Source organism: Theropithecus gelada, chromosome 11 (genome assembly GCF_003255815.1).
Source record: "Theropithecus gelada isolate Dixy chromosome 11, Tgel_1.0, whole genome shotgun sequence".
Lineage (NCBI taxonomy): Eukaryota > Metazoa > Chordata > Mammalia > Primates > Cercopithecidae > Theropithecus > Theropithecus gelada.
In genome coordinates this window covers 61,542,593-61,686,771 of record NC_037679.1, presented here as the reverse complement: position 1 = coordinate 61,686,771, position 144,179 = coordinate 61,542,593, and the positions used below count along the sequence as shown (strand labels likewise).

Sequence of the window (144,179 nt, the reverse complement as noted above, 5' to 3'; positions counted from 1 at the left end):
AAAGCCTTTCTCTATTACTCTTTTATTACTCTCTTCTACCTTGCTTGACACATCTGTTCATTTTTCTTTTCTTTTGCCAGCTTTCTCTGCTGCCCTGTTCATAGGTTGTAACCCAGCCGCCCCTCTGTTCCCAGTAATAGCTAACAGTTATTAGGTACTTACTCGGGTCAGACACTATCTTAAGCCCTTTACAAGTATTATTCTATTTATGATTATTATTATTATTATTATTATTATTATTATTATTATTACACAGAGAGTCTCACTCTGTCACCTAGGCTGGAGTGCAGTGGCATGATCTCAGCTCACTGCAACCTCGGCCTCCCAGGATCAAGGGATTCTCATGCTTCAGCCTCCTGAGTAGCTGAGACTGCAGGTGTGCACCACCATGCCTGGCTAATTTTTGTATTTTTAATAGAGATGGAGTGCCACTATGTTAGCCAGGCTGGTCTCGAACTCCTGACCTCAAGTAATCTGTCTGCCTCGGCCTCCCAAAGTGTTGGTATTATAGGTATGAGCCACTGCGTCCAGCCTTATTATTCTATTTAATCATCACAACAATTATTTGTGGTAGAGATGCCATGACTACTCCCTGCATACAGATGAGGAAACTGAAACACAGAGAAATTAAGTCACATGCTCAAGGGCACACGGCTAGTTCTGTTACGAGCTCCAGGCAGGCAGAACTCAGAATCGGTAGATTTATGTCTTGCCGTAGATACTTTCAGGTAACACACAAAGGTGTAATAGCTGCCTCTCCATGTAATTTCATATTTCAAAGTAGAACTATATGGTTCCAGCTAAGGCAGAGTGCTGGGGTCACCAGCACAAACAAGAGTAAAAGGGCTGTGCTCACATAAGTGAAGGCCTGGGGGAGCCCCTGTGCTCCCTGCAGAAGTGTCCCCATGGCTATTAATTCAACCAACTTTCTACCCTTTCCCATCTCAGGGTTTCAGGTTCTTCTGCCATAAAACGAAGGTGTTGATTCTGCTTAGTGTTTCCCAGAGTGGCACGAAACTGGTTCCGTGAGAGGCTGTGCACTTAGAGAGCTCTGTGGTCCAGTGGGAAATGCTGTTTCATCTACCCTCCTCTTAAACTCTCACAATGAATGCTGATGTATTAAAGGCCTTGGAAAGTCCTGCAGTGAAGAAAACTGCTTAAACTTAACATAGCATATCCCAAATATTTTTGACAAGAGAAGCTTCCCCACACTTTTTCTGTAGACACTGAGCTACCTACTGATGGGAGCCATAGAAGAATTCAAGCAAGAATGCTAGCAACTTCCAGCCACAAACCCTTCAAATCCACATACATGCATGCTTCTTCTCTCCTCCTTTCTGGCTATGATAGCAGAAGTGCCCTTTGTCCTGGATTCCATTCCCTCCTGCCTTTTCAGTAACTTTACACTATTCATTTCCACTTCTCTCCTGTATTTTCCAACCTCTTCTCCCACCCTCATAAACCATTTAAACATAGCCATGTGTCTCTTCCTAAAGAAAAACTCTCCCTGACCCTCACTTCTCCTCCAGCTATCCTCCTCCCTTTTCTTTCCTCCACAGCCAAACCTCTCCAAGAGAAATCAACTCCATGTCTTTTGTTGTCTCCCATGCATTCATCCGGCGTCTCCAACCTGGCTTCTGACTTCAACACTCAAAAGGTTCTTGCTGGAGTCACCAATGGCCTCCATGTCACTAAATCCAAAGGACAATCTTTTGGTCCTCACCCTCCATCTCCTCTCCACAGCATATAACACTGCTGATCAAGCCTTCCCTTTCAAAATGCTCTCATGCAATGGCTTAAGGAATACAACCCTCTCCTGGAACCCCCTCCTACCCCTCTTAATTATGTTCCTCTGGCCTCTCCTTCCCAGATTCATGGCTCTTTATCCAAACTGCAACCGCTAAGTGTCAGAGTCCCTTGAGGTGAGTTTTCAGCATGCTCACTACCTTCTCCAGTCCAATATTATCTCATGAAGACCATGCTTATATCTCCATCTGCCAGTTTGACATTTCTACTTGAATGTCTCAGACAGGCCTCAAACTCAATATATTCAGAACACGATCTTCCTTCTACAATCTGATCATTCTCCAATGTTCTCAAAGTTAACAAACCAGAAACCCATGCTTCATTTTTAATATCTTCCTTTCCTCATCTCCCATATTGACTCCAGCACTGGGTTCTATCTAGTTTAGCTTCCAAGTAGCACTCAAATATGTCCATTTATCTCCATTTCTACTNTATCTAGTTTAGCTTCCAAGTAGCACTCAAATATGTCCATTTATCTCCATTTCTACTTCTACCACCATAGCTGAAACAGACTCAGTTATCACCTGCTCTACTGCAATATCCGGGCCCTCTGTTTCCCCTACTAGTCTGCTCCTATTTTTTCTCCAGACTTCAACTAGAATTATCCTTTATTTAAAATCCGTTTGTCCCTTCCCAGTACTTTTAAGATAAAAACGGAAATCCCGAACAGGGTCTACAAGATCTTGCCCCATCTGGTCCCTGTCCTCCTCCCAGCTGCTCCTCTATCCACATGGCCCCTTACTCTTGGCACTGTGTGGGCAGAGATGAGGAACAGTGATGAACATTTTGCAAGGCACAGGACATCCCCCACAACAGGTGTTTATCCAGCCCCAAATGTGAATAATGCCAAGGTTGAAAATCCAGGTCTAAGCTAATGTGTTCCCCCTTACTAATGGTTGACTTAAAATTCCAGGCTTAAGCCCATCAAGGTATTCACCTGACCACTATTTAAGACAATCAAGGTATTTACCTGACCACTATTACTGGTCTAGAGGTGAACACATATCCTAAATTGCCTTAATCTGATTGAAATTATGGACTTCTCATCACATGGCTGGAAGAGAGGTGCTCTCTCTCTCTTTCTCTTTCTCCTCCCTCCTCCCCCCTCCCCATCCCTCCTCCCTCCTCTCTCCTCTCCCTTCTCTCCTCTCTTCCCCAACATGGGTTAGAAACAAGAAAGCACACCTACCCCACCTGCTGCTGACAGATATCTTAGAAAACAGCCTAACACCACAGCTCACACACCAAGAATGGTAGAGCAGAGAAATAGAGAAAAACTAAACTTTATGGCATTGTTGAGTTACTGGATCATCCAGACCTGAAGTCTGCCTTACCACTGAACTTCCTACTATATGAGATAAATAAATGTCCTAGTTGTATAAGTTAGTATAAATCATGTTCTCTGTTACTTAATGTACCTTGTGCTAATTGGCTTAAGCCTGGAATTTTAAACTAACCATTATAAGGAGGAAGATGTCATTAGCTTAGACTGGATTTTCAACCTTGGCACTATTGACATTTGGGGCTGGATCAAATTGATCTATATAGTTCCTTTCTGTCCTTATATTCAATTATTTTATGATTCTATATATGGCTAAGACCCTTCCAACCCCAGACATATTCAGTGGAAAAGTAAGGAGAAGGCAGGGAAGATGACATTTTAACCAAATTATAGAATACATACTTCGTTTCTTGTTTACCACTTGGGCCGCTCCACATTTTCTATTCTTCTCAGATCTATCAGGACATGCTGTTAGGCAGACAATTTATTTTACTAAGATAATGACAGGTGTGTCTGTGACCCCATCAACCTTGCCTTCTGCCTGGTTCCAATCCCAAACAGCTGTTCCTTCCCGCCTCTGATGATCTGAACACTTAGGAGCCATCTATGCACCATGCAACCTTGTCCATCAGAGCCCCAGCCATGGGACCAGAGACAACAGTCCACAAGGCAGCTGCTGCTGTCACTTGCCATGACCGCTAGGGCCTGTCTTTAGGACAAACTAGCCTATGCTGCTGAGTTCTGTGTTCGGACAGCATTTGAACCAGACTAGTGATAATGATAGCTAAGATTACTCAGTGCTTGTCATAACCAGCACCCAGCCTTGTATCTTATCTCACTGAGTCCTCCAACCACCCCTAAATGCAGGCACTATTATTAACCCTATTTTTTAAATGAGGTAATAGGCCACAGGAAGGTTAAATAATTTGCCCAAGTCCACACAGCTGGTAAGTGAAGCCCTTTTCCCTGGCTCATAGAGAATAAAGGTAGAGTGAATGAAGTCCCTGTGACTTATTTTGTTGTAATTAAATAGATCTTTTCAAAAAACTTCAATTAAAAAACAATAGATATGGAAGATAAGTTAACCAAACAGTGCAGAGAATGATCAACTGAAAAGCGCAGTCTTCCTCACTTACTCATCACTTTTCAGTTGCCCTGTCCAGCTGTAAGGGGATAAGAATTGCAAAAAGTTTCTGGAAGATTTTTGCAGAAATTCTCTTTGCATGTGCAAAGCAGCAGTTCCTCCCTTTAAACCATCTGTTCCTACCGCCTTTTAAGGCACCAGTCTCGACACAAATTATCCTGTACCTTTCTCCAGTGTCTTTCTTGTCTTCCCCACCTCTTTGCTCCTTCCCAGAGGGCGGGAACTGCCTGTTGCCACCTCCTCCACAGACACCTGGAGTACAATCAGGGGAGGAGATCTCAGTAACCAACATCTCGTGAGGAGAGAAAGAAAAAAAGAAAGACAAAAAAAAAAAAACCCTGAAAAGCAGTTTTCCTGAATAGCAGTATTTCCTGTGGCCCTATTGGGCAGCTGTTTCTTTCTCATGTTTGAATTGTCACTGTAATTCCACAGGCTCTGACTTGTTGCCTAAATGTCAGGATGAACCCTCAGTTGGACAGTTGAACAAACACATAAGGTCACTGGCAAAGAGAGGCATTCCCAGGGATCTGAGTTCTGGAGTCCCCCAAGTGCAGATGGGCCCTCATGTTAATTTGGGGTCCACCCTTTGCTCTGCTTTCACCACAAACTGTTTAATTTGTTTTGTTGTTGTTTAAGTGCAGCTGTCTCGGAAAGCCCCTAAGAAATAACCTTTCAAACAGGGCCTTCCCAATGCATGAGCTCTTCCAAATGCATGTTGTATTTGGAAGTGGTGCACAGTCCCACTCACTGCTAATCTCAGCACACTTTCCATATCTCCATATCATTTCTCAATAGCAGCAGCTTAAGAATAGGGAATGACAAACATCTATTCCTCATAAAACCAATGGAAATTGGGCAGTGGGTATTGGATCTCTCGAGGACCCAGTGAATGCTATTCACATCTCAGAAAGATGCAAAAGCTGTGGCTTAGGTAAATGAAATGAGAGCTCCATGCCCACACCTGGAGGAGTCCATGATCAGTCATGTGACTTTCAGAAGTGTCCTAGTTTAGCAAGAAGAGTTACGACCCTTTGGTGCACAATAAAAATAAACTAAGATACCTCATGATTATATACGTGCCATCAGCCCATAAAGCACTCTTCAATTTTGGACCAGGTAACTAAGGCCTTTCCTTCCAAGATAAGGTATAAAATATGAAGAACTATTCTTGTTTTAATTTCTTTTTTTCTTTTTTTTTTGAGACAGGTTTTCACTCTGTCGCCCAGGCTGGAGTACAGTGGCATGATAATGGCTCACTGCAGCCTTGACCTCCAGAACTCAGGTGATCCTCCCACCTCAGCCTCCCAGGTAGCTGAGACTACAGGCATGAGACACCATGCCAAGCTAATTTTTTGTGTTTTAATAGAAACAGGGTTTCACCATGTTGCCCAGGCTTATCTTGAACTCGTGGGCTCAAGCAATCCATCCACCTCAACCTCTCGAAGTGTTGAGATTATAGGCGTGAGCCACCATGCACAGCTCTAATCTTGTTTTAGACACTTCTCCATCTCTCTTTCAATGTCCATCACCTCCACTCTGATGCCATCTACCTTCTTAGTCATACTCCACCACCACCACCACCACCACCACCACAGAGAAAGACATCTGGTACTCCCTAGTTGCACCACACCTGGGCTGATATCCCAAGTTCCATCTTGTATGCAAGACTAGAGCATAACTTCCTAATTTCAGGAAGTGTTCGTTGATTCATAGGGCTTACCTGGTGGGTCTTATCTAAGTTCAGAAGGAAACATTAATATTTCTCTCATGGGTACATCACAGGGGAGTTGGGGATTTGGATCGTTGTGGAATTGCAACCCTAGCAAATCCCTTCTCTCTAAAATTGACCTGATGTTTAGCATCTCTCAGAAACTGTAGTAGGTTCATGCTACACATACTTACTGAGCACCTACTATGTGGCCAACACGATTTCTGGCCCTTGAGATATATTCATGAATGATACAAAGAACCTCTGCCCTTGTGAAGTTGGCATTCTACAGGCAGTAAAGAAGGGAATGGGAATGAAGGTAGAGACAGAGTAAACAATAAACATGATATGAGACATACTATTAAAAAAAAAAAGGAGGAAAAGAGTAAATCAGGGTAAAAGTGATTAGAAGTGATGAGGGCTCAGATTTCTATTTAAAATAGTTTAGGGAGGTATCAGTGAGAAAGTGTCCAAATAGGTGGCACAGGCTGCTTAATATAGGTGCTCCTTGAATGCCTGCGAGAGGATGGTGGCAAGTACAGCTGAAAAGAAATAAAGCTGGGGAGAGTGGGAGGTAATAGGACAGTGACAGTTGGGGAAAGCAGATACTAAAGGAGGTTTTACTCTAAGGAAAATGAGGAGCCATAGAGATATGTGTTGCTTTTCTGCCTGCACAGCATCTTTGGTTACACTTCCCTAATTTTCCCACCCCTCCCCTGCTTTCAGTCAGAGTGGATTAGGTGGGAGTGATCAGATGTCACAATTCCACTTCGCACACTCAGGTATGGCAAATCAGTATCCTGGACATTTGATCCACACTAAGCCTAAAGTAGACATTTGACTCACATTAAGCCCAAAATTCAATTCCAGGATTTTCACTGAACGGAAAAAAAAAGCCGGGGGGAGTGGGGGTGGGGGCGGTTTACAATCTTTCTTCCTAAGTTGCCAAGTTGATAGAGTGTACATCTGGAGCTTTCAGCGACCATTGTGGCCTCATGAAGCAGAGCCTTGCCTAAGAATGATGCCAGCACAGAGGAACACAGAGCCCAGGAACAGAGAAACACAGGTCCCCATTGACATCAATTGAGCACCTGGATTCAGCCTTGCCTGAAGCTGATATCCGTAGCCTTTTTAGTTATATGTTAACATTTCCCTTTTTAGATTGGACTAGTTTGTTGGATTTCTCCTCTTTGAATGGAAAAAGTCTTGACTACAACACTAATGAATGCAAATGAGTTGTCTTTTACCATGGCCTTGGTGTCTTGTCTCTTCAGCCAAAGGAGTAATTAATGGAGGGTGAGATGGCAAGGGGTGCAATGTGAGTTAAGGAGTAAAGTTTAGGAGAACTGCTAACCATACTCCTGTCCTGTAACTTTCATTGCCAAGACCATTAAATCCTTACCTGTATGTTCTGTCTCATCTCAGTCCATGAGAACTTTTCCAGGCACATGGAAATATTGGCATCAAATTAAGAATCAAGTAAGTCTTGCATTGGAGCCCCTCTGACCTTGTAGCCCAGCTCCCCAGTAACTGACCTCCAGTTTCCCCCTCCCTGCATGTCTAGGTCCTCTTTGCTTCCAAAAGATGCCAATGACTTGATTCCCTTCCCTAAACCTCAATTTCCCTGTGCCTGCCTGTGGTAGGTTGAATTGTTAGCCCTGATTCACACCCTTGCCATGGCCTCCTCTTCGTGGGTGGAAGGTACTTCCCTACCCTTTGACTTTGGGTCTGGTCATGTGACTTGCTCTGGCCAACAGCATGTGGGCAGAAATTGCAGCGTGCTTGTTCTGAGCTTTGGCCTCGAGTGGCCTTGCATATTTCCACTTGTACACTTGTGCCTTTGTTATCACTATGAGAAGACCATGCACCAATGATCCCACTGTTGTCAGGAGGAAGAAGAGAGATTTAGGGAGCATAGTCTCTCCAGCTGCCATTGCTTTAAGCTGAACTACCCCAAATTAATCACAGACCTATAGCTATAAACCCCAGTCTAGCCTACATGAACAAACCACAATCAATCTGCAAAAGTGTTAGCAGTAATAAACTATTATCTTAAGCCCTAGAGTTTTGAGGTGATGCTATGAAGCATCTGCTAACTGATACACTGACCTTGATACTGACTGCCAATATCACCCTCCTGGCCCATATTTTTGGACATTTATTGAAGATCTACACCTCCAAGACATCCTGGACAGGCTGGAGTAAGATATTTGGACTCTGTATATGTAAGAGAAAGGACCCCTCTTTTCTTCTTGTACAATTTCCAGATAAAATATAGGCTGCCCACTTTAATTTGCATTTCAGATAAAAACTGAATATTTTTTGGTATAAGTATGTCTCAGGCGATATTTGCAAATTTATCCAAAATTCAAATTTAACTGGGAATTATGCATTTTTATTTGCTAAGTCTGGCAATTCTATTCATCTACTACTCACTCTGTTTGGTTCTGGAGAAATAAAAAGACAGCCCCTACCACAACACACACACACACACACACACACACGCACACAGACACACACTAACATACACATGCTTCACTTCAGGTTTAAAGTCTATTACTATATGGAAAAGTTCTTTGCAATGAAAGTTTTGAGCACGTGCTTTTGTCAGTCTGTTTAAAGTGATTGCCTGTGAATATTCTTTCTGAATTCCAAGGCACAGAGGTGAGGAAAGGAAGATATGTGGAATTATTTCCACTGTACACTCAGTTAACTGAATCAGGGTAAGGACTCCATTTCTTTCTAACCATCATGAAAATTGGTTCATTCTCAATATACCAGGGGTGAAACATAGAGTTAAATACCAGAAGCTATGTATTGAGATTGCAAATGGCTGCTTATCATTCCTCAGTTCATAGAAGGACCATATCTTTTATTGTCAACTTGATTAAAGGCTTCAGCTTCAAAATAAAACTCGTTTCCAAGGGGCTTTCATTTTCCCTTTGATAAACAGGCATAATTCACTTTTCTTTAATGTTATTCCAACTAGCGTTGTGTTACAATGGGGTTTTTGTGATGCCCCAAAAACATTTTTGAAACTTTCTTATCTTTCCAGGCTCTTGCTAACAGCCACCACAATACTCTCTTGGGCATAAGAATGCCTACTCCAGCAAAGACTCCAGAAATAAGTTTCTGGCCTCTGGTAGTCGGATCCCCTGGGTGGAAGGGAGAAAAGGTTGCATATAAATCATTTCCCATAAAAGACTTTGTCAAATGGCTGAAACACAGCATACGAGGCAACTTGTTCCAGGTTGTTTTTCAATCAGCATTTTGTGAGCACCTCCTAGGCACCAAGCAGTTCATATACTAGTAGCGCTTGGCCTTGGCTGCATATTAGAATCACCTAAGGAGCTCTATGAAACTACTGCTCTCTGGAGCCCTCCTTCAGAAATTCTAGCTCAATTGGTATTGTTTTGAGGTGGGGCCTGAGCGTTAGTATTTTTAAAAGCTCCCCAATGGTTCTAAGACGCTGAGAGTGTGCTGTTGGGGGAGGGTTTCCCCAGACACCTGGGAGGTTGAGGCCATGACCCCAGTGTCCCTTAGCCTGCCAGCCTTTCCTGACACCTGGCTGCTGGGTGAACACTGGCATAAGTGGATGCGAACCTCAGGCATGCCTAGCTTTGCCCCATCACTTGACTGCAGTACTGAAGCCCCCAATTGCCTTAGGGGGATTAAATATGGAGCTGCAGACCTGAGCAAATCAGGGTTCTTTTAACCTTTTTTAGAGTCTGGCGCCATGCCACGCCATAATGTATGCTATGGTCTGAATGTGTGTGTTCCCCCGAAATGTCAAATGTTGAAATCTAACCCCCAAGGTGACAGTAAAAGGGGATGGGGCCTTTTGGGGAGTGATTAGACATAAGGGTAGAGCCCCCATGAATGGCATTAGTGCCCTTATAAAATAGGCTCAAGGAAGCTTGTTTCTCCCACCCTGTGGGGGCATAGAGAGAAGGCAACATCCGTGAATCAGAAACAAGATCTCATCAGATGCTAAATCTCCCAGGGTCTTGATACTGGACTTCTCAGTTTCCAGAACTCTGAGAAGTATATTTCTGTTGTTTATAAGCCACGCTGTTTATAGTATTTTGTTATAGCAACCCAAATGGAATAAGGCAATGTGTCAAGAGGCTTAGCAGTGTACTGGGGTGAGGACCAGGGACGGGGTAGACAGGCTGATGTGAGGCAATTCAGGCATCCTGCATTCACAGCTTTTAAATAGTTACCTTAGCCGGACGCGGTGGCTCACGCCTATAATCCCAGCACTTTGGAAGGCCGAGGTGGGTGGATCATGAGATCAGGGGTTCGAGAACATCCTGGCTAACATGGTGAAACCCCGTCTCTACTAAAAATACAAAAAATTAGCCAGGCATGGTGGCAGGCGCCTGTAATCCCAGCTACTCAGGAGGCTGAGGCAGGAGAATTGCTTGAACCCAGGAGGCGGAGGTTGCAGTGAGCCGAGATTGTGCCACTGCACTCCAGCCTGGGCAAAAGAGCGAGACTCCATCTAAAATAAATAAATAAATAAATAAATAAATAAATAAATAAATATTTACCTTAATCCATTCACCCAATAGTAACTGAGCCTGTTTTCTCTACCATGCATTGTGTTAATTTTAGAGATCATAGCAGTGAATAAGACAAATAAATTGTCTGTCATTATGGAGCTTCTATTCTAATGAAGAAGGGGTAAGCAAGGAAACAAGTAAGTAATCTCATTCTGTATGGTGATAATGTTATGAAGTAAATAGCCAGGGTGATGGACTGGAGAGCAATGGGAAGAGGCCTGTTTTACATAGGGTTGTCCCAGGGCAATTGATTGAAGGTCCAACAGGTGAGGTTAAACCAGCTTTGGGAGGATCTGGGAAAAAGCAGGCCAGGAAGAGAAAAAGGCAGCTACCAGGACCTGAGGTGGGAAGGGACCGGTATGTTCTGGGGCCAGTGAAATGAAACAAGGCCAGAGTGGGAGGAGAGATGCTAAGAAATAAGCCTAGAAAGAAGAACACAAGGGAGGATGGGCAGGGACTTGGGGGCCCCATCTGGGAGTTTGGGTTTTATTCGTAACACAATGGAAGGACATTGGAGGGTTTTCAGTGGTAGACTGGCATGATAGGAACCATCTTTTAAAAATGTCACTCTGGCTGCTTTCTGGGAATTACAAATGGGCAATGGAGGACCCAGATAAGAGATTTCAAAGCCCTTTGGCAAACTCAGTGCCAGTCCTTGACTTCTTGTGAGATCTCCTTGAAAAAGCACTTGGCAAGGGGTCACTGCTTTTTATAAGTGTCTAAAATTCATATTGAAATGAAATCATGGGGAGAATCTAATAAGAATTTTTTGGGCACTCTTTTATGAAGATCATAAAGATCAGAAAAAAACATACATTTGGAGAAGTACCCCAAAAGTTTATGCATATTTTAATTAATGAATCATTCATTTATTCATTTTTTCTTTCTTTTATACAACAAATATTTATCATCTTTCTACTCTGTGCCAGGAACTGCGGTCTGTCCAGGGATTCAATGGGGGAATAAATGGATAGTATCTTCTGCCTTCTTGGGGCTTGTGGTCTACTCTAGGAAGTTTTCGTAGCCTTTAAGAACTCAGCCATGTTGCAAGACAAGTTCTACAGACCTTCTGTACATCATATTACCTATAGTTAATAATACGGTATTGTGTACTTTAAAATACACTAAGAGGATAGAGCTCATGTTAAATTGTTTTACAACAAACAAAGAAACCAACTCAGAAAGTAACACAAGGTAATTTTCGGAGGTGATGGATATGTTTAGTACCTTGATTGTGGTGACAGGTACCATGGTTGTACACATATATCCACATTCATGAAAATGTACACAATAAATATGTGCAATTATTTGTATATCAATTGTACCTCAGTGAAGCATAAAAAGGGAAAATGAAAACAAAAAAGAAATGAGCCAAATGCAAGCACGAGGAAGAGTGGAGAGACGTCACATGGGAAGAGCCTCAAGTTCTCATAGGAGTGGGAGCTCGGTAAATATTGATTGATGAACAATTGATGTTGAACAAGTTGTTAACATCTCTGGACCTGTTCCTTGCTTTCAACAGAAGAGAACAGCCGGGCAGAGGGCTGTAAACTCTGAGTAGCTGGCGTGTAAGTCTTCTTTCAGTGTTAAAAGTGGGATGCAGAAGTGGGATAGAAGGATAAGGGTGACATCAGCTCAGCAACCTTAGCATCGCTAAACATAGGATGACCTATGTGCGGACCTCCTAAATGGCACAATATGATGGATGTAGCACTCCCTGTGAAGTTTTCTTTACAGAAAATTGGACAATAGTTTGCTATTGGTAAAGCTGCTAGAGCTACCTGCCATTTACCGGAGATAATGAGGAAAGAGAAGCATGTTGAATGCATCACAGGTCACAACATGTAACCAGCCAACTCTAAGTGTGGACAGTTCTACAGGACAAATTATCTGTTTTTGTGTTTGTTTTTTTAAACACAGAAAAGTGCCAGGTTTTGGGTGAGTTAGATTAAAGGTGAGTTAGATTAAACCAAAAGCAATGATAGATCCTGTTTGGGTCCTCATTCCGCAGCTAGATGTAAAGCGACATTTTTGAGACAACCAAAGAAGAATGAACCCAAACTGGGTATGAGTTGACATTAAAGAGCTATTATTCATTTTGTTAAGGGTAATAATGGTTCTACGGTTTGGCTAAATGAAAAGAAGTTCTCAGGTGTTTCATACTACAACATAAGTGAATCTTGATCACATCATGCTAAGTGAAATAAGTCAGACACAAAGGGACAAATATTGTATTGTATTATTCTACTTATAGGAAGTACCTAGAGTAGTCAAATTCATAGAGATAAGAAGGTAGGATGGTGGTTGCCAGGGGCCGGAGTCAGGGAGAAGTGGGGACTTAGTATTTAATGGATTCAGAGTTTTAGCTTGGGAAGATGAAAAAAGCTCATGGTTGGATGGTGATGGTTGTACAACAATATGAATCTACTTAACGCATGTGAACTTACACTTAAAAATGCTTACAATGGTAAATTTTATATGATGTTTATTCCACCATGATAAAAAAAAAAAAAGAGAGTTCTTAGGTGTTAGAGAGAAATGCTGGAGTAATTCCAGGTGAGTGAATGATCTGATGCCTGGGATTTGCTTTAAAATAGTCTAGTAAAACAAAACAAACAAAAAGTCTGGAGGATAGAGGAGAAACAAGACTAGGAAAATGTGTATATTGTTGGGGCTGAGTGATAGATAATGAGGGCTAGTTATACTACTCCTTTACTGATGATATGTTAAACACTTTATAATATGAAGTTTAAAGTATCTCTGTCATGGTTTGGTATGTTAATTTTCTGAGATGCTTGCTCTTTTTAGAGGACTCAATTAAAAAAGCAAAACCAAGTCCCGCAAAGCCCTAGTAACATAAGCTGTCATGGTATGAAATTGAGCGTAAAAGAGGGCCCAAGCTCCAGGACGCGGTCATAGAGACTGCATTATAGTGAGCAACTGCCTCATATGTTATATAGGCACCCTGTGCTGCTGCCCTTGTCATATTGCTGGGCAGAATAAACAAAACTGTATGCATCAGTGACCCTTCTTGCTGCCTCCACCTTCTAAGCTCTCCAGCTCACAGGGACTCCATGGAGAAACACGATGTGAAAGTGAAAAGACAAACCCCAACCTACCCATCTTAACCTGTGAATGCCCCAACGTGCAGCCTGAGCTCTGGAACCACCACACATTTGGCAAAGAGAAGAATGTCTCTTTGTACAGCTTCAGTCCTGACCAGGCAACTAGATCCCTGGAGAATATACTGAGTGGTAAAGCCTGAAGCTTCCCCTGAGGATTAACAGCAACAGCCCCAATGCCTGGGCTCTGTTGGACTCAGTGCAATATGGAAAAATGTGTTCTCCTGTTCACATTTAAAGAACAAAATAAAGATTGTACCTCCTTCTACCTTGAACCTGAGGCCTAACTTCTGAGGCTGTGGCTTATTCCTGGTTCTAAACATTCATGTGATTTCTCAGGTCCTATGTAGACTCTGTCTTGTTCTCCTCTGCTTCTCCCTCTGCCCTTTTCCTCCCACTCTTGGAATCAGGGTCCTGGTCTTTATCTCAGTCTCTGTGCTTGGGGCCATGCTCCCTGCTGAACAGGTGGTCCTTCTCTGGATCTACTTCCACACCTTCCCATCAAAGCTTTTTCCATTGCCAATTCCACCACCTTTGCCCACTGCAGCCAACACCCAGATGGTGAGCTATGTTAAGTGCTGTTACATCAAGAGCAAGCAACTTGGCCTTGCCGCTTCTGTTTAGAAGGAGAAAAGGGTGTCCATAAGATCTTGAGAGGGAAGAGGAAGTGGTTCTCTTTCCCTCATAAGTACTAAAAGTGGAAAGAAACACAAACATTTTGAACTATTAAGTTGAACCACATGAAATCACCAATATGCTACCTACTGAAATCAGAAAATTCATATCACCCTAACACATCTCCTAGACTGCCTCTCCCACCCAGGCACACAAAGCTATTGTAGGCTGTTTTGGACTAATTTGGAGTGAAGAAAGTATGGTATAATTAAAGGGTGAAGTCTTGAACCAAACAACTCTGTGGAGGAGAAGGCCTTACCAACTCTTTTCCCATTGCTTAGGACACTTTAAGCAAAGGAGTAGAAGTAAATACTCATCATTCATTTACTCCCTCCACAAAAATATATTCAAGTTCTATTGCAGGCTAGGTATTATGCTGTTAATATAATATTCTTTTTACACTATGTTTACTCCCAGCCTTATTCTTCCTTTCCAGGAAGGCAAACACGTGCTGGTGTTATAATGGAAACAGCACTGGTTTAGGGTCAGAACAATCACGGTTTGGCTCCCAGGTCTGTTTTTAATTAGCTGCATGACCATGAAGGAAGTCCCAGACTCTCAAAGTTATCAGTTTCTCCACTGATAAAATGGGTATAAACATGTCTGCACCATGTATTAAGGATGAAATAAGTTGACCCATATGACAAGTGCACTTGCTACGGGTACTTTTCCTTCACTCCTCCTTTTCCTATAAACCTTTCATTTATTCTTAAGTTTCCTGGTGGCCTAGTCATGGCGTCTGGTTTAAATCGGCCTGTTCAGCTTGGAGCAGACTATTATATCAAGTGGGATAAAAGTCTGGAGTAAGGTTCACAGACACTAGGTTAAGGATCCCTGATATATATTTGGGTGTTTCAATACTTACTGGATAACTCTAACCCCAAATGATCAATGTCACTGTTTGCTTTCCTGCACTATTTCCAGACATATTACATAAACATGGCAAGATCAAAGAGCAATAGCAGTTTGGCTGCCACTTTAGACTTTGCCCCCACCGAAAGCACTTGACCAATGTAATTCTTGGTCATAACTAATTGTTGGCAAAGCTGCAAGGAGTAGTCCCAATTCTGTCCTGTTAGGGGAAGTGCAAATTGAGAAAACTTTTGGAAGACAACACTTTTGGACATTTTTTTAAAACAAAAATGTCTGTAATGCTACCCTAAGAATTCTCCACTAGGAATATCTGTTAAGAAAGTAGTCAGACATAAGGATATCTGATAAAAAAAGGTAATTCATTATATGTCTGGAGTTTTTGTTTGTTTGTTTGTTTTTGAGACTGTGTCTTGCTCTGTCATCCAAGCCAGAGTGTAGGTACAATCATAACTCACTGCAACCTTGAACTCCTGAGTTCAAGCTACCATCCCACCTCAGTCTCCCAAGTAGCTAGGACTATAGACAAGTTAACACTAGGCTCAGCTAAGTTTTTAAAAATTTTTTTGTAAAGATGAGGAGGTTGCCCAGGCTGGTCTCAAACTCTCAGCCTCAAGCAATTCTCCCACTTCAACCTCCCAAAGTGCTGGGATTACAGGTGTGAGCCACCGCGTTCAGTCTTAGATGTTTGTTTATAAAAATTCTGAAGGATGGGGCACCTCCAATATTCAACCAGAGAGGCTTGATTAAATAAATTATGGCTACTCATAAAATGGAATCCAATTGAGCTACTAGAAATCTCACATAAAATAAGAAAGGATAATCTATTGCTAAGTGAATAGAGCTGATTATAAAAGAGCATAGTACATTTTTTTAGTTACAAAATGCACCAAAAGTTTAACATTGGTAATATCTGCATCGAGAGATTATTGATGATTTTTGTCATCCTCTGTGCTTTTCTACATTTTCCAAAATTTTTGCAATATGTATAAAGTACTTTCAAAATTAGGGGTAGAAAGAATGCACCTCTTTGTTTCTAAGTACTTAACACATAAGTAACTATCTAAATAGCACCCTGCCACAGGAGAACAGAGCAGAGAGCAGACTTCTGAAAATGAGGGAGACACTAATGGCCATTGTTATATCATTGTTAGCAAAGGTCTGAGGATCAACCTTGTTGCAATTTCCATGTTCTGCATCAGTGCATATTTAAACGATGTTGTTGTGAGCTTTCCAAGCTACATGGAAAAGATTCCCATGACCCAGTTGTATTCAACTCAGTGCATAACACAAAGGAATGTCTGGGTAGGAAGGAATCTTTAAAATCATTTTGTTTTGCTCTTCCCTTTCTTAAGTGAGGCATCCAAGCTCAGAGAAATCAAGTGAATTGTCTTAGGCCACCAAGCTGGTCATGTGTATGACATTCTGTATGGCATTCTGTACTAAGTACATTGGGGTTCATAGGATAAATAGCGAAGGATTATCACAGATTAGGTGGACTTGTCACAAAACATATCAATTTGAAACAAGGCGATATATAGACAAAAGCAGCAACAAGCCAAGATAAAACTATTTGCCAGCATTCCTCTTCAAGAGAGCACAGTGTCTGTTTCAAGAAATGTTGTGATAAGCTTACTTGGAATAGATGCTGAGGCCCTGGGGCCATGAAATGGGTGGTCCCATGGCTTCAGGAAGAGGGGCAAACTCCTCTGTACAAGAATTGTATTTGTTCCTCAAAGAGGGAGGGAGGGGAAAGAGGAAAGAGATGAGAAATGTCAATCATAAAATGTTGGTGAGTAGATCTTTTTTTGTGAACTCAGGAAATAGCTGAGTTCTGTATACAAGTTGGAGCAACCAACAGGCTTACAAGCTCACCCGATTTTACCAACGACCTTCCCACTTTTAGCAGTGATAGTCCTGTGTCCCATGAGCCCCTCAGTCCTGAGCAAACCAGGGTGGTTAATCCACCAAGGGCAACATGTGGATGGGGAGTTAGAGGCCTCTTCTAGCATCTGCATTACAAAGTAAATTTTTACAAATCCAAGAGACTGTCAAGTTTTGCAAAACATTGTCAAATTTTGCCAACAGGTTAAATGAGCAAAATGAGAATGAGAATATCTCTTCTTATATACAAAGAATCTATAATTTTTCAAAAGCCACTGCCTAAGTCATAACAACGCTTTAACATTATTGATAAATGTGAGAGCCTTGATTAGGAAGCTTCTCTCTTGCCATTCCTGTGCTCAAAGAATAAGGATTAAATTCCTGCCCTGCTTATTGGGCAACTCACCAAACATCTGTGATGTATGTAGAAATCACAACTTCTGTAAATAAAACCAAACAACCATATGTAAAATGGAGATATAATTATTGCACTCCTTTAAAGTACCGAGGTTTAAATGAGTTCATATGAGTAATGATTACTTAAAAATTGTTAGTTTCTCTGGCTTTGGCTGGTTAGAGCCAAAAGGGCTGCTGTTTGCATTTATTTTCCATTTTCAAATCTTCTGCAAATACATGAATATTGAAAGCAAAAGAAAAGTGAAGGGGAAAAACTCAACAACCATTCTGCTGGGCCAGAAGCTGCTCTCCAGTCCCCAGAAGCTGCCAACTTTTCCAACTCCCAGGTTTTCTCTCTTTTTCTTTCCTGGTCCCTCCTGTTCTCAGAATTAGAATTTGGGTTGCCACTCTCTGTGCTCCTTTTACTTCAGAGGAGAATGCGTACTCAAGAGAAAGAGTCAGACCAGGAGGGAACAGATGTGCCTTCCTCCTGGTCATTCCATTGAAGCCACCTTAAGGTTTGGCTCGACTTTCATAATAGCCTTTCTCACGGTATCTTTGTAGATGCAATAGTAGGATGGAGTAAGTGGGAACTGATGTAAAGATGTCAGTTGAACAATAATACTATCTACTAAACTCCTAAGTAGCAATTAGAAAAACCCAGTTCTAGTGGGTAGAGAAAAATGATTCTCAATCCTGAATGAGAAAAGAATCACCAAGAGAATTTACCAAAAAGAGGGATGCGTAGGGACCCATCACAGGCCTTCTCAGTCTGCAGGACTATATTTCTAACAAGTACCTGTATATTTAAACTACCTCCTCGGGTGATTCCAATGTACTGCCTGGGTTGAGAGCCCTGAGTATAGCATATGTGTGGTACAGTGGGTCTCATGTGAGTGGTTCTGAGACAAGTGGACTGCAGGGCACACTTTGAGAAAGGCTGTGGTTGAGAGCACTGGCTCTGGACTCAGCAAGACCTGGGTTAGAATTCCAGCTCTGCTCGTATGTAATTAGACACATTACTGAACTGAGTTTCCGCTTTCCTCAGACATGAATTGGGAATTAAAATAGGGTTTACCTTGTGTTTGCTATGGATGAAAGGAGAGAGTATTTGTAAAGTGTTTAGCAGCATAGAACAAATTACACTGTAAACAGTTTTTTTTTAAAAAGTCAATACTTCTTTTTTTTTTTTTGAGACGGAGTTTCGCTCTTGTTTCCCAGGCTAGAGTGCAATGGTGCAATCTAGACTCACTGCAACTTCCACCTCCCAGGTTCAAGTGATTTTCCTGCTTCAGCCTCCTGAGTAGCTGGGACGACAGGCACCTGCCACCACATCCGACCAATTTTTGTATTTTTAGTAAAGATGGGATTTCACCATGTTGGCTGGTCTCAAACTCCTGACCTCAGGTAATCCTCCTGCCTTGGCCTAAAAGTCATTACTTCTAACTAGTCACTTACTCCTCTTTGGGCCTGAGCATCGTCATTCATAGTATGGAATAGAGTGTACTCAAAGAGGTCATCTATAAGGCCCCTCCCAGTTCTAACTTTCTATGATTGACAAGGATATAAAGCAGGAATTGGCAAACTTTTTCTGTAGAGGAACAGATAGTAAATATTTTAGTCTTTTCAGGCCATATGGTCTCTGTCACAACTACTCAACTCTGCTGTTATAATGTGAAAGAAGCCATAAACAACATGTAAATTAATGAATGTGACTGTGTTCTTATAAAACTTTATTGACACAAACAGGCAATGGACCATATTTGCCCCTGGGCTGTAGTCTACCAGAACTCTGATGTAAAGGATAAAAGGAGAAGGTAGGCTCTCTCCATTCTGTGCTAATCAAAACAACTGCAGTAGTGTGTCTTCTCCAAGATACTACACTTTTAGAATACACTGAGGTACACAAAGGTTAAATAATATGCCTGATTTAGCTTATATGTTTCAAATATGGCCATTCTCTTCTTACAATAAGACTTTGACATTCTTCTTACCAAGAGCTGGGGTCTATGTCTCCTCCTTTTGACTCTGGGCAAACTTATGTCTATGGCACAGGTGGTACTACATGACTTTTGAAACTAGGTCATAAAAGGTGATACAGCTTATACCTGGTTCTCTTAGGATTCTCATCTTTGTAACCTAGACATCATGCTGTGAGAAAACCTAGCTCACCCTATATATTAGTCTGTTTTCAGGCTGCTGATAAAGACATGCCTGAGACTGGTTAATTCATAAAGAAAAAGGTTTAATGGATTCAGTTTCACATGGCTGGGGAGGCCTCACAATCATGGCAGAAGGCAAAAGGCACATTTTATATGGAGGTAGGCAAGAGACAATGAGAGCCAAGTGAAAGGGGTTTCCTCTTATAAAACCATCAGATCTTGTGAGACTTACTACCACGAGAACAGTGTGGGGGAAACCACCCCATGATTCAATTATCTCCCACTGTGTCCCTCCCAAAACGTGTGGGAATTATGGGAACTACAATTCAAGATGAGATTTTGGTGGGGACCCAGTCAAACCATATCACCCTATGAAGAAGTTCACATGGAGAGGAACTGGTAATCAACCCCAAATCACCAGTTCTGTGAATAAGCCATTTTGCAAGTGAATCCTCCAGCCACCAGATAAGCCACCCCAACTGAGTGGAGCAGAGATGAAACATCCCTGCTGACCCTTGCCCAGGTTGAAGATTCATGAACCAAATAAATCGTTGGTTTTACCTTAAGCCATAAGTTTTGGGATAGTCTGTTATGGAGTAAGAGATTAATTAATTTTTTTTTGTATGGGAATTGGATGTTGCCACTTTAAAAAAATGTAAAAAATGTGGCATTGGCTTTGGTACAGTAGGCAGAATCCTAAAAGATCTTGAAGAGAATTTTAGTAAAAGCCTAAAAAGCTTCAAGGAGCTACTATATCCAAAAGTAAAGTGAATAAAATGTTATTCAAAGCTACAGAAAAAGATCCCCATGTTATATTATGTAGTGGCAGAAAATTTTGTAATTCAGTCACCTGCGGTAGCATGGTCAAAATAAAATGTACCTAGTAGATTTGATGATTTAACCAAGGGGACTTTCAAGAAGAATATTGGGAGAGTCACCTTGCTTCTTCTAGCTGCCTATGATAAAATGTGAGAGGAGAGAGATGAGCTAAAGGACAAACCATTACATACAAAAGAGCCAGAATTTTCAGGGTTTGGAAATAAAACTGTGTCTCATCCCCAGCCTCTCCAAGATTTTCATATCTATAAATGGCTTCAAGGCAAAGAGGATTGAATACAGGGTGTGGCTTTAAATCCCTTGTTAAGACCTAAGAAATATTTAAGGTGGTACCTTAGAGATGTATTCAGATAAAATAACTTCTGAGGGTATGAGTGTCATCTCTCACAGATCTTCTCCATTAAACAATAAGGCTTCCAAGAATCATAAGGGTGATGTTCCTTAGGACACTCACAGAGGTCCAATGGAAAGAAATACCTGGCTCAAATCGGTCTGTGGATGACTTTTGTCTAGTGGGTACATGTCAAAATGATTCATAGAAAATCCAAAGAGTTTTTAAGAGAATTGTTCTGAGCTGAGCATGGTGGTGCACGCCTATAATCCTAGCACTTTGGGAGGCTGAGGAGGACAGATCATCTGAGGTCAGGAGTTCGAGACCAGCCTGACCAACATGGCAAAACCCTGTCTCTACTAAAAATACAAAAATTAGCTGGCGTGTTGGCAGGCACCTGTAATCCCAGCTACATGGGAGGCTGAGGCAGGAGAATTGCTTGAACCCAGGAGGTGGAGGTTGAAGTGAGCCCAAGATTGTGCCACTGCACTCCAGCCTGGGTGACACGAGCAAAACTCCATCTCAAAAAAAAAAAAAAGAGAGAGAATTGTTCTGGTAAAAGCACTGTCAATTCAGACTAAAAGGGATGGAAACTGCATACAATTAAAAGAGTGCTTTGGACTAAGATGTAGACTGAGAAAATCATTCAGCTGCAAATATGGCTACAGGAAGATAAAGGATAATTTAGAGTATGGAGCCAAAAGTCAGGGGGCAGAACCAAGAGCTGTGTAGAACCATTCCCAGGTAGTAGAATGAGGCTTAATCAAAGAACTAGCAGCAAGCATCTGGCTGTATTTCAAAACTGTTGTAGTGTGATAACAGTTGTGTGTTTCTTATTTTCTCCCTCTTTGAATGGAAATATCTATGGGGATTATTGTATGAAGTCCCCCATTATATGTTGGGTATGAGAGGAACAGACAACTTGACTCTTTAGTCATAGGTCTTCGGAATGACACTCAAGTGGCTGTACCTAATGTTATAATAGGATGAGACTTAGGGGTCTTGGGAGAAGGGTGAGAGTATATTTTGCATAAAAATTGGCATGAATTATAGTGGCCAGAGGGCAAATTGTGGAAGATTGTATTTTTCAAACATAGTCGTAACAGTAAATTCAATCTCACATGCTCTTCTTACAAAGTAGTATTGAACCCTGTCTTAGTCCATTTTGTGCTGCTATAATCAAGTACTTGAGACTGGGTAATTTATAATGAACAGAAACTTATAAGGAACCCACTCCTACAATAACAAACCCACTCTCAAGAAAACAGCATTAATCCATTCGTGAGGGCAGAGCCCTCATGGCCTAATCACTACTATTAAAGTTCCCACCTTTTAATACTGTCACAATGGCAATTAAATTTCAACATGAGTTTGGTTGGGGTGGGGGGAATACTGGAACCATAGCAACACCCCTCTATCAAAATGTGATGCTCTGTGATTTCTGAGGCCAGACCATAAAAGGTGATACAGCTTCTGCCTAGCTGTCTTGAGAATACATCCTTGGAATCCAGCCACCGTGCCATAAGGAAACTCAAGCCATGTTGTCCAGGTTGAAATTGACAGCCATGTGAGTGAGTCATCCTGGAGGTGGTTCTTTGAACATTTGATGAGCCATCCCAGCTAACCCCATGTGCAGAAAAATAAGCTATCCCCACTGAACCCTACCCAAATTGCAGATCTGTGATCTAAATAAATGACTTGTTTCTTAAGCCATTAAGTTTCAGGGTGGCTTGTAACATAGCAATAGATAACTGAAACACTTTGCAAATGGTAGAGCTCACATTTACACACAGGCATTCTGACTCCAGAGTTCATATTTATAGTTGATACAGAAGGTTGCACTGTCCAGATCCCTATTCGGGACTGAAATTCCTGATTACTACCTCAAATGCTGCAAGTGTTGCCCATCAACAGTTGAGTTCTGAGGCCTCTACGCCAATTGCTCTTGGGTGAAGAGAGAACTTATAACCTTGCCAAGGTCAAAGCCCTTTCCAGGGCCAGTCTGCACCCAACATTTGGTTGATGTAGGGATATAAAAACTCAGCCTCTCTGCCCCAACTTGGGCAACCCTCAAGGACTACCCCAGCTTTAGAGCTTTCCATGGGGTCAGCTAAGGCTTTGTTGCTGCCATACAACAGCCCAACTTCTCTCTTTTCCCAATCTGCTTCTTTCACTTCCTCCACAGGTGCTGATCCTGAGAAACCTCCCCCAAAATTTCAGCATGTGAATCTTCATTGCAGTGTCTTCTGCTTGGGGATCCCAATCTGCAATGCTATTCTTAAGTACACCTAAAATAGTAAGAGTGGAATGAGGTGTTTACAAAGGTGGGTGAACTGAGGTATTCAAGCAAAGGCATTTGATGGGAAAAGAGTAGAGGGAAGTTAATCTACGTAAACAACTTTTATTGAATGACTACTGCATGTTGTGACTATAAAGACAAGAGATTATATTTATCTAGAAAAGTTTGTCATCTAATAAAGGATATGGGCAATAAAACATAAAGTTACAATACATGGTAGTAAGTACTATGAAAGGGAAAGACTCTAACGGGGCCATGGAAACCCAAAGGGCCAGCATCTCTGACCTTGCAAATACGGGAGAACATAAGCTTCATGTAAAGATCAGTAAACACTGCAGAAAGCACAAAAATATGGAAAGTGGAAAGTGATGTGGCTAGATAATTTGACAAGGATTGGACTATGAAAGGCTTTGAGTACCCTGGTTAATGGTATGTATTTTGCTTTGTAAGAAAATAGAGTTCCACTGAAAGTCTTCAGGAATTGGATCATCAGGGTTAAGTGCACATTCTAGAAAGATCACTGTAATCACATCTTGGAAGATGATTTTAAAAGTGGCAAGACTAGAGACGGGAAGAGCATTCAGGGTTGCTGTTGTGATCACTCAGATGAGAAATTATTATCTTTGTCATTATTATTATTCAGTAATGCCGACAAAGAGAAATGGGGATTCTGCACCTCTCCCCCTACTCCCTGCCCAAAATTAAACCATCTAAGCTGGGCATTCTATTCTAAATGTGGCTTCCTATACTGATTACATGGAGCAGTTAGCTGATTAATCCTCTCCTCCATGGAGAGGCTGTGAAAGCAGAAGAAACAGCAGCAGTTCAGGAGTTTCATGAGGGCAAATTAGTTCCTCTGTCCCCCAGCATACCAGAAAAAGCAGCAGTTCCTCAAAATGAAGATCTACGTTAATCAGACACTTCTGTGACACACCACTTCTCAGCCAAATGTTGAAAAGCTTTGAGTACCCTCAAGGTACCCCCAAGGAGTGCCTTCCCTGCCTGAAAAATGTCATAACCACTTAGGGGACTTTCTTCAAGGATGAGAACATTTCAACTGCCAACCAATTATCAAGGACATCTAGTACAGCCTGAGGCAGAATGTATTTGTTTTTTGTGTTTCTCTTAAAAAGACACTGATCAGCCATCATGTCTTTTGGTTGCAGAAAAGCAGAGACCTGTAAAAAATGCAACAGGGAAAGAAGCCTCGAGGACTCACTTTTGCGATCTGCTAGGAATGAAATAATCCCAACATCAGGGCTTCTAAGAGCCCCAAGATAACGTTGGAATTCTTTAAGATTCAATTCCCTTGAGATTAGAAGGTGGGGAATAGAAGCAGGGGAAGAAGTTTGCATTTTGTTTTATTAACTACAATCCATACACACATAAAAAGTGCCTGCAGGAGTGCACTTTCTTTTGCCCTTCACCTTCCACTCTATGAGGGCACAGCAATAGAGCCTCACCAGATGTCAGCACCTTGATTTTGGAACTGTAAGAAATAAATATATGTTCTTTATAAATTACCCAGACTCAGCACAAAATGGACTAAAGCAAGTACTTACCTTCCAAATTTCTGTCTTGGTTGACTTCTAAGGAAACCCAACTAAGAAGTGCCCTCCAACAAAGGTTGTAATAATTTGTACTTCCACCAACAGTGTGTGTTTTCTCTTTCTGCATCAGTTTTATCTCTACCCCAACTCATCATCATTATTTATTCATTCATTTACTTATTTGTTCATCCATTCACTAGATGCCTGCTAAGCATATTCTGTATCAGACACCTTTCTGGCTGTTGCATACAATACAGGGCACTGGAAATCAGATATACTATCTCCTTTTCCTGTACTCCTGCTGTTACTAAATGTTTTTTAAAGAAGGAAAGTCCAATATCATTCCACAGCTGGAGAAAATACATTTGAAATACATATTCTCAACTAAAGCAACACATGAGTGAGGGATTCCAACAGTCTGTAATCAGCAGTGACAAGATTGATTATCAAATCCTTCCCAGGTTTGCTAAAGGGTGGGGTTGAAGAGAACGGGAGATGTCAGACCCCTGAAGCAGGTCAAGGGGACCTGGGACAGAAGACAATCTTCAAAGATTTTACATGTTGATCTAGACTAGGGTTTGATCCAGGACAAAAAGAAACTGCATGCTGAGCAATTTTGTCACAAGGTTACAAATGTTCTGCTTTCATGATTTATGGACATGTTTTTGTTTTTCAGACTGCCTGTTTTCATAGTAGAGAGCTTTATTCCCAGAGTGCTCATTAATGGAGGTATTATTGTTCTCAAAAGAGCAAGAGAGAAAGTCACCCCTACCCTGGGTAAATTCCAGGCAGCCTTCTCTGCCTCTAAACCACAGCTGCCAAGTGTTGGGAGAAGTCTGTCTATTCTGCAATCATGGAGTCCAACCACAGCTGAGCCCTTGCTGCTCTGAATACAGCATGTGTTTGTCCATAGTCAACTCTCTCCCTTTCTCCTCAGGAGCTACTTCAGGCTTTCTCCTCTCTTTAAACCTCCTGCTCTGCTACTTTCTCCTTTGCTCTAAGCAGAGGAGCTTGTTTTCTATCTTAAGGGAAAAACTGGGCAATTCAAAGATGGTGAGGCAGGAGAATCACTTGAACCTGGTATGCGGGGGTTGCAGTGAGCCAAGATCGCATCACTGCATGCCAACCTGGGCAACAGAGGGAGACTCCATCTCAAAATAACAAAAACAAAAACAAAAAAAGGATGGGCTCCTCCATTCACAAACCTCTCCACATCTGCCGCCATCCATGACTCTCAATTACCTGCCCCTCCATCTGCGAATCTCGCCTATTTTCTCTGGTCCCCTCCAGCTCATTAAGATAGCATTTGCCTCCTGTCCCTCCTGTTCCCTTCTGTTTCTCAGGGCTTCACTACAGCTCTTTGGCGTCATCAGATAAACATGCCCAAATCTCTTTTAACTTTAAATGAAAAGGCTTTCCCTGTAAGGCCCCTATCTGACTCCTCTTTCTTATTTTATTGATTGATTGATTGATTGATTGAGACAGAATCCTGCTCTGTCACCAGATTAGAGTGCAGTGGCTCAATCTCAGCTCACTGCAGCCTCTACCTCCTGAGCTCAAGCCATCCTCCTGCCTCAGCCTCCTGAGTAACGGGGACCACAGGCATAATTTTTGTGGAGATGGGGTTTCACCATGTTGCCCAGGCTGGTCTTGAACTCAAGCAGTTTGCCCGCCTAGGCCTCCCAAAGTGCTGGGATTACAGGTGTGAGCCACCACACCTGGCCTCATTTCTTTGATAATTGAATGCCTTGAAAGAGTTGTCCATCCTCACTTTCTTCATATCTTCTCCTCCCAATTGTTCCTAACTCCCTGCATCTTTTTCCACCCAACACAACATAGATATGTTTTTCTTTTCCTCATTTTCAAAACCAATTAGCTCTTTTCAAATCTCAACTCACTCAAAATCTTTACAGCAGTGGTTTGCCATCATAAAACAAATGTCACCTGGGAACATATTAGAGACTAAATTCTTGGGCTCCACCCAAGATCTGCTGAATTAGAAACTCTGAGATGTGACCCGGTAACCTATGTTTTAGCAAGTCCTCTAGGTGACTCTGATTCATACTTTGAGTTTGAGTTTAATATTGCTAACCTCTCCATATTCTTTTTAAAACACTTTCTCCACTTGGTTTCTATAAACTAATATTCTAACTTTTCTTTTTTTAAAATTTTTATTGTAAATCAATAATTTATAATTGTATAAATTTGTGGGGTACAAAATGATGTTATGATTTAAGAATACAGTGTGGAATAGTTCAGTCAAGCTAGTTAACATATCCATTGCCTCAGATACTTAACATTTTTTGTGGTGAGAACATTTGAAATTTACTCTTAGCAATTGCAAAGTATACAATACCCTATTATGAACTATATTCACCACACTGGGTAATAGAACTACAAAAATGTATTCCTCTTTTCAAGCTGAGATTTTGTACCCTCTGACCATTATCTCTTCATTTACATTTACCCTTCCTCCTAACCTCTGCAACCACCATTCTACTCTCTGCTTCTATGCGTTTGATTGTTATAAATTCCACATGTAAGTGAGAATATGTGGTATTTGTCTTTCTGTGCCTGGCTTATTTCACTTAGCATAATGTTCTCCAGTGCCATCTATATTGTCACAAACGGCAGAATTTCCTTCTTTTTAAAGGCTATTAATATTCTGTGGTGTATATACCACATTTTTATCCATTCATCTGTTGTAGACACATTCATTTCATAGTGCTGCAATGAACATGGGAGTGCATCTTCAACAAACTGATTTCAAATATTTTAAGTAGAATTGCTGGGTCATATGGTAATTCTATGTTTAGTTTTTTGAGCAACCTCCTTACAGTTTTCCATAGTGGCTGGTACTAATTTACATTCTCATCAACAGTGTACAAGGGTTCCCTTTTCTTCGCTGCCTTGTCAACACTTGTTATCGTTTGTCTTTTTTGATAACAAGTATGACCAACATTCCTGTGACCACTTATCTAATCCATAGACCCATCATCTCTTAATCTGAATCTCTCATATAAAGTCTACCCAGTCCTCTTGCTCCTAGTCTTGTCCTTTCCCTCAATGTTCTTCACATTGTTTCTGGAAAGGTCTTGCATTTCCAGACAGTGCTGAGGGCTGATTTGATGTTTGTGGTCAAAAATCTAAAGTGAGGCCATTCAGCTTGGTTATGCATTTTCTCCAACCATATTCAGCTGTACAGGTGTAGGCATGGAGTTGATGGAGATTCAGAACTGTGGTTTTTCCTTTACAAATGTGATGGGAAAAGACATGGATGAGGTACGTACACACAGGGGATGGAGTAAAGTGATGGATCACGGAATGGGTCACAGAATGATGGGTTGAGTAAAGGGGAAATTGAGGGCATAATGGGATAAGGAATAAGGAAATATAGAAGAATCAAAGGATTTGAGATCCCAATAGTGGCAAGGAATGGTTAGAGATGGAGTACTAGAAGAGGTGAGCTGGAAAAATAGAAAATGGAGGTAATGCAAGTTACCCAAAGTTTAGGGTATGAGAATTAGGGTTGATATATGAGGTATGGTGGAAGAACAGATGACTCAATGCAAGGAGGCAAAAAGGCTGAGGAGCCAGATTGTCAAAGAGACTGTCTACATAGATGCCAAAGTACTTAAGAATGCTAACAAAGTCAATAGTGGAAAGAAGGCAGTGATCCAGACAACAAATCTTTAATGAATGAAGGGGACTGACAATAACGACAATGGATAGTGGCAACAGGGTGGGAGAGCAGGAGGTATATTCTGATAACTTGTGCTCCAGAGGAGCTGGAGATGGAGCAGTTTGGGAAAGAGGGAGAGAAATCATCTGAAAATAGTCGTAGGGATTGAAGAGGACATCTATCCATCATCTCCAGACCCTGGTGTGCATGAAATACAAGAGAAAAAGAAACAGTCTCCACAGAGAGGACTAGGCAGAATCACTTTCCTCCAGAGGCACATGGGTTTCAGTTAAAGAAAAAAGAGGAAGCAAAAGAAGATGAGGAAATGGGGAATTTTGCTGATGACCTGCTATGAGTTCCAGGGGCACAATAGAAAGATTTGGGGGAGGGGTACAGAACATTAAGTCAGATTGAGAGATGGACAGAGCAGTCTAGAGAGTACCCATGATGGGATGTCAAGAAGGATTAAAAGCATGTAGGATGACCATGTGGTCTTTAAGAAGGAAGTGAGTAACCAGTTCTGACTGTAACCTCCTTTTTGAGACTAGTCTTGGAGGCAGTTTTCAGTGAGGAGGTGGGAGATGTTGGAAGGCAATATAGTGTTGATGAAAAGCATAAACTTTGTTAGTCTTATGTAAAACCCCAAAGCAATTCCTATTAAGCTCCCAGTGAATGTAACCTTTCCAGGGATTGTTTGTATTTTTAAGAGAGACAGTTTTCCTTAAGTAGATGGGGAGGAAGGTATTTTGAGCCTCTGCTTCTCATTTCTTCTGACCTGTATTTATAAATGCTGTTTCATTAAAAAAAAATTTTTTTTGAGTCCCTCCAGCTCTGCTTGAAGCTCTAGCATAGACAAGTACTGAGTAAAGTCTTCCCTTAAGAAACTGAGATAACTTAACCCTTTGCCTCTATATCTATTCCTTAAGGAAGATTCCCTTGCTTCCTTCCCTTTCCTTCCTTTCAAGGTACTTGGATCAAGTACCTTTGTTACACTCTTTAAAACAACAAACAGAAAGAAGGAACATGTATTTCTTGTATGATTCACAGCTCAGCTTGTAAGTATACTTTAATTAATATAATTATTTAATGAATAATGGTCTCCCTGCAGTAGATGGTAAACTGCCATAAGAGGAGAGATGGGGTGTGGCTTTACTCACTCATCAACATGTTCTATTTCATGGCATGTTGGCTATTATGCTCAATAAATATTTTATGAATGAAGGTATCAATAAATATATGGATATGTGTCTACATATTTACATACATTCATAGAAAGAAGAAGTCATGACCCAAGTGATATGGGAGTTCACAGAGGTGAATCATCGCTTCTAGCTGGTGCAGGGGTTGGGGGCACAGAAGAGACGGCAGGAGGATTAATGAAGGACAGGTGGTAAATGTGCTCAACTTTTCAGCCCAAAACATAGCGATTGAGGTGGGGATGAGGATTCTTTAGCAGGAGCTGAGCGTGCACATGGAATGAAGCATGTCTAGAGTATACAAAGTAATCCAGTTTGATCAGAGGATGGGTGAAATTATGTAATGGAAGGCATGTATGTATATTCATTTGCAAAGGTCAGCCAGGTTGAATTGTAAAGGGCTTGGGTTATTGCATTGATTTCATAATATCTCCAACAAAAAAAGTTAGTGCAATTCAACACATTACCCTCCAGGATAAAGAGCGTTTGAAGCAGATTGCTACAGTCTAAAAGTCTAAATAGTTTTTAAGGGAACTCATTAAAGACAGCTCAAAACTAATTCCTTTTGGAGGAGATTTTGCAATTTAAGCAGCACAACGAGTGAGTGTCTTTTTCCAATAGTGCAGGCCATTGAACAGTCTGATTTTGCACAGGTCTATTATTCAGTGATCCAGTCAATCTGATATGCATGTGCATTTATTTCCTATGTCCCTGGACCTTATCGGTAAAGGCTCAGCTTGACAGTAGAAATGAATAAGGTGTTGTGAGGTTGAAATGGGAAAGAAAGAGCTTAGGTGCAAAGGTCCTATAGTATTGCCTTTTCTTGCTCTTTCTTTTTTCCTTTACTCTCTCTCTCTCTCCCCACTGCTTTTTATATGTTTGTTTTATTTTGCACATATACACTTACTTAACTGGAACTATGAGATTTAGTATTATAATTCCAAACATACGATATTTCAAGTGAGTCTCTGTTTCAATTACTAAAAATCAGACTTCCTGGACAAGAAGAAAGCCCCCACTTTACTCCCAGCAAATGGTTGGGACATAATGAACATCTGGAATGTATACTCGGCGTCTTTAGATGATTACTGATAGACCCCACCCCATTGCGTTCTTTCAGGGCTATAAAAACGTGCTAACATAGTTACATCACACATTTCAGCTGGTTTGCATAAGGCATGATTTTACCCCATGACATTTATTTAAGAAAGTAAATAATAGTCTCATTCAAAGAGATGCTGTAGTTCAGGGCACCTATGTGAATGCAGCCTGGTATTTCCTGCCTGTTTCCAAACAAGTTGGTTAAAACTTGTTTGACAATGAACGGTATTAACATATTTTCCAGGCAACATAATTTAGTAGTTCCAAGAGAATGAAGTTTTCTCCAATCTGGGGTGACCTGGCTTCCATGCGAGTAGTTGGATTGTCCCCACTAAAGAGTTGCATCTTGCAGTCATGCATTTCACTAATGGTTCACAAAGAAAAATCCCTTCACAAAGAAATTCTCTCTTGTATTATAGGATAAAAACAACACTGGGTTTAGCATGCTTGGGACATGAGTGCCACTGAACTTTTTCAAAAGGGCTCAGTGGAGATCCTGTGGAACTGGTATTTATAAACAGCAAAAATGCAAATTTGCCACCACTGGTGTTGAATGGTAACAACTGCTATTGTCCAGTTATTCCTGATTTCACTTAGCATAGATTATCAGTTCTTCCCTCCCACTGGAAAGATTCCCTTCAATTCCCAGCAGCTTTGGGTTTTATGTTTTGTGTGTTTTGTGTTTGGGTCCTAAGAGTTGTTTGAATTTGGATCACAGGAGTTCCTTGCCCCACTGAGCCTGTCCTTGGGGGCACCACTTGCTGAATAGTCACTGGTTTAGAAACATTTGCTTTATCTGCAAAATCCACAAAAGTGAGGGGATTGGAAAAGGCCAGATGTTGGGAAAACATCTTGGGAAAAATAGCGGTCCTCTTGGGAAAAATAGATCCCCTCACTGAGAAGCCCTAACTTCTCTCCAAACTTTGCAAATGCTACAATTGCCTCTGGATGTCTTCTGCTTTCCAAAGCAGTGGAGTGAATTTAACAACTTTGGAACCTTGCAGAGAAGCTCACCAGTCCAGAATGTGGGATTGCTACCTCGATGGGAGCCCAAGCTGGTAAAGAGCCTGCCAGTGGGTTGGCAGTGCTCTAACCCCTGCAAGATCCAAATCTGAAGTCACCATTTTCCTTGTGAAGAGTCAGGGATGTGAAGCCAGGGTAGTTGATTAAAGGGAACTAGTTCAGCTAGTATTCTTTAGCCAGGAAAAGAGGGAAAAGAAAAGAGGGAAAAAACCCACAAAGAACTGGGAGCAAAAAGCCAAAATGCTAGTCAGTAAGCATACAACCTGGTCAAACCATACTGTCTTGAATTTCAAGAAAGTCAGCATGACTTCAGAAACTGTCTCTAATCTACCATGAGCCCATTTGAGAACTGCCAAACAGGGAAAGTAATAGCTTTCTGAAAACTCCCAAACTGCACTGATTCTGGGGCAGGTGGAAAGGAATTTGCTATGTTATTTATCCTAGGACAACATGTAGATGCTTCTTTAACCTTAGGAAGTACAGACTGAGTTTACCCAAGACTCTAGGACTGTAAATAGAGCATTCCAGGCTATTAAGTGGGAATGTTAAGGCTTTTACGTCTCATCAGAACAAAGCCTATCCAAATCAGAGTGTGACACACTAGATAAAAGTTTGGCATTATGATTTGCTTTACTTCAGTTTCCCACATCTAAGGCTCCAGTAAGACATACCCCAGAAAACCTATCCTTTGCTCTTTGCTCTTACTATAACTGGAAGAGTATAAGTGGCTTCCTGACAGGATGAGACTTTGCCTAAGATTCTGGCTTGGGCTCTTCCAACTCTTGCTTATGGAGACTAATTGTCTATTTATGCTTCTCTGGTTGCTTGTTTTGTTTTGTTATAGGTAACATAGTATAGTGAAAAGTCTGCATGAATTTGTAATGTTGGGCTGGCAGAGCACATAGTGTTGTGTATTAGAACAGCCTGATTTTGAATCTGGAATCTGTAATTTAGTAGCCATATGACATCAGCCAAATCATTTAACTTCTAGCCCAATTTTCTCTTCATTCATCCAACAAACATTTTTGGGTATCTAGTATGTTCCAAGAACTGCCCCCAGCCACTTTGAACTAAAAATGGAAATAGAGTGATAGTTAAACGAGATTATTAAAATTAATATGAAATAAAGTATTAAACATAATACAAACTCAGTAATGGTAGCATATATTAATATCATTCTTAATATATAAATATTTATTCAGCACCTATTAAAAACCAAGCACCAAGCTGGGAGTTGGGGCATACTGGTGTACAATAACAGGTTAGTTATGAAGAAGCCATTCTGAACATTAGCAAGAGATGAGGCTGCTGAGGAAGAGAGTGTTTTGAATGGCAGGAGGAGGACTTAGACGTGATCAAAGGACTCTGAGGAGTCATTGCATGTTGCTGAATGTGGTATGTGCAGAAGACCATTTCAGCAACAAGACAATGGCTAGATTGCCATGAGGGAAGACTAGTTAGAAGCTCATGCAATAATCAGAATTTCATCAATCCATTATGGAACAATGCCAGGCAACTGGAAAGGAAGAAGATGGACCTGAGAAGCATTATAAAAGAAAGTGGAAGAATGAGGGTGAGGTTTGATGAGCAAGTGAATACAGGTGTCAAATAAGCAAGCCAAGACCAAGGTAATACTTACAGAGGCTCAAAAGCTTTCAAGAGTAAAGCGCAAAACTGAGTAACTAAATACACACCCAACTCTCTGGGCAGGGCATCTCTGAAAGAAAGGCAGAAGCCCCAGTCAGGGACTTATAGATAAAACTCCCACCTTCCTGAGACAGAGCACCTGGGGGAAGGGGTAGCTGTGGGCACAGCTTCAGCAGACTTAAACATTTCTGCCTACCAGCTCTGAAGAGAACAGTAGATCTCCCAGCACAGCATTTGAGCCCTGCTAAGGGACAGACTGCCTCCTCAAGTGGGTCCCTGACTTCCATGCCTCCTGACAGGGAGACACCTCCCAGCAGGGGTCGACAGACACCTCATACAGGAGAGCTCTGGCTGGCATCTGGCAGGTGCCCCTCTGGAACAAAGCTTCCAGAGAAAGGTAGACAGCAATCTTTGCTATTCTGCAGCCTCTGCTGGTGATACCCAGGCAAACAGGATCTGGAGTGAACCCCCTGCAAACTCCAGCAGACCTGCAGAAGAGGGGTCTGACTGTTAGAAGGAAAACTAACAAATAGAAAGCAATAGCATCAACATCAACAAAAAACTCCATCTGTAGGTCACCAACATCAAAGACCAAAGGTAGATAAATCCACAAAGATGAGGAAAAACCAGTGCAAAAAGGCTGAAAATTCCAAAAACCAGAATGCCTCTTCTCCTCCAAAGGATCACAACCTCTCACCAACAAGGGAACAAAACTGGACATAGAATGAGTTTGACGAATTGGCAGAGTCGGCTTCAGAAGGTGGGTAATAACAAACACCTCCAAGCTAAAGGAGCATGTTCTAACCCAATACAAGGAAGCTAAGAACCTTGATAAAAGGTTAGAGGAATTGATAACTACAATAACCACTTAAGAGAGTAACATAAATGACCTGATGGAGCTGAAAGAAACAGCTTGAGAACGTTGTGAAGCATACACAAGTATCAATAGCCAAATCGATCAAGCGGAAGAAAGGATATCAGACATTGAAGACCAACTTTATGAAATAAAGCATGAAGACAAGATTAGAGAAAAAAGAATAAAAAGGAATGAACAAAACTTCCAAGAAATATGGGACTATATGAAAAGACCAAACCTCCGTTTGAATGGTGTACTTGAAAGTGATGGGGAGAATGGAAGCAAGTTGGAAAACACCCTTCAGGATATTATCCAGGAGAACTTCCCCAACCTAGCAAGACAGGCAAACATTCAAATTTAGGAAATACAGAGAACACCACAAAGATACTTCTTGAGAAGAGCAACCCCAAGACACATAATCGTCAGATTCACCAAGGTTGAAATGAAGGAAAAAATGTTAAGGGCAGACAGAGAGAAAGGTTGGGTTACCCACAAAGGGGAGCCCATCAGACTAAGAGCAGATCTGTCTGCAGAAAACCTACAAGCCAGAAGAGAGTGAGGGCCAATATTCAACATTCTTTAAAAAAAAAAAGAATTTTCAACCCAGAATTTCATATTCAGCCAAACTAAGCTTCATAAGTGAAGGAGAAATAAAATCCTTTATAGACAAGCAAATGCTGAGGGATTTTGTCACCACCAGGCCTGCCTTACAAGAACTCCTGAAGGAAGCACAACATGTGTAAAGGAAAAACTGGTACTTTAAAGATCATCAACACTGTGAAGAAACTGCATCAGCTAATGGGCAAAATAAGCAGCTAGTATCATAATGACAGGTTCAAATTCACACATAACAATATTAACCTTAAATGTAAATGGGCTAAATGCCCCAATTAAAAGGCACAGACTGGCAAATTGGATAAAGAGTCAAGACCCATTAGTGTGCTGTATTCAGGAGACCGATCTTACATGCAAACACACACAGGTTCAAAATAAAGGGATGGAGGAAGATTTACCAAGCAAATGGAAATAAAAAAAGAGAAGAGGTTGCAATCCTAGTCTCTGATAAGACAGACTTGAAAACAACAAAGTTCAAAGAAGACAAAGGATATTACATAATGGTAAAGGGATCAATGCAACAAGAAGAACTAACTATCCTAAATACACATGCACCCAATACAGGAGCACTCAGATTCATAAAGCGAGTTCTTAGAGACCTAAAAAGAGACTTAGACTCCCACACAAAAATAGTGGGAGACTTTAATTCCCCACTGTCAATATCAGACAGATCAATGAGACAGAAAATTAACAAGGATATTCAGGACTTGAACTCAGCTCTGGACCAAGTGGACCTAATAGACATCTACAGAACTCTCCACCCCAAATAAACAGAATATACATTCTTCTCAGTACCGCATCACACTTATTCTAAAATTGACCACATAATTGGAAGTAAAACACTCCTCAGCAAATGCAAAAGAATGGAAATTGTAACAAACAGTCTCTCAGACCACAGTGCAATCAAATTAGAACCCAGGATCAAGAAACTCACTCAAAACTTCAAAACTACATAAAAACTGAACAACCTGCTCCTGAATGAATACTGGGTAAATAATGAAATGAAGGCAGAAATAAATAAGTTCCCTGAAACCAATGAGAGCAAAGACACAACGTACCAGAATCTCTGGGACACAACTAAAGCAGTGTTTCGAGGGAAATGTATAGCACTAAATGTCCACAGGAAAGAGTGGGAAAGATCAAAAATTAATACCCTAACACCACAATTAAAAGAACTAGAGAAGCAAGAGCAAACAAATTCAAAAGCTAGCAGAAGACACGAAATAACTAAGATCAGAGCAGAACTGGAAGACATAGAGACATGAAAAACCCATCAAAAAATCAATGAATCCAGGAGCTGGTTCTTTGAAAAGATTAACAAAATAGATAGACTGTTAGCCAGACTAATAAGGAAGAAAAGAGAGAAGCATCAAATAGACACAATAAAAAATAGTAAAGGGGATATCGCCACTGATCCCACAGAAATACAAACTACCTTCAGAGAATACTATAAAAATCTCTATGCAAACAAACTAGAAAATCTAGAAGAAATGGATAAATTGCTGGACACATACACCCTCCCAAAACTAAACCAGGAAGAAGTCAAATCCTTGAATAAACCAGTAACTAGTACTGAAATTGAGGCAGTAATTAATAGCCTACCAGCCAAAAAAAAATCCCAGGACCAGACAGATTCACAGCCAAATTCTTCCAGAGGTACAAAGAGGAGCTGGTACCATTCCTTCTGAAAGTATTCCAAACAAGAGAAAAAGAGGGAATCCTTCCTAATTCATTTTATGAAGCCAGCATCATCCTGATACCAAAACCTGGCAGAGACACAACAAAAAAAGAAAATTTCAGACCAATATCCCTGATGAACATCGATGCAAATTCCTCAATAAAATAATAGCAAACTGAATCCAGCAACACATCAAAAAGCTTATCCATGATGATCAAGTCGGCTTCATCCCTGGGATGCAAGGCTGGTTCAGCATATGCAAACCAATAAATGTAATCCATCATATAAACAGAACCAAAGACAAAAACCACATGATTATCTCAATAGATGCAGAAAAGGCCTTCAATAAAATTCAACAGTGCTTCATGCTAAAAACTCTCCATAAACTAGGTATTGATGGAATGTGTCTCAAAATAATAAGTGCTAATTATGACAAACCCACAGCCAATATCATACATAATGGGCAAAAGCTGGAAGCATTCCCTCTGAAAACCAGCACAAGGCAAAGATGCCCTCTCTCACCACTCCTATCCAACATAGTATTGGACATTCTGGCCAGGGCAATCAGGGAAGAGAAAGAAGTAAAGGTTATTCAAATGGGAAAAGAGGAAGTCAAATTGTCTCTGTTTGTAGATTACATGATTGCGTATTTAGAAAAACCCATCATCTCAGCCCCAAATCTCCTTAAACTGATAAGCAACTTCAGCAAAGTCTCAGGATACAAAATACTTGTATCTCAGGATACAAGTATTCCTATACACCAATAACAGACAAACAGAGAGCCAAATCATGAGTGAACTCCCATTCACGATTGCTACAAAGAGAATAAAATACCTAGGAATCCAACTTACAAGGGATGTGAAGGACCTCTTCAAGGAGAACTACAAACCACTGCTCAAGGAAATCAGAGAGGACACAAACAAATGGAAAAACATTCCATGCTCATGGATAGGAAGAATCAGTATCATGAAAATGGCCTTACTGCCCAAAGTAATTATAGATTCAATGCTATTCCCATCAAGGTACCATTGACTTTCTTCACAGAATTAGGAAAAAAAAAAACACTATCTTAAATTTCATATGGAACCAAAAAAAAAAAAAAAAAGCCTGTATAGCCAAGACAATCCTAAGCAGAAGGAACAAAGCTGCAGGCACCATGTTACCTGACTTCAAACTATGCTAAAAGGCTACAGTAACCAAACAGCATGGTACTGGTACCAAAACAGATAAATAGTCCAATGGAACAGAATAGAGACCTCAGAAATAGTGCTACACATCCACAACCATCTGATCTTTGACAAACCTGACAAAAACAAGCAATGGGGAAAGGATTCCCTATTTAATAAATGATGTTGGGAAAACTTAAATGGAAGACTTAAAACCATAAAGATCCTAGAAGAAAACCTAGGCAATACCATTCAGGACATAGACATGGGCAAACACTCCATGACTAAAACACCAAAAGCAATTGCAACAAAAGCCAAGATTGACAAATAGGATCTAATTAAACTAAAGAGCTTCTGCACAGCAAAAGAAACTATCATCAGAATGAACAGGCAAACTACAGAATGGGAGAAGATTTTTGCAGTGTATCCATCTGACAAAGGGTAATATCCAGAATCTACAAGGAACTTAAACAAATTTACAAGAAAAAAACAAATAATCCCATCAAAAAGTGGGCAAAAGATATGAGTAGACACTTTTCAAAAGAAGACATTTATGTGGCCAAAAAATGTATGAAAAAAAGCTCTTCATCACTGGTCATTAGAGAAATGCAGATCAAAACCACCGCCCGTTAGAATGGCAATCATTAAAAAGTCAGGAAACAACAGATGCTGAAGAGGGTTTGGAGAAATAGAAATGCTTTTACATTGTTGATGGGAGAGTAAATTAGTTCAACCATTGTGGACAGCAGTGTGACAATTCTTCAAGGATCTAGAACCAAAAATACCATTTGACCCAGTAATCCCATTATTGGGTACATACCCAAAGGAATATAAATCATTCTACTATAAAGACACTTGCACACGTATGTTTATTGCAGCACTATTCACAATAGCAAAGATTTGGAACCAACCTAAATGCCCATCAATGATAGACTGGATAAAGAAAATGTGGCACATATATACCATAGAATACTATGCAACCATAAAAAAGAATAAGTTCATGTTCTTTGCAGGGACATCATTCTCAGCAAACTAACACAGGAACAGAAAACCAAACATCGCATGTTCTCACTCATATGTGGGAGTTGAACAACGAGAACATGCGGGCACAGGGATGGCAACATCACACACCAGAGCCTGTCTGGGGGTGGGGGGCTAGGGGAGGGATAGCATTAGGAGAAATACTTAATGTAGATGACAGGTTGATGGATGTAGCAAACCACCATGGCACATGTATACCTATGTAACAAACCTGCATGTTCCACACATGTATTCCAGAACTTAAGGTATAATAAAAAAATACACATCCACATAAACACACATGTATATGCTACATTTTCAGTCAACACCAAGAACAGATGGTACAAATAGCACCTATCAATCATGTTTCCAATAATTGTTTTGGGAGACTTTTCCTGACTGTAAAATGCCGGCTTAATGTAAAAAAAATGCAGAAAAGTATTAGAGGTGCTAAAAATCACTTGCCTCATGCTACACAAAGGTTCATAGCCCCACATAGGGTCAGGCACGGAGTCAGTCTCTAGAGGCATAAACATGTAAAAGCTCTCTCCCAATGTTGCTAAAGGGCAGGAAATCATCCCAACTCAAATATCACCTTAGGCCTGAAACTTCTCTCCATTGGTCTAAACAACTAACTTTCTTATCAGGGAATGAGTGTACTTTTATTATCTAGAGAAACTAAGCACAGGTGCCTATTTTTGTATTTGTTTTCATGTGTTTGAGTGGTGTGCATGTGTGTTCTAGAATAAGACAAAAAAAACCACTTTATTTTCTTGTTGCCAATGAGCGTCATCTTCATAAAATATTAATGACACAGCCAAGGCAAGTGGCCACAACTTCTTTTTGGCAATGATCAAGAAACAGTAAGTGCAGGAGTCACAGGTGTAAGAAAAATGAATGAGAAGAAAACTTAGAATTGGAAAATATAATTTATTAACTTGAGTTCTCTTTTTTGCCACTTGGAAAATATTATTATTACTATTCAGTTTTAGTGAGGGAGGACCAGTGAGTGCACCTTTTGAGAGGCACTGATATGATGATTAATTTTATGTGTCCACTTAGCTAGGCCACAGTACCCAAATACTTTGTCAAGCATCACTGTAGATGTCTCTGTGACTTTTTAAGGTGAGATTAACATTTAAGTCAGTAGACTTTGAGTAAAGGAGATTACCTCCATAATGCGAGTGGTCTCATCTAATCAGTTGAAGGCCTTAGTAAAAAGAGACTGACCTCTCCCTCAGAAGAAGAAATTCTGCCAGCAGACTGCCTTTGCTCCCCTCCCTGGTTCTCCAGTCTGCTGGTCTACCCTGCAGACTTTGACTTTCCAAGCTGCCACAATCATGTGAGCCAATTCCCTAAAATAAACCTCTCTATATATACTTGTATACATCCTGTTGATTTTGTTTCTCTGGAGAACCGTGACTAATACAACTGGGTTTAACATTTTATCTGGAGCTCCAAAAGAAGCTGTGGCCTTCACCAAGGTATTGTGAAAAGGAGCCAAGGGTGTCCTAGGAATATCTGAGTGTCTGCAAGGTGTTTAACCTGTGTTAAAGGGTTTGTGCTGGGCAAAGGACGAGATACTTTTTTTTTTTTTTTTTTTAAAGACAGAGTTTTGCTCTTGTTGCCCAGGCTGGAATGCAATGGCACGATCTTGGCTTACCACAACCTCTGCCTCCTGGGTTCAAGAGATTCTCCTGCCTCAGCCTGCTGAGTAGCTGGGATTACAGGCACCAGCCACCATGCCCCACTAATTATTTTAGTAGAGTCGGGGTTTCTCCATATTGGTCAGGCTGGTCTCGAACTCCTGACCTCAGGTGATCCACCTGCCTCGGCCTCCCAAAGTGCTGGGATTACAGGCTTGAGCCACTGTGCCCAGCCAGGACAAAATACTATTTTGAAGGGTATGTGCTTCCCAGATAGAGCATTACGAAGGGCTCTTCTGGATGCAGCGTCCCCTCTGCAATTGAATGTCCTAACTTCTGTTTATGCAGGGGACCCCAACAGGAAGCACCCTGAGAAGTTCCACAGTTAGCCATCTAGAGGTAAAAGATTGAGACTGGGGCTGCATGCCCTGCTTTCATGAAGCATAATAAAACTTCCTTAATCAGCCCACATGAAGTGTGTGATGCTCTGATGAACCTGCATTCCTAGAGAGTTCACTGCTCCCCAGAAACAAGATCTTGCCTCAACTCTTACAGTGGAAAATCTTTATCAAGTGTAATCATTTCATTTTTCTATTAAAATCTACCTCCCAAATATAAACACTGCAATTAAGCTTTACAAATGGAATATCTGGAAAGGTGAATAGATGATCAATATGTACCTCAGTTCTTACCCAGGCCTGCCTCTCGTGGGCCTAGGCTTTGATGTAACCTACGTCTGCTATTTACCTTGAGGCACTCTGCCATTCCCAGGGCTAATCACAGACTTAGTTACACACAAATCTTTGTGTACAAGGGAACATGAGAAAATTAAGACTGTTTTCCAGTCTTCCAACTGTGTGAAGGAGGCTATTGATGGGGAGTGGGAGGTAAAAGGGTTCCACAGGGCAGGACTCTGAGCTCATAGCCACAGTCTCATCTCCCACATCCCCCCATCACTGTGAACTTTCTCATCCCTACATAACTTTACTCATGCTGTTCCCTCTGCCTGGAATAGCCTTTATCATTGTTTTTCCATCTTGGAGGTGAATTCATGCTTCAAGGCCTAACTCAGATGCTTTTCTGGCTGACAACCCCTCTTCAACATTTCCAGTCTCTGTGAAAGACTGAAGTGAAAAATGAGTGAGCTTAATGGAGATCAAAATTATCTAGAAATGTAATTAATGCATGTATATGTTGGCATCTTTTTATGTAGAGGGTCTTTGTTCCCTGCCTTTATGTTGTGACTATGTGTTTGTTTTTCTAACACAATGGCATGTTATTGTAGTGATTTCCAAACACCAGGCTTTCAAACACCACCTGCAATTGTGTGTCATAACCATCGGCCACCTGTCAAATTATTTACTTACTTTAAATATATATGGTTTTCCTAACTTGATGTTCTTAAGACTTATATACATATGTTTTAAAACTAAACTTTAAAATATCTATTTTAAATATAGCATCATTTGCTTTAAACAGAAGGTTTGCTTAAAAGCAAATTCCATGAAAACAAAACAGTATTAAATTCTGGATAGAAACTTCTGCCGGAAAGACTTTGGACTGGAGAGTCACTTTTTGGTTGTTAAAAAGAGAGGTTTTTGTAACACAAAGGATAAATGCTTGAGGGGGTGGATACCTAATTCTCCATGATGTGTTTATTTCACATTTCATGCCGGTATCAAAATATCTCATGTGTCCCATAAATATATATACCTACTACATACCCACAAAAATTAAAACTTAAATTTAAAAAATAATAAAATAAAGAGAGACTAATGAGTGCTAGGGAAGCACTGAAGACAAACTAGTGCCAAACTGAGACTTTCTTCTTTGGAAATTCAGGATCAGAAAGAGAATTGTAAATGGAACCACCTCTATACTTAAGTGATTCGTTAACGCCACGTCTTTGACCAGGAGTGTTATAACCCACATTTTGAAAACTAATATGATAGAAATACTGCAGAAAAGACAAGGAGACTGGGTTTGAATTCTATTTTGTGAGCACCTAAATCTGTCTTGCTTGACAAGTCATTTTTCTATCCTCCAACAGCCCCTCTTCCTGGTCTTATTTTTCTTATAAAATGAGGAGGTTGGTTATTTTACCCTCAAGGGGTTTATGCAATTTTTACATTTTACCTTTATCATCATTTGTTTTCTAGACCTTCATTCATTCAACAAAATGTTTCGAGCTCATGCACCCGGAATTAGGAGCTGGGAATATGGCCATGAGGAATCCATCCATGCCCTGATGAAGTTTATGATCTTTCTTTCCCCCATTATCAATCTTCCCCTTTTTAAACTACAGTGAATTGAATATCTATCTTACTTATTTCAAAAGACTTAATAAAACTAAAGATAAGTGCAGCTTAAAATGTATTTAAATCCAAAACTTTCAAAAAACCCCCCACTCCTGCCAAAACGCACAGCCACGGTCAAGAGTGCAGTGGCAGTTTCTCAGAAGTCCACTAGAGGGCGCGCACATTTTTTTATTCCCCAAGAAAGCGTTTACGTGGGTCCTGCCCCTGCAAGTTGGCATTGGTGTCTCTTTTCCCCACCTTCTACGGAACGTGGGGCAAGTGTGACGAGTCCTCAAGTTCTCTCACTCCACCAACCCACCCTTACCCCATGCCGTGACTTCTCCTGTGCCATAACGAAGAAGAACTTTGCTCACACAACCACAACAGTTTCGTTTCTGTTTCCAGCATTTGTCCTTTTGACATTTTAGAAGAAATAAGATCCACGTTTGATGTTGAAAAGAAAGCACTGATTTCTTTAGTGAGAGGATTTCTCCTCCCTATATCTGTTTTCCCTAGTTGTGGGCGAAACGCTTCTTCAAGGAGTTAGAGCAGCTCCTTTGAGCAAATCTTCCTGGGGAATCACAGGAATCTTTCTAAGCAGATGTTTTGGAGCTGACATTAGGCCACTTGCTCGGCAGCATGTTGAGTTTTTGAGACTCTGTCTTTTCCTCTGAGTTTTATATTCTGAATTGACAAGTTCTTGACCTCAAACATTAGTTTGAGCAACCCATGACCAACCATCCTCACAAACCATGATCCAAGAGAAACATCCAATAGTTTCCCCCAAGTTCTTTGCCTGGTGGTTGCCCTAGAACCTTACGCCTCACCCTTTATTTGATTCCAAAATTCCCTTACCTCCAAATGTCCATTCTGAGCTTTCCTTGGGAATCAGCAAAGACATTAATGAAATAAATTGTAAACATGCCCTATTGTACATGGATATGAAATTACCTTTTGGACTAACGCCTCTCCAGTTAACACAGGAGACTGGGAACATGGCTTGAGAAGGAAAAAAAAAGTTAGGGAGAAGACAGGGCCTCCTTGCCCACCCCACCCATGCTTTCTGTGAACCTTAGCCAGCTTGCCCTTTAAGGAAATGAACAATTTTTTCTGTGTGTGCTCGAAAGGTGTCAGAAGGCTTCTGAGGCTGTAGCTTTATGCAAATATGCTACTCAAGAAGAAGGCTTTAGGGGAGAGTTATTTATATCCCACAGGCATTACACATGCAAAAGGTGAAACTGTGAATCTTTGAATTTCCAGGAGTGGATATTCTTATGATGAGCACATCCTTGCAGTTAGCTATTTTGGTGGCCATATCTCACTGTCAGATTTTTGCAGGCAGGAGACTACATAATCATTCCATGATCTTATAATGACCCTAGATGTTTCTCTCCAATGGGACTTCATAACCTGAACTCTTCTTGGGCTTTAGATTTACTACTACCTTGAATTTGTAGTAATAGGTGCATTCATTTCTTTTACTCCTAAGCAGGTACAGCACTTGACCATTAAAAAGTAATCTGGTGGCACGTTTATTGCTCTTTCATTTTTGTATTGACTCCTGGAATTAGCAAAGAAAATGACCTTTTCTCTAGGAATTATTGCCCTGCTCCATTGCTGGCTCACCCTGTCCAAAAATATAGACCATTCTCCCAATTGAAATATACATTAATCACTTCAGGAAATTGCTTCCCCCATTGGAAACTGATAGCTCTCATCGGAATGTTTCCAAAGCACAGCTGATGACAATTACGACTCACTGAAATTTCAGTTTTCTTTGATTGTGACATAAAAACTGGGACAGAAATTAAAACCTAATTATCCTTTAAGGGTAATTGGGGTTATAAAACCGAGAGACTGTGAGTCAGTGTGTCAATATCGCTGGAGTACAGCATCTGTCCCCAAAACAGCCTTTCATATGAAATGCTTGTGGATAAGGTTATCTGTGCACTGAGCATGTCAAGAGAGCACATCAAAGTGGGTGACAGACTTGAAGACATATAGTTAGCTTCTAGGACATCTTGGAACAATTAAAGTATGCTAAAACTGCAGTGGGAAGGGGTTAAACAAAGTCCTGGCCTTCACCTGTAATGGTGCCCAATGTTGGAACAAGGAACTTAGCACCAAGACTCCAGCCAGTGTCTGACTCTCCAAACTTGGTTGAAGAGGTTCTTTCTCATCTGGAAGACAGGTGAGATCAGCCTTTTGTTCCATACAATCTACATCATCAAAGTCCATAAGAGGATAGACATTTTTCAGAAAGGGTGTGATCCACAAAAACTGCAGAAAAGAAAAAGATTTGTTGTAAATCAAGTGCACAAGGAGAGCTTATTAAAGGAAGCCACGGATTATTCTTAAATGCAGGGATTACTCACACAGCTGCACATGTGGGTAATCCCTGCATTAAGAATAATCCAGGGCCACCTACCGGGCCACCTCTTGATGATACCTCTTAGTATACTCTTTGGGTCAAATCCCATCCACTGAAATTTCCCAACATGGTACCCTAAAGCCTCTCATGACACAGTTTGCCTCCCTCATTTTGGATTTTCCAAAATATTTTACTCCCCTGTCTTCCCAGAGAATGTGTCACTCCTCTCATTGTGCACTGTTCATGTTTTTAAAAAGAGCACATGCCCATCACATGACTGTGAAGTTTTCCTCTTTGTCTCTGACATTCAGCTGCAAGCCCCTGAAGGGACTTGACCATATCTTCTTCCTCTGTGTTTTCCTAGGGATGTGTGTAGTTGGGCACATGGTAGAGCTCACAAAATGTTGCTGAACATAGTGCACCATTGACACAACATAATTCCAGATTTCTAACTTTGATTTCTGAAAGGTAAACATTGCTACAAGGTATTAACCACACAGAAGATCCAAACAAACCCAACCCCCTTCCAAACAAAACAGGTTTGTTTGATTTTTGTTAGGGCATCCATTTCTACAAACAAATTTCTGGCCCCAGGATAACATAAAGAGCCAGAGTAGGATTTCAAGCAGAACTCTGTTTTCAGTTGATGTGTCAGTCCCCTGAGAGTCATGTGGGGGAAAAAAAAAAGAAAAGAAAAAATTCAAGGTCTAGGTTATTTCTACCACTCCTGGGAAACCAGGCCTGGAAAGCTCTCTAGGGAAAGAGGTATGTCTGTTCTGGGCTTTTGCAACCTTATTTTATAATCCACTTTCTTATCTACTGCTTCACAAAACCAAAGGGAAATAGGTACACACTGTATCAACAAAAGATCAGAACTGAATTCTCAATGGCAAAGGCAAGTGTACATTATAAATAGCAAAACAGCTGGCTTGGACCATGTTGCCGGCCAGTCACCCAGTTGAGGGATTTGAATGACATCATAACCCTTGAGAGGGTATTGCTAGCCAGCTGGTGTTATTTAGAATACACAAAAATCAGAGAAAGAAAACACACTCTGGCACACAGACTCCCTCTGTCACACACACACGCACGCACACACAGGTCTGAGTTATGTGGAAAATTCAAACAACAGGAAAATTGTTTGGCCCCCAGGTCCCCTTCTCCCAGAGTGCTGGGGTAGGGAGGGGACAGTGACAGGCAGCCTAGTTAAAGAATAAAGAAAAATGTTCTATTTCAGTTGGTTTCTACAGCTCGGCACAGTCTTTGCCTCATCGCAGGAGAGAAAGTATGAGACAGTGTCCTAAAGGGACCAATCGGATGCTGCCTGCCCCTCCATAGGTTCTAGGAAATGAGATCACTCCGCTCACTTGGCAACTAGGACAAGGGGTCACCCGAGTGCTGTCTTCCAATCTGCTTTACCCCAGTCACTTCGGGGTTAAAATTTAGAGTTTGCTGGAGAGGGTCTTATCGTTCTTTCTTTCTTTTTTGTTTTAAATTTTGCATTTGCTCTAGAATGTAAAACTGCTCTCCCATCCCCCATGTATACATTCCTTTAATACTGGTAAGGTGTATGAGCAGACGTGTGTGTCTTCGTGCCCAGCAGAAAGTTAATCAGAAAACAGATCCTTATTTTCTATGGCAGCATAAGTATTTTAATGTCTGCTAACCCTGTCACTAACACACATTCTTTTAAGGGAAAAAAATGCTTCTGTGCTCTAGTTTTAAAATGCAAAGGTATGATGTTATTTGTCACCATGCCCAAAAAAGTCCTTACTCGATAACTTTGCCAGAAGAGGGAGAGAGAGAGAAGGCAAATGTTCCCCCAGCTGTTTCCTGTCTACAGTGTCTGTGTTTTGTAGATAAATGTGAGGATTTTCTCTAAATCCCTCTTCTGTTTGCTAAATCTCACTGTCACTGCTAAATTCAGAGCAGATAGAGCCTGCGCAATGGAATAAAGTCCTCAAAATTGAAATGTGACATTGCTCTCAACATCTCCCATCTCTCTGGATTTCTTTTTGCTTCATTATTCCTGCTAACCAATTCATTTTCAGACTTTGTACTTCAGAAGCAATGGGAAAAATCAGCAGTCTTCCAACCCAATTATTTAAGTGCTGCTTTTGTGATTTCTTGAAGGTAAATATTTCTTACTCTTTGAAGTCATTGGGGAATTTTATTTAAATTGTGTACTGTTTGCTTCTGCCTAGAACTGTTATTCACTTTAAAATTTTCATTGTTTCGGAACTGGGAGTTATTTATAAATTGCTGAACATGCAATTCTGTGGAATCTGAAAAATAGCTCGGGGAGATGGATGCATTTGCACAGATATCTGTCTGAGTAGAAACTATTGCAAGGTACTTATGCTAAATCCCCCACTTCTGCAAGGCTTCCGTGGTGTCATTATAGAAGATTCCTTTAAATCCTGTCTATGGCTAAGGGCTATAGAGCGTGGATATGAACTTGGGGATTTTTTTCTTCTTTTGCAGGTGCAGATGTTTTATTTTTAAGACCATGTTCTTGTGCATGTGTGTGTGTGTGTCTGTGTGTGTGTAACTCATCAGGACTTTATTTACAAGACATGCTATATATGAAGAGTTATATTTTAGATGATATTAAAGCTTTTAAATATGATCTTTGGAGCTAAGGTCCCGGAACTCTGCACTTATGCCCGGAGAGAGAGTTAAAGTTAGAGTAAAGTGTAATTTGTTCTTCCAAAAAAGAACTCCTTGACAACTCTTGCTGACCTTGCATATTTGCATAATTTAAACAAATACATACTGTATATGGAAAGCAGAAACTTTCTAAGAGCTGCTCGCCCAACTTTTCTGTTTAGAAGAGGACTTTCATGGGCAGAGTTTGGACTTGGGGTTTTGTGTTGTAAAACTCTGATTTTATATTCGGTGTCGTGAAGTCCCTTTAGGTAAACCTGGCTGCTGCTGTCGGTGCACCGACTTCTCGTTTCCGATTGCTGGCCGTAGTTCTAGTTTCCATTCTCAGCAAAATTATGTCCTTCAAGACTTGTGGTTTTTTTTCAATTTGCAAGCGCTTTTAAGCTGCTGTCACTGGCTCCACCGATTCAATTGCCTGAGGGCTCAATTCATAAGACGTCTCTGCCATTTAGTGCAGCATTCAGTTGCTGCTTTCAAACACTTCACCGCTAGGACTTTCCCTAGTCAAGTAAGTGGCTCTGGGAGTTAAAGATACACCCTTGTCAGGCACCTGATTCTGCTGTTCCTGAGATGCCAACACATGCAGGCCACCTTGCTTTCAAAGAAATGACGTCACTGTGCATACATACTATGTGATCTAGCAGCTGGAGTTTTTATCTCCCTACTTAGGGGATCATAAAAGAGGCTGTGGAACGTTATCTCTGCGTTAATTACAAGTTAAGAAAATTGTTTCCAAATGCACTTTTCATGCTGTGTATGCTGAACACTTCAGAAGTGGAGCTCTTAATAAGTTGTTACTTTTTTCTGTACTTGAAGCAGGAAGTGGTTTGAGGGAGCTGCCTGGTCTTTCACATGTAATTCAGTGAGTAAAGGTGTCCTGCCCAGAGGCAGAACTCACAAACTGATTGTACTCTGAGTCTCAAGGTATTTCCAAGTGAGTGAGTCGGGGAAGGGAGTAAGGGAGTGGACTGGAGCTTGGGTCACTATCTGGGCGGCTACAATAGGCATACAATGGAAATAGGTGGCTTGGTTGGGGAAAAAAGATTGACTTAAATCCCAGCTGTGCAATTTGTTCATTGTTTCAATGGACAAAAGGCAGTTTACCCAGGCTCATAGCATACCTGCCTGGGTGTCCAAATGTAACTAGATGCTTTCACAAACCCCACCCACAAAGCAGCACATGTTTTTAAGACCTCAGTTTTCTATTCACATCGGCCTCATAATACCCACTCTGACCTGCTGTAAAAGACCTGGAACAAACAAAAATGATTACACCTACAGTGAGTATTTTCTTATGACTGTTGCCCTCAAATTTTACAGGGCATTTTCATTGTAGCCCAGACATCTGGAATCAATTAATATTCCATTTATTTAAAATTTCTAAAAAAGAAAGAACTTTTAAAATTTGGGTTTGTGAATGATTTTTGAGAAAGTGTTTTCTGATTTTTTTTTTTCTCATGTCTTTCTGATTCTACCCTTTTTTTCTATCATATCTTTCCTTTCTCTCTATTCATTTCTTTTGTGTTTGGCAAAATAAAAGGCCAAGAAAATAATGAACATATGGGACCACTTGTTTCACACTTTTAACTCCTAAGCAAGTTCGGTATTGTTTTCCCTTGTGGGAACATAATGTGATAAATTATCTGGTTCTCTGTGGGTGTACTGGACTGTTCCCTAAACTAAAAGAAAATGCACTAGAGGTTCTATCTTGTCCTAGAACTATAAGTACTGAGATTTATCTGACAATATTACTCAGCAAAAAAAAAAAAAAAAGGAAAAGAAAAATCTGTTTAAAAAATATTAAATTCTTAAGTTCTAGAGATTTATATGTATTGCTGCACTTAAATGTGTTATATTAGAGCTCACTATTAAAAATATAGTTTTGACATCTAATGAAGTTTGAAATTCACTAAGGCTATAACTTGAATAATTTTATTCCCTGGATTTCACGAAAGCTGAAGAACTTGAAGGCATCTACCATTGCAGGTGCTTAGACTTCAGCATTGCTATAAACTCAACAAAGAAAGGAGGGGTGGAGAAATAGGATTTGGTAGAATAACATACTTTCTAGAACTGGCCCATTCCCGCAGTGTGGGGGTATGCTCTGCAAGGTCAATCACAGGTTTGTTCTTTTGAAAAATGCCATGAGGTCCAGTTGGGTTGAATTTGTTGAGGTTTCTAATGGAAATACTGAACAGGAAAACCCCACTAATTTTACAACTAAAAAAAAGAAAAAAAAAAAGAGAATTGGATGATAACTTGCTTCTTCCAGTCCCAGTGTTTTGGGCTATGTAGGGGGATGGAAGATTTCCATGTAGAGATCCTGTTGAGAAAAATGCAGTAAATATTCAGTTGAGCTTTTACCTCCTCTTCTATTTTATGTCCATTATTTATGATCATTTGCAAATAGAGGGCGCTTTTCATCTTCAACTGCTTTACAACCATTAACTAAATATTTACATTTTGTTAACAAGAGACAGGGGTTTGGGTTTTTTTTTTTTTTTTTTTTTTCTTCAATTGCTGAGGTGAAGGTCTGACTACAAAAATGGAAATCTTCATTAGAATGATGGGGGAAATTTTGCCACTGATATAGAGCCATTAAATTGAGAGTCCATGGAGGGCAAGGAGGGTGGTCAGAAAATTAATGACTGTTTCTTCAAAACTGATGGGGTTGAATGGACCTGCCACTACTGTGAGGTTCAAAAAAGCCTCTTTTTATAATTATAGCTTCCAGAGTGACTCCACAACCCTTTTAATAGGGCCCCTCACCTAACACCCTGTCAGTGACTCTTCCTGTGATGTTGAAAGTAGATGCATCTGAGAGAAGTGAAACAACTCACCTTGGGAGGCTTCTTGGAAAAAGCCACATCTTTGTGCCACAAGTAACAATATGGAAAAACTTAATGATTGCCTCAGCATGGTTTCTACTACTTAGAGTGAGGATGGAGACTTGAGCCACAGGACTGCTGCTTTTGGCAAGGCTGCTGTTTGGCTGTCTATCATTGACTAAGTCATGCCAACCAGGGGTCCCTGGGTATATTTTGCTATAAAATAGTTACAGTGACACATAAGTCCCTCCAAGAGATGAAGCCAGAATTCCTGTGACTAAAAATAAAATAAAAACACACAGAAGGGATTCTCAACATGTGTTGATTTGATATTGGACTTGAGGCCAGGGGCTTTAGTTATGCAGGAGTGGCTTCTACTAGAGCCAATTTCATTCTTTGATTCTCATGTTTTTTTCTGTTTCTGTTATTTTCTTCTATTTGTGGTTGTGTCAACTGCTGATACTCCCCAGGTAAGGAATCAGTGTCTCTCTCTCTCTCTCTCTCTCTCTCTCTGTCTCTCATAATAAGAGAAAAAAAAAACCCTATGATGATATATAGTATTGTCAAAAGCCATTTTTTTGCCATAGCAAATTATTTTTAGTCAAAAATAGGGAATAATGTTTTGGTTAAAAATATTCTGCTCAATAATGAATGCATGTACCATCTGTGGATGGCCAATATTGAGAAATTTAAATTAACAAAACTTATTTGGCCTCGAATCTGTACTGAGCACAATCTTTGATAATTCAAAAGTCCTACCAGGGTCTCAGAGTGATATGGGATCCCACTGTAATAATAGCATCTTTCATTTCTGTAGTAAATGTTTCTAGATATTTTATCTCAATTCATTGAAATAGGAACCCATAATGAAAGGGTTCAGAGAGGACTCCTCCAAGGATCCACAGTAGCCAGGGGAATAAACACAGGTTGTTGGATGCCGAGACATGCTCCATCCACAACTCCCACTGGGTTCTCATGTACTCTATTGACTTCTGTGTTGGGTAGTCCTGATTAATGACAGTCGTGGAATCGTGGGAGTCAATGCACTTCTGTCCAACCTCACTCCCCTTGCAAGGACCAAGGAAGAAACCTGACCCTCCCTCTGTTTCTTGGGCAGGTGAAGATGCACACCATGTCCTCCTCGCATCTCTTCTACCTGGCACTGTGCCTGCTCACCTTCACCAGCTCCGCCACGGCTGGACCGGAGACGCTCTGCGGGGCTGAGCTGGTGGATGCTCTTCAGTTCGTGTGTGGAGACAGGGGCTTTTATTTCAGTAAGTAGCCCTCCCTCTCACTGTGCTGCTCAAGTCTAACGTGTACAGCTCTGTGGATTTACAACCGCAGGGAGTGTGTGAATAACTGAATGACTGCCCGTGTCTGGCAACCATCCTAGGCCTCTGAGATTCCTCACCTTAAAGTAAGCATAGTGTTTCGGCGGGGCTTTGGCAGGTTTTGCAGATCTAGGATGGAATTTTCCTCCTTTACAATTCGTCTTTAACTACTTCCTGCTAAGCCTTCTTTCACCTATTATGATCTACCCTCACTATTTCATTCCTTTCAATGAAAGGATGGGAAAAAATAGCCCTGAGGTATTGATGTTTTTGTTTTCAAAACCTATGGTTGCACATATAAACATATGGAACACATGCAGGGCTGCTTTAAGTGCCATGTGATCTGGTGTAAACTAGTAAGGACTCTCCAGTCATGTGGATCTGGGAAAAAATATTAAAGGGCGTATCCTAGATGTCTCCATTCAACATGAAATCACCATGAACAGACAGAAGGTAAACTCCACTTAAAGGCAGGACTGTTTGCAAATGCAGAGACTGTCTCTAAATGCAAACTGAAATGCCATACGAATTTGCCCTCTATGCCAATTGACCTTGATTTTTTGTTGTTGCTCTCTTTTGGCATAGTTCTTCTCTGGGACCCTTCAATGATGTCACCATCTGGAAAAGGGTCTCTGACAAGTACAGGGTCACTTATGTCTTCAACAGCCAATGAAAAGTAGACAGCCAAGTCAAGGTGTGTAAATAATATACACAAGCAAAAGTCAATGATTCCTATGGGAACTGATCACTTAAAGAATCTAGCTCCCATGCATCTATCTCACTGTATAGGACTGCAAAATATTTAAAGCCAGATGCTCATTCCTTATAATTCTTTGGAGTTTTAGAGAGTTCCAGGAAACTGAGCATGAGTCATTCTTAAAGGTTCATATCACTCCAGTGTAGACAGCTTACCTCAGTTACCCACTATGCTTTGAATAGCTCCTGTAATGACTCACACACTTGAAGTCTCTCTCATCCTTCCCAAATGTCAGCTTCTCTCTAGGCAGGTGGGGTATGTATGTGTATGACTGGCAGGGTAGAGGGTGGCCTGTGTATACCGGTCTGGAGATCAGTAAGGGAGATGGGAAGGAAGAGGCTTGTGAGGGGATTGGTGATCAGTACTTGCAGTGGATTTGGCAACAAAGAGTTTTTAAATCACTAGTGACAGAGAATCAGAAGTACCTTCTACTATTTGAATAGGCAAATTCCCACCATTTGCTTCCAGCCAGTGCTTTAATTGAATGAACTCATTTATTTTTCTGGCAATAAAGCAATTCTATCCAGTTCTCTGTTGCAGAGCAGATGAATGAGTGCATTGGGTGAGTGGTTTTCCAATAGCAGACTTGTTTTACCTTTAAAATACCCTGTGGAAGACAACTGTGGGACATCACATGATCCAACAGTGGGTCATAATTATTCTATAATTTGCAGCTACTGATCTTCATTTTTTAAAAAAATGAAAACGTGTTTCTCACTTATTATGCCCAAGAGGACTTTTATTCCCCTTGATAATCCATTTGTGCAATTTCCTTTGATCCAGTTCACTAGGTAATTGCCAAGCCTAGAAGTGTCCTCTGTTACGTGCCAGGTTGAATTGTGATGTTCAACATGACATGCTCCAGAATTTCCATGCACAATGCATGAAAATTGGATCCTTCTATGCCTATGATGTTTGCATTAAATGATGAAAAATGAGAATGGAAAAAATGATTGTTCCTAAGTAACGGTATGATACTTACATGTTTTTGCACAGATACTTAAGAACATTGGACAACTAAAATGGAAACCAATTTCCAGGTTCTCTTGTTCTGTTACTGCAACAATCAAATTTCAGCAAATTTTTAAAAATTGTGTCTGAATAACTTGAAAAGGAAATGTTATATATAGCAAATCTTGATGTTTACTGTATGGCTTTAGCTAGAAAGTGGTTTTATAAATCATATATTGTCAGTATTGTCATTGAAAGTATGTGTGTCATGAGTTTTGCCTTCTAGAATTCCATGACTTATGTTAATTCGACATACCCTCATGCACAAAAGTGTCCAACATACCCTCATGCACAAAAGTATTCTTGTTAATGAGAATACTTGTTAAAAGTATTCTTTCTAATCAACTCGACAATCTTATTTGCCCAAAAGAAGTTAATCCATTTAGATTATTTTAATTTAATTCAAAACATTGATGGAGCATCTGTTATGTGTAAGCATTGGGTGAGATATGAATGAGATGCCTAGAAATGAATGAGAGATTGACCTTGACTTCAAGGGGCTTACAGTTGAGTTGAGTGGTAAAAGAAAAATGCAACTAAGTATTATTGTTGTAATAGAAAAATAACCATGGAGAATAGATTATATCCTTTATGTTTTTCCTGAATATTTTGTCCCATTTGTGGTCTCACCTTACAAGGGTCTACCCTGCCAAGAATAATACCCTGTCAATGGGTTCCTTGATGCCAAAGGACATATTTATTTACCTTTGAATCCAAGTGTCTAGCTCATTGCCTGGATGCTATAGTAGCTGCCCATATTTGATTGTTGAACTGACAGGATTGAATTGAATTGAATCCAGTTGAATCCAATTGAATAGAATGGAATTACTTGTTTGGGATCTTAGTCTTAAGAACCATCAAGAATTAAGGTTGTCAAATACTGTGGACAATACTTCTCACCTCATGGTTATCCAGTTATTTAATAAAACTGCTTTTATTTTTTTGAACTGAAAAAATATATACTAACAATGACTTAGAGGCTGCTGCATTTTGGTCATCCCCAAGCTACGTTGATGTCTGTTTTGTGTCTGAACCAATTATTCCTACAGGCATTAACTGTTGTCAACAAATTTCATTCAGTTTCCTTTTCATCCCCTGAGATTTACTGTGTGTGGAGAAGTCAGCTCTAAGCACAGTCTTTGAAATACTTTTTAGAGGGAAGCATTCTTCCCCACCTCTATACACTGTCAGTTGACTCTTATTATTCTCTTTACACTTATTTTCAAAGTTTGATTGTGGCTGTGCCTTTTATTTTAAACTGCTTCAAATCCATTTTGGAAGTACAATTCTTTTAGTTGTAGAAAGCAGTTTCTGATTTTAGTTTGAAATTCAAACATCTAAAAGAAAATTGCCTCCATATCTATCATTTTTGTCAATCTGCAATATTTAACAAGGAGAGTTTTTTAACTCTATTAGAACTGTTCTGAATAAAATATTTTGTAATGCTTATTGTGTGTAGATTGACCCAATGATATGAATGAGCTCATATTTCCCTTCAAGCCCAAGTTCCACTACAGCACAGTGAAAGCAACCTTCTAGATTATCTGTTTGTGAACATTATCCCATCATAAATGGAACAGTTCATGTATAATTAATGCAGCTTCCCTAGACATTTTATGAAATGAAAGACCCAATGAAGAGCTAATTACTCATTCTTTCCTATGCATCACAGGGAAGATAGGAGAGCCTATCAGCCAGCCTTGTGTTCTTGTAGTCCTGTGAGAAAAATGGTGGCATAATGGAGATGAAAGCACATTGGGAAGGAGCTAGCGATTTTCTTACTAGATTGATGGAGCCCTTATAAAGGGTGGCTCATTACAACCTCATTTTGCATGAAAAACACCAAGAAAAAAAAGAGCTTCAAATGAAATAGGAGAAGTGAAGCTTACCATAGATATAATTTTTGACAGCCATGGTGATTAACCATTTTAACATGCTGCTATGGGCCTGTGGAATTTCTCTCCTTGGAGATTCTTAAAAAATTGACAGACAACCAACCATCTTGGATGGTTTCAATTAAGAGCAACTGAAAGAGAGTTTCTGGGGTCTTTTTTAGTTTTAAGAGTCTATAAACAGTCCCTTAAATAAACTGTATATGCTTTACCTTGGCGGTCTGGGGAAACGGAGAAGTAAATCAATTAGAAAAGAAAGTTGGATATTCTTTCAGCTCTTCAGGATTTATAGGTTTTGTAAAACATACTTCCAATGTATAGTTATTAAGAACAGGTCTGAATAAACGAATGGCATTTTTCATGTGTTAAAACAGACTGTTTTGTAAGGGCTTTAAGTGAAACTTTACAATGAACTTTCATTGTTATTGATTGCAACAACCTTCTTAGATCTAGGTTATTATTATTAAGTCAAGCTTCTTTCCTTTGATATATACGGTCCAGAAAACTACTCCCAGACCTGTCATTCATTAGCTGTAGGAGTTTGGCAGGCATTTAAACTTCCTGGGTCTAAATGTCCTTGTCCATAGAACAAGGGAATTTTATTAAAATAAATGACCTCTTCTAACTTTAACAGACTCATAGTCTAGGTTGTAATTAACAAAGCTCGGGTGCTATTCAAGAAAGAAGAACCTTGGATTTAAGTAGTGACTAAATAACGTTTAGTCTCTTTTATCTTATTTACATAGTTTCTGTTGGTCCCCAGAGATAGGAGATTCCACTCACTTAAAGTAAAAGGAGCCAGATTCTTCATTTTATTTTGCTTTAAGCTGGATTTCAACCCCTCGGGGATGGAATAGAAGCTTAGATATGACCAAATACATGCAGGTCTTTTGGACCAAGGAGCCAAAGAAGCACACGCCTCATGAAAACAGACTGTCATTTTTCTTTGTTAGGATAGACCCATTGACAGTTCTCATCTTTACATTCTCTCACTCTCCTGACTGTGAGGTCGAGTTAGTACGTTCATTTTTAGATGCCCTTTATTAAATTAGAGGGGACAAATAAGAATCTACAGGTTTCTAAACCTTCACCAAAAGCCTCTTCCCAGCCTATTACCTTTTCAATTAAAGAAGAGAGTATATAATCGGGGAATCTGGCATCACACTCACCCACCATTAGCATTGTTTTGAGTGGGGCTGGATTTGAGTTGCACCATTTTCATTCCTTTTATTGGTACCCCTTAGACGGCCTGCTATGCGTCTGTGTGACAGCTGGTCAAAGTTAGGGGTACAGTCACTAGCTGTGGGAAAGCTTTTCTCTTTGAAACTAATTGGTACATGTGGGGTTTGACCTTATGACCCTGGCCTCATTAGTACCACTAAGCTAATAGGCCACAGATATTATTAAAGAAAAGCAATGTGTTTTTATATTGACCCCAAATGCTTGCTACTATCTTTAAATAGTAGAAGACCAGTCTCTGCAACCATAGGACCACTAAGAAAATGATGCAAAATTAGAAAATAATTTGCATTTGTTTCTGACATGCTAATGCCCTTCGAGACCATCTCCCTCCTGAGGGAGAGTTATAAGCAGGAGAGCAAAGGGTTCAAGACCAAGAGCATGGCCTCTATTGCCAAACACTTCAGGTTTGAACCCCAGCTCTGCAACTTACTTGGTGAGTGATCTTGAGCAAGTTACTTAACCTGTTTGTTCCTCAATTTTCTCATCTGTAAAATGGAGCCTGCCTTATAGAGTTGGTGTTAGGATTAAATTAGTTATAATTATATTAGAATATGTTAACTTAGAATATTGCCTGGCACATAGTAAGCACCACATATGTGAGCTATTACACTTAATTATTCTCTTCTGAGATCAATTGCAGAATCTGTTGCCAATGCTGAAGTATATGAACTGCCCAATTAATTACACATTCATTTCCTCTCCTTGGAGGCAGCTGATTAAAAATCTATTATGAGTAGTAAGAATTATGTAGTAGTATTAGTAATAATAACATGAAGAATGTTATGTTTATCTAGTATATTTACTTTTTCAAAATCCAGTTGTGTCAGCTCTCTCACTTTGTCTTTACCCCAGTCTTGGTGGGCAAAGATTATTGCTTCATGGGACAAATGAGAAATGTGAGACATGAACATTTTGTAACTTACCCCACTGAATGCTTCCAGAAACAAAGCTAAGTTCTCTTACCTCCAAGAAGTGTGTAGCATAGGGAGATACTTCCAAAATCCCGGTAGTCTTATGGGAGATAAGGAGCAAGAATCCCAGGATGACTAAATTGATATTGAACACTTCCTTGAAAAGAGGCATAGAGAGATATCTATTTAATGACCCTATATTTTAGCTTCTGGAAAAATTGAAGAAATGCTAAGAAAACTTGCTCAGGATGCACAAGAAAAGTCTTCTTTGATTAGAGGTTGCTGCTGTACAAGACCTTTCACAGGCTGAATTCAGACAGAACACTGCACCTCACCTGTGTACACCAGGATATGCAGTAGGATCTGGGGAGCTTCTCTTCTGGCCAACTACAAATCTTCTTCCTCTTCCTGCAAACCTCAAGTGCTTCATTACTTGCAACCATTTCTTCCATTGGTTTTTCTCAAAGACCTACTAAAAAACTGCTGTTTAATTGGACTAAACTTTTTCTTGGGGTGCTTTTAGAGTGGTAGGAGGTGGTCACAGACACCATAATCCAGACAGGAAGAAACTTCCCCAACTTGACTGTAAAAGGAGATGTGGGAGCAGCCAGTGGTTGGGATGCAAGACCACCACCTATGCTGGTATTATTCAACCAGTTGTTTGAAGACCATTGGTATTGAAATGTATCCTATCTTCAGTGGCTGGTAGGGGAGACATTTTGGATGCAGGAGAGAATTTTGGCATTCTGCTACTTCAATGGGCCTCCAGTACCTTGACCAGACATCTTGTGTCATGCCATCATTGCCCAAGGTCTCCATTAGAGCTGACTTCATCTCTCCAGCAGCCTCTCTGCTGGTTTTACAGCCCACACCAAAGATTCAGACACAGTGAAAATGGCCACAAGGTCTCTCCCAAGGAGATGTCTCATTGTTCTCAATAAAAGCCTGCAAGGGCTTTGCTCTTTTGTGCAGCCAGACGTCTTTGACAACCCATGGTGGCAAAAAACCATTTTTGCATTGAGCTGCCACCCTGGCAGAGTTCCATCCTACACCTCTCCCTGAGACATCCCAAAGAATTACTTTAGGTTGCCTGGAAAGTTCAAACCCCCAGGCCTTATTAGCTGTTAGACTAAGGAGATGACAACACAGCATTTTGTTTGTCTTTATCTATACGTGAGATCATGTTTAAAACATAGCAAAGAGGTGTTATTTGACATGCAATTCCCTAACTGCAGTAAGTTGTATGCCTATTTAATGCATTGTTTAGTCTCACATTGGCTAAAGCCACTTAAAGAAGCACTTGGCAAGCTCTGGCTTTTCATTCTTGGCATAGCTGCCCCTCTTACTTTTTCACTGAACCTTAAATACCAAGAAAAACCCTTCACTTAACTTTACATCTGGCATATTGCTTTCTGCAACTGGCCAGAACCTTTGCACATGGTCGTCTGCATTTGTCCTAAGGTAATTAATGGCTTTGCAATATTTGATCAGCAGCAGCACAGACACAAAGAGAAACTGTGCAACCAGCAGAGACCACACAACCTCTTTTAAATTAAAATCTTTTGCATTAAATGCTCAGGCATTCTGCAGGAATAAAGATTTCCATGCCAAAAAAAAGAGGGGTCAAAAAGAGGGGAGGAAATACCCAAGAACCTGATTATTGATTAAGTATACATCTCTATAATCTCTCCCTCTTAAGACTACTTGATTGTTCAAAGAAAATAAAATTGAAGATTGCTACAAACTTAGAAGTCCTTTAGAAAAATAATCTTGTCAATATTATGCAATCTAGTCATGTATCAAAACTGCAATTTTACCCCATATATTCATGTAAATGAAAATAATAAGAAGAAGAATTAGCCAAAGGCTGACTGAAGTCCAGAGAGAAGTGACACGTGCAAGGTCACACAGCTAATTAGTGACGAAGGGAGAAGATACTGTCATTCTGTTTTCTGCTCCCACTGCAGTATTCCTCCATTTAGCAGCAATTAGCCATGTCTGTGTCAGAGTTACCTGGCAAATTAAAATGACCAGAAGAAGTCTCCAATCAAATTCATCCAAATGAGCATAGATCTTGTTGGTTCCTTCCTTTCAATAAATTCACCTGAGACTTAGGTTAACCCTTTTATTCCCTTGCTGTGGAAATTTGTACAAACTAAAGTAATTCCCTGCCTGTCTCCTATATGGTGTGAAAAGCATTCACATGTACTTCGGGCATTCCAAGTCCACTTAAGGTCATAATTTGACTATTATTGTATATTATACTATTCTGACTCTTTGGTCACTCTCTCCAATGTCAACTTTGGTAGAACTGCTTTGGAATGACTTAGCAAAGCTGCGCTCCCGGAAAATCTGAAACAGTCTGACGAGTTGTTGGATCAGCTTTTCTTTCTGGAGATTTCTCTGACTGTCCCAAGCCAAAAGAAATTTACACCTGATTTTTTTGCAGACTCCCAAGCAAATACTCTATGAATCTCTTCTGGTTTTCTTCTTTCATCTCTGATCTTTATGAGGTACTAAAAGGCTGTTTGAGGGACCTCTTTAAACTTTGAAAATTTGTCAGACATAGGAGCAATCCAGAGAGTATTGCTGGGAAGATGGTACTACCTCTGTGCCATTTACCCTGATGAAATGGGTCTTTCATCAGAGGCAAGCGATTTAGAAAGTGTGCACTGAGCCAACCCACACGCAGCCCACTCCTGATTACCTACAAAACTGGGGAAAGGACCACCAAGAGTTAGAATTCTGGATTAAATGGATTTAAGGACACTATAGATTTTTCTTTCTCCCTCCTTGCTGACCCTATCCCCAACTTCTTTATGAGACTAAGTGATGTGGGTTTTTTTCATTTTTGTTTTTGTGTTTTTGAGACAGGGTCTCGGTCTGTTGCTCAGGCTGGAGTGCAGTGGTATAAACAAAGCTCACTGCAGCCTCAACCTCCCAGGCTCAAGTGATCCTCCCACCATCTCAGCCTCCCCAGTAGCTGGGACAATAGGCATATGCCACCACATCCGGTTAACTTTTGTATTTTTTGTAGAGATGGGGTTTTACCATGTTGCCCATGCTGGTCTCAAATTCCTGGGCTCAAGTGATCTGCCCGCCTCGGCCTCCGAAAGTGCTGGATTTACAGTCATGAGCCACCGTGCCCAGACTGTTTTAAAATCTTACCTTATTCTCATACTCCTCACTCAACTTTCCCCAAGCACCATTGGCAACAGACTTTTTCAGCCTCAGCACTATTGGCGTTTTAGGCCAGACTGTTTTTTGCTGGGAGAGGGAGCTGCCCCATGCATTATATAATATCTAGCAACGTACTTGGCCTCTACCCACTAGGTGCCAGCAGTCCCTTCCTCCCAGTCACAACCATCAAGAATATTTGCAGGCATTGCCAAATGTACCCTGGGGGGCAAAATCACCCCCCAGTCAAGATTCCTAGACTAGACAAATCTCCAGAAGAGAGGCAACTAGAGAGATTGGAAGACCATAAGTGAAAGTAACACATCAATTCTCAGTCACTCTTTAATCCAGAGCCTGTGGTCCATTGCCTGGAGCAAGCCATGAGAAGAGTCATTGTGGTTTTGAAAGCTTTTCTCTGAAAAATAAAAGTTCTTCCTATAGCCTATTTAAAACCTTTTGCAGGCCTTTTCTTTTTTGCCTTGTAGCCATGGAATTCATGTATTTTAGTAAGAAAAGGAAGGGCAGGCAGAAATGGTTCAGAGCAGAACCCTGTGCTTAGAAGTTTGATTGAGACCACCTGGAGCAAATTAAAAAGAAGTTGGTTATCTTTTTTTGTTTTTGTTTTTGAGACAGTCTTGCTCTGTTGCCCAGGCTGGAGTACGGTGGCATGATCTCGGCTCACTGCAACCTCCACCTCCCAGGTTCAAGCAATTCTCCCACCTCAGCCTCCCAGGTAGCTGGGATGACAGGCATGTGCCACCACACCCGGCTAATGTTTGTATTTTTAGTACAGACGGAGTTTCACCATGTTGGCCTGGCTGGTCTAGAACTCCTGACCTCAGGTTTTCCTCCCGCCTTGGACTCCCAAAGTGCTGGGATTACAGTCATGAGCCACCGCACCCAGCCGCTTGTCTTTGACCTTAACATACGTGGCTGTCCCCTTGTCAGGCACATAATAAATAAACTCTCAATTCCTCACAAGTGAAAAAGCCTGGTTCAAAGGTAATGACCACAATTTTTCTCCTTCTTTCTTATACCTTTCCTATCTGAGTCCTATCACAGTTATTCAATTGCTCAGAAACAGTCAGAAGTTCCATATTTGGGCCTAGTTATTCAATTGCTCAGAAACAGTCAGAAGTTCCATATTTGGGCCTGACCCAGCTCCCCTACTGAACAGTTCTGTGACCTTGGAGAAGTCACTTAACATCCCTGAGCCTTACATAGCTTATCATAAAATGGGAATAAAAATACTCCTCTGAGTTGTTCTGAGGCTCAGCTGTAGTAGGGCTTTGGAAACGAAGGGCCATCCAAATATGTCACGATTGATGAACTGAATTGGGTGCTTTTTGCCTTGTATCCCTAATCATGGCTCACAAATTAGATCAATGGCTTGACTTCTGTAAAACCTTAGGCAACAATTATAATCTGGAAAAGTTAATTTGGCAATATATCTTCTCAACCTCATTAATTAAAAAGAAAAGCTTGTTGCTGCCTCCTGTTCACATATCACTTTACATTGAGACCACCCAAGAGTTAATTAATGGATCCTCAGAATGCTCACTCAGTATCACCATTTATTTCCTCTCATTGGGAGAAGCAGCAAAGAGATGGGGCCTATCATTTTACCACACTGAGCTTGCTTAAAGACTTTGTTCTCCACGAGGTGATTGGGTAGTCACAAGAGATATCACATATAGGCAAAAGATTTCTGTTCTCTCAAGTCAGCTATTGGTGATTTCTGCTTAGTCTCAAAAAGCAGCATTCAGCAGAGGAAATGTACTCAGTAATCAGAAAAAGTATCTTTGCACTCTCAGGTTGTACATCCAAACTCTTTTCTTATCACAGCCTGACTTAGGGGAATTAATTTTTTTTGGTTTGAGAATGGCTTTCATGAAATCAAAATTGTGAGTTTTATCACCATATGGATCAGTGACTCTGTGGTTCTTCTATCCCAGGGGCCTCACATCCCATGGCTCCCAGAGACACAGCATTTGATGCACTTATAACACTTTTGAACAACACAATCAAATGCTACTGCTGCTACTGTAAATTTTCATTCTCTCTATTTTATCTTGAGCATTTTCAGAAGAACACAGACTAAGTTTTAAGGGCTTCCCTCCCGCCCTGTTTTTCACAGCATCTAATATGGAGCACTAAATACAATTTCTTGATTTGATATTGAAAATGTCATTCCAAAAGCTATTTCCTTCTTCCAGTCCCTCAAATATATACCATGACTTACAATTTGCTACTGCCATCATTTTGCATCTGAGATTGAAGATATAGGAGAAAAAAGTCAACAAGTCTACTTTAGATGTCGCCTCTTAGGACCTCTTCACTGCTGCTCCACTGAAAATGCCTAGCTCAAGAATAAGCTAATTCTAGTCAATAGGTAATTTTCAAAGGCTACTAGACCCACACCAATAAGGTCTACTTATGAAAGTGAGAACGGAACCTCCACTCAGTTTCTCTCTACTTCTATCTGAGTTATTTAATAGGAGTAGTGGTGGGCAAGGGAAGGTATGCAACAATTGGTACATCCCTGGCTAATGTATGAATCACAGCTGGAGCACCAGCCCTTAGAGAACACTACAAATGGTTTCTATTTGCCAACGCAGAATTGAAAAATTAAAGAGTTAGAAAGAACCATATAGAGCAATCTGGTCCAGTGCTCTCACTTCCCAGATGAGGGGACCGAGGTCCAGAAAAAACATCATGTGCATGAGGTCACAAAAGTTGGTTGGAAAAGCCGGAGCTACTGGTCGGAAAGCCAGGGCTACAGTTCAGTCACCTCACGCTTGGTCCAGAGCTCTTTGCACAGCTGGACCCTTTAAACTTAAACTCAGTAAACTCATCTGAGGGTAGTGCTCATAACCACAGTCCATAAACTCAAAGTGAACTGCTATGTCATATGCTTCTGGTATAACACCTCAGAATAGTTTCTAGAAAATTAAGCTCTTAACCATTCATGAAATCTTCATTTACTAATTTCTACCATCCATTGGATAACATCATGAAGTCTCTTTATCCCAAATCTGATCAACCTGACTGTAGGACTGTGTACCTTAATAAACCCTAGTAGTTTGAGAGATTGGAGGCTTACCAAAGAAATAAAGGAAAGAGCTGATTTTAATTTGAAGTCAAGCCAGCACGTTGTATTGCTCGCTGATTCAGAAGCGACCCCAAACAAAAGGTATTATCCATGTGTTGTCTGTCTTCACACATTCCTGACTTGCTAGTCTTCCATGAAGGTCTTCCATGAAGAAGCTTAAATTTTCCTACGTAGTTTGAGTTTTATGTTTCTTTCCATTAAAGTTTCCAGCCGTTCATAGACATATTTAGTTTGGCAGAAGGTAGTGGTGACTCATGGAATGAAGAAATTTGAAGGCAAAGCTACTGAAAATGGATCTAATTTCTTTTTGGGGTAATTTGGGAGCGAGCAATTGATAATTTGTATAATTTTCCTGGTTTCATCAGCTGCCACACTGCCAAATATATGTTCCATATGGATGCTTTGTTATTCCTGAAACATATAACAAATTTCAGCTGCAACTTTATCTAATATGGTCAAAGGGTAAGACTATTGTTGGCTCATTTTCTCATTGTTTTTGGCTGGACACCCTCAATCAATGGCTATTGAGTGAAAAAACAGGATCATATTGAAACCATTTTCAGCATGTTCCTTCCTATGGATCCAACCATTTCACTGTGAGTTTGTCAAGCACAGCAAATGTTCCCTATTAAAGGGATGACTATGTTTTCAACATACATGTGACTGCCAGTTAATTGCATTCACCTTATAATTCCACTCTCTCAATTTGGTGTAGAGATGTTTTTGGCTCTCCAAAGATTCCTTCTTTTCTGCTGATTCTTACCTCCTAGTATGGAACATATATTTGAGGATGAATTTTGAGAAGATCAATGACACACATACAACAAGGATCATTTCAGGCTTCCCTTAAGTTAGACAGTCTGTGGTCCCTGAGTCGTATGAATCATAAGACTTGTGAAAGGTATTAGTGCCACAAATCTGGCTGGCATTTCTGTAGATTATCAGTGCTTTGCATGCAATTATGAAAATCTCCCTTACCAGATAAGTCAGATGGGGGTTCAGTAACATTGCACAAAAGCATCATGATGTGTAAGCTAAAGACACAGAAAGGCTTACTTCTGGCTGGTTCTGAAGTAGACACTGGCCACTTAGCGTTTTAAAGTCCTTCGGTGGATGATTGGTTTCAGTGAATATAAATGATTTTGATCTCCCTCCCCAACACACATATCAAAAACAATAGTAATAATAAAGAACAGAAATGTCTATCTCTTAAAAGAAACCAGATTTGATTACTGGCTAGGGAAAGTGTTTTGTGGCAAGAAAAAATCTCTTGTATCTCTTGTTTACAATGGGCTAATTGGTTTGATTAACAAATTGTTTAAGGGGAATGTATCAATGTTGCATAGAAAAAACAAAAGCTTAGTGTGTGAAAATAGACATAGACATAAAGTCTTACTACTCAAAGAAACCTGAGGGCTTTTTAGAAATGCAGAGTCAGGGCCCCTGACCCCAAAACGATTAAATCAAAATCTGCATTTTCACCCGATACCCACAGGATTTGGATGCATGTTAAGGTTTGAGAAGCCCCATCTAGAGAATGGCAGGAAATAAGAGGTACGTGCTAATTCGTGGCTCACATTTGATAAGAGAGAATACAAAAAGATCAGAGCTCAACTCTCACTGCAGATTTAAAAAATGATGTTGAGGTCAAACCTGCTTGTGGCCATTAACAATATATGTGCTGATTCACTTGTATTCAGTCCAGATTCCCTCAAGTTGGTGGAACCTTTCCTTGGAGGAATTATAGAACTGCTCCAAGGATAACCCCATGGCCTGACCTTCCGTGAACTGGAAATTGGAACTTCTAATTGCTGTAGCTGCAATTTCCAAGCCCATCACTGGGGCCAGGAACTGAGCCCCAGTCCTTAAGATCTTGCCAGTTTCTTTTTCAATAGTTACATTTTTCAAGAACAGCCAGGCAAGAGTGCTTCAAAAAGAGTAAAAAATCTAATTGCATTACGTGGACGAATGTGTGTTTTACTCATATCAAATATCATCCTTTGTTATACTCAGCCAGATTCTAATATTATTTCTTATGGGTCTGAGTTAATTAGTTCTATTAGGGTTCCCATTGCATTGGGATTTTAGAGAAATGGTTTTAAGGTAAGAAAAGTCTATTTTGGTCACCTATCAGAAGGTGAAGGGTAAACTTTAAAGCTGCTTTTCAAGGAGATACAGCTGGCTTCCAGCCTTCATGAGGGTCATTCTGAAACTCAAATTCCCCAGCCTTAATGAAGGTTTTTAATGAAGGCCTTGATATCTGAAGGGTGTGCTTCTTCAAAAGGACATTGTCCCACAGCAGAGCTGGTAAAGTGAGAGAGGACCAATTTTTAACCTGTATTTCTTGAAATTACAATAAAAAGAAAGGGAGGGCTTTGGATTGGAGAGTTAGAAAATCTTGGATTTACTCAGAACTCTACCACTAAATAACTTGGTAGATTTGATGATTAGTCATCTGGGTCTCAAAATTTGTTGCCATTGAAACAATGATATGTAAATGAACCAAGACATTCCACCTTTGAAATGTGATCATTATGATCTCTCTTTCCAGTTTGGCAGGGAAAAAAAGTCACTAATACAGTTTTCACATTTTTTTCACACACATTTTACTTGAACTTTAAGAACATGCCACTTCTTGACTGTATTCTTGACAAGGATAAGACGGTATTGGACTTAGACCAAGATTATATATTTGATTTGTTTGAATTTAATGCACATTATTTTAATACAGTGACATCCCTGACTCGTTGGCACTCCACCCATTGAATTGGTGTTGACAAGATAATCTCTGATACCTTTTCCAGAATGAATATTTACTGTTGTTCATGAAAATCTCTAAAAAAACCCCTTAAGAAATCTGACTGGATATGGAGATTATTGTTTGTTTCTTTGTTAGCATTCTCTCATTCCTTTTGCTGGGTGCTTTAGTAATGTATGGAAGTAAAATAACAGTTCTGCCCAATTTAATTGCAGAATCATCAGCTGGGCACCTGCTCTGTATTTAGCAATACCCAAGGGACAATGACGCCATCTTCAAAGAGGTTTCTTTGTGGGAGGACCCATGAAATTTCAGTCATACAGCCGAAGGCTTGAGTCAGATGGGAGTATTTGTCCCCTATGGTATCCCAATACACACCATCTATTGAGTGTCTTCTGGTTAGCCAAAGCTAATGATGAAAGAAATGAGTAAAGTACAGCTCTATGCACATGGAATTGATATTCTAGAGCCATGTCACAAAATGTTTCCACTCCTACCCCATCTGCATCTAGTCCACAGACATGTTTTGTTTGGTCCACCCAATATGTATTTGTTTTAATTTTGGAAATATAAAAATCAAGAGATTATTTAAAAAACAAAGATTAACAACTTGTCTTATAAAAAAAATGGTGCAATCCAGCATGGCTGAGCCTGCATTCTTGAGTGGCAGTTTTTGGTTACCGTTTTATGTGAAGTGTGTGCCCCTGCAGGATTAATTTATTCATTATATACCTATCTGACTCAGCATATACTGATCTTTGCCACTCCTGCTCCAGATATGCAAGATCTCGTTGGATATTAACTATACACCTGTCTCTTTTATTACATTCAAGACATATCTATTGCCTTTGTGCTATCACATAATTACCAGACTAACTGCTGCTGGTTTATATAAATAAGACACAAATCTTATCTTTATAGAACTCTATAGCCCTCCCCAAACATAGCAAGGGTGCAGCTCAGCTAGAATTTAAAGGACAATCAAGTCATTCTGGTGAAGGAAGGAGGCAGATTTTAAAAACTGAACATTCAAAAATTTAGACATCATCAAAGGGATATTTCCTCAAGAGCAAGTGGAGTTTTTGGCCAGTGACCTTGTAAAGCAGGAAAGGCCAGGTTCCCAGCCAATTCAATGGATGGGTTGCACAATCACCCCTAGTGTTGAGCACAGTGGAGACCATCAACTCAACTCTTCAGACAAAACAAGTTGTAGCATTACGGTTTGTTTTGCACCAAGATGCAGAACAGCTGTTACTGATTTACTGGAAGATCCTTCCAGTCCCATCACTGTTTAGATCCTCCTCATCGCCCACCAAAACTATTGCAACAACCTCCTCCATGATCATGCTGTGTGCAAGACTGCTTGAGGCCAACCATCCCACCCATGAGATTAATCTTTCTAAAGCAATTCTTATCACTTTATCCCTTTTCTAAACAACATCCAGGGACCATTCATGGCTATGTAAATTGAGTGAGTCCAAACTCCCCAATTTGATAGTAAGGCATTTTATGTAAGATCTCTATCTGACTTTCTTAATGTCAGTTCACAAACCGGCAGTCTGTAAGTTGTATCTAGTCCACATAAGTGTTTTTGTGTGGTGAATACAGTGTTTTTACTAAAATTTGATCATCTGCCAGTATTTACTAAATGACTTCATATTGGCACATGCTTTCTGCTTTACCAAAAACCCCCACCACTCTCAATTGCCTTGCTCTGGTCCACTTCACTTGCCTGCATGACTTGCCATAGTCATTGAGACATTGACTTGATTGACTCACTGAGTTTACAAATGCCCCCGTACATATTCCAACATCCAACCTATGTGACTTATTACCACCTATTTTATTTTCCTGGGCTTTCCTCTCTTCTTCTCTCAAATGTCACCTCCTCTGTAAAATCTTCCATCAGATGTCAACCCTCTTTCCTCTGAGAGAGAAGCAATAATATTACTTTTACAGCACTTTGTGTTTTTTTGGTCAGTGTTCCTACCATCTGCTTAACTATAAGCTCCACAAAAGTGAGGGCTATGTTTTATTAATCTCTGTAAGATCCCACTTACTCCCTCATACACTGCACTATCCATGTCTGCATGAAATTAATTGTTATTCATTTTTCTTTGGCCTTATGGGCCTAGATTACTTATGTATGCCCTTAAGAAGGCAGTAACTCATTTGAAATGTAGACATGGCTGAGTCGGAAGGCCTCCATGGACTTTTCGGTATTTTCAAGTATGGAGTGAGAAGTGCTGTATCTAAAGGAAACTACTGAGGGAATTTAGGTAAACAGAACATGATCCTTTTTGTTGGAAGCTGGCTGTGATCTCCAGCTTAAAACACTATTGCATGCCTCAGGAAGAGCATCAGCAAATCCTTTAGTATGCGCAACTTGTGTTAGAATGGCAGAAGTCAGTCTATTCCTGGGGGCTGGGCTGAGATAATGAATTGAGTCAATGCCAGGTAGAGCACAGATACACTAGAAAAAATGCAACAAAAAGAGCTCCATGTGCTACACTCAAAAGTATCAATTTCTAAAGTTTCTGAGTAACTAGAAAGGGGCTCGCATTCCTGTTTGCCCTGCAGAAGGATTGTCAACAAGTTACAAGATTATAGAATCAAATCTCAGGTGCCAGAAATGGATCCAACTTAGTGAATTTTGACTGGAATGCCAGTTGCAAAATATTGACCAAAAAGAAGAAAGTCATTATTTTCAATGTTATTAAATTCAGTAATGTTTTATGGATAACTGTGTACCTAGAATTGTGCTAGAAACCAAGGGGAAGTTGAAACGAAAAAGCCAGAGCAAAAAACTAATGTTCATGAACGTCCATCACGCTCCCAAAAAGTAACATACAAATCTGCCTTAAGGTTACCTTCACTCTGGTTAAGAAAACAAGTCTTACTCGTATGTCAGAATAATCATCATAAACCGATACAATTAAAGTAAGTAACAATATATAAAAATAACATTTTTTCTCATATTCTTCCTGGATATGGCAGATCTCAAAACATGTTTACTGAATTTCCAAAAGAATACAAAAAATTTTCATCCTTCTCTCTCTGTATACAGTCTTGTGAAATCATCTACTAATGTTTAAAAGTAGGTGGAATTTGCACCTTCATGTACTGTCTGCCTGGGTCCTTGGCTAGGTAGAGGTATGGTTGTGTTCTATAGCCTGAGAGAGGCCAGAAATACTGGGCGAACAAGCTGCTTTGACTTTGAGTTGATGAAAAGCTCAGGAAAAAATCCCTCCTTTTGTAGGGCTGCCAGGCCAGTCTTTCCAACTCAAGTTCAATGATGCATCAAAATTCTACCTGGAGTCACGAGGTTCCCCTCCCATCTTATCCTCTGTATCCCCCGGTCCAGATAGGATTTGATGCAGATAACATGGGCACTGTTGGTTGCTTTTCTTTTAGCATGAGGATTCCTCAAAACAGAGTTTTGTTAATAAATTAAGCAGAATTTGAGTGAATTTTGGCAGAGTTTGAGAATTTAAGTGAATGTCTGGGTATATTTGAATAATATTTATTTTGTTATCAGCACAATATTGGATATCAAAAAGAGTTCTGAATATGAGCTGAGGAGACCTGGACACCCTGAAAAGCCTTGAATTCACAGGTCAGCTGGGTTCCGTCAGGCAATTCTCTCCCTTGTAAAATGGATACAGTCAGCCCCACCTGCCTACCAAAAACAGTTTTTTTAGTACCAGGTGAGATAATACCTGTGGAATTGCCACAAAATTCTTAGAAAATCAGAACCCGCTACCAGTTTCCAGAGGTAATTTGAGTTAAGTGTTGTTAGAATTGAGGGAGGGCTAGGCTACAGTACATCCTGAAGTTGAAAGTGGGTTAGCCACGATGCATTCATGCCCCTTCCTTTGGAACGTGGGGACTGTCATTCCTTTTTGGGTCATGTATGATTTCTGTGGACTGGAATTACAAGGGCAAATGTAGGAATTGCTATAATATTGGTCAGTACTTTTCACATTCCGCCATCCCATGAGTAGGGATAAGAGGTTAATTAAATACATCTCTCGGGCAGCAGAAATGATCAAGGCTGTCCCTGGAACACAGTTGCTTCAAAAAGTAGGCTTTTGTTTCAGGGAAAATCTCCCACAGAGAAACATGGAACGCCAAAGAGAACTATAAATAGGACTATCATTTATGTCAATTATAAATAGATTTGTTCCCTTTTGATTAGAAGATTCATGCTAGCTGAAACTCTGTAGTTGAGCAGAAATGAGGGAAAAACTCCTGACAAAATATTATTACATGCTAACAGTTAGATTTGATACCTTTTCCTCCCTGAGGTATTTTCTCTGATTTTTTTCCTAAATGAAGACTGTCTTTTCATTTGAATTTACAGTCCAGTTTAGTCCTTGAAGTGCATTTGTTCATACTTCATTAGCTCCTACACACACACACACACACACACACACACACACACACACACACCTTTTTTAAATGGAAAAAATTGAATAAGTTGAATGTCCGTTTTAAGAATTTAAAAGGGGGCAAAACTTTCTCCTCAGATGCTCCTAAGATGGCCACTATGCCCTGCTCCAAAAGTTCTGCTTTCTATGAGGGAAATGTTTTACCAAATTACCATGCACATATGGATCCTTAGCAACCCATATTAACACTGAGCATAATGACCAAAGAGATAAAGGAAAAGATCAGTAGAGGAAGGGCCATAAACCATTGCTGCTGAGCACCTGCCTGATATGGAGCCATATTTTTTCATTCTCCAGGAAGCAATATCCAATGGGATCCCAACTCTACATATGGTTAGCCAACTTCTTGTCCTTGATTGTGTTCATGACTCCTCTCTACCCAGGGCCAGAGAGAGAAATGACAACAACCCATCCAAGCTGACTGCTAGGTTCATCCTGGGAGGAGAGATTGCAGGGTGCCTCAGTCCTCTACTGGACATACTGGAAAGCTTGTGTCTTCCCTGCTAGGATGACAGGATGGGGGATTTTGCCTGAGTCTGCCCACCTTGCCTCATGGAGGCTTTTGATTTCAGCTACTACAAACTAAGCATTAAGGAAAGGGGTGCAGGTAGAGACTGGAAGAGAGGGTAGATGCAATGAGTGGAGACCTCTGTGTGGAACTCCTCCCTGATTTGAAATGCCCTATTCTGGTTTCACTGTGAGATATTTCCAAATGAACGTGTCAATTGAAAATGTACTGCCTGACCTGAGATTTCTGGAAAAACATGAATCAGAGGTTTGGAAAGTCTGGGTCGTAACACATAAAGAAATACATTGAATATTTATAAAGATATAACATTCTTAGAACTGTTGGACACGTTTCTGTGTGTGACCTCTCTCTTCCAAGTGGCATTGCTCAACAGCCCAGCACTCATCAGAAGGCTGACATTATGCTGTTGTGCAACTTGCAGCCATAGCAATGTCACTTTGCTAACTGCGCTTGCTGTGCATTCAACTACTGAGAAGCCAAACAGCTTTAGGTTTGAGTCAGAAGTTCTAGGCAAGATCATTCTTGTGAAACCTGAACCCTTAGTTCTTCTAAAAAGTCAAAATACATTTGGATCTTGCAAATCGAGAATGTCAGAGCCAATATTTTCCTCTTTAATCAAAACCCAGGAATGGCACAGTGGGTGGCTGGGGCCATGTCCTCCCTTCCTCCCCTTCCCTTCCCCCACACTCCCAGCCAAGATTCTCCAGGCTTGAGAGAGCTGATGTGGAAAAGCAGCTCTGGCCCTTGTGTGTTCAGCCCTGAACCTCTCTGCCAAGCACCACATTAATGGTGGACGCTAACACACTGTGATACAGAGGCATGAGCCTGAAATCACCAATTTGTCCTCAGACTGATAGGTAAAAAGCAAATAGGAAAGCCTTCTTCTTCCCTCTCATCCGTGTATTCCCAAATATTTGGGGCTCTATCCAACAGCCTGGCTCTACACCAAACATTTGCCTCTGACTCAATTGACCCCTTCATGGGGAACCTTCCATCCACATTGGATAACTCTACTGGCTCAATCTATGAACAATTTTCAAAATTGAGGAAACAAGGCCCTTTTCCATTCTTAAATAGGCTGGCCTAAATATTCTTGGGAGCTTCATAGAGAGTGTCATGCCCTGGCTTATTCACAAAGGTGGCAATGGCCTTCAGACTCAGTTAAGACAAACATTGGCACATGCAGGTGGCCATCAGATGTTAATGTTTATCTTGTTCCACTGTATTGCTGTTATCTTTCAGGGAAATCCAGGAATAGCAGAAAGATGAATCTTCCCTTCCCCATGGGGCATGTACTTCCTTCTAGGGGGTATGAAGAAAAAACCCTGTCATTCCCTAGACCTTATGCGTCACTCTGCAGGGTTGGTAGTAGCCATGGTTAATGGCAAGTTTCAGAAGGGGAGAGCTTCCAAAACCTTGCCACAATGCCTGTGAAGTGCAATGAGGGTACTCATGTTTCTCTGGAAGTCACATCATGTGTTTAAGGTAGGCCTTCAACAGGGAGGATTTTGATAGATGGAGAAATTCTGGACACAGAAACTAACTCAATAGAAGAGCACATAGTCAGCAAAGTAAGGAGTATGTTTGCAGGTGCATGAGACATCCAGCCAGTTGTTTGGGTGTTATGCTAGTAAAGAGCGGTGCAAGATAAGCCCAAAAACATAGGTTTGAACATCTATACTGAAGAATTATAATAGCGAGCACTTTTCAAGTTCTTATATGCATGACACTGTTTTAAGCACTTACATGTATTAACTCACTGAATCACCAAACAATTCCGTGAAATAGGCACTATCATTATCCTCACTTTACAATTGAGGCCACTGAGACACAGAGAAGTACAGAATGTGCTTAAAGGCACATAGATTCTAAGTGCAACAAATCCACGCAGCCTACCCAAGCATGCATGGTACCTGACAACCTTGACAGCATGCTCTCCATAGCATACATTTATTCTTTGCTTCTTTTTCCATCCCCACATCCCTAGCCATGGAAATGCTGAGTAACTTGTAAGGCCAAGCTCATCTCTTTCTTAGCAATGCCTTTTCCAACTTCATCATAAGAGAAACTTATCTTTCCCTGTTACAGGCCTCTCTTTATTTGTACATACAGTAATTTTCCCAACCTTACTTATATTAGGGTTAAGAATGTGTTCATCTGTGAACTTCTTCAGACCAGAGTTGGCATCATATTCCTCTGCATGTCCTCAGAACTTGGGACAGTGATTTGCATGTAGAAAGTGCTCAATTAACATTGCCTGAATATAATTGAATACCAGAGGCCACTGAGACCTGAAGAAAAGTTCCCTAATCCTACTGTACCTCTTTAAGATTATCTTTCCAAATTCGAAACAAAGCAAAACAAGCAAACAAATCTAAGAAATGCCAAGCCCTATGGGGAACTCTCCCACTCCTGAAAACCTACATCCTATAAAAAACACTTTGTAAAAGCACAATGTAGCCCCTTCTAGGCCACACACCTAACACATTATTCCAGCCTTAGCCTTGCTTGACTGTGAAAGAATGCTAATGGCAGCAGTGCTTCTAAAGGCAAAAGTGCAGCCACACATGAATGATGTATCTCACTAAGAACTGTAGAGTTCCAGGATTTCTGAGAAGACTCCTTTCATTGTAATAAAGTTCTCAGCTTTTCTACCCCCAAACTCTAACTCCCTGAGGAAGATTCAAAAACACCCAATTTAATTAAAACGTTTTTTTCTCACATTGAAGTCACAAGTTTTCACAGGGTGCAACGTGTTGCTAACCCAGCAATTTCCAGAGAAGGCTGCTCAGCAAAGCAGGTACTGTTTTCTTTTTAGGGCCCATGTCCTTAAATTGCTTTGCTGCTTACATGTCTTGAAGGGCCAAGTTTCTCTGGCAGATTCCAGCCCAAGCGTTCCTCTTTGACCCAACTCTTTCTGGCTCAGAAGACTTCTTTTTCCCATAGGTGCAGTTAGCCAATAAGAAGAGAATGTCCTATCTTTTTAAAAAGTACGCTTGCAATGTCTTCATTAGTTATCTTCAAACTCAGAGGGTCAATAACCACAGTAAGAGGAGCACCATGCCTTCTGGAAGGATGTCAAATAAGCATGCTGAATGGCCTACAATTTTGTAATTGGCAAGACTGCCCTAACACAGATTGAGTGTTATCGATCTGCAAAGTTCAGTGCTAAAATATGATTGATTAGTGCACAAATATTTACTGAGCATCTATTATATGACAGGCTCTATAACAGATGATGAGGATATGACATTTGTACTAGTCCACTTTCACACTGCTATAAAGAACTGCCCAAGACTGTGTAATTTATAAAGAAAAGAGGTTTAATTGACTCACAGTTCCACATGGCAGCAGAGGTCTCAGGAAACTTATCATGGCAGAAGAAGAAGCAGACATATCTTACATGGTGGCAGGAGAGAGAGTGCGAAGAGGGAAGAGTTCCTTCTAAAATCATCAGATCGCATGAGAACTCACTCACTATCATGAGAACAGCATGGGGGAAACCACCCCCATGCTTCAATAACTTCCCACCAGGTCCCTCCCTCCACACATGGTAATTACACTTCAAGATGAGATTTGGGTGGAGGCATAGCCACACCATGTCAACACTGAACCAAACTGACAGGGTTCCTGCCTCAGATGTTTAGAGGTTAGCCAGAAAGGTGAACACGGCCAGTGCCAAAGAAGAGCAAGGAAGGGAGAGATCCCTGTACACTGGAATCATGTGAGCGGTGAGCTATACAATATATTCCTCAAGCTTTCTTTCCTTCCCAATGGTTGGAATATCTTTCTCATCAATCTCCCATCTTCTTTTCACTTTCTCTTCTTTTCATCATCTACAGCATGCATTGTTACATGCCCATTGTTACAAAAACTGGTATTAGATTATTGTAGCAAGAAAGCCTCACTGTCCACAGGCCTACATCTCAGCACCTTGGTCTTGAGCTTCTAGAAGTTCTGGCTTCCTGGAAGTTCGTTACATACTCTGTGTAAACAAATGAAATAGAGAGTAATAAAAAACACTCAGTAATTCTCACATTATTTGTTTGACATATACTGAAATGATCTACAGAAAGGAGAGCTATACTCTCTGATCCATGAAGATCAAATGTGTCAGGGAGTTACAGGTTTGATAAAAACTTCATTGATGAACTTAATTCCTACCCAGGAATCATCTGGTCTATGTAGAAGAGTCCTGAGAATAGAAAAGCTACACTAGGTGTGCGGAACCATTCTTGCAATTCTGCATACGAAACTGTGATTCACTTGATATAACTTTAGAGAGTATGTTTTGACACCTGCTTATTTTCTTCCCGGTAGCCTTTCTGGTTTTCCAAAATCTTTCTCCTTGTTATCCACTGACACCATCAGACTAACCTACTATAACAGGTTAACAGACTAAGCAACTATAACAAATCTACTATAAAGATCTTCTAAAGCCTCTTTCAAGGCTGAACCTCTGTGACTCCGTATTCCTAGATCCCAAATCCTGTCTTCAATTAACAGAGGTTTAGGAGAAATGACCCAAGATCCTTCTTCTGAAAACCCATCCAAAGTATTATTGGAATCTTATTCAAATTGGAAAGAATGATTCAAAACTAGAGGCAGAGACAGAAGTATATTATTGCATCAACAAACAGCATGTAGATATTGAGAAAATGAAATTAAATGCAGCAAGAGAACTTATTTAAGTCTTCCAAATGAGTTTGAAAGAAAGGCAAATATGCCCTGTATCTGTATTTGCCAACGCAGAAGAGTAATAATAACCACCTTCAAATTAGATGACGAAGGTCTTAGCCTTCAGATAGAGGGTGAAGAAGAGATTGAAAAATCTGGAAACACAGCATTTTATCAAGCAGAATTTAGTCCCAGAGCAATTGGGCATCCATTTGTCTCCAAGTGGAGCAGTGTACGATGGCTGTGTTTCCATTCGTGCCAGAGAGCTGCTGGGGCCATCGGAGCAAGAGAGGCTTCACAAAGAAAGTTGGAAAGCAGCGCCAAAAGGCAAACACAATTCCTGTCACATCCAAAATAGTTCATTTAGCTCTTTATGCTACTCTCTTACTCTTTGTCATAGAGCAATTTCTAGGAGAGTCGCATAAAAGTAGGGAGATTTTTAGCTTTGAGCAGCAAATAAGTGAACTGGGCAAGGACAGCATGAAATTTAGTGAGGAAAAAGAAAAAGAATGACAGGGGAATAATATAAAAACCCTGGGAAGAAAGCACTTACCCTGTAGAGAATCTACTATATGAAAAGTCATTCCTCTAAAACAGATATACTCAGGATGGATTTTCTCCATTCGGAAGAGTCCATCACTTTAATAAAATACTTTTGAAGACTTCATCTCATAACCTCACGTTTGACATGTCTGAACACTTCTTCTTGGGAATTCACCCTCTCTCTATGCTACTGGATGAGACAAAAGGAGAATCTGTGAGCCTGGTGTTCCTTGGAGGCCTCTCTACCTACGCACATTTGTGCTTCACTTCTGCCAAGTGAATATAATATGACAAGGCTTAGAAAGCCCAGGGAATCCAGAGAGCAAGAGTTTGTGTCAAGAATAGAGGTAGAAGAACCATCAAATTACACGGCTGTAAAAGACCTCGAATTCATAAAATCCCTCCTCAGAGAAGGGGTTAGGATTCACCGCTAGAGGAATGTCAGCACAGGCCTCTCTCAGGATGTCAGAGAAGGGACATTCCTCTAGTTGGGGGTGGGGATGGGGGGAAAATAACTTTACTGTCTTCCTGTTCTGCAAACAGAAAACTGCAGCCATGGGGTATCATACCAATTTTTAAAATTATTATTATACTTTAAGTTCTGGGATACATGTGAGGAATGTGCAGGTTTCTTACATAGCTATACACGTTCCATGGTGTTCCACGTTCCATGGAGTTCCATAAACTCGTCACCTACATTAGGTATTTCTCTTAATGCTATCACCCCCTTACCCCCACCTCCCAACTGGCCCCACTGTGTGGTGTTCCCCTACTGTGTCTATGTGTTCTCGTTGTTCAAGTCACACTTATTAGTGAGAAAATGCGGTGTTTGGTTTTCTGTTCCTATGTTAGTTTGCTGAGAACGATGGTTTTCAGCTTCATCCATGTCCCTTCAAGGGAGATGAATTCATCCTTTTTTATGGCTGTACAGTACTCCATAGTATATGTGTGCCACATTTTCTTCTTCCAGTCTATCACTGATGGGCATTTGGGTTGGTTCCAAGTCTTTGCTATTGTAAATAGTGCTGCAATAAACATACATGTGCATGTGTCTTTATAGTAGAATGATTTATAATCCTTTGGGTATATACCCAATAATGGGATTGCTGGGTCAAATGGTATTTCTGGTTCTAGATCCTTGGGAAATCGTCACACTGTCTTCCACAATGATTGAACTAATTTACACTTCCACCAACAGTGTAAAAGCATTTCTATTTCTCGAATGCTCTCCAGCATCTTTTGTTTCCTGACTTTAATGATCGCCATTCTAACTGGCATGAGATGGTATCTCATTGTGGTTTTGATTTGCATTTCTCTAATGACCAGTGATGATGAGCTTTTTTTCATATATTTGATGGCTGCATAAATGTCTTCTTTTGAGAAGTGGCTGTTCATATCCTTTGCCCACTTTTTGATGAGGTTGTTTATTCTTTTTCTTTTTATTTTTTTATAAATTTGTTTAAGTTCCTTATAGATTTTCGATATTACCCTTTGTCAGATGGATAGATTGCAAAAATTTTCTCCCATTCTGCAGGTTGCCTGTTCTCTCTGATGATAGTTTCTTTGGCTGTGCAGAAGCTCTTTAGTTTAATTAGATCCCATTTGTCAATTTTGGCTTTTCTTGCTGTCGCTATTGGTGTTTTAGTCAGGAAGTCTTTGTCCATGCCTATGTCCTGAATGGTATTGCCTAGGTTTTCTTCTAGGGTTTTTATGGTTTTAGGTCTTACATTTAAGTCTTTAATCCATCTTGAGTTAATTTTTGTATAAGGTGTAAGAGAGGGGTCCAGTTTCAGTTTTCTGCATATGGAAACGGGCTAAATGCCCTAATTAAAGGCACAGACTGGCAAATTGGACAGAGTCAACACCCATCGGTGTGCTGTATTCAGGACACCCATCTCATGTGAAAAGACACACAGAGGCTCAAAATAAAGGGATGAAGGAATATTTACCAAGCAAATAAAAAAAAAAAAAAAAAAAACAAGCGCAGGTTGTAATCCTAGTCGCTGATAAAACAGACTTTAAACCAAGAAAGATCAAAAAAGACAAAGAAGGGCATTACATAATGGTAAAGGGATCAATGCAACAAGAAGAGCTAACTATCCTAAATATATATGCATCCAATGCAGGAGCACCCAGATTCATAAAGCAACTTTTTAGAGACCTACAAAGATACTTAGACTCCCACACAATAATACTGGGAGACTTTAACTCCCCACTGTCAGTATTAGACAGATCAATGAGACAGAAAATTAGCAAGGATATTCAGGACTTGAACTCAGCTCTGGACCAAGCGGACTTAATAGACATCTACAGAACTCTCCACCCCAAATCAACAGAATCATTCTTCTCAGCACCATATCACACTTACTCTAAAATTGACCACATAATTGGAAGTAAAACACTCTTTGGCAGATGCAAAAGAATGAAAATCATAACAAACAGTCTCTCAGACCACAGTGCAATAAAATCAGAACTCAGGATCAAGAAACTCACTCAAAACTGCACAACTACATGGAAACTGAAAACCTGCTCCTGAATGAACACTGGGTAAATAACAAAATTAAGGCAGAAATAAATAAGTTCTTAGAAACCAATAAGTAAAAAGAAAAAATGTACCAGAATCTCTGGGACACAGCTAAAGCAGTGTTTAGAGGGAAATGTATAGCACTAAATGCCCACAGGAGAAAGTGGGAAAGATCTAAAATTGACACCCTAACATCACAATTAAAAGAACTAGAGAAGCAAGGGCAAACAAATTGGAAAGCTAGCAGAAGACAAGAAATAACTAAGATCAGAGCAAAACTGAAAGCGATAGAGAGACATGAAAAACCTTTCAAAAAATTCATGAATCCAAGAGCTGGTTTTTTGAAAAGATCAACAAAATAGATAGACCGCTAGTCAGACCAACAAAGAAAAAAAGAGAGAAGAATCAAATGACACAATAAAAAATAATAAAAGGGATATCACCAGTGATCCCACAGAAATACAAACTACCATCAGAGAATACTATAAACATTTTGGATCCTGGTTTGGGCATTTAATAAGTGAATGACCTGAGACAAATAAATAAACTTTTCTGTGGCTCAATATTTTCAACTGTAAAGTGAAGACAATAACAATGTCCATCTCATAGGATTGTTGTAAAAGGTAAATGATATAGCATATGTATAAACCAGATGCACTCAGGTTTTCCAGTCTCCTTGGGTCACGCTTTTCTCCAATATCTACATAAAATAACTCATGACCCCTTTTCACAAACTGAATCCAGCAGCACATCAAAAAGCTTATCCATGACGATCAAGTCGGCTTCATCCCTAGGATGCAAGGCTGGTTCAACATATGCAAACCAATAAACATAATCCATCACATAAACAGAACCAATGACAAAAACCACATGATTATCTCAAGAGATACAGAAAAGGCCTTTGATAAAATTCAACACCCCTTAATGCTAAAAACTCTCAATAAACTAGTGATTGATGGAACATATATCAAAATAATAAGAACTGTTCATGACAAAACCACAACCAATATCATACTGAATGGGCAAAAGCTGTAAGCATTCCCTTTGAAAACCGGCACAAGACAAGGATGCCCTCTCTCACCACTCCTATTCAACATAGCATTAGAAGCTCTGGCCAGGACAATCAGGCAAGAGAAAGAAATAATTTTCAAATAGGAAGAAAGGAAGTCAAATTGTCTCTGTTTGCAGATGACATGATTGTATATTTAGAAAACCCCATCATCTCAGCCCAAAATCTCCTTAAGCTGATAAGCAACTTCAGCAAAGTCTCAGAATACAAAATCAATGTGCAAAAATCACAAGCATTCATATGCACCAATAATAGACAAACAGCCACATCATGAGTGAACTCCCATTCACAATTGCTGCAAAAAGAATAAAATACCTAGGAATCCAACTTACAAGGGATGTGAAGGACCTCTTCAAGGAGAACTACAAACCACTGCTCAAGGAAATCAGAGAGGACACAAACAAATGGAAAAACATTCCATGCTCATGGATAGGAAGAATCAATATCGTGAAAATGGCCATACTGCCCAAAGTAATTTATAGGTTCAATGCTATTCCCATCAAGCAACCATTGACTTTCTTCACAGAATTAGAAAAAAACTACTTTAAATTTCATATGGAACAAAAAAGGAGCCCATATAGCCAAGGAAATTCTAGGCAAAAGGAACAAAGCTGGAAGCATCATGCTACCTGACTTCAAACTATACTACAAGGCTACAGTAACCAAAAACAGCATGGTACTGGTACCCAAACAGATATATCGACCAATGGAACAGAACAGAGGCCTCAGAAATAACGCTACTCATCTACAACCACGTGATCTTAGACAAACCAGACAAAAACAAGCAATAGGGAAAGGATACCCTATTTAATAAATGATGTTGTGGTATCATACCAATTTATGAGATGGTCATTTTACTCTTGAGTGGAGGCCATCCCTCAGTGACTCAGCAAAATTTGTCCTCTGCATGGTCCTTGTATCTTGTACCTCGTGAGGCACTCAAGTATATTCTGCTTTATATCATAGTTATTTATGAGTTAATGCATCTCCTTACTGGGTCCTAAATTCCTTGAAGGTTGCAACTTTGCCTTGCCTATTCATTTTCACATATTACACAGCACTTAGGGCAGTGCCTTCAATGTAGTAGGTAACCAATTGTTTTGCTTGCTTTATAGTAGTTGTTTTTAAATTGACTTTCAGCTTAGTTCTGCAAGAAGACTATCTAGATGAGATGATTTTGTCATCATAAATTTAAAATGTCCTTAACATTTTCTTAATATTTAATCCATAAAAAGCATTCCTGGCACATAGTAGATAGTAAATAAGTTTGTTGAACAAACTTATTGGTAAATACATCAATGAGTGACTGCTCATGGAGGGTGCCCCCCATTTTGCCCATGAAGTTGAGGTGGTGTGGGGAGAATGTTTTCATTTCCTGATCCAAACTCTCCTGTTTCAGTCTAGTATTGTCAATACAAAGGTGTCATCATTACCGTTAATCCCAAACTGATGTAATCTGAACTTTTGCTCTGTGTAATCACAGATATGGGGTACATTTCCTAGAAAAGAACTGCCCTGGACAAAACTGTTAGGTAGAAAAGAAAAAGGAAATTGGATTTCTTTTTTCCATATTGTCAAGAGCAGAGAGGACCTCACTCTGCCCACTCCCTCTTGACTCCTCACACCCAATAGCAGCACCAATGCCTGCCACAGAATTATGAGCACTTCAGCCAGGCATGGTGGCTCACACCTGTAATCCCAGCACTTTGGGAGGCTGAGGCAGGTGGATCACTTGAGGTCAGGAGTTCGAGACCAACCTGGCCAACATGGTGAAACCCCATCTCTACTAAAATACAAAAATTAGCCAGACATGGTGGCAGGCACCTGTAATCCCAGCTATTCAGGAGGTTGAGGCAGAGAATCACTTGAGGCAGAGGTTGTAGTTAGCCAAGATCGTGTGCCACTGCATTCCAGCCTAGGTGACAGAGTGAGACTCTGTCTCAAAAAAAAAAAAAAAAAAAAAAAAAAGTTATAGGCACCTCAAGGTTGCCTGATTTTTGCCTACTGTTGCTTCAGTTATACACTCTAAGTGATCTGTTACCTTCCTTTCCAGAAACTCTGTGTAAATATATCTTAATTGAATGAACAAAGCCATAATGGAGACATTTGAGGCATTAGTAACCAGCCAGTGATCTGTTCTTTGTTCATTTAAGAGGAGGTTATCATGAAAATATTCTGAGAAACAGAGTTCCAAGATTACATTGGCTTAAACAATATGGAAGTTTATTTCTTTCATGTAGTAGTCCCAAGATACATAGTTCAGGGCTGCTGAACCATCTGCTGTGCAAAGTAGCTCTGTGCCACAAAATCTTCAAGACCCAGCAATTTCTAGCTTTCTATTTCACCATCCCAGCATGGTGGCCCTCATCTACAGGACCCAAGATGGCTGCTGGAGGTTCAACATTATACCCATGCTCTAGCCAACAGGAAGATAAAAAAAGCAAAGGATGCATTTTGGTTGTCTTTTAATGAAGGATCCCAGAAGCTTTCATGTGACACTTTCACTCATATTTCATTTCCTAGGGCTTGAGCACATGGCCACACAGAGCTCTAAGTTAGGCTGGAAAATACAGTTAGCTGAAAATTAGGGTTTCTGTTATTGCAGAAAGAGGGAAAATAGCTATTGGGAAATTACTAGGAATCTCTGCCAAAGAAGTTATCCCCGAGCTTCTTGCGTTCTATCACTTGAGTGCCCCAAATCAAGACACTACAAAATGAAAGACTGATCTAGTGTCAGCCAGATCCAGATGCCAGTCCTGTTAGCATCACTTAATGAGCTGTGTGATCTCTGAATCATTTCCCATGCTATCAAAAACAGCAATAACACCTCCCTACTAGGTTCCTGTAGGATGATATAAGATAACCAATGGTGCCTAGCACAGTGCCTGGCATATATGGTAGATACTTAGTCAACATTTATTATTATCATTCTGTCTGCATATAAGACTGGCTCAGCTTCAGAGTTTAGATCAACTTGGGCACAAAAATATTAACAAAGTTCCTGGCGGCCATATTTCTTGAGCAATTTTATACTCTATGCATTAGCCAGATGTGTTAGAGCAAATGAGTGGCTGCTCAAAAGAATGTCTTTATCCTCACTTGCGTTTTTTTCCTGTTATTGTTGGATGGTGTCAAACAAGACAGAAGCAGTTGATAAACTTGTCAGTATCATAAGAGATGACAATTAGAATCAGCAGAGCTTAATAAAAAGGAGCCTAAAATGATAGGGTTGAGGTAGTGGGGTTTTTAGAATGCAAAGAGCATGCATTTTCACTTCACTCTATTTATCAGGCCAAGCAAACTGAAGTGAAAAGTCACTTGTGGAAAACGGTAAAGAAAAATGTACCTATTTTGCATCACCCACTATGTCATATCAAGTAAATGAATTGAAATCCCATGTCAAGTACTGGGCTTTATTCCCCATGGTTTCACACCAATTTTCTCTTAGAAGATACTCTAAGATGCACTAAGCTTTTCAAATGACTTCTGTCTAGGCAGGAAGTTTCTACTCAAGTTAAGAAGCAGTGTTGCCAGGTGCAGTGGCTCACTCCTGAAATTCCAGCACTTTGAGAGGTCAAGGCAGGAGAATTGCTTGAGCCGAGGAATTTGAGACCAGCCTGGGCAGCATAGTGAGACCCTATCTTGACCAAAAATTAAAAATTAACCAGACATGGTATTGCATGTCTGTAGTCCCAGCTACTCAGGAGGTTGAGGTGGGAGGATCTCTTGGGCCTGAGAGGTTGAAGCTGCAGTGAGCTGTAATTGTATCACTGCACTCCAGTCTGGGCAATAGAGCAAAACCCTGTCTCAAAAAAAAAGAAGAAAGAAGAAAGAAGAAAAAAGGAGAAGGAGAAGGAGAAGAAGAAGAAGAAGTGTAATAGAATGATTTAGTGCTCAGAAAGTCTTGAGTGGATCCTGGTTTGGGCATTTAATAAGTGGGTGACCTGAGACAAATAAAGAAACTTTTCTGTGGTTCACTATTTTCAACTGTAAAGTGAAGATGATAACAGTGTTTATCTCATAGGATTGTTGTAAAAGGTAAATGATATAGCATATGTATAAACCAGATGCACTCAGGTTTTCCAGTCTCCTTGGGTCATGCTTTTCTCCAATATCTACATAAAATAACTTGTGACCCCTTTTCACATTCCATGGGCAGCCCATGCTCTGCCCAAGAGCTCTGAAGATTTGGGGTATCATGCTTCTCTCAAGTTATTTCACTCTGTAGTCTGTTTCCCAAATATGGCCCACTCCCACTTGTCATTCCTGAAATCATTATTATATTTCCCAGCCCCTTTGCTTCAGCTCATCTAAAGGGCAGGAAAAAGCTGGAAGCAGGAGAGTCATGAGTGCCTGAAATTTTGCAAGAGCAGCAGGCAGTATGAGTGGGAGGACCTGAGATCTATGATAGTGAAAGACATGATGCAATATATTGCCTGCCTGGTTAAAGGAGCAGAAAGGAGTCAAAGATGACTGTAACATTTTGAGTCTGGGTAAGCAAGAAGATAATGGTGCAGATATGAGCAAGTCCAAAGGAGGATTTGACTTTGTTGATTTGACTCTGGTTGACATTGACTTTGGTTTCAGAGATACTGATGTATAATAGAGCTTTCAGAAAATAATTCCCATGAGTCACTAGGGTGCCTGTCCGAAGCTCAGTGAAGGGACTGCATAGAAGAAGAGGCTTGGAGATTTCCTTGTACAGGTGCTAAAGCATATTCCCCATCACAATATTAAATTTGTAAGTTACTTTTAAAAATAGAAAGAAAATTGCCATTTTCGAGTCTCAAAAGGACTGACCACCATCCAATTACATCACAAATGATCTCCCAAAAAGCTCATTCCTGTAGACCAGGAGCTGAGTTTCTATTCATTATTATTTTCGTAGCTAAAATTTCAAATCACAGAATCATAACATGTTGCAGTTTGTATAAGCCTTAAAATGTTCCTGGCCCAAATGCCTCACTTAAATACAGGGAAACTGACCTGCTGGAGAGTCTGAGTGACCTATCCTTGTTCACTCAAGTTGAATAATGCTGCTAGAAATTCTATTGTTAGAATTTCTGCTCTCCCTTGCTCATTTTTTCACCTGCAGTCCAGCTACCAAAGATAGGATTTTAGACATTCTATCTACATTAAAAATGTTTCTTCTAACTGCAGCAGAAACACAGGTAGCAAGGATATAGTGTAGAATAAGGAGCCAGAGGCCTGGATTTTAGTCCCGTGGAAAAAGAACCAGCTGCACTACCTGGAGAGAATCATTTAGTCTTCCAAGTTCTCAGTTTCCTGATTTGAGTAGCAAGGAGATGGGTGTAGATTCGCTCTGAAATGTCTTGCAGCTCTGACACTCCATGATTCTTGGAGAAAGCGGCTGTCTCCAACTGAATTCACATCTTCCAATCCCACACAAATGGAGAAGCAGGCCCATCCCAGTATTTGCGGAGGTCCATCAGGACCAAAGCTGTCCTCTCTCTGTGGGGGCTGGAGAAGGGAAGCAGCTGAGGCAACACGATCGGTTTCCTTCCCGTTCAGAAGAGAACAATCGAGCTCCTCCCAGGGGAAGCTATGCTGATTTGGACAGTATGGGGTCTGTCTTATGACGGGAATGGAGGATTTCTGTAGAATGGGGATGCTTAGCGGCCGTAAGAATCAAAGATGGAAGGAAAGCCAAGAGGTCCTTAGGTCCGGTCCCTTGCCTCTAGCTAAGCCTTCCAAAGCAGATGGTTGTCATCCTACGTTTAAAGATCTCCAGAGTAGCAATTGCTCAGCTTCCCACAGCGCCTGGGGTCAGCATGTTTCCCTTTATAATCAAGAAATTCTTCCCGATGTTTAAGTGGAAATGCTTCCAATGTGGCCCGAGTCTGTTTACCCTTGTCTAGTCCTCAGAAGAGATGAGGAAGAATCTTCTGTGTAATAATCACTCTTCTTATACCTGGTGCTGGTGATTAAGTCACTTCTTAGCCTTTTCTTTTTTGGGTTAGATCTTAACTTCATTTTCCACCCAGTTAATCTTTTTTTTTTTTTTTTTTTTTTCTCTCCTAGCTGGATCTTTTCCAGGTTCTCCAAATGAGCCTTAAAATAGGAGAATGAAATCTGAGTTCCCACTCTAATTAAAACCTCAGCAATGCCAAGTTTTGTGGAAAGATTACTCTCTAGGCTTTCGTTTCATAATTCTCTACATACACCCGCCTCATATTACAATTTGTTGTAGTACTTTCCTGCTCGCTCAGGGCCCACAGCTATTTTGTTATAGTACTTGTCTCTGCCAGATGGAGCCCATTTTTGTCTATTTTAAACATCTTTCTGTTTTTAATGACTCCTTGCTTCTAAATTGTTAAAGGTCTCCTTAAATTCAAATCCTACCTTCTAATGTTTCTTTACCTGACTTAGTGCCATCTGAAAAACATTCTAGTCTATTACTCGTCATTGAGGAAGGAAACTCAATTTTAAATCAATCCAAGAAGGGCCTGAATAGCACTCATTTCTTCCAATACTCACAAGCATAGTTTGAGCATGAAAAACAATGCAGGCCACCCCTTCTCCATTCATTTATTCACGAAACATCTTTTGAACACAGGGTAGACACTGGACACACAGCGATGAACAGTTTCTGTATCCGTTCACTAACGTGTTCCTACGTGTGTACCAAATGTGTTCCTTAAGCACTTACTCTGTGTAAAACTGTTGCCAGCATTGTGGCTACAGTAGTGAATAGGGAATAAAAGGCTGTTGGCTTCATAGATCCCACATTCCAATGGGTATGGGGGAGGACAGAGATAAATTACAAGTCCAGCAACAAATAAACAAGACCGTGTCAAATTTGATCAACATTTTGAAAGAAATAATGGGATGATGAACCTGCGGGTGGTACTGCCTTAGATGGACTGGATGGAGGAGATCCCCCTCAGAAGGAAGCCCTGAAGACCTTTCAGTTTAGCAGAGTTCTGTTATTCTGAACCAATCCCCTACAGCAAACCTACTTCCCTCACGTCGTCTTCTCACAGACCCAGCAGTAACTTTTTCTGGGCTGTTCGTGGTTTATAATGCCTTGTTACTCAGTAATTATTTACATTCCCAAAGGACTCTCTCATGTTCTTTAATCAAAAGAAAAGATAAAAGAAGGAATTTCAGGATACAGGCGCCTTTGTTCCTCAGGAAGTCAATGGACATTCCTGGAAAATGAGAGTCCAGTGGTCTATTGTGTGGAGAAAGTGGACTTTAGCACCATGAAACAGATTTCTTCACTGTGGAACCTGAATAGGCTGTTCCCCCACAATCTTGAATAGGCTGGTGAACTTTAAGACTCTGCAAAATAAGATAACGTTTATAGCCGTTTCCTAAGCTTTTTGCATGGAACTCCTTGAAGAAAACTCTTCGGTGAATGCTAAGCTGAGATCTCTTGGATCTGTAGGTGTCCTTTGACATTGGATCTGGCATTTGGGATGTGATTCCAAATCACCAGCAGCCAATGTACAGGCCAGTCGTCGATGTCTCCGAAGAGTGTGATAGAAAGAAGACTGCAGAGGAAAGCAGGGAGTCCTTCCTGACTTTGCCTCAGCTTCTCTTGTGACCCTGGTCACATGTGACCTGTGCTTCTTTAGTTTTCTCAGATCATGGAGTCTTTTGAGAATCTTCTGAGTGACTTCTTTCCAGGAAAATCCACAAACATACCTAATTATACATCATGCAGAGGGTTGATATGCCTCTTACCAAAATGCATCTCTGAACTGGAGGATTTCTAAGGACCTGTCTGTCCATTGCTAAGGTTCAAATAGGTTTCTGCTCTGGTCATATTGACATCTTGGTCCATGGTGTTTTGGTTTGTATGTTTGCTTTTAATTGACACATAACAATTATAAATAATTATGGGTTACACGTGATGTTCTGATACGTGCATACATTGTGTAAAAGTCTAACAGGGTATTTAGCATACTGATCATCTCATACCTTTATCATTTCTTTGTGGTAAGAACATTGCATATCCTCTTTTTTAGCTATTTTGAAGTATGCATTATGATATTGTTAACCAGAGTCACCCTATTGTGCAATAGAACACCAGAAATTATTCCTCTTGTCTAACTAACTTTGTACCCATTGAACAGTTTCTCTATCTCCCCACCTAACTAACACATCCCAGTCTCTGGTAACCACTATTCTACTCTCTACTTCTATGAGATTAACTTATTTAGATTCCATATACGAGTGAGATCATACAGTATTTGTCTTTTGACATTAGTTTGGACAAGACCCCAAAAGCAACAAAAGCAAAAATAGACAAATGGGATTACATCAAACTAAAAAGCTTCTGCACAGCAAAGGAAAAATTAACAGAGTGAAGAGACAATCTCGGTCTGTGTTTTTGATTAGCTTGTGTGCTCCTTGGGACAAGACCAAGCATCCTACCACCTCTCAAGCTACTTTCAGCCTTCACCACAGAAGTGGTGCTAATATGTGTTTGTGCACCTGTGCCAGGTTGCTCTGCCGAGTCCCGAGGTGGCTGTTGCATGAGAAACCGCTAGGAAGGCCAGGGAGACCCCTCCACACAGAGGTACCAGCCAGCCCTGGGGATGCCCCGTTGACTTCTCAATGAGTGAATGAGGTCATTTTTCCTCTGTCTTTTCCAGAAATAGATTTGTTGAGAAGGCATGTGCTGAAATGACCTAGCAAGGCAGCAGGAAGGAAGTGACTAGAAAGAGAATCATTAAAAACCCAACTTCTTATTTAGAGGAAAACGGAAACAGGGACCTGGAGAAAGGCTCTAATTGGGAAGCCAGCAGTGGCCCCTGCCTTCCCTCCCAGCACTCCCAATATGGATTTCCTGCCTTCAGGCACTGTTGGATTTAAAGCTATGAGAGCTGCATACACAGTCTTATCAGAAGGGCTCAGAAAAGAAACAGAGCTTCATATGCCTTCTTCCTGCCGCTTATGTATGCAATCAGTTGGATTAATTAACCCTGTTTCCTCAGTGAGATTGATCCTATCACTCGCTTGAGAAATTCTGATTAGGTGTAAACTAACTGATAAATAACAAATTATATTATTTTTTGCAAAATTAAATGTCCTCTGCTTTGTATAATTACCATGGTTCTATGGGCAATCATCAGTGGTGTATTCCCTTTCACCCTCCTTTGCCGCGAAGTTTGAATGATCCATGGAAGGATATTTTGACGATGTGGTACTGAAGGTGCCCCAAACCCACACTACCTTTTTGGCTTCTCTGCATTACCCTAGGAGGTTATAGGGCAAATGCATAGGAAAGGTCGATTTGGGTTCCTGGGAAGTCTGTCTTCTGAGCTGAATTTTACAATTGAGCAGGTTGGCTTGACTGGCCATCTGACAATTTTGAAAGCTTAAAAATAAATTGAACTTGGTATTTAGAAAAGGCAGCTTTCAATATCAGAAGACGGGCTTGTGTTTCTAGCTTTCCATTTGGCTGGGGAATCTATTAAGGCTCTCATTTCCTTCCCTGAGACCTGGCTTGTTGTCTTCAGGTGCTAGCTGGAATTCAGAAGGACACAGACTGTGCAAATAAAAAATGCAGGGAAGGGAAAAAGGTCAACATGTGTTTTTGTTTCAGTTCAGTTTCTTACTTTGAAGGGTTATAAATTTTTTATTTCTGTTTTGCAATAAGACTGGTTCTGCTACCAGACTGACATATAGATACCTTTATTAGGCAATTATCACAAGTGATATGAAGGCTTTCTGTGTAAGAAAGTGTAAGAGGTCTTTCCCAGGACTGTAGTTTTTATTGACTCTTCCCTTCTCTCTAGTGCTCCAGGACTTAACCATATATTATACACACATATTAGAAGTTGATATTGCACATAGGCATTGGTATCATCTGAGAACCTGTGGAAAATGCAAGTGCTTGAGCACCACCCCAGTAACCTGTTGAAACAGCAACTCTAAAGGTGGGGCCTGTTGGTCGTGTTTTAAAGAGCCCTCCAGATGATAAAGATGCAGGCTCAAGTTTGAAAACCACTAGTATGTGTTAGTTATCTTGGGGACTACCTGCTTCAGGAACCCCCACAGATTTATGGGCCTGAATTTCATCCATTCATGAGGTTTGGGGACAAGTATGTGGGTGGAGAAGTCTTGCCATTTGAAATCAAAGGAACTTCCAGATTCATAAGCCACTTAAACTCTCAGATTTTTCATCTATGAAAGTGAGAATAATTCCATTGGCACCATGAGGTTGTTGAAATGGCTGATGCACAAAATGTATGTGAAAATGATTTTTGAACTGCCAGGCACTCTCTGGAGTTAGCTATATGGATTGATGATGCCAAAACACATTATGGTCTGCAGGCATGCAGGGGGAGGTGGGGAGACTGTGTATCCTGTGTCCTCTTCTATACTCCGAGCACCAGGCGCACGCACAGAACGGCCATTCACTGAGTCTTTGCTGAATAATATTAACTAACATTGGGTAAGTGTTCACTTACGCATGCATCACAAGCACCTTGTGAGGTGAGTATGTGACTCTTTTTGGATGCAACCTGAGAAGTTAAGGAGCTTCTTCACATCATGTAGTTAGAAATGGTATGCTTAAGGCTCTTCTGTAAGATGGTGTGATATTAATATTTGCATGTAACCTATGCACTTCCTCTTGTGCGCTTTAAAATCATCTCTGGATCACTTATAACATCTAATACAATGTAAATGCTAGTAAACACCTGTTATACTGTATCTTTAAAATGTGTATTATTTTTAATTGTTATATTGTTATTTTTAATTTTCTTTCAAATATTTTCTATCCATGGTTGTGGACATGGAATCTGCAAATACAGAGATGACTGTACTTTTGAAATGCTCTCTGAACTCAAATGATGAAACATGTGAAATCAAAAAATTTGTTTTTCAAATAAAAAAAAGAAGGTTAAGCCAGCACCTGAACCCAGGCAAACTCCTCCAGAGCCTGTGTTCTAAACACTTCACCACACAACGTCACAATCAGTTCATCATAATGATGCTAAGGAGGGTGATGTGAGATGACATGCTGGGAGTGCTTGCTCAGTGCCACAAGCTATCTCAAGCTCTCATTGTGCCTTAACTCACAACAACTTTGGAGAGGGAAATACGATGATCATCCTCTTTTAACAAGAAAGGAAATGGAGACACAGAGACTGGCTGGTGTTAGGTTTCTTCTTTCCAAAGTACGAATTTCTTCTGTTGCTTCTCTCTATGTACTGTTTGTGTACCCAACTTGTCAATCTACCAATCAGTGAGTACTTGTGAAGTGTCCAAGTGCCCAGTATTGTGCTTCTAAACACAGAAGCATGAGATGACACTTTCTGCCCTCAAGATGCTCAAAATCAAACTGGAAAGAATATGCCAGTCTTCACAAAACAGAAAAAAAAAAGACTAATATACAGTTAAGACCTTGTTTATGATACACAAAGTAATCATTTTCCATATTTAGAAGGTTAATGGGAATGAAGTCATCAGACAAGAATTCTCATGGGGGCCTGAAGAAATTTTGTGTTGCTAGACTGAGACTTCAACAATTTCTCTGAGCAATTATCCTTGAACTGTTGAGTCCAGCATCCCTGTGTTGCAGTTTCCTTTAAGTTTGTTACAGTTATCCTGATTATAAGGAGATAGTGACCTGTTATCCTGTTTTTGTCTGTGTTGTTAACTTCTTATCCCTGGTACTGAGAACAGCATCTAGACTTCAGTAGGTGCTCAAGAAACATATGTGATCGAATGTTTATAAAAAGGAGAATAATAATGTGGTGAAAGAAGGACAGGAGTGTTCAGCCAAATTTTGGATTGAATGAGAAGGCAGATTGTCAAGGATATCATGACCCAAACAAAGGTGGAGAGACACCAGATTAGGGAGGAGCCAGGTTCTCCAGAGAGGACCTGGGTTCACAAGGAGCACAGGAGCAGAGCCTTTGTTATTTAGGATGCAAACTTTCCCACTCCCATACACTGAGGTGTGGTGCTGTCTTGGCAGCTGTATGATGAACCCATCTCCCTACCCTAGAGAAGAAACCTCATAGGTACTTGGAGATTTTCAAAGTTGAGAGAACCAGAGTCTCTTGTCATCAATTTCATTTTCCTTGGTTTCACTTCTACTTAGAAAACCTTTGGATGCCAAACTCAAGTCTTGGTTACACCCCGTGTTTCCTTCAAAGGAAACTTCACTAGTAATTGAAAACAGAAATTGGTTCGTTTATTCCAACTCACAGGACACAGGTAAGATCCCTGTCTGTGCCCCACCTTGGCTGTCTCTTTTCTAATCCCGGGAGAAAATCTGGATATAATTCTCTGCTTTGTTGACTAAATTCCTCTAGTCCTTATGCAAAATTGTGGGCTTTCATCAAAATAGGATTGTCTGATAATACCCTTTGACTCAGTAATTCCATTCCTGGGAATTTATTCTTATAAATGATCTATGAGTAGTAGAATGTTATGTGTACAAAGACATTTATTGATGCATTAGTTAAAACGATGATAAAAGTAGAAATAGCCTAAATGCCTAGTAATAGGAAAATGGTTAAAGAAACAAATGATGGCATATCTACTCAGTCAAATATTCTGCAGTTTTAAAATTATAATTATGAAAACTATATAGCAATATGGGAAATGCTTACAATGTCATGTTAAGTGGGAAAAAATAAAATACTGCATTAAATTTCGATTGTGGCTGGAGCTATGCCAAAATAATGTATGTATCTGGATGAGAAACAGACACAATTTTGAAAAATGAAGATAAAGTGATTTGCTGGGATATCAAGATTATGGGTAAAAACTTCTCTATTTCAGTGTCTGCTAAAGTTGTTATAACTTTATGCAATTCAAGGGTATTGGCCGGCTATGAAACAAGGCTGACTGCCCCATCTGAAACTGAAAGGGTCACAATGTACTGGGTAAGATGTGAGCATGCAAGAGCCATCTCCTAAACTGCAGAGGTGCACAGACTTCTGTCTCGAGGGAAAAAGCTATGCATGGCATTCCTTCTGGCATTCTCTAGAATACCTAGGCTAAAACTCTGTGCACTGCATGTGCTCAAACCCTGGGGTTAGTGGGTCCACTTAGATGCCTTCACCCATATTCTTCATTGATATTAGCATCATGTGCCCACAAGGATCCCAGTAAAGGTATCAACTTCAGATTTCTTCATCACCAGGGAATTCTCTCACTTTCAAGGTGTCCCCGATTAAGGTGACCTGGCTCTGCAACTTACTAGATGTATGATTTGGGTCAAGTTACTTAACCTTGCTAAGCCTCAGCTTTCTAAAATGTAAAATGGGTGTAGTAATAATGCTGACTCCATGTAGATACTGCACATGGGTAAGTAAGACAAGAAAAGTAATATTTACTCTAGTAGCTTAGTAGGAAGCCCTCTATAAAGGGAAGCTATTGGTAATGTACTATTGCAAAGGCCCTGGTTTTTCTAAATGTCAAGGAGAAACTTGTGTTTAATGGAATAGTTTTCAACTTCATTTGATTATATCTTTGGGTCTTGTTATAGTGCCTTCTGTCTCAGTAGCTAACCTGTATCCTCTAAGTTTGAGTCTTCTCAGGCGTTCATGCTCCCATGGAAGTGTTTTCTGCACTCCTGTATTTAAATCACATTAGAGAACTTAACTAAGCTTCCAGCCTAGTAATGTGGTATGTGTAGTCACTCTGACATTTAGAGAAATGCAAAAGTTCAGGTCAGATAGAAGGCTAAGAGAAAGAGACCCCTTGGTGATGCCACAGATGACTAACCTAGATGGGGGAGATGAGAAGCCTGGGGAGCCAAGAGCCATAGCCAGACACAAGAGAGGAGTTTGGTTTGAAAAGAGAGTATTAAGACATCAACAGCCTGGAAAGAGAAGTACAGGGTGATTTGTGACCTGTTGAGTACCAAGAAAAAAGATGTGGCAAAAGAAGGCACAGATGTTCTGAAAAATGCGAAGAATTTATGATGGCTTGGAGTCCAACTGAGGGAAATGACTGCCAAAGGCAGATCTCAGTGGACCGTGGGAGCACTGGCTTGATGAGAAGACATGAGGAGGCTAGGACTTTGTAAGTGACTTTTACCAGAGTGTCTTCCTGAACCAGAGCAAGGAAGAGAGATGAGGAGAAGATGAACAAGTTGTTTGAGAAGAAAAATAAATTAGCAAGTCTTTAGAAGCAGATTAAAATATTCCTGAACCAGCAGTCCGCTTTTTACTAAAATTCTTTTTCTTAAGTCATCTTCAATGACTTGAACGTACAGTTCAGTCATAAGGATGTGTGTAACTCTGTCTACATTCTCTTATCAGAATTCCTACTACTCAGAGTCAAAAGCTTCACTTCTTTCCTCCTATCCTTATCATATGGAAGCTGCTACAACACCTTGAGGGTCATTTCATTTATCAGCCTAAAGGTTTTTAAATGTAGCTTTTATATAAATAGGCATTCAGTTAACATAGTGGAGATTAAAAAGACCATACCCAGCAAGAGGTCAGTGGATTTTGATATTCTCCTTTTTCCCCAAGGGGAAGAGGCTTCCCATTGGGGTTACAAAGTAGCAGGTACTTGACAGGAAAGCTGAGAAGAGAGAATGGAGTCTGCCTTGTTGAAAGACTGTGTATCAGAAAGGAATGTTTAAATCCTGAACTTAGGCCCTCACTTCTGCTAGAGCGGGGCAGAGTTACTTATGCCTAAGTATTGGCATAAGTGATGCCTCCACACAGTTTTCTCAAACCCAGATGTGAGACAAAGACAGCAGACAGAAGGCAAGTGTCCAGGGAAATAAAATGGCCCACAAGCAGTTATCCTGGCCCAGTGTCCCTGCACCAAAGGAGCTTCCCCAGCTGTGTGTCACATTAGGTCTCACATTGCGTATTCTCAAGGAGGCCAACTAATTCTGTAACCATGGATAGGTTCTGTGATAAATTGGAAAATGACTTCTGGGGCAACAGTCTCCAGTTCTCAGAAAGGAAATTCACAGAAGTGAGCAGTTGGCCAGAAGGCCAAAAGGCCATTGCCTCAGAGTGGATCCCAAAGCAGAGTGATGTGGCCATTCACAGCATGTTTGAGTATGTAAGAAAAAAGAAAAATAAGAAAGAGTATGATTTCTCCTGCCAGTATCATAAGCTAAGAATATTTCTCTTTGCTGAATTCGGTAAAACAAATCAGAGATTTTTCTCGATGGATAATTATATTTGTTAAAAAGCATTTAAGGAGGTTTGGGAATCTGGGCATGATGTTGGTCCCAGATGAAATAAAGATGAGAACATGATTTAGCTTGGAGAAAAACTGTAACTTAACCACACCTCTCTCTTTTTCCTTATGCATAGTTCATTTCTTCAATTCAGAAAAATAGTTTTCAGGGGGGAGGGGACTGGGAGGAGTGTAATGGCTAAAAAACAGGCTCAGTGAAGGCCAGAATATTACTAAGAACCTCTTCAGTTGGCCTTGAGTTTGCTACAATATCCTAAGATATATGGCATTCTAAAATACAATAATTTAAGGAAGGCACTTAAAGTTTCACAGTCATGTTTAAGCAATAACATATTAAGAATAAAAGGGAGAGAAATAATAGAAGCAAAATCCTGCAGAAAGAAAAGAAATAATGGTCTGATGAGTCCAGAGTTTATCTGAAATTTCCTGAAATAATATAATCACACCCTAAATGAACCATTCAGCCTCAGTCTGCATACTTGACACCCTAAATGAACCATTCAGCCTCAGTCTGCATACTTGCTTGGCATTTTGAAAAAATAATACCACAACATGCTTGAGCACTCTTCATATAGACTTTTAAATTTTACTGACCTTAGCAGTAATTTATTTTACCAAAAAAAAAAGAGGATGGCATTTGAAAAACTATGTTTAATCTTTATCTTCTGATTTTATATTCTGGGCAGATGTTGGATACCAATGGCATAGATGATGTCCTGTCTGGAAGCCCATTCATATTACCAAAGATAACATGTAGTTATGGCTAGACCTTTCCAAGGAAACTATGCATCTGTCCACCTGAAAATAAGTGAATATCACACAGAGAATTCATGTACCATTGACAGACACCAAGGAAATTAGTGAAATAAAACACTGGTCTATGTTGAACACTAGGAAATTAAGCAATCTGGTCAACAATATTAACAGTCCTCCTAGGGCAGAAAGAGTCATTTGCTTACCTTATGAAGATGCGGCTTTGTGAAGAATAAAAGTAAAAGGCCATGCCCAAGGATTGTTAGAAAGACTCTTCTCATACTAATTCTCATTTCTGGATGCCCACAGAAGTGAGGGCCATCTCTCTTTCCTTAGGACTCCGGTTTTCATAGTTTGATTGTATCACCTGCTTCAACAGCTCCAGCAAATGACTCTCTTAAGGGCTCTTTGTGCCCTACCTTGAGCTGGCTTCTGCAATCCACATAGATGGACTTGTCACCTTCCCCTACTCAAGCCTAACTCCAAATTAGACATTTTCCTTCATCAAACTCAACACCAATATCTGTTTTCCTTAAATTCAGCTTATAAATCTTGTTTACATCCAAAATTAAATCGAACGAAGAGGAAACTCTTGGTTTTCTCATCAAACTTCTCTTCACTACTGTACTCCCCTATTATTATCGAGAAACATTAATATGCCATATATATAATATATATATATATATATACACACACATATTATTGATTACAAATTGGGTAGTGCATGACCATCTGGATATTTAGGGTCATCTTTTTAGAAGGGGTGCTTGATATTATCTAGTACATTTGGTTGTTTACATGAGAAACTGAATCTCAGAGAATTTAGGTGACTTGTGCATCCACACAGAGGATTTGGGGCTGTAATCCAATGTTGTTTTCAATATACCATATTGCCTTGTTTTTATTCCCTCTCTGCATATGGCACTGTGCTAGGTGCTATAGAAACATTCCCCAGGACCTCTCAATCCAAGAACAACACTGTTGATACACCAGCATGAAAGGGACATCACACACAACCCAACTGGCACTCAAGTCTGCACCATGCAGTTATTTATATCATGTAACACCATACCATCTCCTCCCACTCGCCCTCCCTCCCTCCCTCTCTCCTGTGTTCAATCTGTCGCTGACTCTGGCTGCTCCCTTCTCTGCGACAGTGCCAAGGGCTGCTTCTGCTGCTGTGGAGGCTGTCTTCCAACAGTTTACTCCCTGATGCAGGCCCGGATGCCTCTCTTTAAGGAGCCTCCACCTCCCAACACTCTCCCTCCAGACATGCCAGACTTCCCTGGCAGCCGCCACCCCTTCACCTGCCATCCTGACCATATCACTCCCACCCCTGGGACAATGTCCAGAAGTGCCCTGAGCAAAAAACAGATCCCTGAGTGAGGAGACTAACAGGGATCAGGGCCCCTGAGAACAGAGGGCAGGTGCCAAGTTGCAAAGAAAAAATGAAATGAAAGACTTTAGAGAGAAACTAAAAATAAAGAGAATGTGTTTTAATATCCCTTTGGCTGATTCATCTTTCTGTGGCACCAGAAAGAGGGCGTTACCCTCTACTCACAAATGCCTTACATTTTGTTACAAGGCCTCTCTTCCCACATCTGAAAGAGTAAAATAACAATAAGAGTGTAAGTACAGGAGATAATGCTGGTGGCATAGCTACAATCTCCAGGCTGGAGCCAGTCTCAGCTTACAGTTTTTGTCAGTCTTTCTAAAAAAACAAAAAAAAACAAAAACAAAAACAAAACAAAAAAAATGAGATAGCTAAGGCCCATGTATGCGATTCCTCAACATCCCTTCTTATTCCTTCTCTGGCTGTCTGTTTTCATCTCATTCAGGCATGGGTCCAAGATGGAGTAGTGATTAAGCGGGCCTGGTGATATTGTATACCGGGTAACTGTTTATTCCCAAAGCATGGCTGGCAGGAGAGGGAGCCCTGGTTTTCAGTCATTCCAGGGAGGAAATGAAATGCTAATACCTAGCCTACCATAAACTCCACAGTGGCATAAGCCTTGCTCAAAAGTACATCAGTGAATAAAAAGAATGTCAAAGGCTATCAGTAGCAGGAGAGGAAAGGAAATAGAAAAAGAGGAGAACAGAATGAGATGAGGCACGAAGTAGACAGAGATGAGAGAAATACTATGCTGGATGAAAGTGATTGGGGGCCGGGCGCGGTGGCTCACGCCTGTAATCCCAGCACTTTGGGAGGCCGAGGCGGGCGGATCACGAGGTCAGGAGATCGAGACCATCCTGGCTAACATGGTGAAACCCCGTCTCTACTAAAAATGCAAAAAATTAGCCTGGCGAGGCGGCGGGCGCCTGTAGTCCCAGCTACTCGGGAGGCTGAGGCAGGAGAATGGCGTGAACCCGGGAGGCGGAGCTTGCAGTGAGCCGAGATCGCGCCACTGCACTCCAGCCTGGGCGACTAAGCGAGACTCTGTCTCAAAAAAAAAAAAAAAAAAAAAAAGAAAGTGATTGGGAAACCATTCTGACCATGTGTTTCACCACATTCATCCCAGGCCTTGCAGCATTGTTTTGAAATAAGAAGCATTGATATAAATACCAAAAAGTCAATGATTTTAACCAGTGGATTATTTGGGACAAATCAAAGGTAACAAAGGGTCAAGATAAGCCCATATGCCTTATTTGACATGATTGAAAGATTCATTCTCATAGTGTCTATTCTAGATTAAAACTATTCAGACCAGTCTATACAACAGAAAGTTTGAACATTCTTTCAAAAGAACAGCTATTCATTTACTTTAGTGAACAACAATATCTAGAAAGGCCATCTGCTTCAACCAAACTTTGGAAAGGATGCATTTTTAAGATTAATGGAGAAAGAGGATACCTGCCCAACTAACTATGTTAACCAACTCAACACCATAATAATAATAGTTAACATTTATATAGTTTACCATACACCAGCCACTGTGCAAAACACTTTGCATACATTCTTACTTAATCTTCACACGGGTCCTGGGAGGTACTCTTATATATCCATTTTACATATGAGTACCCGAATCTTAGACAACTGAGTGCTTTGCCAAATCAAAGCTTAATAGTAAAAAAGTGGTAGAATCCAGACTGTCTGGTTCCAAAACTTGTGCTTTTAGCCACTTCACATATTGCTTCTGTCATTGGTATGACAGATGTCAGAGGCAGATCATACTCAAATTCTGTAATATGTTCTAAATAATACAAACAATGTAACTAGAAAATGGTAGCTAACTTATATAGCAGGCCCCACTGAAATAATTCAAACATAAAAATGACCTCTTGGCATTTGATTATCTTTCACCTTAGACGTTGATAAACCAAACCATTCCCTTAGGACAACATTTTTCTGTCCAGCAAAGCATTTCTCTTGCCAAAGTATAATTTTGTTGGCTACATCTATCTCCTCCAAGCCCTGGAATCAGACCTAAGCTAGTAAATTGTGCTGTCCTGGCAAGACGCTCATCCTCCAGGGCATTGTATCAGGCTAAAGTAATACATCATGTTGCTTCCCACTCTGTCTGCCCATTTCTCCAAAGAGTCCTAAAACAGTAATGTTTCTGCTTTGAATCTCTTGCTGTTATTGCCCCCAGGACTTGTACTTTAGCTTCCTGGCCTTGGAAACCAAGGTGAGCTGAAGAGCACTCTTTTCACACCTGCTCTTGACTTGGGTTTCCAAAAGAAAGGAGGCTCTCAACAAAGGGGCAGTCCCATAGAACTCTGCTTCATTCCTTTTAGACTCAGAGAAACAAAGACATTGACTTCATTGGGTAACAGAACACTTTCGTCTTTTGGGTTATGGGGATTTAGTAGCTGAGAAAAAGTTGCTGAGTAGTGAGGGTGGGGGCAGGTCATAGAGAGCCATAATTCCTAGAAAAAGATGACCTCGTCCAATTGAGAGGTAGTGAGACAGCAAACACTGGCAATTAAAAATTAACACAGGCCAAAAGTGAAATCGATGCCTAAATTTGATAGGTTTTCGAGAAAAGTTTATGACATGCAGTTCATAGAAAAGAGAACATTTTCTCAGTGTTCACTTTTACAGATGCCAAAGGTCAGTCTTACTTGGAAAGATCCTTCCACAGAAAAGCAGAAATGTACAGGGTCTTCTAGCAAAGTATAAGGCAGGCTATAGATATATTAGAAAATCTTTTTTTAAAAAAATCCTAATTTCAAAGTGTTTTACAGCAGCTTTGATACCACAGTAATTCCCTAATATGTGTTTGAGTATATGTGTGTACATACTCGTGTTATTCTAAATGTAAAAAGATGTGGCCAGTTGACAGTATTAAAAGCTTCTTTCCATATCTTTACTAAGCACATGACAATGTATAACTCAATAACTACTTTAATTCAAGTTGCGATTTCAACAGAAAAAAATTTAAAGGCAAAATATTGACTGTCAAAAGCTTTTAAAGTAAATGCAAATCCTATGAATTCTGGAATTATCAACCATTCAATGTATTACATTGGGGTCTTGGTAATAATACAATCACAATTTTCCTTATATTAGAAATTTATGAAAGGACTCAAGTTTTCCTTATAAAGCCATCAGAGATGTAGGAAATATTGGGAGGTGATTCTCCCTTTTCCACAAATGAAAATAGTAATTAAAATGCTAAAGTGAAGACTACTTTAAGATTATTCATCTCTTATAAAATTTCCCTACTGGTATCCCATAAAAAATAATGCAAACCAAGTGAATTTATATTAAATAAGGCAGCCCAGGGAGAAAATCTCGCCCTAAAAAACTAACCGTTCCAAGTTATTCTAAATTGGCAATGTGTCTGGAGTTCTGAAATAAATAACTGGTGTGAAAAACCTAAGTTTCCAGATTCTTCAGATCTGAACTGTAATATTTGGTTGTGTAATCAATCCTTAGTTAATCTAAGTGAAATGCAGATTCATTTCTTATTAGCTAATAATTTCATTTGTGTTTTTTATCAGACACATAATTTAGCATTTTCTAGAAATAGCCCTTAAAATCCAAGTTAATTGTCTTACCTCTTTTTTCCTCCTTTCAAAACAAAAAAAAAAAGTGATCAACTTTGGAAACTCTTCCTGTTAGCAAATTTCTAAAGAATAGTTTTATTCCTTAGAAATCAAAGAATAACAAATGTATATCTTAAGAACTAGTTGCATCCCAACTCGAAAATGTTTGCATTTTTTATTATTTAAATACTGACTCTTCAAATCAATGTCTTCCCTTTCCAATGATAGAGTTGAAATAGTTAAAACAAGCAAGATGGGAATTTTCAAAGGAAATTAAAGCTGAATACATTGCGTCAACTGCATTCCCAGAAATCCATAAGAAACACAAACTTAGGCAGCATCAGTAGAGGAGGTAGTACCATTTTTACCAGTGATGAACGACCGGAGTCCTTTGTTCTAGAAGTGATGACCCCAGTTAAATCTCAGCATTACACATTTCCCTTCAGAGATGGAGGGGAGCGAGTTGCTTGCATCCATGACAAAATGTGAGACTCAGCTAATTGGTGTGGTTTTGATGATGCCACAGTTCTGCCCAAAACCCTTGTAACTAGCAAGTTTGCCCTGAAGATTATTGAATTACTCCCCTGACCATGCATTATTTAAAGGGAAGTGCTGTTATTATAGAAGCCAGCTGTTTAACCATTGGAATTCTGTCTGTTGGCCAACTTTTAAGATACAGCAGTACATTGTAACTAAACATTATGTCTACTCATGGAGGAGTCAAAGTCTAGGTTAGGTGGTGGCCAACTTGTCTGGTAAGCAATCTTTCGTCCACATGCTATGAAACCTTTGAAGCAAACTGACAAAATAAATATATAAATATATAAATTTTCAATGTCAAGACTTTGTCAGCAAGAAAAATTATGTGGCACGTTGTACATGCCTATTCATTCTAACAGTTGAGTGAGTGCATGAACACTTCATCACGCCGGTACAACAGAACTCTTGGACCACACCTTGCTGTGTAGAAGGGACTATACACACCTGTCTTTTTTTTTTTTTTTTTTTTGTAGCATCGAGTAAGGACAATTAAAAAGTGTTTAGAGCATCTTGGGGAACTTCAAACAGATAGAAAACAACTTTTCACCTTCTACATTAGAATATATTTGAACCTCTTTCTTGAAGTGGTTTCCAACCATACTGAATATTGGGCCCAAGCCAGTTTTCTCCTTCATCTCTTCACTTGTTATGGAATGTCTGGAATAGAAAAGACCATAGCAGTCATCCACTGTGTTCAACATAGGAATCTTCTGCTAGGATCTCTGACAGACGTTTATTACAGCCTTTACTGAACTGTTTCCTGCAATGGGGAGTTCATTACTTTTCACTGAAATCTGTCCCACATCTAACACTTGTAAATTCAAATTGTTAGGAATGCTTTTCTTATATTAAGCCAATATTTGTTTTTCATTCACCTACCAGCTCTGATTCTGCCCACTGGAACAGAATTAAACAGCACCTAATGAAGAGTTTCTCAAGGCAAAGATAGAACAATTAGTTCTATCTCATTTAAAAATTAGTCAAAATGACAATAGTTATAATTTAGAAGTCATTAAAAATAACTATTTATCTCCAATAGGAAAATGTCAAATACTGAAGCAAATTGTTTTATTACCTTTCTAATAAATTACATTGTATCAGGCTTCTAGTTGTAGACCATAGCAGCAAATATCTTTATTGTGGTTCTGGAAAAAGAAACAATATGTAGCATTTGAAGATATGGAACAAAACTTTGACCTTCAACTGTGATCTTTCAATTGGTAAGAAATGAGATTTTTGTTTGTTAAATATTTTGATGTAGAGCCAGAAGAAATCAAGCTTACAGGGCACTTCAAAGGATGAATTAAACTTCAAAAAGCAATAGGTAAACACTTGTTATATTCATATATTCCAAATGACGTACAATAAGTCCATTGTAGACATTATGAGGAGACAAAGAAAAACATCTCTCTAGGATTGTGGCCAGTAGAGATAATTGGTAATTATATTTATGGCAAAATCTAAGTCTGTATACCACTATTTCAACAATATTTTTTTAAAAAAACAAATGTAGAACAAAAGATCAACTTTCTCTATGGAACACTGCAGAAAAGTCCTAAAATTCTCTGTACCTAAACCCATCGATCTACAGACTAAAAAGCATGAGCTCAGAGTTAGATGAGCTCAGAGTTTGACTGAGTCATGTCAAACTCTGAGCTCATTTAAGCAAGGTGATAAACCAGATACCTGGTATTTCCTGGGTTTTTTTTTTTGTTTTTGTTTTTGTTTTTCTGTGATGATGATGACTTTCTATTTTACAAGAGGAAATAGACATGTGGTGAGTTTCATGGTTGTTTATAGTCACCAAGAAGCGAATACGCAATCATAGAAATGATCTCTGCCATCCCAAGATGAAGGTTAGTGTCTTCCTCTTATAGCAGACAAGGAGCTCCAGCACATGTGGGACCTCGGAGGAGCTTGAAAGTTAGAGGAGTTTGAAAGGGAAATACTAAATAGGTCCTGGAATCCCAAAGCCTGCCCTTGTCTGTCTTCAAAGGCTAACCATGAATTTTGAAATCAGTTGTTTCTGAGTTGGCTAACCTTGAAAGTTTCTGGAGCTCCTCCTACCAGCCCACCCCCAAATACCAAGTTACTATTTCATAATCAACAAACGAATCCCAATTACATCCCATTAAGAAATTTATAGTTTCAACAAAGGGCAATCATTACCTGTAATGGACAAAAGATACAATGATCACAAAATAGGCCAAGTCACCTTTTCCTTCCTCCCCACCCCCAAGAGAGAAGCCAAAGGGTATCAGCTGTGCTTTACTGGCTAGCCACTTAGCAAAAAGTATGTAGAAGTCCTTTGCGGATTACAAAGGACCATGTAAGCCCATTTGTGTCTTTCCTCTAATTTATAGTTCCAGGAAAAGATTATAAAAACAAAAAAACAAAAAAACATTGTTTACATTGCTCAGGGGACCCGCTGAGGCGTGGATTGCCAGGGCCCAATCCCTCCCAAATGCCACAGCCATCGAGACCCCACAGGGTCTGCTCCGAGAGCTGCACAGCAGACCCCGCCCAGAAAGACCACAAATGAACCCTCACTGAGTTACTACCTCCAGCTGCCCTAAGAATGACAATAAACCTGCCTTACGGGAGGAAGCAGCCACCAGGGTCCTGTGCCAAGCATCAGGAAAGCATTTGGGTTCTTAGTGGATGCCATGAATGCTGGCCCTTCCAGCAGGGAGGCAGCCAAACTGGTTTGGTAGCAGGCCATTACCATGGGCCTGATCTCCCCCAATGAGGGAGTGCAAAATACATGAGGATTCTGACTTTCAAAACCCTATTCTCAAGTAATGGTGTCATTATTACAAAAACATAGACTTGTGATTTAAAACATAATGTTTTCTTCTGTCAGGAATTAAGATTGAATACATGTCAGATTAATTAATTGGATTCTTCTGTGCCTGTGATTTATAAAATGTCTTCCATAAAGCCTAAGCATCCATGGAGAAGACCAGCAGAGATAAGGGAAGAGAAGAAAAAGCAAGTTTCTTTTCCTCTGCCCTTGCCTGAGCTAGAACAGAATCACGTGAAAGATGGACATTTTGTTCACTGTTTCAGTTTGGTGGTTACTCGATAAGAAATAGAATTCATTGTTCTGGTCTCTTGGGGTGATAAGAGCAGGAGCCCTACTAGATTGGTATTGTAATTAGTTTCAAGTCCCAGGACTTCTGTATATGGTCAATAGTGACAATGCTTCTCCACAAACCACATAGGACCCTGGAAACGGTGCTCATAGAAAGCTGGCTATGATTTATTTAGGACCTACACTATATGTCAGGTGCTGTGCTATGCATTATTCATACTTGATTTCATTTAATCTTCAAATAATTCTTACAAGGGAGATATTACTAACTCCATTATATAAATGGGCGAACTGAGGCCCAGAGAGCTTAGTGACTTTTCCAGAGTCATATAAGAGTTCTCTTGGCTCCTCAATGAGGCACTTGGGCTTTGCAGCAAGTAGATCTGAGTTTGCATCTTGACTCCACGATTTACTGCATGAATGACCTTGAGCAAGTCTTTGCCACCTGTGTGTCTCAGTTTTCACATTAGTAAAATGAGGAGCCCTTTCCAAACTTAAAACCTCCTTGATGTTCAACCTGACTATGTAGTCAAAGCAGTTAAACAAAAAGGCAAACATGAGCTGTCCTGCTTATAAAAACAATGCAGAGTTGCCAACAAGATTAAGAAAACAATGCACGGTCTTCTTTTAATATTTCTATCATCCTCTGAGCCAATATATAAGAAAAGAGTAGGATTGGGCATAGACAAGATCCTTGCCTACAGGTTGCAAAACTTGGGGAGAATTACCACAAATAGCGTGGTGAATGAGTTAGTGCTGATGAATGTGGTACAGACTCCAAGAGACATACTGGCATTCAGAAAGATCCGCGGGGTCAGGAATCACTGGGGAAGTTTCAAGAAGAGGTTGAGACTTTGCAGAGTACGTAGGTTAACTAGATGTGGGGAGAGGCAGGAGCTGGGTGGAAGACTGAAGAAAACAGATTCCACCCTAACATAAGGCCACTCTGATTTGTACAGACAAGCCCACAGGGTATGGCTCCAGCAGTCGGAGGGCACCTCAGACAGGCATCGTGGATGAGTGCTGCTTCCGGAGCTGTGATCTGAGAAGGCTGGAGATGTATTGCGCACCCCTCAAGCCTGCCAAGTCAGCCCGCTCTGTCCGTGCCCAGCGCCACACTGACATGCCCAAGACCCAGAAGGTAAGCCCACCTGGCTGGGATCCACCCATCCTCAAGTGGTCTCTCTTGTGCATGTGGGTGGGCCAAGCAGAAACCCTGCCCCATAGTCTCCTGGCTTACAAGTCAAAAAAGCTCATTTGCACCAAAGGGATGGATTACGTCCTCATGTCCTCATCGCTTTGGTCACTCTGCATTGCAAATTTCCCCTTCCACTGCTATGGACGATGTGATGATTGGAAGATGTAACAAAACAGTGGCTAAACAAACATGGGCTTTGGTATCAGACAAAAGTGAAGTCCTGGCTTTCCCATACACCAGCTGAGAGCTTTTGCCAAATAATGTAACATATCCAAGCCTCAGTTTCATCAGTAACATTGGGATAATAATAATATCTACCACATCAGTTGGTTGTCAAAATTAAGTAGCTCGTGCATATATTTTGAGATGCTTTACACATGCCTGCATGAAGTAATTGTTGGACCATCGTTAATGTCGGTCATAATTGTACTTAATAACAAAGCTTGTAACCTTTCAAGTTCTGAGATTCTGTAATCTTGCAAAGAAAATAAAAGGCTAATGGGAACTATTCAAAATTCATATTTAGTAGCAAACATAATTAAACAAGAAACATTAAAAATAGAAATTTCTGTTTGGCTATAAGAATGCCTAGAAGTTTGTAATGATCAAAATCTGCAGGCATCATTTCCTAAGAGCTAGACTGTAAACAAACCTCAGAGGTACCATCTATGCCATCAGAAGTACATAAAACATCCAATGCACATTTAGTCACTTGATCGATTTTTCTTGAATGAGTGAATGAACAAATGAATATAAGAGATTAAAATTTTAGCCATTAAGTAGAAAGAATACGAACTAAAGAGAAGGTAAAGGAGGAAAAAGAGAAGGCAAGAAAGTTGAGTAAGGAAAGAAATAGCTCTCATTTCAGTCTTTTGGGGACTCTGCTGAAAAAAGAAATGCCAACATGTGGTTTTAATCTTTGGAGCTAGAACTAATAATACCGTGCAAAAGCACAAGATGAGAGATCAAGAAGTTCACAATGACACCTTCGCTGCTTCCTGGTCTTAAACCTCAGCTGAGGCTGGAAGAGGACCATGGCGGCTTATTGGAGATGTGACCCCAGGGCGTCCCTCTGAAGGATGGAAGGGGACTGGGCAAGACCCAACACACACAGAACACAGTAGCCACTGGCCAGGCAGGAAGCAAGGATCTCAGAAAAGACTTTTAGGTGAATGTGGCAGGAAAGTGTGCTTGCTGAGGCAAAGGCAGATTCATTCTTTCTCTTCCCAGGTGACCCAGCGCCTCTTGGTTTCTAAATGGGGAGGGGGTAGGTGTCAAGAGATGCATCCCAAAGTTCTGGAATGGTGGGTCTTGTGACTGAGGTCTAGACCCCTCTCCAGCACGAGTGCTGTCGCCTGCATCATATGGAGCCTGGGCATTCTGAACTGATTCAAAGGCTCTGTCTTCAGGGACACCATGGGAACCACTTGTTCTCAATGCAATTATTTTTGTGATGTTTACAGTATCAGCCCCCATCAACCAACAAGAACACGAAGTCTCAGAGGAGAAGGAAAGGTGGGCCAAAGACACATCCAGGAGGGGAACAGAAGGAGGGGACAGAAGCAAGTCTGCAGATCAGAGGAAAGAAGAAAGAGCAGAGGAGGGAGATTGGAAGTAGAAATGCTGAATGCAGAGGCAAAAAAGGAAAATGGAGGACAGGAGGACTAAGCAGACAGAGGCAAGGATGATGAGAGAGGAGCAGACAGCAAGAATGAAAAGCAGAAAATGCAATAGAGGAAATGAAGAAAAGTAGGCCTGCTGAAGCTAGATGATGATGTGATGGAAATAGAAGTAACCTTTTAGAGAATGTCGCTAAGAAACATGGCGAAAATGGAAAACAAAAATGTAATGCCCTAGAAAGCCTAAAGAAAGACAGTGGCAAAAATGAAAAAAAGAATAAAGATTATAAAAGAGGCAAAAAAGACACACTATTCTCTGCCTCTAAAACACAATTAAATAAAAGAATTCAAATAAAAATTAAGGCTTCTATATGCATTTTAAAATTTTGTATGAATCTGTTATGGAAGAATTGCCTATGTCAATATATGTTCAGAGTTAAATATTAGCCCCAAATGCTCAGCAAGACTGAATTGTGTCATAGAAGTTCCCAGATTCCCTTTTCCCGCAACGTCATTGGAGGCTGTATTTCTTAGTCAAGTCCAGGGTTTAGGCCAAAGGGCATCTGGTATTGCCTAAAACCCTGTGAGGTAACTTTTGAGAAGAGGTCACTGTACTTTTCTTCATCTTTTTTGCACTTTGGAATCAGATATAAAAGATGTATAAGTTTGCTAGGGCTGCCATAACAAAGTATCATAGGCTGGGTAGTTTAAACCACAGAAATGGATTTTTTCATAGTTCTGGGAGTTGAAAGTTGAAAATCAAAGTCTCAGCACTTGCAAGAGCCTTAGAGAAGGCTCTGTCATGGGCTCCTCCCCTTGGTTTGTAGGTGGCTTCCTTCTTCTCCCCCTATGTCTTTACTTCATCTTCCCTCCATACATATCTCTGTGTCTAAATGTCCTCTGTGTGAAAGGACACCAGCCAGATTGGATTTGGGCCCACCCTACTGACCTCATTTTAACTTAATTATCTCTGTAAAGATTCTGTCTCCAAATACAGTCATATTTTGACGTACTGGGAGTTAGGACTTCAACACATGAATTTGGACACAATTCGGTCAGTGACAGAAGACTTCTGATGTCTGACGATAACCACTGCATTTTGATTACAGCTCCTAGAAAACACTCCCCTCCACCACCCCACCACAGATCTATTTTTATATCTGAAATCCTGAGTCTCTGCTCCACGAGAACCCTGGGAACATACTATGTTAGATCTGGAAGAGGCCTCAGAAATCATTTGGTTCAATCACCTTATCTTGAAGACTAGGACACTGAGATCCAGAAGTGGGTAAAGATGTGCTTGGGTTCTAAGCTGCTCTTCTTCTGGCCAGCAGACAACAGCACATAATCAAAGTGGGTCAACTAAGAAAGAATTCCAGAAGGAAAAGAGAGGGCAGAAATGCTGTGTAAAGTCATTACTAATTTAATATTTTTCCACCAGAAGAAAAGGAGTGAATGAGAGCAAGAGTGCTGGATTTCCCTGAGAGTGAAGACAAGTTAAATAGAATCACAGAATTCAGATTTTAGAGATCTTCTCCTTCAGATCCCTTGGTTTAATCGGTAGGATTGGGGTCTTCATAGATAATAAAGCAAAAAGTCTCGCCATCCTCCAAGTTGCGAATTAGAAGAGCTGAGAAAGGGTATAAGACAGAAGTTCTCAAGCAAACAAATGATGACACTTTGGGGTAAGAATATGACTAACCCAGAAGTGAAGCATTTCATCCAGGTAGTCTATTTTGAAGATGTCATGGTATAAAGGAACCTCCTTTCTGCCTGGTCCTCCATGCCCCTGCCATGCTTTTTATTCCAGGATCACCCTTTCTAGTGGTTCACTAAAATCCAGGATTACTTAAATATGATGGACATGCTCAAGGCTTAATCCAGGAGGAAAAGGTTGAACTGAAAGCATGCCGAAGCCCCTCATGGGAGCCAAACCACTGCTGCTGTGGTTGCAAAGTAGATCCTGGCTTATCAGAGCAGAGAGAAGCCAGGCTGGTGCCTTAGCCCAAGTGGCCAGTCACCTTATTTAGGAGATGTTAAGTTCTCCAGCTAAGACATCCATGCTTTGGGACCAGCTGCAGGCAGAGGCCAATTCCTACTACAACCATCACCTTAGAGTAGCATATAAACACAGATGGCTCTTCAAGGGACCACAGTTCCATTGAATAACTAAGAATTCATGTCCTATGGAAAGGTTTGAACAAACTATAATTATACCCAATCATAAACTTTTTTCAAGAAGAACTAAAGCAAAGGCAAAGAGAGAGAGGAGAAGGAAGGAAGGAAGGAAGGAAGGAAGGAAGGAAGGAAGGAAGGAAAGGAGGGAAGNGAAGGAAGGAAGGAAGGAAGGAAGGAAGGAAGGAAGGAAGGAAGGAAGGAAGGAAGGAAGGAAGGAGGGAAGGAAAGGAGGGAAGGAAGAATGAAAAGACTTTCTAGTTAAAGAATGCTTAACTAGCAAACTACGTGCTACAAGACAGTTCTTTTCAGAGTGAGTTTTATCAACTCTAAAGCAATTATCTTGAATGCCTACATGTGATTACTGAATAATATGAACAAAGAAAACAGAAAGAATCTATTATTATCTTTCCATTACCTTCTTTCTAGTGTCAATACCCAAGAGTCTAGTGATACATGGCATATAATGTTGGTTGGCTGGCTGGCTGGATGGATGGACGGATGGGTGGATGGATGGGACAAATGAGTGACATAGGCTGATGAATAGTGGTAGAAAGAGACACCATGAAAACAAGTGGCACTGCTGAGATGAAATGATTCCTTATTCTCCTGCATAAGACAGTGAGGCAAGTACAGAGTAAAAAAGGAAAGGCATAGGAGCTATGTTTATACAAGTCTTGCATGTTTGAAATTTCCTTCTCTGGCCAAATTGAAATTGTTTAAGGACCTACTGCTACAGGTGGCAACTGGCTAAGAATTGCATAGTGAATGTTATATACCTGTTACTCCTCTTAATGTTTCTTTGAAGTAGGCAGAATATTAATAATCATTTAAAATTCCAGTGTTTCAACTTCAACTGTTTCCTAGGGCAGATTGATAATTGTGTGTACAACTAATTGGAATGTATATGGAATAATCATCCTGAAATAAAATTGGTGAAAAATATTTTTTTATTGAGCAACTACAATGTGCAAACCTCTGTACTAGGCATGAACAAGAGTTATAAGCATTGGAGATGCTAAAATATAGTCTTTAAGGCTTGGTACAGTGGCTCATGTCTGTAATCCTAGCACTTTGGGAGGCCAAGGCAGGCAGATTGCCTGAGCTCAGGAGTTCAAGACTAGCCTGGGCAACATAGCAAAACTCCATCTCTACTAAAAATACAAAAAAATTAACTGGGTGTGGTGGCACGCGCCTGTAATCCTAGCTACTCAGGAGGCTGAGGCATGAGAATTGCTTGAACCTGGGAGGCAGAGGTTGCAGTGAGCCAAGATCCTGCCACTGCATGCCAGCTTGGGTGACAGAGTAAGACTCTATCTCAAAAAAAATAATAAAATATAGTCATTAAGAGTACAAAATGTAGATTCAGATTACCTGGGTTCAAATCTTGGCTCTTACTTGCGTTGTAGCTTTGGGCAAATCATGTAACTTATGTGTGCCTCAGTTTCCTTATCTGTTAAATAGGGGTAACAACTGAATTTACCTTATATAGTTGTGAGGGTTTATTGAGATTGTGTGTGTGTGTATGTGTGTGAGTGTAGAGTGTGCATGTGTGTGTCTGTGCAAGGAGTGGGAGGTGTATATTTAAAAACATATTATAGTGCTTAAAAAGGCATCTAGCCCATAGTAAGCATTATTAAAGTTTTAGTTAACATTATTTTACTTACCTCTGAAAATTGGAGCTATGTGAAAAAGAAGTTGGTCTCCTGAAGTAGAAGCCAGTCTTGTGTCACCAAAACCTTCAAGCCCAAGCTTGCCAACCCTTTTCCATGATGTGGTAGTAGAGTTTCAAGCATGTGGTAGGAGAATAAGAGAACTCAATGACCTAAGAAACATTCCAACCCAGAGAACCCCTGGTTCTATGAATAATTCCAACTTAAATGGGTAGCTTGGCTGTCCCAAGTGAGAGCCATTGCTTCTGTTTCCGGGTCATATAATGAACTTTCGGAAAACCATCATTTTTCTCAACTAGTTAAAATTAAATGTAATACGTGTTCTCATTTCATGGTGCCTTGGGAAAATTTAATTGTAGAATGAACTCCAGTTCTTGGTAGTTTTAAGTAAAATTGCCAAAATAAATAGAAATGCAGGATATTTCCAGGCTCACACAGCTTCCGGGGCACTTTCGTTTCTAGGGCTGCCAATCCAGTGCCTTTCACAAGCATTTTATCTTTCTTCAAACATCTCTTGAAAACAAACAAAACCTCACACAGCTTCTAATGTGTGCACTGTTTGAATGTAAGGGTGGAAAAGGAGGCAAATAAATGAGCTCCCAAAGAGCAATTCCCCTTCTCTCACCTCCATCCCTTGAAGACCTCCCTCCCACTAAAGAGAAACATTGTTTTCTTAGGTAATAAATTCTGCAATGTCTCAAGTCCATTAACACCCACTGGGGAAGATGAGGTCTATTCTTTTTACTTGCCCATAGGAAAAGAGTAGGGCTTTTTTGCAATATTCACTAGATAACACAGAGTTGACTTTTAATCCAAGGGCAACATTGATAGTCTCTAGTTAAAGGGGAAGCCTTCAGGAGCAATGAAAAGATTAATAGTTTTAGATGAAGCAGAATCCAAATCCCTTTTTATGAGATTTGAAATACCCAGTTTGTATGCTCACCTCAGTACTTAAAGCCCAGTTACTGATTCCTTTGGCCTAAGCAAGACAGGTCAATTTTTAAAGAGGGAGTGGCTGAGATTAGCAAAAATTCTCCAGGTCCACTAAACTTCCAGACCTGCGAGGTGAAAATCAGCTTTTCCATCATCCCCAAAGGCCTAACTAGAATCAGAACTTTTCCCTGATGCGCACATATTTGAGGGTCCTTCTTTAATGGGACTCCTTAATGCCTTTAGTGCCATCCCATTTTCATCCAGTGACCAAAAGAGATGATTTAAAAATATAAACTTATGTTTAAATTCCAGAAGAGAGAAATGGAGATTGAGAACAGCAGGGAAATGATGAGAGACAAGGGACAAGAGGTTTATGGACTCCATGTCTGATTTTTCCAGAGAGCCCCTAAAAAAGTTCTTACCATACCAGGAACTCAATTATAACTCTCATTGCCTATTGTTAGATAAGTAACAGGAGCTAGAAAACATTTTGGAAATTCCCATCTTTATTTTATTAATTAGTATGGTTATAGTTTTAAGAACCAGGGTCAAGAAGCTAACTTTTTAAAAAGTGGTAGTATGATGGTTAGAAATAAGAATGCTAAAGGTGCATCAAACTGATTTTAATTCTAAATGTCCTTGGCAGCAATTTAGAATCTGTAATAAACTATAGCAAACAGTTTTGAGGGGAAGGGGACTATTCTCCCCTTCGTGTGTGTGTGTGTGTCTGTGCCCGCACGTGTGTGTGTCTGTGTGCACCTTTGTGTTCTAGCATTGTTGAACCCATTAGGGAGCTCGGGGGGAAATACTTTCCAAAACTATAGGTGAGAACAGTTTCCTGGCTTTTCTTTCAGTGAAGGTAAATTCCTATGTAAAAACTAATCATCATTCAGTAAAAACTGCAGGATTCCTTTGTCTTCTCAAAAGCCTGTTTCTCATCCTAAATTAAAAATTATTCAGGAAATAAAGGGGCATTATTGGGGGGGGGGTGGAAAGAAGTTGGTTTTCTTTTTATGGTATCTTTCAAGGATCCAGGGACTTCGACCACTTTCCATCTAATATACACAGAAGGATTCTGTAGATCCCTATCTATAGATCGCAGTAACTTTCCCATAGAACCAATCTGCAACTTGAGAAACTTCTAGGTCTAATTATTGACCCATTACAACCGAAGGTCAATGCATCCAGCCAATCTTCCTTCTATCATCCCCTGCCCCTTCTTCTATTAGGGACTGGGGTTATTGACAAAACCCATTAAACACCACTTTCCCATGTCTGAACCATTAGTCTCTAACTTCCTCTATTCAGTCTGTCATATGCCTTCATGCCCATCAGGTCAGATAAAGGAACATTCATTTATTTGAGTAGGCATCTGTTGTGATCACTCTGGAAAAAAGATGGCAATGGATTACCTTGTCCTCCTGGGCTTCTCTAACTGACATGGTCAAAATGTCCATATGAAGATAAAATGTTAAGAGCAAGATCTATGAAAAGCTGAGTGTGATGGCAACTCTTGTCTCATAAAATAACTCCAAAGTTACTAGCGAAAGACCAAGAAATTTTACATCAAACCGAAACCAGCCAAACGGTCCAAGCTTCCAAGCTGGAATCCATGGCAAAAGTTTCTACAAAATTCTCTGTACAATGTATAAACATTCACTTGGGGTTTTCTGTCTTGCCAGCACCAAGAGGTTAAGTAATTGAAGACCAACTAGCCCTGCCATCTGTGAAAATATGATGTGCTATTTTCACAGCTTTAGTTCACAATTATAGCAAGACAAAAGTTCCAAAGGATTAGGGGCAAGACCATGGCAAGTTGAGGGTTGAGTAAGGTTCTCAATCAGCTGACAATTGTAGAGTTGGGGGTATGCAATGTTTATGTCATGGTGCAAGTATGTGCCATGCTTGACTAGCTCGTGAGGCACTGGAAGACTAGAAGGAATAAAAAATATGAATGAATCAATAAATGCATAGTATAATTACTGTTACTTTGTCAGTATTGTTTTACCTAGGTCACTACTGAATGCTCTGATTTGTCTCTCTATAAATAATAATGAAGGTAGAGGTGCTTTTGGCACAATGCCACAATTCTGATTTTTTTAAAACTGTATGCATGCATAAAATGTTCTTGAGGTATTCTCTGCCTTGGAATAGCACTGGCTGGCACTCTGCATGTTTACTTTTATATGCTGAAGGCTGCTGTCAACCTCAAACAGATGCAAATCAATTTAACTTGTCACAGTGTTATTTTGTTCATCCTAAAAGTTCAAGAGAGGCTTCCAAACTTCCAGAATTTCTCTCAATTCAGTGAGGAGGAAAATTCAGAACACAGCATTCGAATGTTCTGCCCAGATTTGTCACACACACAAGGAATGAGTGAAAGAGGGCAACACCCTTTCCTCCTAACCCTGTGAACTCATCACTATTGCTTTGAAATGACACCAAAAAGTAAAAACCCTAGGCCTAACATCTCCCAAGGACACTGTAATAGGAGTTACTGCATACACCAGTTTAAGTAACTCTAGCCTAAATTGTATGTCAGATGAAACAACGACATTTCGGAGGCTTAAGAGAAAAAGAATAACCAAATCCAGTTTTTAGGTACAAATATGCTGAATCTTTAACATATATCAGCAAAATCGCTAGAATCTGGTGTTTCACTTTTTAAAATACCACATTTGAACCTTTCGACAATTCCAAAATCAACTCCCTCTGCGAAAGATACTAAGCTTAAACATTTTTTAAATTTAAAAATGTAACACAAACAGCTAACTAAACAAGCTGCCCATAAAATCAACAGTCTGGAGAGCCCTGATCCTGAAGGATTTTACAACATCCTTCATGACTATTAAAGGCAACATAAACACCTCTTGTCAGCAAGGGAAACTACCCTTGGCATTTTTTTTCTTTGTTCCCCAGGCTTTTAAACCATTTTGATAGAGATTTTTTTAAATCACAGGCAGAAATATTTGAAATAGAGTCAGGTGGTAGTCTTTAAAGAGTAAGAAAGTTGCTAAGTCAAGATAATCTTGGAATAAAGTCCTTTGACTCCTGAGGATTCCTAGGAATGCCCCAGTCACTAGAAAACAGAGCTGTAAGTCCACTGTCCCAGCACTCAAGGGAGCTCTGGAAACTAAGGAGGTAGCTACTGTTTCCCCACATTCAGCAGGAGAAAGGGCAGCACTCTAGCATGGAAACTGCTTTGACAATAGTAATAATTAAAAAGTAAATTTAAAAGATCATAGTAGCTGATATTGATTAGGTACTTGCCCCGTGGCAAGGGTTATAGGGAATCACCTCATTTAATCTTCACATGAAGCTTACAGAGTGAGTACCACAATTATCACTATTGTATAGATAGGAAATCTCAGGCTGAGTATGGCTAAGTGTCTCACCAACGTCTTGGGCTAACAAGTGGTCGAGCAGAATACAAACCCGAGATAGACAGACCACAGTGTGTTAATCAAGCACTGCACTCTCTCCTGCATTTCTTAGTTGATATTTACCATATACAACCTGTCACTTGTATGAGATGCAAGGGGGTTCCATGCTATTTGTCCTTGTAGAGAATACCACAGGAGGAAAAGTAAGCAGCCATGCAACATTTGCTGTTGACCTGACTCCATTCCATCATTCCTGCAGGAAATTTGCATCCATTTAATGAGTATTTCCTGGTTTGCCACTTTGCTCAAGCACTTTGCTTGGGTCTGGGGAGGATATAGAAGTGAAGGAAATATTCTACCTGCTCTCAAGGAACTGATGTTTTAGTGGAGAGACAAACATGCAGAATTTACCCTACAGAACATCAATGCTTGAACAAATGTAGACGCAGAGAGGGCTCTTACAGCACACAAGCCAGAACAGACTGATGGTGCTAACAATTAGGTTCAAGTTTTTTCTAAACAGTAGACCCTCCTGCACACAACTTTTACCCCATGCCGGGTAAATGACTGAGGGTTATTACATCCAGTTACAACACCACTCTGAGGTAGGTGCTCTTACCCCACCCTTTCATTTTACAGAAGAGGAAATTGAGGACAGCACAACGTAGTGATTATCAAAGGTAACACAACTACTGTGGGGGAGAGCTAGGATTCAAACCAGATGCGTAAGACAAGGTCCTCCAAGGAACAGAAGATGAGAAGGTGTTAAATGAACAGGAGTTTTATTAGGGGGAATTAATGTGTGAACCGAAATAGGGGAGGATAGGCAAAGCCATCAGATTGCAAGGCAAGCCTGAGCCCAAGGGAAGAAGAGAGGGAGAGCAGATTGGTTGGAAACATTTTAGGTGGGTCTGTGGTCTAAGGAAAGTTCAGTAAAGTCATCACAGAGTTTTTGAGCTAAAGTTGGGCAATAAAGTTGCCCAACAAATTTCTGTGTCTCTCAGAAACAGGTCTGCCTCGATGTCCCCCCCACGCTTGGTCACTGGCTCTTGGGAGGGGCCTGCCCTGGTCCAATCCACTAGAGCCAAAGAAGAGCCGTTGTAGTGGCAGGGGGTGGGGGAATTTCCACAACCACATAAAAAGTGGGGTGAGGTTTCCAGAAAAAAACGTGACGCTGGACTGACCAAAACTGTGTCCAGTAAGTACATGTCCCTTACTCTGTTAAAGAAGCAGCCACATAAACGAGGAGTACAGGTTTCTCAAAATGTGCACCTTGTTCTTTGGTTTTAAAGTCATATCCCAAAGTGCTGAGTAGATCGCATGACCCTCGCTTTACCTGGCTGCCAGAGAGGAAAGACTGATCCAACTCTCCTGGAATTTGAACTGTGATTCCCTGAAGCAGAGATATCAAAGTTGATACTGAGACATCTAAATCATCGTCCACCATTTCACATGTCCCTAGGCCAAGCCAGCAAAATTGCTATAGCACGTCCCTTTCAACAGGCAAAGGGCTGATATCTGAGCCCGCTTTCTAATCATCCACTGCTCTTTTCTTCTCATTTTGCCCTTTTTCGAAGAAGGTCAATGCTGAGTTAGTACTTTATGCTGTACAATAAGCTGCTGATATTCCATGCTGGACAGAATTTTCCCAGTATTTTTTATAGAGTGCCAGGCTTTTCCTAGACTTCATGTCATACAATACTTAACTTGTTTGGAGTGGGTGGAGATGGAAACATAGTCTACTGAAAACATCACTGCTTCCTCCCTGAAGTTTAAAGAGCCTATTTTTATCCTTTTAGATTCTATCTATCAGGCAAAATCTCATAAAGATAGCTGGGGGGCAGGTGGGGGGCGGCGGGTGGGGTGGGGAAGAAAAAAAGGGGTTATAATATCCAGGGAGTTTGCTTTTGCTAATTGAATACTGTGCTCCTAGACTTCTATAAATACCATTACAAATGGGTCCCAGCTTGTGGTAATACTCCCCCTCCTCGTTGAGTCTTCTGTCCCATGGCACGGCCTTGCCCTCTAAACCAGCATCTACCCCCATCTGGGAGCAGGGGCAGCTCATGATATTATCAACTATTGCTATTGGAAAGAGATCTGGACTTGAAAGCACTAGATATTTTTTACCTCTTGGGGAGGCAGTTTAGCGGAGTGGTTAACTGGTGAGCTCCAGAATCAGAAGGAATAGGTCCAAATTCCAACCACTATTACATCTCCATCATAAGAAATTAGGCAAGTTGTTTACCCTAGGTTTCAGATTCCTTAAAGATAAAACAGTCAAGACAGTAGTACTTATCCCTGAGAGAACTATAGGAAAAAAGAAAATATATGTAATTTACGTACATACCACAATCCCCAGCACATAACAAATGTTCAAGTAATGGGAACTGTTACTATCTTAGCCCTTGGTCTATCAGTTTGTTCCTCTGTGACCTCAAGCATATTACTAAATCTTAGCGAGCCTCAGCTTGTACATGGGACTGACAGGAATAACACCGCATCACCTCACATGGTGATTGTCAGGATTCAGTGATATTATATTGTAAACTGTAAAGCCTCTGCAAATGTTAAGCAACGTTATTATTATTGCCACTGTTATTAGTCCTCAGTGATCTTTTTTTTTTTGGAGACAGAGTTTCACTCTGTCGCCAAGGCTGGAATGCAGTGTCACAATCTCAGCTCACTGCAACCTCCGCCTCCCGGATTCAAGCAATTCTCTTGCCTCAGCCTCCCTAGTAGCTGAAGCTACAGGCACATGCCATCACACCAGGCTAATTTTTTGTATTTTTAGGAGAGACGGGGTTTCACCATGTTGGCCAGGCTGGTCTCGAACTCCTGACCTCAAGTGATCTGCCCATCTCAGCCTCCCAAAGTGCTGGGATTACAGGTGTGAGCCACCACACTTGGCACAGTGATCTTATCTGAAAAGTCTGTGGATAGGTTTCCAAAGGAAAGCTTGGAGCTAGGATAAGAACCAAGAGATAATGGGAGAAGGTGAATGGCCTCTTCAGGGCCTTTTCTAGCACCCTAAATATGTGTGTCTGTACATAATGGGTAATCATATATATCACAAATTAAACCTTCCACAAACTTATTTCCTAATGAGTTGGTTAACCTTTCCTTCTGAAGGGTAAACATCTTTAACCAACCCCAGTGAGCTGGAGGATCAACGTTTTCTTAATAGTCTTACCTTCGTCGGTGTCAATAGGAAACAGTATTTACTCACTACTGTTTTCCTTTTAAAAATCTGCCTACTTGCATACTAGAAACAGTTTCAGCTGGTTTGTTTGTCTTGGACAAGCTGTTGAAGTGAAAAGTTTTTGCTTGACTGAATGTGGGACAGTTTCATAACCCTTCAAGAAGTGCACCGAAGGTGGGTGCCAGCTCCAATGATGACGGCTGCTTCTAACATGCCTCCACTTGCCGCCCATTGTCAAGGGTGGCCAGCGTAATTAAGTTAAGACAATGAGCAAAGCAACAGATGCAACTGAGACCAAGTGCCTGAGTGCTTTTGTTTTGTCACTGTCATTGTCTGCAACAAAGAAGTCACATGTGACAGCCTGGGAAGAGAGCCAAATGCAAACCAGACGACAACCCAGCTGGTTTGAATGGCCTCCACCGTGCACGTGTGTGCATGGGAACCATGCTACTTGGCACAGCATCTGCTTCACTCAAGTGAGTCTCAGCCCCTGGCTTTGCTGTGATGCTGAGACAGACCCAGAAGAAACAGACCAGGGGATCCCTCTGCTCAGACTTTACACTTTATGCCTTGTGCTTTGAGAGAAAAGAAAAAGAATCTCTCTATTGGATACGAAAAATAAGATGTATGTGGTTGGCCAATCTAACCTCAATTCTTTTTGCTATAGCCCCCCAATAATTTAAAGAGTAAAGCATAGATGGTGCCTTAATGTTTTCTTGCAGAAATTTGGGATTAATTTGGCTTGAGAGGAAGAATGGAGATTAAATGCTTTATGAGGCTTTCTTTTAATTTGTTCCCATTTCATTCCTGAATATTTTCTAAGTTTGGGCACTGCAGATGCTTAAAGATCTTCTTATTTGGAGCTGGTATGTCTCTTAAACAGAAAAACAAAAGGTAAAATTCAAATTAGTGTGTTTCTCTGCCTGTTAATTAATTTGGTTAGTAGTTAGGCAGAGAGATGGCATCCTTAATAATATCTATTTTGGGGATTTGATGAGCTACAGACCATCAACAGTGTTGATTGAGAATTGAACAAAAACATTTCAAGGAATTTGGGAACGTTAATGATGCTATTCTGTGGCCCCATGTGTCCTTCTCTCATTTTTCTAGAGAACTCCTATAAGAAAGCAGAACACGGCCAGTCATGGTGGCTCACACCTGTAATCCCAGTACTTCAGGAGGCTGAGGCAGGCAGATCACCTGAGGTCAGGAGTTCAAGACCAGCCTGGCCAACACGGCAAAACCCCATCTCTACTAAAAATACAAAAAATTAGCTGGGCATGATGGTACTCACCTGTAATCCCAGCTACTTGGGAGGCTGAGGCATGAGAATCACTTGAACCGGGAGGCAGAGGTTACAGTGAGCCTAGATCGCATCACTGCACTGCAGCCTGGGTGACAGAGTGAGACTCCAACTCAAAAAAAAAAAGAAAAAAAAAGGAAAGCAGAACCCAATGTAAGATTAAAAACACAAGTTTAGCTCACACCTGTAATCCCAGCACTTTGGGAGGCCAAAACAGGTGGATCACAAGGTCAGGAGTTTGAGACCAACGTGGCCAATATGATAAAATCCCATCTCTACTAAAAAGTACAAAAATTAACTGGGCATGGTGGCAGGCACCTGTAATCCCAGCTACTAGGGAGGCTGAGGCAGGAGAATCGCTTGAACCCAGGGGCAGAGGTTGCAGTGAACTGAGAACGCACCATTGCACTCCAGCCTGGGCAACAGAGCGAGACTCCAGCTCAAAACAAAAACAAAAACAAAAACAAAAGAAAAACACAAGTTTACCGGGAGCTTAGCAGTAGATGCTTTGCACCATAACAAATATATCTTAAGTGGTCTTTTGTGATATTTGAGGGAAAGTGCCAGGATTTAAAACAGATGGCATTTCAAGTTATTCTATGCAAATGCCCAGTTTCTTTCTACCAGCTTTTTTTTCCTTTTTGCAGTGGTCACTGAGCTATTTGAATGTTTTTACACAATAATGCCATCTTACTTCTACTCAGTCAGTACAAGATGTTGACCATCAACTCATACAATGCTAACTACCTTTCATGAAGGACTTGGTGATAACTCTAATGTTCCAAGTAGAACTGGAAAACATGTGTAAGAAAAACTGCCAGATCCCTGTGAACCTTGGCCAATAGGCATTATTTCCGAGGGGTGGCAATTGATCTTTTTCCCCAGCCGTCATATTAAAACCTCTCACCTTCTCCAGGTCTCAGGTCTGAGTAATCTCAAATATGCTTTAGCTCCTCACAATATTGTGACTGTGTGGGTGTTCATCACCTTAGCCAGAAGGAACAGTTTGAAGATTCCAGGTATCATGGAGAGAACTTTTGTTTCTGGTTATGAACCTCATTCTATACCAATAATTATCCGTTACATCCTTCTGTAGAGGGCTCTCTGCCTAGAGGTAAAACCAAAAAAAAGATGTACCTCAGGTTTATGCATATAAGTGCCAGTTCCTCTTTGATTTTATTTCAAAACTCCTATCTACATACTTTGCAATTTAAATACATTCAAGGATAAAATAATAACTGTAGGAAAAGTATTATAATATAATGACTTAGTTCTGCACATCACGAGGGGGTCCCTCATACACATTCATTCATTTCGCTCATTTTACAGATATTTATTGAGTACCTGCAATAACCTGGACACTGTTCTAGACACTGGGACTATAACAGTGAACAGACAGACACATCTCTGCTCTCACAGGGCTTCTATTCTAAACAAAACTCAATATTCAGGACGGGTATAGTGGCTCATGCCTGGAATGGCAGCACTTTGGGAGACCAAGGCCGGGTGGATCACCTGAGTCCACTAGTTGAAGACCAGCCTGGGCAATATAGCAAAACCCCATGTCTACAAAAAAAAAAAAAAAATTATCAAGGCATGGTGGCATGTACCTGTGGTCGCAGCTACTCAGGAGGCTGAGGCAGGAGGATTGTGTAAGCCTGGAAGGCAGAGGTTGCCGTGAGCTGAGATGGCACCACAGCACTCCAGCCTGGGCAACAGAGAGAGACCCTGTTCAAGGAAAAAAAACCTCAATATCCTTAAGATAACATCATATCTTGTTGATCAGTGAATGGTAACACCAAATTAGGAACCCAGGACTTTTAGTCTTGGCACGGTTACTTTCCAATAAAGGTGACAATACTAAGAAGAGGAAAAATGAGTTAATAATAATAACAGCAGCTAATACTTATGTAGTGCTTACCATGTTCCAGGTCTATTGTGCGTACTTGTATATATATATAAGTACTCACAATATAAGTATTAAATTATATATATATATATAATTTAATCTTTGATCCTATAAGGTAGATATTATTGTTACCCTAGTTTATGGATGAAGAAACTGAAACACAAGAGATTGCCACTCGTACAAGTTTACATAGCTAGAAAATAGAAGAGCTATGAGTTGAGCTCAGCCCAGTATGTCTGTGATTTTACAGACTCAAAATTATAAGATTTCCTAATCTTCGATTTCTAAAACTCTGCCTTGCTCTAGAGGAAAACAAGAAAAACAATGAAAAATAAATATCTCTTTTTTACAAAAATTAAAACAGAACAAACTGCAATAAAACAACAGAGGATGAACCCAGAATGTGATTGATTTTTTTTCTTCCTAGGAAAGGATCTAGAGGCCAGAGGGCTGGATTTTTCAGGATCTCCTTTTAATCAATGAATCTGTGATAGAAGCAGATGAATCAAATCTCATCTTTGTGTGATTATAAAGCTGCCTGTGGTATTCACGCCACCAGAGGTACATAAAGGTCACTGAGTGAGATTTGGCAAAAGTACTAAGGGCCTGTCCACCTATATATGCCCTTCTCAGGAAAACCAAGGTTCAAGCTCTCTATTAGCTCAACTGGTAAGGCGTATGATACGGAAGGTTGAGACCCAGTGTTAGAAATAGATGGTTACATAAAACTTCATCGAGTTAATGTCACTTTTTCTTCCTTATTTATAGGAAGTACATTTGAAGAACGCAAGTAGAGGGAGTGCAGGAAACAAGAACTACAGAATGTAGGAAGACCCTCCTGAGGAGTGAAGAGTGACATGCCACCGCAGGATCCTTTGCTCTGCACGAGTTACCTGTTAAACTTTGGAACACCTACCAAAAAATAAGTTTGATAACATTTAAAAGATGGGCGTTTCCCCCAATGAAATACACAAGTAAACATTCCAACATTGTCTTTAGGAGTGATTTGCACCTTGCAAAAATGGTCCTGGAGTTGGTAGATTGCTGTTGATCCTTTATCAATAATGTTCTATAGAAAAGAAAATATATATATATATATATATATATATCTTAGTCCCTGCCTCTCAAGAGCCACAAATGCATGGGTGTTGTATAGATCCAGTTGCACTAAATTCCTCTCTGAATCTTGGCTGCTGGAGCCATTCATTCAGCAACCTTGTCTAAGTGGTTTATGAATTGTTTCCTTATTTGCACTTCTTTCTACACAACACGGGCTGTTTGTTTTACAGTGTCTGATAATCTTGTTAGTCTATACCCACCACCTCCCTTCATAACCTTTATATTTGCCGAATTTGGCCTCCTCAAAAGCAGCAGCAAGTCGTCAAGAAGCACACCAATTTCTAACCCACAAGATTCCATCTGTGGCATTTGTACCAAATATAAGTTGGATGCATTTTATTTTAGACACAAAGCTTTATTTTTCCACATCATGCTTACAAAAAAGAATAATGCAAATAGTTGCAACTTTGAGGCCAATCATTTTTAGGCATATATTTTAAACATAGAAAGTTTCTTCAACTCAAAACAGCTCCTTCAAATGATGAGTTAATGTGCAACCTAATTAGTAACTTTCCTCTTTTTATTTTTTCCATATAGAGCACTATGTAAATTTAGCATATCAATTATACAGGATATATCAAACAGTATGTAAAACTCTGTTTTTTAGTATAATGGTGCTATTTTGTAGTTTGTTATATGAAAGAGTCTGGCCAAAACGGTAATAGGTGAAAGCAAAACAATAGGGGAAGCCTGGAGCCAAAGATGACACAAGGGGAAGGGTACTGAAAACGCCATCCATTTGGGAAAGAAGGCAAAGTCCCCCCAATTATGCCTTCCAAGAGGAACTTCAGACACAAAAGTCCACTGACGCAAATTGGACTGGCAAGTCCAGAGAGGAAACTGTGGAATGGAAAAAGCAGAAGGCTAGGAATTTTAGCAGTCCTGGTTTCTTTTTCTCACTGAAGAAACAAACATCTGCCAGCTGTGTCATGGACTCACCACTGTGTGACCTTGGGCAAGTCACTTCACCTCTCTGTGCCTCAGTTTCCTCATCTGCAAAATGGGGGCAATATGTCATCTACCTACCTCAAAGGGGTGGTATAAGGTTTAAAAAGATAAAGATTCAGATTTTTTTTACCCTGGGTTGCTGTAAGGGTGCAACATCAGGGTGCTTGAGTTGCTGAGATGCAAGGAATTCTATAAATAACCCATTCATAGCATAGCTAGAGATTGGTGAATTGAATGCTCCTGACATCTCAGTTCTTGTCAGTGAAACTATCCAAATAACTGGCCAACTAACTAGTTGTTAAAAGCTAACAGCTCAATCTCTTTTAAAACACTTTTTAAAATATGTGAGAAGCATGTGATTTTCAATTTGATTTTGAATTCTGCATTTGGTTTTATGAATACAAAGATAAGTGAAAAGAGAGAAAGGAAAAGAAAAAAGGAGAAAAACAAAGAGATTTCTACCAGTGAAAGGGGAGTTAATTACTCTATTTGTTAGCACTCACTGACTCTTCTATGCAGTTACTATATGTCTAGTAAAACCTTGTTTAATACTATAAATAATATTCTATTCATTTTGAAAAACATGATACTTCCTTCTTTTCTAGGCAATATAAGGAAAATGACCCCAAATTTGAAATATTAAAATAATATCTAATAAAAAGTCACAAAGTTATCTTCTTTAAAAAACTTTACCCTTATTCTTAGCTGCATATACATTTTTTAAAAATTGTGTTAAAACTTGCTTGACTAGAGTTGCCAATTGAAAGGCAAAAACTTCCATCAAAACAAGAAATTTCCCATGCCTGCTTAGAAGGGTAGCCCCTAGCTCTCTGTGAATGTGTTTTATCCATTTAGCTGAAAATTGGTATCAAGAAAGTCCACTGGTTAGTGTACTAGTCCATCATAGCCTAGAAAATGATCCCCATCTGTAGATCAAGATTTTCTCATTAGAACAATGAGTTATCCAACATTCAGATCTTTTTATTCACCTTAGGACTTTTTGGTTAAAAGTACCCAGGCTTAATTATTTCATGCAAATTGTATATTTTACATTCTTGAAAAGTCTATATGAAAAACAAAAAGAACATCTTCAGTTTTTCTCCCACTGGGTCACCTTAAGGATCAGAGGCCAGGAAAAAAAAGACTCCCTGGATCTCTGACTATCTGCAAAAAGAAGGCTGCATTTAGTGGAGCCAGCACTCCTGTTCAGTCAACAAGTATTTTAACTCTCAGTCTAACATTATTTGAATTGAGCACCTCAAGCATGCTTAGCAATATTCCAATCACTATGGACAGATGTAAAAGAAACTATACATCATTTTTGCCCTCTACCTGTTTTCCAGACATACAGGTTCTGTGGAATAAGATACTGGACTCCTCTTCCCAAGATGGCACTTCTTTTTATTTCTTGTCCCCAGTGTGTACCTTCTAAAATTATTCCCTCTCAACAAAACTTTATAGGCAGACTTCTGCAGACTTACGTGTTTTCTGTCATAGTTAGATGTGATAATTCTGAGACTGTCTATGACTTATTTCCTTCACTTAATTCTATCCACAGTCAAAAATCCCCCAAGGAGAAAAGCTGAAAGATGCATTGCCATATTATCTTTCTTAACTTTTTCCAACACATAATCCTCCACAACTGGATCATAAATAAATTGAAAATAACTCATTATACCAATTCACTATTTTATTTTTTAATGAATTAACACTAGAAGACAAATTGATGCAAACCCTGGAAGTCAGTCGATTACTATATACTCCAGCAGAATGACTCGGATTTCATAGAAAGGAGCAAACAAAATATCACAACCCAAAATTTTACAAGCTTTGCTTCAGAATTAGATTGCTTTATAATTCTTGAATGAGGCCATTTCAAGATATTTGTAAAAGAATGGTAAACATTGGTAGGAATGAGCTTTCAACTCATAGGCTTATTTCCAATTTAATTGACCATCCTCGATACTTAGGTCAAATTTCTGTTCTCTCTTCCCCAAATAGTATCAAAGTATTATTTGAACTTTTTAAGATGAGGTGGTTCCCCTGAAAAGTTAATGCAGCGCCGCATCAGAATCCACTCTTCCAGGGATATGAAAATCTCTCAACACCCACCCTACATACACAGACACAGACGCAGATACAGACACACACACACAGACACACACACACATTCACCCTAAGGATCCAATGGGATACTGAAAAGAAATCACTTCCTTGGAAATTTTATTAAAAAACAAACAAACAAAAGCCTGTCTTCCCTTGAGAATCCTTCCTGTCCTTGGAACATCAATCTTTGTGTAGATGAAACCATCTCATGCTCTATGGCTCCAGGGTTTCTGTTACTATTTCATGCACTTGGGAGAAGGCTTAGAATAAAAGATGTAGCACATTTTGCTTTCCCATTTATTGTTTGGCCAGCTATGCCAATGTGGTGCTATTGTTTCTTTAAGAAAGTACTTGACTAAAAAAAAAAAAAAAGAAAAAAAGAAAAAAAAGAAAGCATAGACATATTTTTTTAAAGTATAAAAACAACAATTCTATAGATAGATGGCTTAATAAAATAGCATTAGGTCTATCTAGCCACCACCACCTTTCAACTTTTTATCACTCACAAGTAGTGTACTGTTCACCAAATTGTGAATTTGGGCGTGCAGGGGCAGGAGATGGAAATTTTTTAAAGTTAGAAGGCTCCATTGTTTTGTTGGCTCTCAAACTTAGCAAAATTAGCAATATATTATCCAATCTTCTGAACTTGATCAAGAGCATGGAGAATAAATGTGGGAAAAAAGATCTTACAGCCAAATAGAAGAACTTAAAAGATAAGTAAGTTCCTTATTGATTTTTGTGCTCTCTGCTCTAAAACAGATACTCAGCAAGTGGAGAAAATAAGAACAAAGAGAAAAAAATACATAGATTTACCTGTTAAAAAAAAAAAAAAAAATAGCTTCTGCCAAATCCCCCTTGGGTATTTTTTGGCATTTACTGGTTTATAGAAGATATTCTCCCTTCACCCAGACATCTCAAAGAGCAGTAGCTCTCATGAAAAGCAGTCACTGATCTCATTGGGGAAATGTTGGAAAGTATTTCCTTATGAGATGGGGGTTATCTACTGATAAAGAAAGAATTATGAGAAATCGTTGAAAGAGATGGCTAACAATCTGTGAAGATTTTTTGTTTCTTGTTTTTGATTTTTTTTTTTTTTTTTTTTTTTTTTTACTTTATACAGTCTTTATGAATTTCTTAATACTCAAAATGACTTGGTTCTTTTCTTCTTTTTTTATATTGGAATGAGGAATAATAAGTTAAACCCACATAGACTCTTTAAAACTATAGGCTAGATAGAAATGTATGTTTGACTTGTTGAAGCTGTAATCAGACTATTTAAAATGTTTTGCTATTTTTAATCTTAAAAGATTGTGCTAATTTATTAGAGCAGAACCTGTTTGACTCTCCTCATAAGAAAGAATCTTTCCATTCAGATCACATGGGCTTTCCACCAATATTTTCAATAGATAAATCTGATTTATGCAATGGCATCATTTATTTTAAAATAGAAGAATTGTGAAACTTTATGCCCCTCCCTTGCAAAGATCATAAAGTCCAGATCTGGTAGGGGGGCAGCAACAAAAGGAAAATGTTGTTGATTCTTGGTTTTGGATTTTGTTTTGTTTTCAATGCTAGTGTTTAATCCTGTAGTACATATTTGCTTATTGCTATTTTAATATTTTATAAGACCTTCCTGTTAGGTATTAGAAAGTGATACATAGATATCTTTTCTTTGTGTAATTTCTATTTAAAAAAGAAAGAAGACTGTCAGAAGCTTTAAGTGCATATGGTACAGGATAAAGATATCAATTTAAATAATCAATCCCTATCTAGAACAATGCTTTTGTTTTTTAAAGAAACCTCTCACAGATAACCCAGAGGCCCAGGGGATTTTTGAAGCTGTCTTTATTCTGCCCCCATCCCAACCCAGTCATTATTTTAGTATCTTCCTCAGAATTTTATAGAGGGCTGACCAATCTGAAACTCTAGAATTAAAGGAACCTCATTGAAAACATATATTTCACGTGTTCCCTCTTTTTTTTTTTTTTTTTTTTTTTGAGATGGAGTCTCATACCGTCCCCCAGGCTGAAGTGCAGTGGCACGAGATCTCGGCTCACTGCAACCTCTGTCTCCTGAGTTCAAGCGATTCTCCTGCTTTAGCCTCTGGAGTAGCTGGGATTACAGGCACCCACCACCATGTCCAGCTAATTTTTTGTATTTTTAGTAGAGACGGGGTTTCACCATGTTGGCCAGGTTGGTCTTGAACTCCTGACCTTGTGATTTGCCCACCTCAGCCTCCCAAAGTGCTGGGATTACAGGCGTGAGCCACCACGCCCTGCCCATGTGTTCCCTCTTAACGTATGATTACATTGATCGTAAACATGGTCCTTCTCTCCTCATTCTTCAACTATCTTTGATAGGGGTCTTTCAAGGGGAAAAAAATCCAAGCTTTTTTAAAATTAAAAAAAAAAAAAGAGAGGACACAAAACCAAATGTTACTGCCCAACTGAAATATGAGTTAAGATGGAGATCGAGTTTCTCCTGAGAAACTCTGAGTTGAATTACCTGTGCTGAATTAGCTGTCACTTTCAAAAACATGACCTTCCACAATCCTTAGAATCTGCCTTTTTTTAAATATTACTGAGGCCTAAAAGTAAGCATTACTCATTTTATTTTGCCCAAAATGCACTGATGTAAAGTAGGAAAAATAAAAACAGAGCTCTAAAATCCCTTTCAAGCCACCCATTGACCCCACTCACCAACTCATAGCAAAGTCACTTCCGTTAATCCCTTAATCTGATTTTGTTTGGATATTTATCTTGTACCCGCTGCTAAACACACCACAGGAGGGACTCTGAAACCTCAAGCTGTCTACTTACATCTTTTATCTGTGTCTGTGTATCATGAAAATGTCTCTTCGAAATATCAAAACCTTTCAAATATCATGCAGCTTATATTCAGTTTACATAAAGGCCCTAAATACCATGTCAGATCTCTTTTTGGTAAACGAGTTAATGAACTATGAGAATTGGGATTACATCATGTATTTTGCCTCATGTATTTTTATCACACTTATAGGCCAAGTGTGATAAATAAACTTACAGACACTGAATTAATTTCCCCTGCTACTTTGAAACCAGAAAATAATGACTGGCCATTCATTATATCTGTCTTAGTTGAAAAGCATATTTTTTATTAAATTAATTCTGATTGTATTTGAAATTATTACTCAATTCACTTATGGCAGAGGAATATCAATCCTAATGACTTCTAAAAATGTAACTAATTGAATCATTATCTTACATTTACTGTTTAATAAGCATATTTTGAAAATGTATGGCTAGAGTGTCATAATAAAATGGTATATCTTTCTTTAGTAATTACATTAAAATTAGTCATGTTTGATTAATTAGTTCTTTTGGATAATGTTGGTGTAATGTGTCATTCCTTAAGAATTCTACTGTTATATAGCATTTTTATTAAGGTCATTGCAACAATTAAACATGAAAACATACCCAGAAAAATAAAACTAATCATACACAAAAATGAAGATATCTCATAGAATTTACAGATTCTATTTAAAAGTAAATATGTTTCAAAGGACTTGCAAAAGCTATGTAAGAGATGTATGAATTGTACAATATATGCATTAACAATAAAGCAGTTGTACATAAAATCCCCTCACTGTCACCCAACAGTGACTTATAATCCCTGACACAAAGTGGTTGGGAAAATATTCTCCTGCCAGAAGATTCAAACATATCAAATAAGGCACATAATATATAAATGGCATCTAATACATTCCCATACCAAGAGATTTATAAGAATGTGATCTCTCAGCATTGAGTTTTCATTTCAATAAATTGTTCCAATTTTTTACTGAATAGATACAGTGAATATCAAACTCACAACAGTATATATAGAAGTACAAGGTATAAAGATTGGTAATCTCCCTCTTGTTTAAAAGCATCTCATTTCATTTTTAAAAAATTCATTAACTATTTGGAAAGTTACCTAAATATAAAAAAAGTCTCGTAAGTTTTGTACTTAGTTTTAAGGAAATCATAGTAAAGTTTTCTCTAATATTTTCTCACGTGCCATTGGTGTCCCATCTCACATTCATTCCCACCTTTGCTCCCTCAAGATATCCAAGAATCTCTCTGGGACTGTCATTGCGTGGGCCCCTTCTTCCTCCAAATGTCTTGTTCATGCTCTTAGCATTTTGCCTCCTGTAGTCATGGTGTTCTGTATCACTTCTCTCCCCGCTCCACTCCAGACAATCCCTCTCTCCTTTCGTTCACACTAGGGTGATCTAGCCACAGCCTTTCACTAAAGATTTTGTAGACAATGCAAAGGGGGTGAGTTAAGCACAGGACAGAAAACGCCTTCCATTTCAACGGCAAACATCACTGTTACTATGAATCCAAGGAATTTCTGGCTGCTCATGTGCCTCCTGTGATCTTAGCAAGATCTTTCCTGCTCTTCTGCAAACTCTCCCAGGAACCACTTTCTATCAAACCCTTTATCCCCTCCTTTGGAAAGAACTTATAAGAAAATTAGATTGTATTCTTATACAGGACAATCTTCTACCATCACAGCTTTGCCGGTGGTAGGGGTGGGGGCAGGGCTGGCTCACCTTTTATTACTGAATATGTACAAGTGGTGTTCTTTCCTAAAGGAAAAACCAATTCCATCCCTAAGAGGAATTCTATCTTCCTTCCAGGTCATCTACATCAAATAACAGCCTCTTTTTTTTAAAAGAACCTCTTTTTCTTCTGTAAGATCTTTATTGGAGATAATTACCACCACTCTAACAATAATGGTGGTTAATAGTTACTAAGCACTTACTGTGAGTCAGTCATTATGCCAAGTGATTTACCTATATTATCTCATTCATCCTTCCAACAAGCTTATGCATCAGGCACTATTGTAAACACTGCCTGATAAGGAAATGGAGGCTCAAAGACATTACTTAGTTTACTGAAGGTCACAGACCAGCAAAGAAGGCTTGAATCTGGGTCTGAGGACATTAAACCTGAGTCTGAAGACATTTGCTTTTACTACTCCACCACTTACACCCAATCCAGACATGAGGACAGCTCAGAATACTCACTGATACTTTCTTGTTCAAAACTGGCTTTACACACTACAGACAGACACATGACTAATGGCACCTTCGAGTGATGACCTATTATTGAGTATGACATTATCAGGATAAAGAAGCATTTCTGCATGGTAACCGATGTATCTAATAATGTGTCATTCCCCACTGCCATTCTTCTACATGTGTACGTCAGTTCTGGATAGTGCTTCACACTATGTAGGTAACACCCAGGGATATAGAGCCAATATTGGGATACCTCCATGAGGAAGGTTATGTGTTGGCTCTTATACAGTCCAGGAATAAACCATTCCCACTTAAGTGAAACTGGAAGCTGATTATTAAGAATCTTACCAAGACCTCTGGCAACAATCCACCTATTTTTCTCTTGACAGCTTATCAAAGTTAGTGTAGTCTCAAGTGCTATGGTTGAATCAGGGCTTCTGGAGAAACACTGTGGACTTAGAGCCTAGAGTTCCGTGAGACGCACATTCCCATATCCCTGCCCTCCAAAGTGGCCTTAGACAGCCCATACAAGCATTCACAATGGGCGGAGTGGTGCTGGTCCTAGATAATTTGGGAGACATTTGGCACTGTTGCAATGACTGGGGAGAGTATTTCTGACAGTTATTGAGTATGGACCAGGTCTCCAGACATTGCAAGTAGGAGATAATCCTGTTTATAATCACCTAAGTCCAGAATATAACTCCAATTTATTTATAAACTCAGAGTGTTTTTGCACAATTTTAACATAAACCTAGTTCTTCAGGGATGCAATTACCATACAAATTAAGAAAAGGTAGAACTTTACCAAGTCTTTTTCACTGTTTTAGAAAATCACATCATCAGTGGCGATGCTAATTGTGCTGTTTGAATCTTTCCACTCCACATCTGCATCAGTCTACACATGCAGCTGTCCCACGCATGATTCTCCACGAGCATAAACATCCGACCACTTCAGTGAGTTTTCTAGGAGAGTTGTCCTAAGCATTCTATCTTGTAATGCATGTTATTTTATTACAAACTCTTTTCCTTTTATTTCTCCTTTATGTTACAGTTCAGGCATCATTTTGTTTTTTGTTAAAATTGCATATGTTGATATTACCTGTGAATTTCACTTTAGGACATTAAAGGGTAGATCATAAAATATATGTTATAAAAAGGAGAGCTTTGGGTCTGAGAAAGTTGAAACTACTGGGCTATACCCATCCAGTATGAGCCTCCCCGAGTCATAATGACAGATGGATGGCAGAGCCTTCGCCTCCTTCTCAGTGAAGCATCCTAAGCATAAAGCTCAGCTGAAAGCTGGTATCTTCCTCACCTGTTTATGGATAGAGATTAAACCTCTGGGATCCCATAAAGGATAATGGTTATAGTTAATACAACATCTGGTTTCTAAATGTTCTTTTCTTCACCCTGTGATGGAATGAGATGGCTTGTAAAAGAATAAAGCAATCACTAAAAACAGAAGCAGATGTACATTGGATTTGAGACAATTGCAGCAGTACATCAGAAGTAAAATTTGACCTTGAACTACAAGTAAGGTAGGAAATGTGGCCTGGTAGGGAGGTTTCTCTTTTAAGAGGAGATTTAAAAATTGAGGAACTGTGCTATAATTTTCTAACTCCACCTCACTTATTTTATTCAGTGGTTCCTGCTTACGTCCAAACCTCCTTCAGAAAGGACCCTGAGTAGGGTCTCTCCCTTCAAATGGACATATAGGTGATAACAGGGATCATAGAAATATCCATATACACGTGCTATGACTGAACCTATCACTCCACCCCATGAATATGGAACTGCCTTTCCCAACCCCAAGTCTCTAAAATGGAAACAGAGGTGGGAGGTGATTGTTCCTAGAGAGAGGGAAGGAGACAACAATAAGAAAGAAACATGACCCAGGATTGTGCTTCTCCATCCTATTTAGTTCAGAGCTTCTAATTCAGCCACCCTTATAGGATCTAAAATACTCAAAAATAAGGTTACCCCAGAGCCAAATTTCTTTTTATTTCTTCTGCTTTAAAGATGAATTGGAAATAGAGACATCCTCATCTCTCAACTATCACCAAGTAGATTCTCTTAGATAGTTAATATTGAAAAGCATCCTCTGGTATGTCTAGACCTCACTGCTATAGTAAAAGGTACAGTGGAAAAACTGAATACAGATATGTGCTAGAATGTGCTGGCTGATTACTTGTTTGCTCTCATATTCATTTCCCAACATTCCCTTGATTTGCTCATTTTCACAAGGAGCTACATTTCTCTGCACCTGCGAGTTCTGGTTTCTGGGTAAGTTTGGGCAATAGGAGGCATTAGCAAAAGACAAAAGACAAGAAGAATGGAGAAGCCAGGTATTATCCTTCTTTTCTCTTTGCCTCCAACAGCATCTTCAGCAGTACTTGCAGCTCTTGGCTCCATAATCCCTTCCTCCCAGTGCAAGCAGCATTCTGTTCCCCTAGGGGACCTAGATCCATGGAGGTGGTTTTTCCCAAACACCAGCCCGCCCCCCGAGTATCTCTAGCCATAGGGATGGTAGTGATTTTAGGATGTTATTTTTTCTGGGTTGACTCCCCTCTCTTACTTAGCGACTCATCTCTTCCATCACCTGTATTAAATCCTCTCTGCTGGTCATGCACAGTGGCTCAAACCCGTAATCCCAGCACTTTTGGGGCTCAAAGCAGGAGGATAGCTTGATTCCAGGTGTTGGAGACCAGCATGGGTAACAGAGTAAGACCTTATCTCTCCTAAAAATAAAAAATAAAAGAAAAAAAGCTGGGTGTAGTGGTGCGCCCCTCTAGTCCCAGCAACTCAAGAGGCTGAGGTGGGAGGATCACTTGATCCCAGGAGGTCAAGGCTGCAATGAGCCGTGATCATGCCACTGCATTCCAGCCCAGACTAGGCAACAGAGCGAGACATCTTTAAAAAAAAAAGAAAGAAAGAATCCTCTCTGTTTAAAATGCCTAGCCTAGAAGGGTTTCTGCTGTCCTTACTAGGCCCTAACTAGTACAAACAGGAATTACATAGTGGTAAGAAACAAGTGCTGAAATCAGGCAGATGTGGGCTTGTGTCATGCTCTAATATGTGCTTTGGACAAATTAAAATGACTTCTGTGGGGTTTAGTTTCCTCTTATTTTGATAAAAACAGCAATATCTGCCTCAAATTAGTATTTAAGAATTAAACATTATCATACAATAGTTCCTAAACTTCTAGATTTCTGAAAATAGTGAAATTTCCAAAAATAAAAGTAGAAATTGAGAAAATCTAAGGTGGCAAAATCTTTATTTGCCTAAAATAAGGACATAAAAAAATCATCTATCATCACCATTTATCACTAAAAATGAATCAATTTTTTAAAAACATGGCATGAATATAATCTAAGAAAAAAGGGCAGACTCTTTAATTGTGTAAATTAAGCTTTATAGAAAACTCATTATTAATTTAATTTTTTTCATCTTTTTAATTTTCCTGTGGCTAGATGAAACCACTGGCATAGTCCAGCACTAGTCTGCTTATCAACTCTTGTTTTATGTGGTTTCTGGCGTTTTTACTATTACTTTTATTATCATTACTTCTGCTGTTATTAAGAATGAGAGTATTAATTAAGGATCTAAGATAGCCAAAGTAGAATTTTCTCCATTGGCTTTGTCACACCATTTTCTTTCTTTCTTTCATTTTTTATTTTTAATTATACTTTAAGTTCTGGAGTACATGTGCAGAACGTGCAGGTTTGTTACATAGGTATACATGTGCCATGGTGGTTTGCTGCACCCATCAACCCATCATCTACATCAGGTATTCCTCCTAATGTTATCCCTCCCCCAGACCCCACCCTCTGACAGGCCCCGGTGTGTGTCACACCATTTTCTATATATACTCTTAACTCATGGCCTCAACATTTCTGACACTGACCACATTTCCCCAAATTTGATTCTGACCAGAAAAATCAGGTAAAAAGGGCTAGTGCAGATCCTTGCACCACAATGCAGATGTAAAAATTTCAAGTCTAGCATTTTCTTACTGTGTCATAATTCTTTATCTTTCTTCACTCCAGCCCATCCCAGCCAGCAGACGTACAACGTTTTCATATAATAATTTTTAACTACTTATTTGATATTTTCAGGCTGTCCCTTTATAATATTAAAATAATTTCTCCTCAATGTAATCAATTTGAAGGAACAATGCAAATAAGTATGTTGCTTGTCACTGTGCACAAACCCAACACTAAGAATTTTTCAACCAGTTTTGCTGGATTCATTAGCATATAATTTTATTCTGTCTTTTACTTTTAGTCATATTTACTCCATGGCATATTCTTTTAAGACATCACTATTATTCTTAGAAATCAATTAAATAGGATTTGATGGTCTGGTCTCTTACTTCTCAGCCTTCAAAATTTTCCATAATGCCAAATAAGAGAAATACCCCTGGTGTAGCAATCTCCAATTCCCTGAAAGAGAAGTGAACTTGAAAAGAATTTTCAAGTCCTTTTTAAGCCATGAAGATTTATTTCGAATCTTTCAGTGTGTGCATAACATTATTCCAACTCCTCTTCAGGGTCACTCTTGTAGGACCCAGGGTATATCTGTCAACTAAAAAAAGCAATTTGAGAACCTCTAAGACTGATTTTCGAAAATGCAGTATCCACAAAAACAGATTTTAGGTGCCATCCCAGCAGGTGCTGGTAACTCTGTACTTGTGTGGAAGATGCCTTCTGTGGGTTTGTTTAGGAGCTGTTTTATGGATACCGGCATTCTTCTTAAGAACACTGAGCATTCTATGCTGTATCCTTGTATGACCACTTCACAAGAATTCTGTGTTGACTTGTACTTCCCAGTAAAAGTATGCAACTAGCAAAAGCAGCCTGATAAGGAAAATCTGTTGGGGAAAGGTTTGCTTAGAGAGTCTTTTGGAGACATTCATGCTCTCTAGGGCTTTTTTGTACAACACTAGTAAGCTAGTTCTCAAAGTCAAACTGATAATACTCCAATACTTACAAGTAGACACTTGTACCAAAGAACCACAGGCTCCTGGATGCTCACACTGCCCTTTGCTTGAGAAGTAAATGAACATAGGAATGCAGATGCGGGCAGACATGAGAATGACAGTTTCACGTGCATTTGTTCATGGTGTTGTCTCTGAAAAGGTGATCTCTGTCCCAAGAGTTGAGGAAGAAGGGCAGACAAAGCTTCCTGAAGAAGCAACCTATATAAACCACCCATCTGGAGTTATTCTCCCAGCAGTTTAAATAGATTTGCACACACAACCGCTCACACTTTCTCACTGGGCCCCCTTGGGACCAATGCTAGATAGTTTTGAGACAAGCAGACAGGATTAGGGGTGAAGTCTGTGAACCATGGAATGCAATTTTCCTCTCCATGAAACTAACTGGCCCTTTTGGGGATCAAACCCATGACCTTGAGCTCATTAGCACTCTACTCCAACTATGCCAAAAACAAACACAGGTCTGAAGCCAGAGGAGCTCCAAACCACACATAAAAATGTAATCAACAGAGCCACAAGGAAACACATAAAGTAAACACTTTCTATATAGGCAAAAAGAAGAGAAGATTTGGAAAGCGCCTACATTCTCTGAATCCCTTAGTCATCTAAAGGCTTACTGGAAATTTCCATGTGGATATCTTCCAACACTTTGACTTCAACCCATTTTCCTCTCTCAGTCTCCACCTCTAAAAGCAATTTGCTATTTGGAACTTTCTGTCTATGGCACCATAATTCAGTCAACCAAGTTCAGAACCTTGGAGTTTTCCTCAGCAACACATTCAAACATCCAGTGCTCATTAGGTCATCCTTCAAGGTCATTTATGCCAAATAACAGCCTCTTTTTAAAAATAGAGATCAAAATATGCTATGGCCATTATTCAAACATGTTTTATATCTCTCCTCCTGCCTACCCCCAAAGGCATCACCATTGTTAATCCAACCCTCATTGCCTTCTGGGCAATTGCAATGGCTGCTCACCAGTACTCCTCTCTCAATCCACTTGATATAGCATTTTAAAAGTTTTGCTTGGCATACTTTATGAAAAACTTCAGTGGCCACCATTTTCAATTTGATATCTTTCTTCTTGTTAGCAGCTATTGCAACTAAAATATTCACATGCACCACACCTTTGCATAAGTCATTTACCCTACTTGGAAAGCTTCCCCTTGCTTCCCAAATATTCAAAGGCTAGCCATCATTTAAGGCATAGACCATGCTTCAATTCTGTATTTCTAGGCTCCTTCAAAATCAATGACTCTTTCTCTCTGTTGAACTCCTGGACCCCACATTAGTAATATCATTCATTAGGAATCTAATTCTCTATGAATCTATCATTAGTATATTTTTCCTCTATGTAATGGTTCCTTACCCATCATATTGTAAATTCTCTGAAGGTAGAGATTTGACTTCTAACTCACAGCCATTTACTGCGCACTAATGTGTGAGAGATGTTATTCTGGAAATATAATTGTGAGCAAAACAGATTTACATTATGGTAATGAGGAGATGGACAGTAAATAAATGCATGAGCAAGATGCTTGCAAATAGTAGAATAAAAAAAACCAAGAGGTGAATATGTTAAAAACATGCATTGAATCACTATTACCAATTCACCTCTTTTCAGGGGCTGGGCAGTCTAAGGGAAAAACCAAACCTTTGCAAAATGAATCGTTCCCCCATTCTGTCTTAGTTTCCCTTCTCTTTTAGTATTCTCTCTCTTACAAAGTTCATCCTATTACCTGGCTTCCTCTTCCATGCAGGTAATTTTAGATTGATGTCTCTCTTTTGAAATGCAGCTATCGCAATCTACTGCCTGACAATCACCTCCACCTAGAATTATACTGTCCAACAGAGTAGCTAGTGAGCACTCGAGATATGGCTAGTACAAATTGGGATGTGCTGTGGGTATAAAATACATATGGGATTTTGAAAACTTAGCCTGAAAAAAGGAATATAACATAATCAATATTTTATGGCAATTACATATTGGAATGAAAGTATTTTGGCTATATTTGGTTAAATAAAATATATTATTAAAATTAGTTTCATTTGTTTCACTCTACTTTTCTAAATGTGGCTACTAGGAAAATTTAAATGACACATGGCTTACATTTGTGGCTCTCATATGTCTATTGGACAGTACTGACCTAGATCTACCAACCATTCAGATATGGAGCACTTACGCATGCCATGATTCTACTTGGTGCCTAACTTCTTACACTGTCAGTACTTCAATTTGGTGAGTCTAAACTGAATATGCTCCTTCCCCTTTCTCATCCCAAGGTTACTCTACACTTCCACTTTGCCACTTTCATCAGTTACTGTGTTCCAACTTTCCAGAGTTAGAAAGTCAGACATCTTTATCTTTTCTCACAGTGCATCATTTGCCAGGTCCTGTGCAGTTCCCTCAATAATGTCCTCTGTTTTCTCTCTCCCCACTATTCTCATGCCACTGCTCTTGACATCTCTCAATGGACAACTTAGTAGGCTCCCTGCCTCCTGCTCTTCCCACTCCAGTCTAACGTATATGCTGCTGCCACATCAATCTTCCTAATGCACCAAAGTGATGTCAGAATAAAAGAGTGGTACATTTGAAGGGGCCTTCCAAATTTCTGTAGACTCCTTTCTTTTTTTTGTTTTTGAGACAGAGTCTCACTTTGTCGCCCAGGCTAGAGTGCAGTGGCGAGATCTCGGCTCACTGCCAGCTCCACCTCCCAGGTTCACGCTATTCTCCTGCCTCAGTCTCCCAAGTAGCTGGGACTACAGGCACCCGCTACCATGCCTGGCTAATTTTTTGTATTTTTAGTAGAGAGTTTCACCGTGTTAGCCAAGATGGTCTCGATCTCCTGACCTCGTGATCTGTCTGCCTCAGCCTCCCAGAGTTCTGGGATTACAGGCGTGAGCCACCGCGCCCAGCCCTCTGTAGGCTTCTTTCAAAATCAGATGAATAGATAAGATTTACAGAGGAAGTACTGCCTGTTTGCCCCTGACTATTAATAGCTAATATGTATAATCACATGAAATCATTCCAATAATATTATGAGAGAGGTAATATTTTTTTAATACCCATTTTGCAAATGGAAATCCCAAGACCCAGGGAGATCAAGTAACATACCCCAAGGCATAACATTATTTGTGAGCCCAGGTCGATTTACCCCCAGAAGTGTTGCTCTTGAATTCTATGCTATATTATTAAAGTAATTGGGGAAAGTCCTTCATAGTCCTCTCCCCCCAAAACTTGCATCTTTCTAGATCAGTAAATACTATTCACTCTATGTCAGGTCAAAAGTTGAAGCCATTTTTGATGCTGTTCTTTCTGTCACACTGCAAATGAAATCCATCAACAAATCTCATAATCTCTCTCTTAAAAACATACACCAAATCCAACTTCCTACAATCTTCATATATGCACTATCATCATAAGCCCTGCCACTGCTCACTTAAAATTTAATTTGGTTACTTAATGCTATAGTGGGTTGAAATGTATCCCTCAAAAAGATATGTTCGAGCCCTACCACCCGCACACACACACTTATGAATGTGACCTTGTTTGGAAAGAGAGTCTTTGCAGATGTAGTTAGTTAAGAATCCCATGACTCAATCATCCTTGATCTAGGGTGGATCCTAAATCCATTAAATGGTGTCCTTCTAAGAGCAAGGAGAGGGCGAGTTGGACAGAGACACTGATACATGGGGAAAGGCCACAAGCCAAGGAATGCCAGAAGCCACCAGAGCTGGAAGAGATAAGGAAGGATGCTCCTCTAGAGCTTTCAGAGAGGGAGTGTGGCCCTGCTGACACCTTGATGTCTTACTTCTGGCCTCCAGAATTGTGAGAGAATACATTTCTATTGGCTTAAGCCACTCTGTTTGTGGTAATATGTTGTGGCATCCCTAGAAAAATAATACACCATCCTTTCATTTTCTACAGTCTGTTCTTAACAGGAACTTCCGGTTTCCGGTCTTGCAGGTAAGGAGCTTAGAAGTCAAAACTCCATTCTCAAAACAAGTAAAAAGCTGAACAGAATGAACAATCAACAACTCTTTTCGGATCCCTAAGAGAAGGGAAGACACAAGGCAAATTGCTATCCACAAGACTGGAGACAGACAGGCAAATACAGGGAATCATGGCTTCCCAGGACAGGCTCATGAGCAGAAACTGCCATGGGAACTGGTGCTGTGGAGGAACACCTGAACTGTAATTGACTAACTACTGGGGACTCAGTGCTGACAAGTCAGATAATTAAAAACTTTAGGGGTCTCAGGAGCTCAACCAAGTTCCCACAGTAAGCCTAAGGGAAAAATCCCTCATGCTTCCAGCAGGGGAAGGGTAACGGAAACCATTTTGAAATAGGCCAGGGAATTCTGTTCTTAACAAGATCTTCCCCAGAAGAAACCAATTAATCAGATTCTAACCTCCTAGGATATCATCAGAAACTAACTGACCTGGGGGAAAGGAAATACCCAACTGTATCCCACTCTAGCCGTGCTGTTCCACCTAAAAGGGAAGAAAAAACTGAGGAATACTTGTGTAGTTCACAGTTCAAAGGCATAGACTCACTAAAGGACTGAGACCTAAGCATATGACTATAGATTGCTTGCCTGCTCCCCACAGCTTACCCCACATTACAAGGGGCCTACTTACCTGATACATCACATCCAACTACCAAAAAATTATAAACCATACCAAAAGACAAAAACACCATTTGAAAAGACAGAGCAAGCATCAGAACCAAATATGGCAGCCATATTGGAATTATCAGACCAGGAATTTAAAACAACTGTGATTAATATGCCAAGGGTGCTAGTGGATAAAGTAGACAGCATCCAAGAACACATGGACAATGTAAGCAAACAGACGGAAATCCTAAGAAATAATGAAATAGAAATGTTAGACATCAAAAACACCATAACAGAAATAAAGAATGACTGATGGGCTTCTTAGTAGACTGGACACAGTTGAGGAAAGAACTTCTGAGCATGAGGATATAGCAATAGACACTTAAAAAACTGAAAAGCAAAGAGAACAAATACTGGGGACAAAAACAGTACAAAATATCCAGGGACTGTAGGACAACTAAAAATGGTGTAACATATGTATAACAGGAACACCAGAAGGAGAAGAGAAAAAAGCAAAAGAAATATTTGAAATACTAATGGCTGGGAATTTCCCCAAATTAATATCAGGATGACAAAGTGTTGCAAGGAGCCCGTTAGTGCTCTACTGCATTGAAGGGAAATAAAATATTCAGTAAGGTTATTTGTGCTTTTCCTGAGTAGTTTTGGTGAATTAGAACGAACATCACATTGAGGCTGAAGTAAAGAATGAGTGAGAGGTGTGGAAATGAAGAAAAAAAAAATGTGTAGAAGACTTTTAAAAAGAATGTTGACCAGAAAGAATCAGAGAAACAGGGCTGCAGAATTAAGAGATTTATTTTTAATGGAAGATGCTAGAAAACATGCTAACAGAAATGACAAAGTGAAATGACAAACCCACAACCAACATAATACTGAATAGGGAAAAGTTGAAAGCATTCCCTCTAAGAACTGGAAGAAGACAAGGATGCCCACTCTCACCACTCTTCTTCAACATAGTACTGGAAGTCCTAGCCAGAGCAATCAGACAAGATAAAGAAATAAAGGGCATCCAAATCAGTAAAGAGGAAGTCAAACTGTTGCTGTTTGCTGACGATATGATTGTTTACCTAGAAAACCTAGAGACTCCACCAGAAAACTCCCAGAACTGGTAAAAGAATTCAGCAAAGCTTCTGGATGTGAAAGTAATATGCACAAATCAGTTGCTCTTCTATACACCAACAGTGACCAAGCTGAGAACCAAATCAAGAACTCAGCCCCTTTTACAATAGCTGCAAAAATAAAATAAAATACTTAGGAATATACCTAACCAAGGAGGTAGAAGATCTCTACAAGGAAAACTATAAAACACTGCTGAAAGAAATCATAGAAGACACAAACAAATTGAACAAACCCCATGTTCATGGATAGGTGGTATCAATATTGTGAAAATGACCATATTGCCAAGAGGAATCTACAAATTCAATGCAATTCCCATCAAAATACCACCATCATTCTTCACAGAACTAGAAAAAACAATCCTAAAATTCATATGGAAACAAAAAGAGCCCACATAGCCAAAGCAAGACTAAGCAAAAAGAACAAATATGGAGGCATCACATTATTTGATTTCAAACTATACTATAAGGCCATAGTCACCAAAACAGCATGGTACTGGTATAAAAATAGGCACCTAGACCAATGAAACAGAATAGAGAACCCAGAAATAAACCCAAATACTTACAGCCAACTGATCTTAGACAAAGAAAACAAAAACATAAAGTGGGGAAAAGACATCCTATTCAACAAATGGTGCTGGGATAATTGGCAAGTCACATGTAGGAGAATGAAACTGGATCCTCATCTCTCACCTTAAACAAAAATCAACTCAAGATGGATCAAGGACTTAAATGTAAGACCTGAAACTAAATAACATCAGAAAGCCCCCTGTAGATATTGGCTTAGGTAAGGATTTAATGACCAAGAACCCAAAAGCAAATGCAATAAAAACAAAGATAAATAGCTTGGACTTAATTAAACTAAAGAGCTTTCACATGGCAAAAGGAACAGTCAGCAGAGTAAACAGACAACCCACAGAGTGGGAGAAAATCACAATCTATACATCTTCAAAAGAAGATCTAGAAATGGCCAACAAACATGAAAACATGCTCAACATCACTAATGATCAGGGAAATGCAAATCAAAACCACAATATGTTACCACCTTACTCCTTCAAGAATGGCCATAATCAAAAGATCAAAAAAAAAATAAATGTTGTCATGGATGTAGTGAAAGCGAGCACTTCTCAGCTGCTTGTGGGAATGTAAACTAGTACAACCACTATGGAAAACACTGTGGAGATTATTTGAAGAATGAAAAGTAGAACTTAACTTTTGATCCAGCTATCCCACTACTGGGTAACTATCCAGAGGGAAAGAAGTCATTGTGCAAAAAAGATACTTGCACATGCATGTTTATAGCAGCACAATTCGCAATTGCAAACATGTGGAATCTACCCAAATGCCCATCAATCGAGTAGATAAAGAAACTGTGATATATATATGTGTGTCTGTATATATATACATATACACACACGTGTGTATATATATGTGTGTGTGTGTGTATGTTTATGTAAATGATAAAATGCTACTTAGCCATAAATAAGGAAAGAAATAATGGCATTCACAGCAACCTGGACTATTATTCTAAGTGAAATAACTCAGGAATGGAAAACCAAACATTGTATGTTCTCAGTCGTAAGTGGGAGCTAAGCTATGAGGATGCAAGGCATAAGAATGACACAGTGGACTTTGGGGACTCAGGGGGAAAGGGTGGGAAGGGGGTGAGGGATAAAAGACTACAAATTGGGTTCAGTGTATACTGCTCAGGTGATGGGTGCCCCAAAATCTCACAAATCACCACTAAAGAACTTACTCATGTAACCAAATACCACTTGTTCCCCCAAAAAACCTATGGAAATTAAAAAAAAAAAAAAAAAAAAGATCCAGTATAAAGTTAGAGGCTAAGGGGAAAAAAGAGAAAAGAGAAAA

General features: G+C 40.0%; 1 protein-coding gene across 5 annotated transcripts; it reads left to right on the top strand.

Annotated features, from left to right (window-relative positions):
• The first annotated feature begins 46,735 nt into the window (after positions 1-46,735).
• IGF1 (insulin like growth factor 1) lies at positions 46,736-129,863 on the top strand. 5 transcript variants are annotated; one of them, XM_025403679.1, is made up of 5 exons: positions 46,736-47,062; positions 51,542-51,698; positions 105,906-106,087; positions 107,608-107,659; positions 123,110-129,863. In XM_025403679.1, exons 1-5 carry the CDS (start codon positions 47,000-47,002, stop codon positions 123,133-123,135), a joined length of 480 nt encoding a protein of 159 aa, XP_025259464.1. In that variant the 5' UTR covers positions 46,736-46,999; the 3' UTR covers positions 123,136-129,863. The 5 variants fall into 5 exon arrangements, with proteins under 5 accessions (XP_025259464.1, XP_025259465.1, XP_025259462.1 ...); XM_025403680.1 differs by lacking the exon at positions 107,608-107,659; XM_025403677.1 differs by lacking the exon at positions 123,110-129,863 and having other exon boundaries at positions 107,608-108,121.
• Positions 129,864-144,179: the final 14,316 nt, after the last annotated feature.

Excerpts from the sequence above, each read along its gene's own strand:
- IGF1 (XM_025403677.1), top strand. The coding sequence starts at position 47,000 with ATGGGAAAAATCAGCAGTCTTCCAACCCAATTATTTAAGTGCTGCTTT. Across the intron at positions 47,063-51,541 it reads GCTTTTGTGATTTCTTGAAG|GTGAAGATGCACACCATGTC; the intron begins GTAAATATTTCT and ends TTTCTTGGGCAG. Across the intron at positions 106,088-107,607 it reads ACATGCCCAAGACCCAGAAG|TATCAGCCCCCATCAACCAA; the intron begins GTAAGCCCACCT and ends TGATGTTTACAG.